Genomic DNA, 144179 nt, shown 5'->3' on the forward strand with positions numbered 1-144179 from the left:
GTTCTACTGAATCGAAAGCTTTATAAAAGTCCAAGAAAAGAATAAAACTGTCATCACTAATTAGATCATTGTAGTCCAGTAAGTCTAAAGCCAATCTGATATTATTATGAATGTTCCTGTCTTTCAAAAACCCTGATTGTGTCTCACTAATTATACTTGAAACCCCTTGTTTGAGCCTTGTCGCAATTGAGCTAGAGAAAATTTTATAATCTGTATTTAATAAAGTTATGGGCCTTAAGTTATCCAATTGTCGTTTATCTTTGTTTGGTTTAGGAATTAATGTAATTAATCCTTGTTTCATGCTAGACATCAATTCTCCCTTTTCAATACTGGCCAGTATAGCTTTGAATAAAATTTCCCTTAAGTCTTCCCAAAGAAATTGGAAGAAATTAACTGTAAGCCCATCTGGACCAGGGGATTTATTAAGCGCCATTTTCTTAACAGATGCATCTAACTCTTCAATTCTAAAGTCAGATTCACAAAATTCCTTAAATGATTCATCAATTTTAGGGATCAGATTATCTATTTGATCAAAAAAGACATCACAATCTGCTTGGGAGAACTGTGAGGAGTATAAATTGGAATAGAATGTATAAGTTTCATTCTCCAAAATTTTAGGGTCGTCACATTCAATGCCATCAATTAACAGGGAAGATATAAAATTTCTTTTCTGTCTGCTCTTTTCTAAATTAAAAAAATATGAGGAATTTCTTTCCCCCTCCTCAATCCACTTGGCGCGTGAACGCACAAAAGCTCCTTCTGCTTTATTTAGGTAGAGCTGATCTAATTTAGTTTGCAACTCCATAAGTTTACTCCTTTCTTGACTATTTAGATCATCTTTACTACAGCAATAAGTAATTTCTTGGAATAATTTACATTCATATTCTCTTTGCTTTCGACTTATGTTTTTACTGAATTGAATACTAAATTCTCTAATTTTGAATTTAATGAATTCCCATTTACTGATATATCCTACAATTAAATGGTCAGCCATAATATCTTTTATAATTTTTTTGACTATGTTGCAGTAATCTTCATTTTGTAAAAGTTTGGCATTGAACTTCCAATAAGTTCTTTTATTTGATTGTCTAATTTCCGATTCAAAGCATAGTTCATTAAAGCAATGATCAGAAAGAGGTGCATTTGACATCACAACTTTTACAGTGTGGTTAAGAATGTTGTCACTTCCTAGCCAATAGTCTATTCTAGATTTACAAGCTCCATTTGGTTTAAACCAGGAAAAGCTTTTAATTCCTGGATTTCTTACTCTCCAAATATCTGTCAAATTGTTGTTTATCAAAAAATCTATAATTAGGTTATTTTTTTGTGGTCTACCTGTCCTTGAGGGCCATCTATCAGTCCATTCATCAGGAGTCATATTCCAATCACCACCCATTAAAATATATTCCGTAGGGTATCGATCTTTAAGTTCAAAAATATTTAAAGTTATATCTTCTAACATATTTTTATTCTGACTTTCATTATTATATCCATAAACGTTGACTAAAATGAAAAACAAACTTTCAACTCTCATTACAGCAATCAACCAATGACCATTCAAGTCAGTCCGTTGTATTACAAGATCCCCAGGAAAGTTATTGAATAAAATTGCTACAGCCCCCGACCTCGTTGAGCCATGGCTAAACAGGATTTTGCTACCCCATTGGTTTGACCAAAAAGATACATCACTATCAGATGAATGAGTCTCTTGTAGAAAAATACAGTTTGATTTTTTACCTTTGCAGTACAAAAATAAGGCTTTTCTTTTAACAGATTCTCTTAAACCCCTAACATTTAAAGAACCAAAACAAATGTTAACATTCAACATGAACTATAGACAGAATATCACTCACCACGTGAAAAAAACGAAAAAGAAAAAAAAGTACTAAATGCTGAGCTCCTCAGACCGCGAACAAGTTTCCACTATTTCAGTTTTTGTCATTTTTAGTTCTCCTGTGTTTCTTCAACTTTGCGTCCATCAATGAAGGCATGTGGACCACGAAAGTAGGCTCGTTTACCCGCACGTCTTGCCTCCTCCACCAGAGGCCATAGGCGCTGTCGATCTTGTATGTCCTCCTGCGGCAACATCTCTGCAAAGCTGATGCCTTCTTGTTTGCAGATTGAAGAATCTTTGGTGCGCCTCCACAATTCTTCTTTGATTCGCCTTTGTGTGAATAAAATAATGATGTTTCTGTTTCTGCCATCAACTCGTTTCCCTAAGCAATGAACAATATCAACGGCCTCTTCTAAGTTCAAGTCAGGGGCAATCTTCTGAAGCGTTTGCAAAACCTTCACTCTAATGTTTTCGTCTTTGTCTTCCTTCACCCCTTTCAGCTTTAAGCACCACCTCATTCGGTAGCGCTCTTGTTCTCTCACTCTTCTTTTCAAGTCTTCGTTTTCTTTAAGCAGCTGTTCATTCGCATTTGCCAGTTTAACAACTTTCAGTTTGCAATCAACTATCTCTGCAGCATTAAACTCCACAGCCTTAGCCAAGCTGGCAACCATAGCTGCACTTTGTCTGTTTTGTTCCTTGATATCTTCCAGTTGTACTTCAAATTTCTTCTCAAGTCCCAGAATGGCTTCAAAAATAGTTTTATTGGAGATATCATCTTCCTTCTCTGAAGATTTTGTTCTTTTCTCCTCCGGCGGTTGTTTTGATGGAGTTGGCGGCGCAGAGTCTGCTCCCCGTTCTCGCTTGTTTAGGCTCACGTTGGCAGCTTCAGTGCTAGCATAGCCATGGTCACTGACTTTAGCATGCGAAGACGTCTTAACATTGGGGTTTGACGGCACAAATTGCAGCTTTGCATTCTTAATAACCTTTTGGGCATCCATAGTTGTAATTCGAGTGGAAAGAGAATAAAGTTCCTTAGCAAATTTTGCGGTCTTTCGGAGCTCCTGAAAAAACACGACCGTTCAAGCTGCCATCTTGGTGCCACCGCTGCTGCAAACTGAATGTGCCCGTACCAGAGGTTATACTTAAAATGGCAGCTGTCAGGAAGTCTCTTTGGAAATTTGTGTTCGCCCTTTATGAAATAGATATGTTGTATTACAAGGTACTAATGCACCCTTGCATTGGTAAAATGAATTCTGTTAGAATAGCTGATACGCCCTCACAGAAGATTTATTTTGACCTTTCTAAAGCCTTCTTTAAAATTTAGAAAATAAAATGAAAACAGGCATATCAAAACAAGCCTACTAGAAATACTACTCTGTATTACATCCTAACACTTGGCTAAATCCTAATATGTAATTCTGGTTTAATAGTTTATTACACTAAATGCACACAGATGTTTTACTTTGGCAGGAGCTTAAACAACTGAGTTGAATTAACACAAGTTATTCATATTCAATAAACCTGTGCAATTTGTGTTGATAAAATATGATTGAAACATGTTTTGGTGAAGTAATTTGAGCTCTTGGAATATTTTAATCCTTCATAATTTTCACACTTTATTCCAACACTATTCAGTGGCAAACAAACAAAACCGTACATTTTCTGAAATATTTGTGGGTTTTTCTCGTTTGTTTTTATACTACTTAAACACTAAAGTGACCCTCCAATGTGATGACAGTGCCAGCAGTGGCCCACAGCTCATTTAATGCTTTCTCCTAATTGGCTCATAATAGTCTTGCATATGTATGAACTATGTAGGCTATCTCTATTTTAAAATAATGACTGGGCAATGAGAGCATCTCCTCACGGTGTACTTTACTGACAACAGGACAACAGGGAATACAGAGAACTGACTGAGGACTTTGTCAACTGGTGCCAGCAGAACCACTTCCAGATCAACACTCCGAAAACCAGCGAGCAGGTAGTGGACTCCACCTACACCAGTGAACATCCAGAGAATGGGCATTAAGATAGCTGACTCATATAAGTGATCTAACCAATAAACTGATCTGGAGTAACAACAGAGAGTCCATCTACACAAAAGGATAGAGACGGTTGTATTTGCAACAGAGAAGTCTTTTGGAAGGGAGCAGGGAGAGCTCCTGAAGACCTTCTAGGACTCTGTGGTGGTATTGTCCATGTTTTATGGTGTGGTCTGCTGGGGATAGGAAGAAACTGAACAGGTTGATCAAGAAAACTAGCTCTGTTCTTGGATGCCCTCTTGACCCAGTGGAGGTAGTTATCTCTGTCAGATAACAGCTCCCACCCCATACAGGCCACCCTGACAACACTAACCTGTTTTCCCTCCAGTGATAGGCTGCTGGCCCCAACTGACCGAGTGCTCAGTGAATACCTCAGGCAGCAGAAACCCAAGAAAGAGGAGGGAGACGAGGAGCCATCATGGAAGGACAGGCCCCTGCACGGTATGTACCACCGGCAGATAGAGGAGGTGGCTGATATCCAGAAATCCTACCAGTGGCTGGACAAAGCTGGACTGAAAGACAGCACAGAGGCACTAATCATGGCAGCACAAGAACAAGCTCTGAGTACAAGATCCATAGAGGCTGGGGTCTATCACACCAGGCAAGACCCCAGGTGCAGGCTGTGTAAAGATGCCCCAGAGACAATCCAGCACATAACAGCAGGGTGCAAGATGCTAGCAGGCAAGGCATACATGGAACGCCATAACCAAGTGGCCGGCATAGTGTACAGGAACATCTGTGCCGAGTATAACCTGGAAGTCCCGAGGTCAAAATGGGAGATGCCCCCAAGGGTAATGGAGAATGCCCGAGCTAAGATCCTGTGGGACTTCCAGATACAGACGGACAAAATGATGGTGGCTAACCAACCGGACATAGTGGTGGTAGACAAACAGAAGAAGACGGCTGTAGTGATCGATGTAGCGGTTCCGAATGACAGCAATATCAGGAAGAAGGAACACGAGAAGCTGGAGAAATACCAAGGGCTCAGAGAAGAGCTCGAGAGGATGTGGAGGGTGAAGGTAATGGTGGTCCCCGTGGTAATCGGAGCACTAGGTGCGGTGACTCCCAAGCTAGGCGAGTGGCTCCAGCAGATCCCGGGAACAACATCGGAGATCTCTGTCCAGAAGATCGCAGTCCTAGGAACAGCGAAGATACTGCGCAGGACCCTCAAGCTCCCAGGCCTCTGGTAGAGGACCCGAGCTTGAAGGATAAACCGCCCGCAGGGGCGTGCTGGGTGTTTTTTATATACACACATATACATATATACATACGCCCTGCCCGTGATCAGGTACCCTGCTGGGGTAATAGGCTGGCCAAAGGAGGAGATAGAAGCCACTGACATAAAGACAAGAAAGCCCCTTACCATGCATGGAGGGTTTCACCCCAAGTCCAGCATCCTGAGGCTGTACGCTAAGTGGAAGGAAGGAGGCCGGGGACTGGTGAGTGTCAGCACCACAGTCCAGGATGAGACAAGGAACATCCACAAATACATCACGAAGATGGCCCCAACTGACAGCATGCTCAGTTCAATTCAATTCAATTCAATTCAATTTTATTTATATAGCGCCAAATCACAACAAAAGTCGCGTCAAGGCGCTTTATATTGTACAGTAGATTGCACAATAATAATATGAATACCTCAGGCAGCAGAAACCCAAGAAAGAGGAGGAAGGCGAGGAACCATCATGGAAGGACAGGCCCCTGCACGGTATGTACCACCGGCAGATAGCGGAGGTGGCTGATATCCAGAAATCCTACCAGTGGCTGGACAAAGCTGGTCTGAAAGACAGCACGGAGGCACTAATCATGGCAGCACAGGAACAAGCACTGAGCACAAGATCCATAGAGGCTGGGGTCTATCACACCAGGCAAGACCCCAGGCTGTGTAAAGATGCCCCTGAGACAATCCAGCACATAACAGCAGGGTGCAAGATGCTAGCAGGCAAGGCATACATGGAACGCCATAACCAAGTGGCCGGCATAGTGTACAGGAACATCTGTGCCGAGTATAACCTGGTAGTCCCGAGGTCAAAATCGGAGATGCCCCCAAGGGTGATGGAGAATGACCGAGCTAAGATCCTGTGGGACTTCCAGATACAGACAGACAAAATGGTAGCGGTCAGGAAGCAACATCAGGAAGAAGGAACACGAAAAGCTGGAGAAATACCAAGGGCTCAGAGAAGAGCTCGAGAAGATGTGGAGGGTGAAGGTGACGGTGGTCCCCGTGGTAATCGGAGCACTAGGTGCGGTGACTCCCAAGCTAGGCGAGTGGCTCCAGCAGATCCCGGGAACAACATCGGAGATCTCTGTCCAGAAGAGCGCAGTCCTAGGAACAGCTAAGATACTGCGCAGGACCCTCAAGCTCCCAGGCCTCTGGTAGAGGACCCGAGCTTGAAGGATTAACCGCCCACAGGGGCGAGTGGGGAATTATTTATATATATATATATATATATATATATATATACACTCAGAAAAATAAAGGTGCCAACTGAAACCAAAAGTGGTTCTTTAGACTGATGCCATAGAAGAACCTTTTTTGGTGCCACAAAGAACCTTTCAAACAATGGTTCTTTGAAGAACCATTTCTTTCAGTCGTTCATTGAAGAACCTTTAATGGTTTTTCAAAGAACCTTTTTTAAAATGGTTCTTTAGAGAACCATTTTTAAAAGCTCCTTCAAATGGTTCTTTAAAAAAAACATTTTAAAGAACCATTTTAAATCTTTCAAAATAAAATGTATCATAAATTGAATTTAGGTAGGATAAAATAAATACGAGCACAGCATAGACATATATTAATGGTTTATTGTCATTTCATAATATACCAAAAGACAAAAAGGCATTTTAACCCTCAGCACCACATCACTACTAATACATGTTACATATTAGTCATTTAAACAGTAATAATTAAACATTTTTACTATACTTTAAATAAATATATATATGAATACTATATCTATAGATAACACAACAATTAATACATGTATTATTTAATTAATAAAACATCAGAAAGTGATAAAGACACATTAGAAATAGCAATTGCTTCATAACAGACGAATAAATCAACACATTTTCATCAGCAGATGTTTGCATAATCTGTAAAAATATTTCAACAAGTTTTTGATTAAAATTATCAATGAACTTCAGCCTTACGTTATGTAAGGTAAGTTTCATGTTGGACTCATGGTTCTTTGTTAGTCCAGTTTAGGACAATGTCTCTGACATATGTATCATATCAAATATATGTCATATCAAAACAAGCCCACACCTGCAGTTGTTTCAGTTTTTCACATGTGTTTCCTGTCAGCTGGTCAACCGCACTCAGGTGGACATCCATATCAGCCAACCAAACGACAAGCTCCTCCCTTTGTGCTTCAAATCCCTCCCACTCTTAGACAAGGAGCTGAGAGAGAGAAAACAAGGGTCAATTATAAAGAAGAGAGAAAAGTGAAACCATCCTCAGAAGGTCTGACTCGCATACCTGCAGTCGACCTATGATGGACTCCAGTTTGGCGTCATCACAGCGGCGGCCGCACTCCCTCACCACTGCCAGCAGCCGAGTCTGCAGGGTGCCCTGGAAGAGCAGAGTTAATGTTCGACTCTTCCTGGTCAGTCTCTCCAGCTGGGTGAGCCGAGGTTTCCCCTCTCACCGCCGCCTCTGAACACACGAACACAAATTGCATGTGAAGCAGGAGGTGCAGATTTTTTTGCTATTCTTTTCTAAATCCAGGCTTGATAACGTGAAGGTATTTGGAAAACCTTTTTGGCCAGCGGACGACTGTTGCCTCGCAGAAAGTCAAATCAAATGTATGCGATACACAATCAATTCACAAGAACACATTATAAAAAACAAGTCCAGTTCTTGCCTGATTTCAAGTGAATTCTGCATCAAAACAGGGTAACAGAATTAAAATGAGTGTTTGCAGCAAATGTGAGCACAAAGCCTCACTTTGTACAAGCCTGCTATTAAAGTTCTCCTCTATGCAGACAACGTTCCTGTTTTCAAGGCACAACTTGGATCTGCTGTACAAATCTTATGGATACACGCTAAATGAAACAGAAGTTTGCACAACTCCAGATTCTGATCCCTCCACCTAATATGGTCCCAAAAGGCTAACAAATACCCACATAGCAATAGCAATAAAGCAAATGTTGAGGCTTCAAAATACAAAGTCCATAAACCAATGGCTGACATGGGTTTTATCATAAGGGTGATAAATATACAACATATGTTTTTAAGACTAAAAGTATAATACAGATTTTAGTCTGAGAGATTTGATGTTCATTTACCTGCAGATGCACTATACGTGCCTGCTCCATATCATTATTTGATTGGTCGACATGGTACATTTTTCGACCAATAGGAAAGGGGTTTTTTGGTTTTGGTTTTGCTCACAGGCGGAGAGTGCTTTCGAGTGTTTTCCTTATAAAACGCCGTTTCTACCGTTTCTTCCCGCAGTAAATATAAACAACGCTAGTATTCAGGAAGAAAACCAAACATTGCAGATATTTTTATCATAACTCTGGTTTTCGTGGCCTATCAACACAATTTAAAAACTGGTATAAAGTCCACACTTTTTCCATCAATTGTTCCGTCTGTCCTGCTCACATCTCCAGTGGTTGTACACGTTGTCATTAACGTGGCTTCACTTCACATCAGCCACGCCACTTTGCTAGCTAAAACACCGGTGCACATAAGGACGCTGTCATAGCCTGTCGACGACGTTGATTAGCAGCGTATATACGAATGTGAATCGCATTATTGGCTGGACTATGGGATAAGGCGGCATCGTTCTAATCCCATACGGGAGCAGCCAGTCACTTACTGACTAACACTGCAAAACAGAATTGTTAAAGTTTTGATTTTAATTTCAATTCAGGTTAGATTTTGTTTTTGTGCGCAGAGACCGTGCCAGCAGTGCGCGATTCCGAGAGAATGAGTCTGCATCAATGTTCACCTTCCCCGGCCTGTATTTGACATCAAACCTGAAATCTGCCAGCTCACCTACCCAGCGGTGGCCTACTGCATTCAGCTTTGCAGTACTCATCACATATGTGAGGGGATTATTGTCTGTATAGACCAGGGGTCGCATGTGGCTCTTTCATCCTTATACTGCGGCTCCGCGTGGCTTGGGACAATACACTTCCATTTAATACTTATCATTAAATTGATAAGTATTTAATGATAAGTATTAAGTTATATAATAAATATAATAAAATTATATTTTATTATTTTTGTTGCTCAAAATAAGCATCGCATAACTTGGAAGCCGGTGTACCCGCCAAAACGCCATGCATTTATCGAGACTTTCAACCTCGGGTAGGCCAAGTATGGAGAAATGTAAGAAAAGAAAAATATCAGAAGAAAATAGAACATTTCATGATGCCTGGGCAGATTCATTTGCATTTACTTCTGACGAGAGTGGCCTACCAGTATGCCTAATTTGTGGAGAGATACTGGCTAACAATAAAAGGTCAAATGTTGAAATAAAAACACAGCCTTTGCTGAAAAATATCCAGAGGGAGAAGAGAGGAAAAAAGCCTTTTTGGAAGTGATTTGGAAGGCTGATCTGTGGAAACATCAATTCAAGAAGTGGATGAAGTCTGCATATGCAAGTTTTGTGGCCGCTCAGGAAATAGTCAGGCGTGGGAAGCCGTTGACGGACAGAGAATATATGAAGGAATCATTCATTAAGATTTCAGAACACCTATTCGCTGACTTTAAAAACCAGAGTGCACAATCTCCGTGCAGAAAATCAGAGCGATGCCTCTCTCTGCGAAGACTATCAAAGACAGAACCATCAAAATGGCAGAAAATATCACAAGACAGCAAATTAAAGACGTCAGTTCAGCTGCAGCGTACTCAATTGCCTGTGATGAGTCCAAAGACAAAAGTGACAGTGAACAAATAGCGCTGTTTTAGCAATATGTGAACTCTGCTGACCACAGCAAGAAATGATTGAGCTGATAGCACTAAAATGCCAGACACGGGGGAGGACATCTGTGAGGCTGTGATGATTGTTTAAGAGTCAAAGAAATAAAAACAAGCCACCTAGTGTCAGTAGCTACTGATGGGGCACCAAGTATGACTGGAGGGCACAGGGGCTTTGTGGCCTGGCTGCAGAAGTCACTGGATAGAAAGCTGCTGACGTTTCACTGCATCCTGCACCAAGAGGCATTGTGTGCGCAAACCTTTCCTCCAGAATGCACAGAGGTCATAAATGTTGTCATTCAGATCATCAATAAAATAATGGCAAAAGGTTTAAATCCAGTCAGTTCTGTTCAATACTGGATGAGGTGGAGAGCATTTACCCTGATCTCCTGCTGTATAACAGAGTGTCCAGAGGAGAGGTGCTGAAACGCTTTGCTGCATGTCTGGGAGAGGTGAAAACTTTCATGAGCAGCAAAGGGCTCACCTTTTCTGAGCTGGAACAGCCAGAGTGGCTGAAAAAGCTGCACTTCGTGGACATTACAGCGAACCTGAAGAAGCTGAATACAACTCTGCAGGGGAGAGGAGGCACAGCGTTACACATGCTGGAGGAGGTGTTAGCGTTTGAGTGCAAACTGACAGTTTTAGCCAGAGATTCACAGAGAGGCACACTGTTTCACTTCCCCTCTTTAAGGGAGTTCAAACAAGCTCACAAGGTGATAAATTCAGAGCATTTGCAGTCTGCAAACACCATAATTATTTGGGAAATAATTCCACGAGTTCAGAGAGGAAAAACCCACATTATCCTTCCCCGTCACTGCCCTGACCATCGATGCATCCCTGTTAAATGTGACTGGATTTTCAGGTATAAGTCAACCTGATCTGGAGCTGGAGCTGGCTGACATAGCTGACAAAGATATGAGGGTGTCCAAATTCAAATGCTTGACAGAGTATCTTGAAGATGTTGCCCATCAGAAGGCCACTCTTGTTCAGAATCACAAATGGAGTGATACTGAGAACCTTGTTTGAAACATTGAATGCCATCCCCGACACATAAACATGAAGAAATATGCATTTGGAGTCCTGTCGATCTTCAGATCCACATACGTATGTGAGCAGCTATTCTCCACCATGAACTGTGTTACAAACAAACACAACTCACGCCTCACAGACGACAGCTTACAGTCCTGCGTAGATGAAAGTGACTTCATGACGCCCTGATTTGCAGACGCTGTGCGCAGAGGTTCAGGAGCAGAAGTCCCATATTAAACTTACCACGGCAGACCCGACGATGTTTGCATGAACATGCTCTTCAGCATCTCTTTATTGACCACTTTAGTTCACTGAAACTTCAATGCCAGTTTAGTTTAAGACATTAAACTGGTCGCGCTTTGAATCCAATTGATAATAACAGAGCTATGCTGGACATAAGCAACTGTGTTAGTGTGACGCCCTGCATATTTGAAGGATTACGATAAACTTCAGTTCTTACTGAATCTATAACATTGCCTTGATCTGCCTACATCATTTTAAAATGCATTTTTTAAAAATAGTTTGTGTTGTTAAATGAGTTTTGTGTTACTGTGCACAGTGAAAAACTCACCTGATGTAGTGGTAAGGCCATGTTCACCACTAGATGGTGACAACCTGGCACAGGTATTTTCTATACGCACTAAATTTCACACTAAAAAGCCTTGGTGGGAATTTTTGTTTGCATAGAAAGTAAAGGAAAAAATGTCTTGAGGTCTTTTTCCAGTGTTTTCAAAATTGTGTTTTTCAGATACACATCAAAGCTTCACACAGACAAACATACACACAAAACAACAAAATATGTCAAATTACATAAGATAAGATAAGATAACCTTTATTAGTCCCACGCGCGGGAAATTTGTTTTGTTACAGCGGTGGAAAATGCAAAGTTACATGGAGAATTAGAAAAAAGAAAAACATCTCCATCCATCCATTTGCTTCCGCTTTTCCTTTTCAGGGTCGTGGGGGGCTGGAGCCTATCACAGCTGTCATAGGGCGAGAGGCGGGGTCCACCCTGGACAGGTCGCCAGCCCGTGGCAGGGCTAACACACAGACAACCATTCACACCGATCCCCACTAACTGCATGTCTTTAGACTGTGGGAGGAAGCAGGAGAGAACATGCAAACTCCACGCAAAAACCCCGGCCTGATGAGGTTAGGGTCCTGAGTTCGATACCCTAACCCAGAACTGAACTCAGGACAGAGGAAGGGATGGGTGATGTTCATGTGTGCCCAGGTGTATGATGTGGCTCTTTGCGGTGACACAGTAAAAAATGTGGCTCTTTGTCTCTGACTGGTTGGCAACCCCAGCCCTTGCCCTTCATGTATTTCAGTAATGTCTTTTTCTCCCGTCTCCTCCTCTCGTTTACATGTTTTGTAAAGATGTTTTGTGACCCATTCCTTCTGTCAGGTGTGTTTTCCCCCCCAGCCATCATGTTCTGTTTATGCTTAGTTATGTCCATGTCTCATCTCCAGTCCCCTTTTCCCTCTGTATGTATTTACAGTGTGCGTGTTCCTCGTCGCTTCGTCATGTTAAGTCTGCGTGTCTTATTCCGTCATGTGTCATGTATCACTCCAAATCTCACTACCTTTAACTGATAACAACTGTTTGCTGAGTGTTATGTCTAAAAGGTATTGCACAATCGCCTCTAGTAGAGGATCATGTTTGTTTTCCACTGATAATGGATTTTAACATGACTGACCAATGATTGTGGAGCACGTCCATGTAGGAGCAAACTTAAATGTTTAAAAATGTTCAAAACTTAAGATATTACATTTCTGAAGTATGACGCAAGGAAAAAGTTACATTATTTCATATTTTTAAAAAAAATCCAATTTCATATGATCAAATTTATGTCAAAAAGTTCATATTTCTTCCCTCCTATGTCATGTGTGAGTACTGTACTGTAAATGTCATATAGAGATTTACATTAATGGATAATGTAAATCTGATTATTTGAACGTATTTTTCATTTGTCTGTCAGGTCATAATGAGACAGCTGGTACATGCAGCCGCTGAAATGCAATCCAAGGGTGTCTTCCATCGAGACATTAAGCCAGACAATATTGTGTTTGACACATCGCCTGATCATCCAGCATTTCTATGTGTCAAATTCATTGATTTTGGCATTGGAGTCCCTTTTAGAGCAGAAGCAGTCACACGAAGAAATGGTAGGTCGTCAGCCTCACTGTTTAAATGTCCTTGCCTGCCCACACGCTTAGTGTCCACATGAATTCCTTACCATGAATAATTACTCTCTGGATTTTAGGGACCAAATCAGCCGCTGTAAACTGGCAGGACTTTAATGCCACCACAGCAGATTGCGTCACAGTTTTGCAGCTGGGTGCGGTGATGGATTGGCTGTGTAATATTTAAAGAAATTAGGTCACTGCTGAACTGTATATAACCATCATCCTTAACATTACATTAATTATCATTTCATCAAAGTGTTTATTGAAGCTGCTGGCATTATGTTATAAGTTATATTATAGGGGTTATCATAATCAAATATTAACATGTTTATTACAGGTGCAGTTATAACTACTTTAAAATGATTGAGTTAATATATATATATCATAACTCAGAGCCTGAGTATATGGTTACAGTAAAATAGTAGCTGAGCAAAGGCCTGAATGTATTCAGCTTCTTGTGGTATTTGAGTTTGCTTAGTTACAGGTGACGAAAGGATGTCCAGTCCATGGGGACCTCAAAGGCCTGAGATCTTCACCATATTTGGATGGATGGGGAACTTCTGTGTCTGCAGTTATCTCTTAAAATACATGGATGTTTTGTACATGCAAATTATGTGCTTGTAAACGCAAGAAGGGGCGTTACAATACCCTGATGTTATAAAAGCAATCTAGAGTGTATTTTGGGTAGAGATGTACAACTGATGTTTTGCAGTTTGCACCTCTCCACGCTGCGTGCATTCATTAAAATCAATTGTTTGACCGACCTCTTCTGGACTATCATTGTTTTACTCTCGTCCTCAATTTCGAACCCGTAACATTTGGTGCATTGGCCGAGGGTTGAGAGAGGGAGAAAGTTGGAGATTGAGACCGAGAGGGTCCAAGGTGCTCAAACAGGCAGACACGAGTCAGTGGTCGAAGTGAGTGGATATAAGCCGGCTTATCTAAAGGTAAGGCACTACCTGTTGAATTATTTCCAAACTGTGCCAGATTGACGATTACAAAATTGAAAGTCTACTCACTGAAAATTACTGGTAAAGGTCTGTTTTGATTTTGGTGAAAATCTCATGAGAATTGAAGTTGAAGTAATGATAATGTAAGGTTAAGTGACAGTACTGATTAAAGGAAAAGCAGTTGGACTGCTACAAGGATTTAAGTAGTTGGACTACTAAATAGGAATAGGTAAAAGTAACGGAAATAGGTAAAGGACAAGTTAAAGTAGTTGGACTACTGAATTTAGGAAATAGGTCATTTGAAATCTGTATATGGTCATACAGTTATAATTGAATATAAAGCTGGGCTTGGACATCAATGCAGTCGGTTTTGTGGTTTCATAGGATGTCTTTAAAAACATAATTAAATTTCTGTAGGACGGAACTGTGGGATGTTCTAAGAAGTGCATTTGTTCGGAGGTGACGCTCCCAATTTCCTGGGGACGCTCAGGATTTTCCTTTGGAAGGGATAGTCCGATTGGCAATCGTGGACAACTGAGGACGGTCCAAAATAGCTACTGATTGGATCAGTTGACCGTTTGGAACGGTGTTTGCACTTTTTTGGGTAGCAAAGGTTGGACCTTGGGCGTTGGACGCTTTTAAATTGATTTGGGAACTTTAGCAATTAGACCAGACACAGGTTGGACCTGATACTGGGTTATTGACAATAAAAAACTTGGAGTTTGTCCCTTGGAGGGTTAACTTAAAATTTTGTCTAAATTCTGTAGGTTATGCACTTTAAGGCCTTGTAAATATTATTTCTTTTATCAGACGTCTCTGTGTTATAATTTCTAGATATAATTTCTATGTTTGTATATAGGCTCTGTCTGCCACGGGCACTGCAGCAAGCTGGTTATTTTGAGAGTGTGTGTGTGTCTATGTAAATGAGGTGCCTGTGACTTTTTACAGTGACATTTCCTGTTTACTAATGAGCATATGATGACTGACTGCAGAGCTTGGGTTAAGGACGACTTATTGGTGTTTTAAGGGAAGAATTGCTTTTATTTCTACTTTGTTGGCATTACGGTTGTTAAATACGATGACTACTTTATGATACATGTAGAATTGGAGTATGGGTTTTGCTTTACACGTCCTTGAACGACGTAATACTTGTTGAAAGTAATAGGACATGTGTTTTATTGACTCTTTGTACTGACACCGTGTTTTTTGACTAACATTTTATAACAGTTTGTGTAAATACACATGTTGGATTCAGGGTATTGTGTAGTTGAATATACATGGACAGGGGATGTTTATGACGTAACCTGTCGATGTCACGCTGTGGTTTCAGATACTCATTACGGCTTTTTAGTAACTTCAGTAATAAGGCGATCAGAAGAAGCATTATTAGATTTTGCATGTAGTAGTATTGTTATATTTCGGGCCCTGGAATTATACTGTAGGCAGGATAGAAATCTAAATCCCACTGACGCTGATTGAAAACACATAAGTATATGCACTTAGTACACCCACTCAAGAAATGATTGTGTGACTGATGCTACAAAACTGACCTAAAGAATGGTGATGTGTGTGGAGAAGTGTTAGTTGTCCTGATGTGTGAAAGAGCGCTATTAAAATGTGTGTGAGTGAAATGAAGGCATATTGATTTTAAATAAAGATTTAGTAGAATTACTGATTATTTGTAGACTGTGAACTTAAAAAGAAGTCTCTGCAGAAGCTGTAGAAACAGGAAACCGTGTGTGTGTCTGGGACAGGAAATGCATGCCCATAAAAGGGAAGCTCACGGTGACAAGTGTGCACCCAGAGTCGAGAGAGAGAGTTAACTGTGGGCAGATGAAGCAAAAGGGAGGTTTTAAGATAAACAATGAATATGATACTAATTATATGCTTTAGTGTGTTAATACAGGTGAACGTCTCTAAACCTGGAACCCTTGAGCACAGCAGCAAAAGCATAGATTAACACAATTGGGAAAAACAGGCCACTCTTTGGCTTAAAATTATAGCTTCACCTGGCACTTTGTCCTTGACTCTGAGAAGAAGCTCAAAGGCCAGCTAATCTCCTGATGAAGACCGACAGAACATCGTGGATCAACAGCAGACAAAAGGAACCGAACTATTAACACTGACGACGCCAGCAGCAGCATGTATGCAACATGTACTGTGAATTACAGGCTGGGCAGTTGAACAGTGGGATAAAGAACTGTGGAAAAGCATTGGGCACTGAGTTTCATGTTTGCCATGCTTGAAAGAGAAGACTGAAAGATGGCTGGAGAAGAACAAGACAGTAAATGAAAATAAGATTGACTGACGACTCCAGAAGCAGAATGGAGGAAACCCCATGATGAAATATGCAGGGGGAACTGGAGGCTGGTCAAGAACAGTGTCAAATGACTGGGGGGCACTGAGGCGAAGGAACTGAATGTGGTATTTTGCCAGACTGGAACTTAACGTAAAAGAAGAAGACGGAAAGATCAAGACAGAGAAGAAACAGACTGTGTTTGCTTTGAAGGCCGAACAGGACAGTGGGAAGAGAGGGACCAAGGTCAGGTGAACCAGGATAAGTTTGACTGCGAGCATATAGGATATGATTGGGTTGAAGTTGAACGCTGGACTCTTGAGGTTTTAGGGATGTCCACCACATCACAACAAAAGAGGTAAACAATACAAAAGGTAAAGATAATCAAAATAACTGACAATTATATTAATGAATAGAAAACACACATATACAAACTGTTACATCTGAGATTATTTTCGAAACGAATCAGAAGTGAGATAGTTTGAATGTAGAGCTCAGTGAAAAGATGAATAAATTAAATATGGATACATGAAAATGCAATGAATACATAAGGATGCAATGAAGAAGCAGCTTACACTCATGCAATGAAGAAACTGCTTACACTTAATTAAGATGATCACCTGGCATGCAATGAAGAAAACAGCTTACACTGGATTTACATGACCATATAACGCAAGGAAGAACACGCTTACATACATGACATAATTGGTATTTTTGACTAGAAAAAGAGAAATGGGTGGTTTAGGCACCCGTGATAATAATGCAAATGTCTTAGTTTGTTATTTTTAGGAGCAAAGCAGACCCGGACCAACTCTCCAGATCCAGCAGTTGGAAGAAAATTGTAGGTTAACGCCAATGGATATGTTAAGGCAAGTCTCTGGTTGAATTGTTCACAGAATCATGTGTCCATGAACCTGGAAAACAGGCCCTAGCTCCGGGCTGAAGATTAGGAGTGCTTATTTAAGGTGGGAAATTAAAATAGAGGGTTAGTAATTCGGGGAAAGAAAAAACTGACTGCTTAACTGGAGAATTGGGAAGGAGTTTGAAAGACTGCAAAGCCATAGATGCATAAATAACACACACAAACAGAAAATGCATTAACTCTACACAGACAAGCTCATGAAGTTTAATGCATAGAGACATTGAATAAACCTGGCTAAGAACATAAGCATATGCAATGAAGATCTGCTTGCTGCTTGTATGAGTGAGAGAATGGTGTGAATGGTTAATAAAATTGATGGAAAGATTTAAAAAGATGGAAAAAACACAAGAAAAGTATTAACGCAGTTTTAAAAGAGTGCCTTAGGAGTGCTCTCGTACTGATTTCTAAAAGTAGGCGATTAGTATAGGAAGAAAATGAAAATAATTGAATAATGTGATAAGGTTTAAACATGCATTTATCTTGTGACTGAGTATGAAAATTAGTTGGAGAGCTAATGTGAGTGATGACAGAGGAGCTTGCTGTGTGTGTGATTGAGACCTTAGAGGAGAAGTAGACTGTTACGAGGTGAAAATTTGATTAAGAGATTTATAAATTAGTGTTGACATATTGTGAGGACGTGCTTATATGTTTGGTTGAATATGAGTTTGGTAAGGTGCTTAAAGGGGGATATTGTGTACGAAACGGTGTAGCTTTTTACGTTTTGGGTGTGTTCTATGGCTGAAATTTAAGATTGTTGAAGATTTTTGAGGTTGTTGTTTTATTTTTAAAGAGGGAGTTTTAATAAACATGGACATGTTTAAGGGGTTTTGTAACAGTGCACTTATAAAGAAAAAACCTGTCAGGTGATTTTGTTTTGTACTTTGATGAGCTAATACTTAGCTCTCTTTTTTCTCATTTTTGTTCTAAGCAGGCCTGCAAAAGACAACAATGAATAACGGCGCCGACAATAGTCTCAGGAAAACAAAAAGTAAGGTGACCTTTTCCGAATTACAATGGGTCAGATTGTGGGTCCCTGTCTAAGAGGATTGCAGCGAGCCAATCCAGTCCAAAAGTATAAAGAACTATCTTCTTAAGAAACGAGTAAAAAGAAAATAAATGATTATATAAATAAACTGAGTTTGCTGAAGGTGGTAAATCTGATTATTTGTGTGGAGGTCTACCAACACCCGATGTTAATGCGTGTGAGTGAATGTGTGGGAATGGACAGGATACATAAGAACATCCCTACCTCCTCCTTTTTCTGAAACAAGACCCCATTTACAATCTCATTTGTTTCAGAAACATCAAGATAAAATGGTTCGTCATAGTTGGGTGTGGCCAGATCTGTGGCTCTTGACAGATCTTGTTTCAGTGAAATGAATGCTGTCTCTGTGGGTGGTGTCCATGGTAGTTCAGCCTTAAGGTTTCGAACGCCCACCTTTTTTATCAGGTCCCATAGGTTGGACCGACTGGACACTGACAAAAGACTGGACTAAGGTTGGACACATGACTGATAATTGTTCTGTTTTAACTTTTCTTTTATAACACAGGTTGGATCATAAGTGGAGAAAGTGAGTATAAAAGGTGATGTTCTGGTTAACACACAGGCTTTTGTTTATAGGACGTTTCAAGGATGCAGGCTGTGGATGGAGCCAAGAAGGGATTTTGACATGATGATTAATTTGATTTCATTCCTTAAACACAGGTTTGAAGGCTCGGAGGATGTATACATAATATGATATGATTAACTTTTCTTTTAATTCCCTAACCTGAGTGAAGGATTTTGAGTTTGTAACACATGAGATGTGTCACAAAAAGGGGGGTCTTAATATATGCGATTAGCTACATGAAATGTGCTCTTTTAGGGTTACTAAGCAAATGTCTACGTGACCTTTACCTAACAACCTTTGTGATGATAAACTTGTTTACCGACTTGCTCTTTTGTAGAACATACAGACTTAGAAAAGGGGAACTTCAGCTCTGAGTTTTGAGAATAACTCTGTTAAGTTGACAGGAAACATGTCGGAACAGCCATATAGGGCAAATGTATTAGAGCTTGTAATTAAATGTGGGACTTGAAAAGAGGAAGCAAATTTGGTACAGGACGTACTTGAGATGATCAGATGAGAGAAGGAGAAGGTCAGGAATAGTTTAAAGTAAGATTGAGAAATTAAATGGGGTAAAAGGGGGTGTAGCTTCAGGGCAGTTCACAGCCCGGCGTAAACGCAAGGTGCTGTCACACAGCTTAAGTTATTTGGTTGATTTATTTTATGACAAAATAATAAGGAAATATTAAAAATATACAACACGTTGAGGAGATCTCTTTTGTTATATTTTAGTGTTTAACATGGAAGATGCTTCTCTGGAGCTTCTCTCCTGATGCTACTCCACCAAAAGAAGCTTATCCATAGAGACTATGTCAGCTCCCAAACAGACAACAACAAACCAAGACTAGCAATAAACAATCTAAACATAAATAATAACAAATAAAGAACAATACAGAATAAAAATTTGAACCGAAGAATAAAATAGTGAAATGTGGATTATTAAATATTATAATTTTAATAGTATTGAATATGTTTGTGATAACAGTGATGTCTCTATTTACAGGTTGAGTTCATTTCAGACACAATGCATAACTGTGCTTGTTTAGAGTTGATGTTCCGTCCAAAGGGTTTTAAGCTTCACGGGTGAGAGTGTCCAGGTGATACATGTTGAGGGAAGATGAGAACATAGCAGGTTAATTGCATGCACGCTTACAAACACACATGATTTAAATATAGGCCAGGCCGAAGGCCTGGACTTTATGTAGCTTTTAAATTTACAGCTCCTAACTTGCAGGAATGGCGTGGAGTGTAATGAATGAATGCAAAACATGCTTACAGACACAAACATGACATGGATTTATTTTGTAGGGTAAAGGTGGACCACATGTTGCTTTGTTTCTGCTTAGCAACTACTGAGTCGGGTGAAACAAAATGTTGTAGATAATGGAAACTTGTCTAAACTGATATGAACAGTAACTTTTGCATGTTATGTATATGCTTGAAGCAAAAAGAGGAGTAAATGATGATAGAAAATTTTGAAGTGTGTTTTCTAGCGGACATTTAGGCTGACATAGGGATGGTGTATATTTTACCCGGGGTGTTTTTAATAGAACTAAAAGCGTTGCTCACACACATAAAGAGTATTGAGATTAGGTAAAGTTAATATAATGGATAGAGCCCAGAACATGATGTTGTGAACCAACTTTGAATAATTAAAGGAACATTAGATGAACAAAGTAGGTTAGTGAGGTGTAGCAGAGAAAGGCTGTTTGTTTTTTATCCCTTACAGGAGAAGATTTCCACTAGAGAGGGACCCAGAAAAGGAGCAGAGACCACTTAAGCATGAAGTGTTTTCAAGTGGGAGCTGGTGTTTTATTACTGGACCACCTAGAGGACATGAGGTGGTTTTCTGATTTGCTGAGTCAGAGGATGCCTAGAGAGGGTCAGAGCGAAGGAAGTGGACCTGGGAATGGTGGTTTCGGGGCCCATGATGCCATTAATGGATGTAGAGGTGACAGAGTGGGTCGAGGAGTGACACAAGGAAATGGTGTGGTGATGTCTCTGGAGAGACATCAAGAGAGGGAATTGTAATATTTAAAGAAATTAGGTCACTGCTGAACTGTATATAACCATCATCCTTAACATTACATTAATTATCATTTCATCAAAGTGTTTATTGAAGCTGCTGGCATTATGTTATAAGTTATATTATAGGGGTTATCATAATCAAATATTAACATGTTTATTACAGGTGCAGTTATAACTACTTTAAAATGATTGAGTTAATATATATATATCATAACTCAGAGCCTGAGTATATGGTTACAGTAAAATAGTAGCTGAGCAAAGGCCTGAATGTATTCAGCTTCTTGTGGTATTTGAGTTTGCTTAGTTACAGGTGACGAAAGGATGTCCAGTCCATGGGGACCTCAAAGGCCTGAGATCTTCATCATATTTGGATGGATGGGGAACTTCTGTGTCTGCAGTTATCTCTTAAAATACATGGATGTTTTGTACATGCAAATTATGTGCTTGTAAACGCAAGAAGGGGCGTTACAATACCCTGATGTTATAAAAGCAATCTAGAGTGTATTTTGGGTAGAGATGTACAACTGATGTTTTGCAGTTTACACCTCTCCACGCTGCGTGCATTCATTAAAATCAATTGTTTGACCGACCTCTTCTGGACCATCATTGTTTTACTCTCGTCCTCAATTTCGAACCCGTAACAGCTGGTACGTCACATCATCCCTGATGACAACAACACATCTGAGATGCACACTGACATTTCAGAGGGGAAGCTGAATGTTAATTCTTTAACCTGTCACATTACAAAAACTTGAAAAAATGCCCCAAAGAAACCAAATTCCAAGAAATCCAATCATGGAAATGTTTGCACACACTTGTGATTATGCACAGAGGTCCACCCTACCAGCCAACCTCAGATCTCCACGCATGCACAAATGAATGCACATACATCGACACACATTCTGGTATTGATATTTGACACCACAGTAGAGACGCAAATCTGGCATAGCTCTGAGGTCTTTCAGTCCCATCTCTGGCTAACAGGCCAAAAATTGAGTCTACTAGGAGACGGGGGTGTCGACCATACAAGAGGTAGTGGGGTGAAAAGCCTGTTGCCTCATGCCTGGTGCAGTTGTATGCATGTACTATCTGAGGCAGATGCTCTTTCCAGCTGCTCTTTGCCTTCTCCTCCAGTGTCCTTAGCATTTGAAGAAATATCCAATTAAATGGCTCAGCTGGAAATGGGTTGCCATTTGGATGGTATGGTGTTGTCCTTGAGTGAGCATCTCCAGCCAGGTGTCCCCACTTTGCAGTTATTTATTTGGATTGGATTTCTTGGAATTTGGTTTCTTTGGGGGATTTTTTTCAAGTTTTTGTAATGCGACAGGTTAAAGAATTAACATTCAGCTTCCCCTCTGAAATGTCAGTGTGCATCTCAGATGTGTTCTTGTCATTAGGGATGATGTGACGTACCAGCCAATCCATCACCGCACCCAGCTGCAAAACTGTGACGCAATCTGCTGTGGTGGCATTAAAGTCCTGCCAGTTTACAGCGGCTGATTTGGTCCCTAAAATCCAGAGAGTAATTATTCATGGTAAGGAATTCATGTGGACACTAAGCGTGTGGGCAGGCAAGGACATTTAAACGGTGAGGCTGACGACCTACCATTTCTTCGTGTGACTGCTTCTGCTCTAAAAGGGACTCCAATGCCAAAATCGATGAATTTGACACATAGAAATGCTGGATGATCAGGCGATGTGTCAAACACAATATTGTCTGGCTTAATGTCTCGATGGAAGACACCCTTGGATTGCATTTCAGCGGCTGCATGTACCAGCTGTCTCATTATGACCTGACAGACAAATGAAAAATACGTTCAAATAATCAGATTTACATTATCCATTAAAGATTGCCACTAGAAGAATTGTAAAGTGCACACATAAGAAGCCATACTGGGAAATTGTCTTCTCTGCGTTTTCCAAAGAAGACAGTCCCAAAGCCTCCTTCACCCAGCTTATCCTGCTCTTCGTATTTTTCTTCAAAGTCCTCTTCTCAAGTGTACACCACTTTGTATTGGTCTTTCACGTGGAATTCCAATAAAACTGATTCATGTTTGTGGCTGTAATGTGACAAAATGTGGAAAAGTTCAAGGGGGCCGAATACTTTTGCAAGCCACTGTATATCAGATGATACTGATAACCTAATGCTAATTGCAATAACTATGCAGAGGTCTCTAGGCCTCGACCTTTATGGAGCATGTGAAGTTTGGGGCAGAGTGGACAAAGAAAAGTTTCTCAGCAGGTTCAACAGGTTGCTACAACACAGGCCGATGAAGTATTGCACTCACTCATCCAAACTGGCAAACATGTAACATACACCCTAAGACTGATCCTGCTTTTTACTCCTTTGCTATGATTTCATTTGATATTATGTAGCCTTGGAGACAGTTTGCATAGATTAGAATGTTAGATTGCTGTGATGTCATCAATGCCCGATGTTTTGTTTTAATGTCTTGTGATAGTTCTAAGTGCAGACAAAGTCAGAGTTCAAGTGAGTTTAGTACAATTTTGAACCAGTTTCTGACATGTGGTCAAAATCTTGGCCGACCTTTACCACACCACGTGCTGTGGGTGTGCGTAAATATCTAGGTGAGTAAAGTCTCCTTTACCTGTTAAATTCATCTTAATTTGGGGCTTTTACTTCAGGTGTTTTGATTCAGTAGTAACCAAGTGATCTTTGTACAAACTGCAGACCGCCACACTGATCCCTGGTTCCTCAGGATAGAGGACAGGACGTCAGATGGGCGAATCAAGAGCTCCAAACGCAAAGATTGTGCCACAGAAAGACTGGAAAAAGCTTCCAAAAGAAGCAAGGACAGCAAAGGTCCAACCCCAGGCCTCAGCCATCTTGTCTTGGAGAAGTGTAAGTGAGACATTCAGAGATTTTTTGTTTTACAGTTTGTCAAGAGATTTATTCTAAAGACACTTCTTCAGCTGAGAGTCTAAGAGGAGAAACACACACAGACGCTGCAGCATTTGCTTGTATACAAGGGCGATCACAGAACGCTCACACCAGAGTGGGGGCCCTGCGATGCGCGCTCTGCTCTTGCACTTGTCTTTATTTATACACAAGAAAAATGAATACATTTGACGTGAGCATATGCGTATGTGATTGTGTGTGTGTGTGTGTGTTGTGTGTGTGTGTGTGTGTTCGAGGTCAGAACTGCTTGTTATTCTTCTTACTATCGCTGTGAGAAGACTCAGATACAAATATCAGAACACGTGTTATGAAGAAGAATCAATCCTGAACAATGAAAAGAACAATCAGTTCTAAGCAAGGAAATGATCATCATGCAGCATTCTATCACAAGCAAACTTATATCATTAAAAGCTTATACTGACTAAAAAATACAATTTTCTATTGACATTCCCTCCTGTTGTCAGTATAACCTTTAAGTGAGATATCAGTATGTAACATCTTGTTGCACATTTTCTGTCACATCATCATTAATCACGCAAAGTCTTCACATTCCAACAGGTCGGAGTCATCATCATCATCATTTGTCACGGCTATGTATGCAGCTACAGTGGAAATGATTATGCGGTTAATCATGAGTTTTAGACATGGCAGGATACATGTTACAAAAACACAAAATAAAAGTAAAAATACTCCAACTCCGATGAGTAGTCTCTTTAGCACCTGTAGCCAGGAGCCAGTGTCCAAAACGGTAGTCCAAAGTTTCAATTCTTAACATGTTCTTTCCGGTGCCCACCCATGGAAACAGTGAGTGGAGAACCTTTTGTCCGGTGGTCCAAAGCTTAAATTCCTCTGGCACATCACTGCCATAGATGGGGTCATGTGGTTGTAGTGTGGAGACGTCTCGTCGTCGTCTTGTAGTCTGAGAGTCATTTACAGCTGACATCCTGAAGGTGTGGTCTGAGATGAAGATTGGGGCACAGGTGCCCGTCCATCCGGGTGGCAGTATGAAGTAGGCATGTTGTCCACACAGCCAGGCCATTCCCTGCACCCAGTAGGTGCCGTTGCTGGGCGCGGACGTGTTTACAGGTGCACCCTCTCCATTGGCTGCGGTTTGGTTACAGTTGGTGGTGTTGCCTAGGGGTCTGTTACCGTTGTCTTGTCGGTAGCACATGGAGTGGTTCTTCCCTGGGGTTTGGTCCAAAAACACTGGGAAGTGAATGGACGTGTTCCGATTCGTCACGTTGAAGTTGATCCAGAAGAGCCGGTCACACGTTCCGTTGTCAAGTCCAGCGTTTTCGACGATGATTACCTCGTGTCGGGGTTTCCTGGGACCTCAACCTTTTTGCAGTGGCTCTGATGTATCCAGGAGGGTCTCTCTGCTATTTTGCAGGCAGTTGGAGTGGTGATGAGCACTTGGTAGGGACCTTCCCAGCGGGGCGAGCTCCAATTTTTCCTTTGGAGTACTCGGACAAGGATCCAATCACCTGGCTTCAACCTGCAGGAAATAGGTGAAAAAGAATCTTGCGGCGGTTTATTGTTCAAAACGACTTCTCTGTTTGTCAACAATTGAGTCATCCAATCTGCCAGAGTGGTTTCACGGATTGACTTATCTAGTGGCTCGCTAATAACTGGCAATGGAAAAGGTCGCCCATGTATGATTTCAAATGGGGACAGTTTGTTATTTCCTTGTGTTATTCTCATCCACATTTTGACTAGGCCTACACATTCTGGCCATGGTCTGCCAGTTTCTTCCATTGTTTTCTGAGCCTTTGTTTTATAGTGCCATTTGTTTTCTCCACTAATCCTGCACTTTTTGGATGTTTCAAAGTTTCAAAATTAATAGTGTAAAATTGTCGGTTTCTAATAAGGACCATTCCTTGGATCACCCCTCCTGATGAGCCATGGCTCAAAACTATGACTCACTAGAGCGGCTGTTTTGTGTAATGATTTGGGAAGAATGGGCTTTCCTGCTATTTTCAATATGTCATCAGTGTCTAGTACTGCTCTGTGTTTTAGCCATTGTTTTCTGTTCTTTAGGTGGTGCTGCTTTTTGTTCGTCCTGCAGTACAGACAGTCGAATGGTCTGATTTTCACGAGTTGTTAATAAAACTGTGTTTTTTTTTGCTGCTGCTGTTTTTTCAGCTTTGTCAGCAAAATTGTTTCCCTTTCTAATTTCAGAGTCATCCTTCTGATGTGCTGAACATCAGAAGCATATTGCTAAACGTCATATCACATGACGAGTTTTCTCCCATGTAAACAGATGTGTGCCATGATAAAATCTTCCTCCACACACTAGAAATAAGAAACTAATTTCAACCGTTGTTATATTTTATTCATTTATTTATAATCCAGTCATTCCTTCGAATCTAGTATCAATCAACTAATTTGCATATCAGCTCATAATGGAGTAAGTTGACAGGTCAACAGAAATGCACGTTCAAAATATTATCACAAAAGAGAATTTCTTTCATACAGTAAATTACTTGTTTTGCATCAATCAAACAGAAAGCATTTCACAATTTATTGTATTACCAACTAAATTTATTGTCTGATTACTGCTTGGTCATACCAGGCTCTCTCTGTCTTTATTTATGCTTCTCTGTTTTCACAAACGTTTCACCTATTGTCAAGCTGAAGAGTTAAATGTCAGCGGTGGATAAGTTCAGCATTTGATAAAAAAACTCTGTTAAGTTTTTCCTGCTTTAACACCAATGAGAGATATAGAGGCGCATGTATATAGTGTGTGCTATAGTGTAAGCTGTTCTTCATTGTTCTTCATGTGTGTTAGTATGCTTGCATGCAGGGCCTCTGGGCCTGTCTCACCCAGAAGGGCATTTTCTTAACAGTTGCCTTTCTCTCATGTGTGTTACAAAAAGGCAAATGTGCTATTAGCAGCTGTGAGATTATTATGCTGTTATACATTACATTATACCTGTAATCAAAATGAGTGAATCATGACACCGCTGTAGGCCACATCAGACTTCTTGTGTAATCAGTATGTAGTAAAAAAGTGTAACCTGCTCATCAGCTTAGCAGTGACCACATATTTAATTCAGCTTCTCAATTTTGTAGCGTTAGCCATTGTATACAGGTTTTAAATTATTAGTTGTTAGTATAGGTGTGCTCTATATTTCAGCAATGTCTCATCTAGGATGACAGGTTTTCAAGTAGGTCAAGTGCCTCTATGCACTTAATTGGTTTAGATAATGTCTTTATTTTCATCCTCTCATATGTCATTGTACTGAATTTGAGCAACCTTAAGTTTGATGCAGACTACTTCCAACAATTATCCACCTCACATCATAACTGACTAAGGTGCCTCTTCATATTAATATTATTTCATTATTAATGTTATTATCTCTTTATATAACAGCAATAGTGTATCACAATATTTATTTATTTTTTATTTGTATCCACCAAGGGCTGAGGGTGATCTGCAGTTTCACCCCCTCCCAAGCTGGAGACATTTTCCTTTTCACACACTTTCCTTGGCTGAACAATATTTATTTAATATGTGGTTGTGTGAATCTTGCTTGATTCACACAACCTGTTCATCCTGGGCATGGTCTTCATCCCAACTATGTGCCATTGTTAATACCAGTTTACAGGTTGTTATCCTTGCTATCATCAACTTGAATACATTACAGTTAAGTTCTAATTCAATTTAGCCTTTTGTTTATTTAACTTTATTCCTCTTGTATTTACATGTATTGAGTCGGGTCTGTTTCCAGCCCTTTTAAACTTCTACTTTGGTCTTGAATTTTTCACTTGGTGAGGGATTATTATGTCCTTCCTGATCTGAACTATTCTCTTCACCTGAGCTGCTATCCTGTTCTGAGTCACTGTCTTCTTTGTTTGTTAATGCTTTTACTCTTTGTTGCCTGTCTTCCTCTCCATTCCTCTCTCCTTCTTTTGGATTATTCCTGCTCCGGCTTGTTGTTTGTCTAACCATCCCTCATCAGGTGTTAATTTTGCTTGTTTATTCCCCATTTTTAAAGATTTTGCTGGGCCATCACTGGCACGCTCGACTTCAGAGTGGTTACTGATACGGCCTTCGACTTGACCCTAAAGGTCAAGCGGTATCAGTGTTACGAGACGAAGCCCAACCGTTCTCCAATGTCACCAGTACGTGAGCCTCAGCAAAGAAAACAAAATAAAATAGAAGTAGTTCAGCAGCGTATTGTGCTGTAAAATCAACTTACTTCTAGACACATACACACATAGACATTTGCGCGCTTTTACAATTTGTTATGAAGTAATTACGGCTACTTCTAAAACCTAAGTCTAATTCGGTTCGTTACGGCGAATCCTAACCTATTTTAATTTGTTATGAAGTAATTGCGGCTACTTCTAAAACCTAAATCTAATTCGGTTCATTTTGGCGAATCCTAACCTATTTTATTTTTCTATTTTGTTTGTTATTCGGTTCATTACGGCGATTCCTAACCAAAATAGCGTTTCTCTCACCCTCAGACGTCTCACTGGTGGTTCGGATCGTCAGACTGAATCCCACCGCCGTGTACCAGACTAAAAACACCGGCCTGGACCCGAATTTTAGCGTCCCAGGTCTTTCGGCCTCGTCTAAGAGGGCTGTGCACAGACTTCGGTGCTGGCTTCCCACGGCGTCGGGAGGCAGTGCTGGATCCTGGAACAGAGTCACAGATAACAGTTCTGATGTTTCTGCCCCGGCTTCGAAGGACCAAAATAAATGTCAAGAGATTTATTCTAAAGACACTTCTTCAGCTGAGAGTCTAAGAGGAGAAACACACACACACGCTGCAGCATTTGCTTGTATACAAGGGCGATCACAGAACGCTCACACCAGAGTGGGGGCCCTGCGATGCGCGCTCTGCTCTTGCACTTGTCTTTATTTATACACAAGAAAAATGAATACATTTGACGTGAGCATATGCGTATGTGATTGTGAGTGTGTGTGTGTGTGTTGTGTGTGTGTGTGTGTGTTCGAGGTCAGAACTGCTTGTTATTCTTCTTACTATCGCTGTGAGAAGACTCAGATACAAATATCAGAACACGTGTTATGAAGAAGAATCAATCCTGAACAATGAAAAGAACAATCAGTTCTAAGCAAGGAAATGATCATCATGCAGCATTCTATCACAAGCAAACTTATATCATTAAAAGCTTATACTGACTAAAAAATACAATTTTTTATTGACACAGTTATTGATCATCTGTAGGCCTGTGTGGAGTTCAGAGGTCTAATTGGTTTTGGTTTTTGCAGCTGCTTTCAGAAAGAAGAGCAGCAAAGGAAAGTCAAGCAGCGATGGAACAAAACAACCACGCAGTAAAAAGAGCAAGACATCAAGCTCACAGGAGGAGGCCAGCTGCTCCGTCTACGAGTCAGATACACACAGCACATACAAAAGTCACACTAAAGGTAAGAAGTACATAGGTAAGTTCACACCACACCTGCAGTGATAGAGCCTCTTTCCCAAGCTCTCAGAGTTTAGCTGGTATCCATCTGCTAATCACTAGGAAGCTTCTAACAAAGACTGTATGAATGTGTACATTGAGGCAAAGTCAGCTTTCCTACATACAACTAATCACAACCCCTGTGTTAGTTTTGTCTCTCTGTAGAGGACTTTGAAGAAAAATACGAAGAGCAGGATAAGCTGGGTGAAGGAGGCTTTGGGACTGTCTTCTTTGGAAAACGCAGAGAAGACAATTTCCCAGTATGGCTTCTTATGTGTGCACTTTACAATTCTTCTAGTGGCAATCTTTAATGGATAATGTAAATCTGATTATTTGAACGTATTTTTCATTTGTCTGTCAGGTCATAATGAGACAGCTGGTACATGCAGCCGCTGAAATGCAATCCAAGGGTGTCTTCCATCGAGACATTAAGCCAGACAATATTGTGTTTGACACATCGCCTGATCATCCAGCATTTCTATGTGTCAAATTCATCGATTTTGGCATTGGAGTCCCTTTTAGAGCAGAAGCAGTCACACGAAGAAATGGTAGGTCGTCAGCCTCACTGTTTAAATGTCCTTGCCTGCCCACACGCTTAGTGTCCACATGAATTCCTTACCATGAATAATTACTCTCTGGATTTTAGGGACCAAATCAGCCGCTGTAAACTGGCAGGACTTTAATGCCACCACAGCAGATTGCGTCACAGTTTTGCAGCTGGGTGCGGTGATGGATTGGCTGGTACGTCACATCATCCCTGATGACAACAACACATCTGAGATGCACACTGACATTTCAGAGGGTAAGCTGAATGTTAATTCTTTAACCTGTCACATTACAAAAACTTGAAAAAATCCCCCAAAGAAACCAAATTCCAAGAAATCCAATCATGGAAATGTTTGCACACACTTGTGATTATGCACAGAGGTCCACCCTACCAGCCAACCTCAGATCTCCACGCATGCACAAATGAATGCACATACATCGACACACATTCTGGTATTGATATTTGACATCACAGTAGAGACGCAAATCTGGCATAGCTCTGAGGTCTTTCAGTCCCATCTCTGGCTAACAGGCCAAAAATTAAGTCTACTAGGAGACGGGGGTGTCGACCATACAAGAGGTAGTGGGGTGAAAAGCCTGTTGCCTCATGCCTGGTGCAGTTGTATGCATGTACTATCTGAGGCAGATGCTCTTTCCAGCTGCTCTTTGCCTTCTCCTCCAGTGTCCTTAGCATTTGAAGAAATATCCAATTAAATGGCTCAGCTGGAAATGGGTTGCCATTTGGATGGTATGGTGTTGTCCTTGAGTGAGCATCTCCAGCCAGGTGTCCCCACTTTGCAGTTATTTATTTGTAAAAAATGTTTGGTATCATGTATGATTTTCGTTCCACTTCTCAAGTGTACACCACTTTGTATTGGTCTTTCACGTGGAATTCCAATAAAATTGATTCATGTTTGTGGCTGTAATGTGACAAAATGTGGAAAAGTTCAAGGGGGCCGAATACTTTTGCAAGCCACTGTATATCAGATGATACTGATAACCTAATGCTAATTGCAATAACTATGCAGAGGTCTCTAGGCCTCGACCTTTATGGAGCATGTGAAGTTTGGGGCAGAGTGGACAAAGAAAAGTTTCTCAGCAGGTTCAACAGCTTGCTACAACACAGGCCGATGAAGTATTGCACTCACTCATCCAAACTGGCAAACATGTAACATACACCCTAAGACTGATCCTGCTTTTTACTCCTTTGCTATGATTTCATTTGATATTATGTAGCCTTGGAGACAGTTTGCATAGATTAGAATGTTAGATTGCTGTGATGTCATCAATGCCCGATGTTTTGTTTTAATGTCTTGTGATAGTTCTAAGTGCATACAAAGTCAGAGTTCAAGTGAGTTTAGTACAATTTTGAACCAGTTTCTGACATGTGGTCAAAATCTTGGCCGACCTTTACCACACCACGTGCTGTGGGTGTGCGTAAATATCTAGGTGAGTAAAGTCTCCTTTACCTGTTAAATTCATCTTAATTTGGGGCTTTTACTTCAGGTGTTTTGATTCAGTAGTAACCAAGTGATCTTTGTACAAACTGCAGACCGCCACACTGATCCCTGGTTCCTCAGGATAGAGGACAGGACGTCAGATGGGCGAATCAAGAGCTCCAAACGCAAAGATTGTGCCACAGAAAGACTGGAAAAAGCTTCCAAAAGAAGCAAGGACAGCAAAAGTCCAACCCCAGGCCTCAGCCATCTTGTCTTGGAGAAGTGTAAGTGAGACATTCAGAGATTTTTTGTTTTACAGTTATTGATCATCTGTAGGCCTGTGTGGAGTTCAGAGGTCTAATTGGTTTTGGTTTTTGCAGCTGCTTTCAGAAAGAAGAGCAGCAAAGGAAAGTCAAGCAGCGATGGAACAAAACAACCACGCAGTAAAAAGAGCAAGACATCAAGCTCACAGGAGGAGGCCAGCTGCTCCGTCTACGAGTCAGATACACACAGCACATACAAAAGTCACACTAAAGGTAAGAAGTACATAGGTAAGTTCACACCACACCTGCAGTGATAGAGCCTCTTTCCCAAGCTCTCAGAGTTTAGCTGGTATCCATCTGCTAATCACTAGGAAGCTTCTAACAAAGACTGTATGAATGTGTACATTGAGGCAAAGTCAGCTTTCCTACATACAACTAATCACAACCCCTGTGTTTGTTTTGTCTCTCTGTAGAGGACTTTGAAGAAAAGTACGAAGAGCAGGATAAGCTGGGTGAAGGAGGCTTTGGGACTGTCTTCTTTGGAAAACGCAGAGAAGACAATTTCCCAGTATGGCTTCTTATGTGTGCACTTTACAATTCTTCTAGTGGCAATCTTTAATGGATAATGTAAATCTGATTATTTGAACGTATTTTTCATTTGTCTGTCAGGTCATAATGAGACAGCTGGTACATGCAGCCGCTGAAATGCAATCCAAGGGTGTCTTCCATCGAGACATTAAGCCAGACAATATTGTGTTTGACACATCGCCTGATCATCCAGCATTTCTATGTGTCAAATTCATCGACTTTGGCATTGGAGTCCCTTTTAGAGCAGAAGCAGTCACACGAAGAAATGGTAGGTCGTCAGCCTCACTGTTTAAATGTCCTTGCCTGCCCACACGCTTAGTGTCCACATGAATTCCTTACCATGAATAATTACTCTCTGGATTTTAGGGACCAAATCAGCCGCTGTTAACTGGCAGGACTTTAATGCCACCACAGCAGATTGCGTCACAGTTTTGCAGCTGGGTGCGGTGATGGATTGGCTGGTACGTCACATCATCCCTGATGACAACAACACATCTGAGATGCACACTGATTTTTCAGAGGGGAAGCTGAATGTTAATTCTTTAACCTGTCACATTACAAAAACTTGAAAAAAATCCCCCAAAGAAACCAAATTCCAAGAAATCCAATCATGGAAATGTTTGCACACACTTGTGATTATGCACAGAGGTCCACCCTACCAGCCAACCTCAGATCTCCACGCATGCACAAATGAATGCACATACATCGACACACATTCTGGTATTGATATTTGACATCACAGTAGAGACGCAAATCTGGCATAGCTCTGAGGTCTTTCAGTCCCATCTCTGGCTAACAGGCCAAAAATTAAGTCTACTAGGAGACGGGGGTGTCGACCATACAAGAGGTAGTGGGGTGAAAAGCCTGTTGCCTCATGCCTGGTGCAGTTGTATGCATGTACTATCTGAGGCAGATGCTCTTTCCAGCTGCTCTTTGCCTTCTCCTCCAGTGTCCTTAGCATTTGAAGAAATATCCAATTAAATGGCTCAGCTGGAAATGGGTTGCCATTTGGATGGTATGGTGTTGTCCTTGAGTGAGCATCTCCAGCCAGGTGTCCCCACTTTGCAGTTATTTATTTGTAAAAAATGTTTGGTATCATGTATGATTTTCGTTCCACTTCTCAAGTGTACACCACTTTGTATTGGTCTTTCACGTGGAATTCTAATAAAATTGATTCATGTTTGTGGCTGTAATGTGACAAAATGTGGAAAAGTTCAAGGGGGCCGGATACTTTTAGAAGCCACTGTATATCAGATGATACTGATAACCTAATGCTAATTGCAATAACTATGCAGAGGTCTCTAGGCCTCCACTTTTATGGAGCATGTGAAGTTTGGGGCAGAGTGGACAAAGAAAAGTTTCTCAGCAGGTTCAACAGGTTGCTACAACACAGGCCGATGAAGTATTGCACTCACTCATCCAAACCGGCAAACATGTAACATACACCCTAAGACTGATCCTGCTTTTTACTCCTTTGCTATGATTTCATTTGATATTATGTAGCCTTGGAGACAGTTTGCATAGATTAGAATGTTAGATTGCTGTGATGTCATCAATGCCCGATGTTTTGTTTTAATGTCTTGTGATAGTTCTAAGTGCATAAAAAGTCAGAGTTCAAGTGAGTTTAGTACAATTTTGAACCAGTTTCTGACATGTGGTCAAAATCTTGGCCGACCTTTACCACACCACGTGCTGTGGGTGTGCGTAAATATCTAGGTGAGTAAAGTCTCCTTTACCTGTTAAATTCATCTTAATTTGGGGCTTTTACTTCAGGTGTTTTGATTCAGTAGTAACCAAGTGATCTTTGTACAAACTGCAGACCGCCACACTGATCCCTGGTTCCTCAGGATAGAGGACAGGACGTCAGATGGGCGAATCAAGAGCTCCAAACGCAAAGATTGTGCCACAGAAAGACTGGAAAAAGCTTCCAAAAGAAGCAAGGACAGCAAAAGTCCAACCCCAGGCCTCAGCCATCTTGTCTTGGAGAAGTGTAAGTGAGACATTCAGAGATTTTTTGTTTTACAGTTATTGATCATCTGTAGGCCAGTGTGGAGTTCAGAGGTCTAATTGGTTTTGGTTTTTGCAGCTGCTTTCAGAAAGAAGAGCAGCAAAGGAAAGTCAAGCAGCGATGGAACAAAACAACCACGCAGTAAAAAAAGCAAGACATCAAGCTCACAGGAGGAGGCCAGCTGCTCCGTCTACGAGTCAGATACACACAGCACATACAAAAGTCACACTAAAGGTAAGAAGTACATAGGTAAGTTCACACCACACCTGCAGTGATAGAGCCTCTTTCCCAAGCTCTCAGAGTTTAGCTGGTATCCATCTGCTAATCACTAGGAAGCTTCTAACAAAGACTGTATGAATGTGTACATTGAGGCAAAGTCAGCTTTCCTACATACAACTAATCACAACCCCTGTGTTTGTTTTGTCTCTCTGTAGAGGACTTTGAAGAAAAATACGAAGAGCAGGATAAGCTGGGTGAAGGAGGCTTTGGGACTGTCTTCTTTGGAAAAAGCAGAGAAGACAATTTCCCAGTATGGCTTCTTATGTGTGCACTTTACAATTCTTCTAGTGGCAATCTTTAATGGATAATGTAAATCTGATTATTTGAACGTATTTTTCATTTGTCTGTCGGGTCATAATGAGACAGCTGGTACATGCAGCCGCTGAAATGCAATCCAAGGGTGTCTTCCATCGAGACATTAAGCCAGACAATATTGTGTTTGACACATCGCCTGATCATCCAGCATTTCTATGTGTCAAATTCATCGATTTTGGCATTGGAGTCCCTTTTAGAGCAGAAGCAGTCACACGAAGAAATGGTAGGTCGTCAGCCTCACTGTTTAAATGTCCTTGCCTGCCCACACGCTTAGTGTCCACATGAATTCCTTACCATGAATAATTACTCTCTGGATTTTAGGGACCAAATCAGCCGCTGTAAACTGGCAGGACTTTAATGCCACCACAGCAGATTGCGTCACAGTTTTGCAGCTGGGTGCGGTGATGGATTGGCTGGTACGTCACATCATCCCTGATGACAACAACACATCTGAGATGCACTCTGACATTTCAGAGGGTAAGCTGAATGTTAATTCTTTAACCTGTCACATTACAAAAACTTGAAAAAATCCCCCAAAGAAACCAAATTCCAAGAAATCCAATCATGGAAATGTTTGCACACACTTGTGATTATGCACAGAGGTCCACCATACCAGCCAACCTCAGATCTCCACGCATGCACAAATGAATGCACATACATCGACACACATTCTGGTATTGATATTTGACATCACAGTAGAGACGCAAATCTGGCATAGCTCTGAGGTCTTTCAGTCCCATCTCTGGCTAACAGGCCAAAAATTAAGTCTACTAGGAGACGGGGGTGTCGACCATACAAGAGGTAGTGGGGTGAAAAGCCTGTTGCCTCATGCCTGGTGCAGTTGTATGCATGTACTATCTGAGGCAGATGCTCTTTCCAGCTGCTCTTTGCCTTCTCCTCCAGTGTCCTTAGCATTTGAAGAAATATCCAATTAAATGGCTCAGCTGGAAATGGGTTGCCATTTGGATGGTATGGTGTTGTCCTTGAGTGAGCATCTCCAGCCAGGTGTCCCCACTTTGCAGTTATTTATTTGTAAAAAATGTTTGGTATCATGTATGATTTTCGTTCCACTTCTCAAGTGTACACCACTTTGTATTGGTCTTTCACGTGGAATTCCAATAAAACTGATTCATGTTTGTGGCTGTAATGTGACAAAATGTGGAAAAGTTCAAGGGGGCTGAATACTTTTGCAAGCCACTGTATATCAGATGACACTGATAACCTAATGCTAATTGCAATAACTATGCAGAGGTCTCTAGGCCTCGACCTTTATGGAGCATGTGAAGTTTGGGGCAGAGTGGACAAAGAAAAGTTTCTCAGCAGGTTCAACAGGTTGCTACAACACAGGCCGATGAAGTATTGCACTCACTCATCCAAACTGGCAAACATGTAACATACACCCTAAGACTGATCCTGCTTTTTACTCCTTTGCTATGATTTAATTTGATATTATGTAGCCTTGGAGACAGTTTGCATAGATTAGAATGTTAGATTGCTGTGATGTCATCAATGCCCGATGTTTTGTTTTAATGTCTTGTGATAGTTCTAAGTGCAGACAAAGTCAGAGTTCAAGTGAGTTTAGTACAAGTTTGAACCAGTTTCTGACATGTGGTCAAAATCTTGGCCGACCTTTACCACACCACGTGCTGTGGGTGTGCGTAAATATCTAGGTGAGTAAAGTCTCCTTTACCTGTTAAATTCATCTTAATTTGGGGCTTTTACTTCAGGTGTTTTGATTCAGTAGTAACCAAGTGATCTTTGTACAAACTGCAGACCGCCACACTGATCCCTGGTTCCTCAGGATAGAGGACAGGACGTCAGATGGGCGAATCAAGAGCTCCAAACGCAAAGATTGTGCCACAGAAAGACTGGAAAAAGCTTCCAAAAGAAGCAAGGACAGCAAAAGTCCAACCCCAGGCCTCAGCCATCTTGTCTTGGAGAAGTGTAAGTGAGACATTCAGAGATTTTTTGTTTTACAGTTATTGATCATCTGTAGGCCTGTGTGGAGTTCAGAGGTCTAATTGGTTTTGGTTTTTGCAGCTGCTTTCAGAAAGAAGAGCAGCAAAGGAAAGTCAAGCAGCGATGGAACAAAACAACCACGCAGTAAAAAGAGCAAGACATCAAGCTCACAGGAAGAGGCCAGCTGCTCCGTCTACGAGTCAGATACACACAGCACATACAAAAGTCACACTAAAGGTAAGAAGTACATAGGTAAGTTCACACCACACCTGCAGTGATAGAGCCTCTTTCCCAAGCTCTCAGAGTTTAGCTGGTATCCATCTGCTAATCACTAGGAAGCTTCTAACAAAGACTGTATGAATGTGTACATTGAGGCAAAGTCAGCTTTCCTACATACAACTAATCACAACCCCTGTGTTTGTTTTGTCTCTCTGTAGAGGACTTTGAAGAAAAATACGAAGAGCAGGATAAGCTGGGTGAAGGAGGCTTTGGGACGGTCTTCTTTGGAAAACGCAGAGAAGACAATTTCCCAGTATGGCTTCTTATGTGTGCACTTTACAATTCTTCTAGTGGCAATCTTTAATGGATAATGTAAATCTGATTATTTGAACGTATTTTTCATTTGTCTGTCAGGTCATAATGAGACAGCTGGTACATGCAGCCGCTGAAATGCAATCCAAGGGTGTCTTCCATCGAGACATTAAGCCAGACAATATTGTGTTTGACACATCGCCTGATCATCCAGCATTTCTATGTGTCAAATTCATCGATTTTGGCATTGGAGTCCCTTTTAGAGCAGAAGCAGTCACACGAAGAAATGGTAGGTCGTCAGCCTCACTGTTTAAATGTCCTTGCCTGCCCACACGCTTAGTGTCCACATGAATTCCTTACCATGAATAATTACTCTCTGGATTTTAGGGACCAAATCAGCCGCTGTAAACTGGCAGGACTTTAATGCCACCACAGCAGATTGCGTCACAGTTTTGCAGCTGGGTGCGGTGATGGATTGGCTGGTACGTCACATCATCCCTGATGACAACAACACATCTGAGATGCACACTGACATTTCAGAGGGGAAGCTGAATGTTAATTCTTTAACCTGTCGCATTACAAGGCTTGAAAATTCTGTTTTCGGTGTTATCTGTCTTTATCTGTATCACTAATGCACACGCAGACTTATATAAACACCAACGTGATAAACTCAAACCCCTCTGTTGTATTTCTGAACAGACTGCAAGTGTTTTCTGTTGGGTTGTTACTGTCAGAACCATGAAGACCGCCTCACCCTAGAGGAACTTCAGAATCATCCCTGGCTCAAATGACTTATTGATGCCAAGCAAAACAGGGTCACAGAGCAGAAGCTCTAACAGAGCCTGAGTCAGCCTGAGTTATGAATACAGTTGTGGTCTAATGTTTTGTCAGTGGTACAAAGTTTGCTTTTGTGCACTTTGCCACTTCAGTTTGTATTTAGAGCCACGACTGTATACACAACAGACCGAACATGCTCAGCTTTGCCAAAGCTTGCAGGAATTGGAGTTTAATTTGATCAATGAATTATTTCTTAATCAACAAAAAAATGGGCAAATGTAAAGAAATGTATCAATCAGGGAATTAGTAGCAACATTAATTGGACAATCTAAATTTGTTGGTTAATTATTAAATGAATCTGGATAACTCATCCTGCATCTCCTGTGATTTTAAGTCACTGATATTGATTTATTAACGATTATTTGTTTGTACTAATGTGTCACAATTTCCTTGAACGTTAAAGGGTCTGGATTTCTTCTCTTAAGCGCCTCAGGGTGATCATCCTGTCCTGTCAGACTAAGAAATGCAGTTGTGAGTTTTTCATTGCTTCGCCTGCACAAAATACCTAGACACCAAAAATGGTCCAGCTCTCTCCTGCTGTCCTGTTGTATAAGGCGCACACAATTCACCGTGATGAGAGGATAACTTTTGTCACTGCTCCTGTCCTTGATCCTCTGAGCCACTTAAACACCAAACTACTTGTGCGCTGTAGGGGCTTTTCTAATGGTCGTGCTAAGGAGTCCTTTCCCTCCCATCAGTTGCAGAATGCACTCAGAGTTGTACAACACTGGTGTAAATATCAAGATGATGCAACTTTGAACATATTTAGGTCAACAGACTTTTGACTAAAGTAAGAAGAAAAGTGAATCTAACAAATAATATGAATTGGTGTTAAATAGTTACTAGTTACTAGACAGTAACTAGGCCAGGGGATGCTAATCACCTGCCAAGGGATATTAGTGACTGAATTATTGATGCTAGTTAATAGCTTAGGTATTCTATGTGGTAACCTGGCAAGTAATCACTTGCCTTAAAAGTCTCGCCAGTCCCCTAGGGACACTTGTTGGTGGTATTTATTTGTTCATGTTACAGGCCTTGCTGTAGTGGGCGTGACCACAGATTACAATCCTGTAAAACAGGAGAGATAATGAACAGAGGAAATTTGTTCTTGTTCAGTTTCCCTTTCAGGTGAGGTAACTCTGGGTTGCTCTGACATATAAAATGTGTATTTATTTTCTGGACTCTCTCTGGATTCCTCTGCAGCTGATATGTTGCTCTCAGATTCACTGTTTGATGCTGAGCTTGTGGTGAAATATGACATCATACTGTATGCCTATATGACATCATACTGTATGCCTATATGACATCAATCTGTATGCATATACGATATCAAGCTGTCTCGTTCCAGGACTTCAAGCTGAGTGCATACTTCATACATGAGACAAGGCTGTATGACATAAACAGTAGCGGTTTTAGATACGGGCGACACGGGCGGTTGCCCGGGGCGGCATCGTGGTGGGGGGCGGCATCACGGGCATCGGCAAAAAAAACCCAAAACATGCTTGTACTCATGCTGCCCCGACATCATGCCAGCGCATATTGGGAATGGCATAGGCACCGATCGGTTTTCTATCGCCCATTAGCTGGGAGTAACGGCGCCCTCAGTTTGCGAGGTGCGCCTGCTGCTTGCGGCACAGGGAGGAGAGGGCGGGGCGGCGGGGGATTCTCTGGCTGGCTGGAGCAGCATCTAATAACCAACTCGCAAAATAAAACTAAATAAAAACAAACCAACAACACGAAAACACCAGACATTATGATACAGACTTATAATTTGCACCGATGTTTTTTCAAAATTCTATACGCGAAAAGTGAGCGTGAGAGCCCTCGGTGCGTCTGCTCGCTGCTGAAGTCAAAGTAAACTTTATTGTCATCTCCGCTACATACAGTCCAGTATATAGAGAGACGAGACGACGAGGCTCCAGTTACAGCAGTGCAAGTAAACGAACAATAAATATTTAAGAGTTTCACAAATAAATATACACTTTAGGACTTGGGGTAAAGGGATCAATAACAATTTAAAATGTATATTTTATATTTTGTTGATTTAAAGTCTCATACACAACCCGTTTTTAAAGTTTAAAAAAAAAGAGAAAAGAAGAGGAGTGTAGCGACTTCCACAGTCGTTGAGCCTGCCTGACGCGCTGTCAACTTTACGCAATAATGCCAGAGGTGGAATTGCTTGCTTGTTTATTAAAGTGCTTGAAAAGTACTTTAATAAACGTGATCGGCTCGCGATTCAAACTCTTAAAACATCACAGGCTCTAATGCAACAAGGGGAAACTCGTTGTGCTGCGGTCAACAAAAACTACCAGCCCTCCTCTCTGTCAAAATCAAACCAGTGAAAGACAGACTGACAACGCCCTCTTAATGTCGCCGCTACCACCCACGTGACTCCCGTTACACATCACCATAGCAACCAAACAAATGAAAACCCAGTGATCATTAAAATTCAATACATTTAATTATGGCTCCTACAAGGAGAAACGAGCAAAAGATACAGGTAAGCAGATGTGTCATTGGATAATGGCAGGTCATGTATCCTAAAACATTAAGAATCAGAATACTTTCTTAATCCCTAAGGAAATTATGTGGGTTACAGTTCCTCCAAGAAGAAATGGTAAAATAGTAACAGTAGCAGACTAAACTCCAAACAATATATACAATAATATAATGTTAATTAGTCAGTGTCAATTGCTGATTTGTCCTGTTCTCATTGTATGACGAATTATGATGTCTGTTTAGTAGCCGTTTACATACTATGCATACTCTCTCTCTCTTCATATGTGTGTGTGTGTGTGTGTGTGTGTGTGTGTGTGTGTGTGTGTTTGATGCTGAGCTTGTGGTGATACTCTAAGCCAGTACTGTACTCTGGCTGTTTCAGAGTTTTCACAGTCACTGGTTTCGTAGGGTTACTGATGTGTTTGACTGGTTTCTTTTGCTTAATGCAGGGGTGTTTTCTGGTCACATACGCCTCAATGTCCTTCTTCATAAAAGGCCAGTAGAAACGGTCCCGTGCCAAGTGAATGACCCTCTCTGCCCTGCGTGACCCAAGTCATCATGGAGATGTTTAAGCACTAGGAGATGATATTGTGCTGACAGCACAAGCTGCCTTCGTTGAGCCGCTGTACGATGTTGCAGCTGATTTTCCATATGAAGCTTTCCCCACTCGTGCATAAGCTCTCTCACAGGGCCACTGGCTCTCCTTCTGCCATCATTAGTTATTACTGATTTTGTTTCTTTCAGTTTGATAAGTTAACTGATAGAGGGATCCTTCCTTTGGGATTTTACCAGGTCACTGTGACAGGCTGCAATGGTGACATGTTCACAGGTGTCTCTGGCTGGGCATGTTAGGCACAGGGCAGCGACATATGCAGCATCTTGTCTCTTTGCAGACTCACAACCCTCCCATGTAGCCTGAATGGCCTCTCTCGTCAGCTCTTCAGTACACTTTGTGAGGTAGGTGTCAATGTCAAGTGGAAACCGAGAGAATGAGTCTGCATCGATGTTCACCTTCCCCGGCCTGTATTTGACATCAAACCTGAAATCTGCCAGCTCACCTACCCAGCGGTGGCCTACTGCATTCAGCTTTGCAGTACTCATCACATATGTGAGGGGATTATTGTCTGTATAGACCAGGGGTGACCCAGCATTTTTCCAAATACAGCAGCGCTAACCAACATCATTTTTTCAAGTAATATAGAAACTATTTTATATATTACCTTTTTAAACATCCCATTTTTCTTTCTAATGTCATTAAAACAAGTTTGCACATTTGTATAACAACAGTCAGACCTCCAGATCTTTTAAGCGTTCAGTTTTTTTCTCAGTGTCACACATAGATTAGTTTTCGTCTCTTTCAATAAGAAAGTCAAATCTTCAAACCCTAAAGCAATCTTTGTTTCTTTCAATCATTCCAATATTTTTCATCTCCTGTAATATAATTGCAGTTAACCAGGGCTTAGCTACTCTGATCCACAGTGATTTTGGGGGTGTGGATACTTGTTTTTTTTGACAGGTGCAGAGCCTTTTTCTACAAAATTACGAATAAACTGCATTTTTTAAAAGTACCATTAACATTAATGTAGACTGACAAGTAACTCAACATTTAACACAGTGATCAGTAGAGAAGAAAGAAAATAACCCATTTTACAATTTCTAGTTCAGATCAAAATTATTGTTCTGATTAAGGAAACAGTAAATTTGGCCACATTATTGTCCCGATCCTCCAATTTTCCCTTTCCAATGTGACGAAATAAAATTCAACCTTTTTAAATAAAAGCAGATGCACACCCAGATATTTCTTACAGTAAGAATCCTCCAACAACCTTTCAAAAGAAACATTTTTTGTCTTTCCTTAATTTTTAGACCAACTGAATCCACAAACCTGAAGCTGCAGACCCCAAACTAACCAAATTTAATGTTTCCTTAATCAGCACAGTAATTTTTAACTCTTTGTGTGTTATGTTTACTCACAGTTTTGATGCTTGCTTCTTCGACTTGATCCATGATTGGCTCTGCACCATCGCTCTGCTGTTTTCTCTCTCCTCATGCTTCTCCTTTATGCATCCTGTCCTCAGATATAATCCAACCAGCTGCCTCCTTGTTTCCTTCTTGACTTGTATTCGCAAAATTTCCAGTTAAATTAAGAGAAATCCAGAAAAGTTTTCCTGCTTCAAAAGCTCTTCCAATTGCCTGTCTTCTTGTCCTCCTTTAAATGTGCATTTTTGTATATTTGTATTTATTTGACTTCATATTGCCATGACAACATAACACAGAGCATCTTGGTAGATTAAAGCAGGGAGTTCTGTCCTCTGCAGAAATGCTGGTGTTCCATAGTGATGTAAAAGTATGTTAATAATCTTTAAACAGACACTCACTGATCCTGTAAGAGCAGGAATTTAACTACAAACCCTCTTAGTCCCCATCAGTATCATTCATTCTGCTCTGCCGCAATGGTCACAGTGGCTGGTTTAAGTACGTTTGCCCCATAGAAAGCCACTGATGTTCAGTGAGCCCCTTTGATACATATTTAGACCTTCATAATTTTCAGGGTGCATGAGTGTTATATCTCCATCTCATCCTAAATATTTTGCCAACATGTAAAAGGCATACGTCCACAAGATTTTGATTTCTTTAATTTTAATTTAAACTTGTTTTATTCTGTGTTGCATGTTTTGAATAATCTTCTTCAGAGTAGACTTTTGGTGTAAGCTGATAGTGAATGAAAAAACTATAAAAAGCTGCTGTGGTTTTAATTTTCCAAGAGAGGTAATGCACATAATGCAGAGACGAGCGCACGGGGGATATCCAAATTCTAGGAAGGCAGCCTGCTGCTGTACACAGGCACATCCTTCTCAGTCATAGTTCTTAACAACTTGACTGTTTTCTCAAACCACACAAAGAGTGCTGTTTCCATTCTGGGAAGTCTACTCATTGGTGTAGGCAGCTCTTCAAATTATAAGTAGCTATATATGAGCAGCTATATTAGCTTTGACTTAACATATGTTAAATAGTATACTTTCCTCTTTTAAAATTTATGATGGCTCAAAATTCAAACCTTACAAATTAAAACCCTGAATCATCACCACTTGTGTGAACTACAAGGGTGCCATCATTTTTCTTTTCAATCCATTAAGTACCACATTTTACACACTGAGCAAGAAAGGAAGTAAGCTCTTCATGGTGACCCCAGGAATTTTAATGTATCACTTTCTAGCATACGGCTGACACTGCTCGACATCTTACAGTGCAGTATAAGAGTCCCGCCACAAGGAGACACTGAAGGCTTTCAAACCAACAGTTTCTGCTTCCAAAGCGGCGCCAACCGTCACCACCGATCATCGTACTTATGTAACACAGACCATGGATGCATGTTTGAGTTGATACATCACTTAAAGCCACCACTGTTCAGGCATCACATCTGTCCATTAGGTTTCCCTTTCATACACAACATTTTTATCCCTGGGTACTAACTTTTTTGTTGTTGTTGACTGTTTATTTATTTGTTTGTTTGTTTGTCCGATGCTCCTTTTGCACTGCTAAATAGGCTGTAGCCAACATGATTTATAAAGGGATTATAAAACTAAGAAATTACTGCATTATTTTACCTACTCCTATTAAACTCACTTTCCTAAAAACTGATTGCAGCTTCTGCTTTGTGATGTCAATGTTATGTCTCTAAATGATTTCATATCATTCATGGGAGATATGCTTGACAAATGAGAAGTTAACAAGTCACTGCTACAAGCTGAATCAATTCATTGGGGCGACCTGCGTGTTGTGTTGCATTGTCTGATTTGGTCATAGTGTGTAAACACCTCTAGAGGCCACTGTTGTATAGCTGCTGCAAACTTTTTTTTAAATTTTTTTTTATTTTTTTATTATTAGTAAAGATAACATACAAACAAAATGCACCATATATTATACATTCAGAGAATAAACATTCCTTACATATTAACAACTTTCATACATAGGAAAAAAAAATATATATAAAGATGGGGTCACATAATTTAACAGATTATTAACTCACTAAATCAAAATCTTCCACAAAGGAGACAAAAAAAGCAGCCTTTTTCTTTTTAACTAAAGTCAAAGATTTAACCAACAGGTTTAAGTCGTTTTTCCAGTAAGCTAGTGTTGGTTTGGTCTTAAAAAAACGACATTTATGTATAAATTGCTTGCACAAGATTAATAACACATTAACACCATAATTAGCTTTCTTTTCTTTCAAAAACACTCCAAACATGATCATATTTAAGGTAAGTGGGGTAATTTGAATCCCACTGGAAAAAAGCCAGGTATGAAAATCCAACCAAAATATTTGTATAAAATTGCACAAAAAGAATAGATGGTCCAAATCCTCCTCTTCTGTTTCACAAAATACACAATTACCAGTTTCTATTTTGAATCTATCACCAAGGAGTCTATTTGTCGGGTAAATTTTATTCAAAATTTTAAATTGGACTTCTTTCCCTTTAGGAGGGATAGGGAAGGTGATATAATCAGTTCTTATTTTTTCAATTTCTTCCCTTTGGAAATCTTTTAATATGTAATTACGTCTAAGTAAATTTGGAGAATAAAGACTCCTTAATGAAGATCTTAGAAACTTATTATTGCATTTAACATCACAAAATCGAATATCATCTATATATAAATGCCTTAACTTGGGGGATATGTCAGAATATATTATATCATTTACAACTATGTTTTTAAGTGACAATGGAATGGATTTTATAACCCGATTAAATTTACTTTTAGAACATTGGATATTAAACTTTTGGCAAAAATCTTGATGTTCTAGAACATGTCCTTCCTCATCTACAAAATGGGCAATTGCCCAAACACCTTTTGATAACCAATCTTGAATAAAAATAGATTTTCTGTTCATTGGTATATATCTATTGTTCCAAATTGGGCTATTATGTGGAGTGAAATTATGTTTAAATAACATTTTCCAATAAAGAAGGACCTGTTTATGGAATTCAGAGAGTTTAACAGGTAGCTTAGTAATTTCAAAGTCACACTTTAGGAGAAAATCGATACCCCCCAATGTGTTAAAGACCTTACTTGGTATAAAAAACCAAATGGAGTGTGGATTATTTAGGAAGGATTTTAACCATTTAAGTTTCAAAACACCATTCATTATATCGAAGTCAATTGCGTTTCCACCACCTTCAATGTATGGTTTAACCAAATCATCTTTAGATATATAATGGCACTTATTCCTCCAAATAAAATTAAAATTCAAGCTATTAATTGTTTTAATAACTTTATTTGATATTGATAAAGAGTAAGCTGGTGTCATGGTAGGCTGTGTGGCAGGCAGGCAGGAGAGGTGGATCCAAAATGCAGGACTCAGACACGGGGAGTTCAACTTAAAGCGCAGCTTTATTGCTGGGACAAAACCTTGAATTAACTAAACTCACCAAAAAGACAACAAAAGACAGAACAGAGGAACTAAGGTCTGAAACACTGGAAAACAAAACTAAACCTGAGCAGATGACTACACGCAAGGAACACTGGAAACAGAACACACACAGCTAGTTGAGGGTACGACGCGACACTGAGCAGGGGCAAACACAGGGCTAATATACACAGGGAAGTAATCAGGGAATGGACAACAGAAGGGAGACACAGCTGGGAGAAATCAGGACTGACGAGACAGGGGGAACAAAGCTGCACACACTAACATGAGGCACACTCCTTCCTAAAACACGAATAAACAGAAACATGAAACTCTAGATCATCAGCAGCAGCACTACAAAAGAATAGGAAAACAATCCATAATACAAAATAAAACCAAAATATACGAAACTCAAAATGCTGGGTCAACACTGACCCAGAACCGTGACAGTACCCCCCCCTGAAGGGCTGGCTCCAGACAGCCCAACAGGAAAAACAAAAACGCCCCAAAACACAAAACCACCCGACCAGGGCGGGCGGCGGGGGCCCAGGACGGAGGGCTCAGAACAAAACCAAAACGTCCATCACATGAACGCAGAACAGAGTCCAACACAAAACGTCCACGAAAAGCACAGGGGCCCTGGAAATTAGTCAAAACAAAACAGGCGGGCCAAAAACAACCATGGGTTGCAGGGAACGGAGTCCAGAAACATAGTTCAGGGGGCCAACCCTGGTCCCGACAGTACAGGAGCCAAGGGGAAAGCAGTTCAGGTGGCCGACCGTGTGCACGGCAATGGCGGCGACGGGCAAACAGTTCAGGGGGCCGCCCTCGACGGCCATGATGCCGACTCCGAGGCCTGGAAAGCGGCCAACAAAGGCGAGGAGGCGCAGGTCGAGCTGGCTCTGACAGCAGAGTTGCCACTGCAGGACCAGGCGAGGCTGGAACAGATGCTGAGGCCGCAGGCGGCGAGGACGAAGGCTCGGAGGCCGCAGGCGGAGCGGGTGAGGCTGAAGCTGTTACTGGACCAGGCGAAGCTGAGGCCGGACCAGGCAAGGCAGGACCGGGCGGCAGCGTGGCAGCTGCGGAAGCCAAAGAAGCTGATGCTGACGCTGCAGGCGCGGATGAAGCTGATGATGATGATGATGCTGGACCAGACGAGGAAGAGGACACGGAGGCTGGACCAGACGAGGATGAGGACACGGAGGCTGGACCAGACGAGGATGAGGACACGGAGGCTGGACCAGACGAGGATGAGGACACGGAGGCTGGACCAGACGAGGATGAAGACACGGAGGCTGGACCAGACGAGGATGAGGACACGGAGGCTGGACCAGACGAGGATGAGGACACGGAGGCTGGACCAGACGAGGATGAGGACACGGAGGCTGGACCAGACGAGGATGAGGACACGGAGGCTGGACCAGACGAGGATGAGGACACGGAGGCTGGACCAGACGAGGATGAAGACACGGAGGCTGGACCAGACGAGGATGAAGACTCGGAGGCTGGACCAGACGAGGATGAAGACTCGGAGGCTGGACCAGACGACGCTGATGAGGCCGCAGGTGACTGCGTGGAAGCCGGACCAGACGACGCTGATGAGGCCGCAGGTGACTGCGTGGAAGCCGGACCAGACGACGCTGATGAGGCCGCAGGTGACTGCGTGGAAGCCGGACCAGACGACGCTGATGAGGCCGCAGGTGACTGCGTGGAAGCCGGACCAGACGACGCTGATGAGGCCGCAGGTGACTGCGTGGAAGCCGGACCAGACGACGCTGATGAGGCCGCAGGTGACTGCGTGGAAGCCGGACCAGACGACGCTGATGAGGCCGCAGGTGACTGCGTGGAAGCCGGACCAGACGACGCTGATGAGGCCGCAGGTGACTGCGTGGAAGCCGGACCAGACGACGCTGATGAGGCCGCAGGTGACTGCGTGGAAGCCGGACCAGACGACGCTGATGAGGCCGCAGGTGACTGCGTGGAAGCCGGACCAGACGACGCTGATGAGGCCGCAGGTGACTGCGTGGAAGCCGGACCCGGAGACGAAGAGGCCGCAGGTGACTGCGTGGAAGCCGGACCAGACGACGCTGATGAGGCCGCAGGTGACTGCGTGGAAGCCGGACCCGGAGACGAAGAGGCCGCAGGTGACGGCGTGGAAGCCGGAGACGAAGAGGCCGCAGGTGACGGCGTGGAAGCCGGAGACGAAGAGGCCGCAGGTGACGGCGTGGAAGCCGGAGACGAAGAGGCCGCAGGTGACGGCGTGGAAGCCGGAGACGAAGAGGCCGCAGGTGACGGCGTGGAAGCCGGAGACGAAGAGGCCGCAGGTGACGGCGTGGAAGCCGGAGACGAAGAGGCCGCAGGTGACGGCGTGGATGGTGAAGCTGCAGCTGGCGGCGGCGTGGAAGCCGGAGGCGCTGCAGCTGGCGTGAATGAAGAGGCGGCAGCTGGCGTGGAAGCCAGAGACGGAAGCGCTGCAGGCGGCGGCGTGGAAGCCGGAGGCGGCGGCGCTGCAGGCGGCGGCGGCGCTGCAGGCGGCGGCGTGGAAGCCGGAGGCGGCGGCGCTGCAGCTGGCGTGAATGATGAGGCTGCAGCTGGCATGAATGAAGAGGCCGCAGCTGGCGTGAAACCCGGAGACGGAGGCGCTGCAGGCGGCGGCGTGGAAGCCGGAGACGGAGGCGCTGCAGCTGGCGTGAATGAAGAGGCTGCAGGCGGCGGCGTGGAAGCCGGAGACGGAGGCGCTGCAGCTGGCGGCGGCGTGGACGCCGGAGACGGAAGCGCTGCAGCTGGCGGCGGCGTGGAAGCCGGAGACGGAGGCGCTGCAGGCTGGACGGATCCCTTGGACCCTCCAGCGATGACAGGAAGCAAAGGCCGGAGCGGTCCCTCGGACCCTCCAGCGGAGACACGAGGCAAAGGCCGGAGCGGTCCCTCGGACCCTCCAGCGGAGACACGAGGCAAAGGCCGGAGCGGTCCCTCGGACCCTCCAGCGGAGACACGAGGCAAAGGCCGGAGCGGTCCCTCGGACCCTCCAGCGGAGACACGAGGCAAAGGCCGGAGCGGTCCCTCGGACCCTCCAGCGGAGACACGAGGCAAAGGCCGGAGCGGTCCCTCGGACCCTCCAGCGGAGACACGAGGCAAAGGCCGGAGCGGTCCCTCGGACCCTCCAGCGGAGACACGAGGCGAAGGCCGGAGCGGTCCCTCGGACCCTCCAGCGGAGACACGAGACGAAGGCCGGAGCGGTCCCTCGGACCCTTCAGCGGAGACACGAAACGAAGGCCGGAGCGGTCCCTCGGACCCTCCAGCGGAGACTAGAGACGAAGGCCGGAGCGGTCCCTCGGACCCTCCAGCGGAGACTAGAGACGAAGGCCGGAGCGGTCCCTCGGACCCTCCAGCGGAGACTAGAGACGAAGGCCGGAGCTGTCCCTCGGACCCTCCAGCAGAAGCCATGACCAAGCCAGCAGTCATGGAGGCCACTAGCTGACACAGTGGCGACTGACAATGCACTGAGCACTGGCTCCGCCCAGGCAACGCTGACATGAGGTGGTACTCAGGGGGCTGCTTAAACTGCAGGGGTCCAGAATTAGCTGGGGCCTGACACCTAGCCTCTGGGGAAGCCCTGGAGTGGCAAACTGTACCAACGGCGGCTAAACCCTGAAAAGTACACTGAGAAGACGTGAGACTTCCTCCCTGCGTGGAGTGAACGGGTGAACCTGGTGGTCCTGGGGCCTGAACTACAAGTAACGGTGACACTGGAGGCGCAGGGGCCTGGACTACAGGCGGCACTGGAGGCACTGGGGCCTGGACTACAGGCGGCACTGGAGGCACTGGGGCCTGGACTACAGGCGGCACTGGAGGCACTGGGGCCTGGACTACAGGCGGCACTGGAGGCACTGGGGCCTGGACTACAGGCGGCACTGGAGGCACTGGGGCCTGGACTACAGGCGGCACTGGAGGCACTGGGGCCTGGACTACAGGCGGCACTGGAGGCACTGGGGCCTGGACTACAGGCGGCACTGGAGGCACTGGGGCCTGGACTACAGGCGGCACTGGAGGCACTGGGGCCTGGACTACAGGCGGCACTGGAGGCACTGGGGCCTGGACTACAGGCGGCACTGGAGGCACTGGGGCCTGGACTACAGGCGGCACTGGAGGCACTGGGGCCTGGACTACAGGCGGCACTGGAGGCACTGGGGCCTGGACTACAGGCGGCACTGGAGGCACTGGGGCCTGGACTACAGGCGGCACTGGAGGCACTGGGGCCTGGACTACAGGCGGCACTGGAGGCACTGGGGCCTGGACTACAGGCGGCACTGGAGGCACTGGGGCCTGGACTACAGGCGGCACTGGAGGCACTGGGGCCTGGACTACAGGCGGCACTGGAGGCACTGGGGCCTGGACTACAGGCGACACTGGAGGCACTGGAGACTGAACTACAGGCGACACTGGAGGCACTGGAGACTGAACTACAGGCGACGCTGGGAGCACTGGAGACTGCACTGAGGGTGCAGCTGGGAGCACTGGAGACTGCACTGAGGGTGCAGCTGGGAGCACTGGAGACTGCACTGAGGGTGCAGCTGGGAGCACTGGAGACTGCACTGAGGGTGCAGCTGGGAGCTCTGGAGACTGCACTGAGGGTGCAGCTGGGAGCTCTGGAGACTGCACTGAGGGTGCAGCTGGGAGCTCTGGAGACTGCACTGAGGGTGCAGCTGGGAGCTCTGGAGACTGCACTGAGGGTGCAGCTGGGAGCTCTGGAGACTGCACTGAGGGTGCAGCTGGGAGCTCTGGAGACTGCACTGAGGGTGCAGCTGGGAGCTCTGGAGACTGCACTGAGGGTGCAGCTGGGAGCTCTGGAGACTGCACTGAGGGTGAAGCTGGGAGCTCTGGAGACTGAGCAGAGTGTGAGTGAGCGACTGACACTGGAGACTGAGTGGAGAGTGGCTGCGTAGGACAGTGAGGATGCAGTCTCTTACTGACGGGAGGATCGAAGGATTTGGTTAGTCTTGATTGGAAAAGATGCTGACGCTGAGAACACCAGGCTGCGAGGGCGTCCAGAAGGGCCGCGGAATCTTCCTTGCCTGGACCACCCATGCCAAACAGCTCAAAGCAACACCTGGCTCGCAGAGCTGCTATTATTTGAGTTAGTCTTTTAATGTCCAAAAAGCTGGCTGTACAAAGGGTGGAAGACAGAAAGTTGTCAAAAAAAACAACCTGAATGAGTCTCTTGGGGGTGTTCTCAGCGTGGATAACATCCCGGCAATAATTCCACAGCTGCGCGAGGAACAGTGAGTCTGCTGGATCCATTTGGTGGTCGCGTCGTTCTGTCATGGTAGGCTGTGTGGCAGGCAGGCAGGAGAGGTGGATCCAAAATGCAGGACTCAGACACGGGGAGTTCAACTTAAAGCGCAGCTTTATTGCTGGGACAAAACCTTGAATTAACTAAACTCACCAAAAAGACAACAAAAGACAGAACAGAGGAACTAAGGTCTGAAACACTGGAAAACAAAACTAAACCTGAGCAGATGACTACACGCAAGGAACACTGGAAACAGAACACACACAGCTAGTTGAGGGTACGACGCGACACTGAGCAGGGGCAAACACAGGGCTAATATACACAGGGAAGTAATCAGGGAATGGACAACAGAAGGGAGACACAGCTGGGAGAAATCAGGACTGACGAGACAGGGGAAACAAAGCTGCACACACTAACATGAGGCACACTCCTTCCTAAAACACGAATAAACAGAAACATGAAACTCTAGATCATCAGCAGCAGCACTACAAAAGAATAGGAAAACAATCCATAATACAAAATAAAACCAAAATATACGAAACTCAAAATGCTGGGTCAACACTGACCCAGAACCGTGACAGCTGGCTATATAAATCTAGATAAACTATCCATTTTGGTTAATAATATTCTTCCAAAAATTGTGATGTCTCTTTGTAACCACTTATTTAAGATTGTCTTACATTTGTCAACATTATCTGAAATATTTACTTTTTCTAAGACTTTGTGATCTTTTGAAATTGTGATGCCCAAATATTTTACCTCCTTCTTCACCTTTATATCGTACAGTAATTGTGAATGACACTCCTTTAACGCCAATAGTTCACATTTATTTAAATTTAACTTTAAGCCTGAAGCTTTTGAGAATGTAGTGATTATTTGTTTTACCAGGGGAATCTGATGTTCATTTTTTAAGAAAAGAGTAGTGTCATCCGCAAGTTGACTAATTATTAAAAAATTATCCATAATCTCAATTCCGGCAATGCTGCTGTTTTTAATTAAAATTGCGAGCATCTCCACAACCATTATGAATAACAGCGGAGAGTTTCCACACCCTTGCCTAATTCCTCTTTTGACGCTAAATCTTTTACCAGTGCCATAGCCTAACGACACAGAGCTATTTATATCATTATACAGTATATCTATTATCTTCCTAAATTTATCCCCAAATCCAAATCGAGTTAGTGTTTCTAAAATAAAAGGATGTTCTACTGAATCGAAAGCTTTATAAAAGTCCAAGAAAAGAATAAAACTGTCATCACTAATTAGATCATTGTAGTCCAGTAAGTCTAAAGCCAATCTGATATTATTATGAATGTTCCTGTCTTTCAAAAACCCTGATTGTGTCTCACTAATTATACTTGAAACCCCTTGTTTGAGCCTTGTCGCAATTGAGCTAGAGAAAATTTTATAATCTGTATTTAATAAAGTTATGGGCCTTAAGTTATCCAATTGTCGTTTATCTTTGTTTGGTTTAGGAATTAATGTAATTAATCCTTGTTTCATGCTAGACATCAATTCTCCCTTTTCAATACTGGCCAGTATAGCTTTGAATAAAATTTCCCTTAAGTCTTCCCAAAGAAATTGGAAGAAATTAACTGTAAGCCCATCTGGACCAGGGGATTTATTAAGCGCCATTTTCTTAACAGATGCATCTAACTCTTCAATTCTAAAGTCAGATTCACAAAATTCCTTAAATGATTCATCAATTTTAGGGATCAGATTATCTATTTGATCAAAAAAGACATCACAATCTGCTTGGGAGAACTGTGAGGAGTATAAATTGGAATAGAATGTATAAGTTTCATTCTCCAAAATTTTAGGGTCGTCACATTCAATGCCATCAATTAACAGGGAAGATATAAAATTTCTTTTCTGTCTGCTCTTTTCTAAATTAAAAAAATATGAGGAATTTCTTTCCCCCTCCTCAATCCACTTGGCGCGTGAACGCACAAAAGCTCCTTCTGCTTTATTTAGGTAGAGCTGATCTAATTTAGTTTGCAACTCCATAAGTTTACTCCTTTCTTGACTATTTAGATCATCTTTACTACAGCAATAAGTAATTTCTTGGAATAATTTACATTCATATTCTCTTTGCTTTCGACTTATGTTTTTACTGAATTGAATACTAAATTCTCTAATTTTGAATTTAATGAATTCCCACTTACTGATATATCCTACAATTAAATGGTCAGCCATAATATCTTTTATAATTTTTTTGACTATGTTGCAGTAATCTTCATTTTGTAAAAGTTTGGCATTGAACTTCCAATAAGTTCTTTTATTTGATTGTCTAATTTCCGATTCTAAGCATAGTTCAATAAAGCAATGATCAGAAAGAGGTGCATTTGACATCACAACTTTTACAGTGTGGTTAAGAATGTTGTCACTTCCTAGCCAATAGTCTATTCTAGATTTACAAGCTCCATTTGGTTTAAACCAGGAAAAGCTTTTAATTCCTGGATTTCTTACTCTCCAAATATCTGTCAAATTGTTGTTTATCAAAAAATCTATAATTAGGTTATTTTTTTGTGGTCTACCTGTCCTTGAGGGCCATCTATCAGTCCATTCATCAGGAGTCATATTCCAATCACCACCCATTAAAATATATTCCGTAGGGTATCGATCTTTAAGTTCAAAAATATTTAAAGTTATATCTTCTAACATATTTTTATTCTGACTTTCATTATTATATCCATAAACGTTGACTAAAATGAAAAACAAACTTTCAACTCTCATTACAGCAATCAACCAATGACCATTCAAGTCAGTCCGTTGTATTACAAGATCCCCAGGAAAGTTATTGAATAAAATTGCTACAGCCCCCGACCTCGTTGAGCCATGGCTAAACAGGATTTTGCTACCCCATTGGTTTGACCAAAAAGATACATCACTATCAGATGAATGAGTCTCTTGTAGAAAAATACAGTTTGATTTTTTACCTTTGCAGTACAAAAATAAGGCTTTTCTTTTAACAGATTCTCTTAAACCCCTAACATTTAAAGAACCAAAACAAATGTTAACATTCAACATGAACTATAGACAGAATATCACTCACCACGTGAAAAAAACGAAAAAGAAAAAAAAGTACTAAATGCTGAGCTCCTCAGACCGCGAACAAGTTTCCACTATTTCAGTTTTTGTCATTTTTAGTTCTCCTGTGTTTCTTCAACTTTGCGTCCCTCAATGAAGGCATGTGGACCACAAAAGTAGGCTCGTTTACCCGCACGTCTTGCCTCCTCCACCAGAGGCCATAGGCGCTGTCGATCTTGTATGTCCTCCTGCGGCAACATCTCTGCAAAGCTGATGCCTTCTTGTTTGCAGATTGAAGAATCTTTGGTGCGCCTCCACAATTCTTCTTTGATTCGCCTTTGTGTGAATAAAATAATGATGTTTCTGTTTCTGCCATCAACTCGTTTCCCTAAGCGATGAACAATATCAACGGCCTCTTCTAAGTTCAAGTCAGGGGCAATCTTCTGAAGCGTTTGCAAAACCTTCACTCTAATGTTTTCGTCTTTGTCTTCCTTCACCCCTTTCAGCTTTAAGCACCACCTCATTCGGTAGCGCTCTTGTTCTCTCACTCTTCTTTTCAAGTCTTCGTTTTCTTTAAGCAGCTGTTCATTCGCATTTGCCAGTTTAACAACTTTCAGTTTGCAATCAACTATCTCTGCAGCATTAAACTCCACAGCCTTAGCCAAGCTGGCAACCATAGCTGCACTTTGTCTGTTTTGTTCCTTGATATCTTCCAGTTGTACTTCAAATTTCTTCTCAAGTCCCAGAATGGCTTCAAAAATAGTTTTATTGGAGATATCATCTTCCTTCTCTGAAGATTTTGTTCTTTTCTCCTCCGGCGGTTGTTTTGATGGAGTTGGCGGCGCAGAGTCTGCTCCCCATTCTCGCTTGTTTAGGCTCACGTTGGCAGCTTCAGTGCTAGCATAGCCATGGTCACTGACTTTAGCATGCGAAGACGTCTTAACATTGGGGTTTGACGGCACAAATTGCAGCTTTGCATTCTTAATAACCTTTTGGGCATCCATAGTTGTAATTCGAGTGGAAAGAGAATAAAGTTCCTTAGCAAATTTTGCGGTCTTTCGGAGCTCCTGAAAAAACACGACCGTTCAAGCTGCCATCTTGGTGCCACCGCTGCTGCAAACTGAATGTGCCCGTACCAGAGGTTATACTTAAAATGGCAGCTGTCAGGAAGTCTCTTTGGAAATTTGTGTTCGCCCTTTATGAAATAGATATGTTGTATTACAAGGTACTAATGCACCCTTGCATTGGTAAAATGAATTCTGTTAGAATAGCTGATACGCCCTCACAGAAGATTTATTTTGACCTTTCTAAAGCCTTCTTTAAAATTTAGAAAATAAAATGAAAACAGGCATATCAAAACAAGCCTACTAGAAATACTACTCTGTATTACATCCTAACACTTGGCTAAATCCTAATATGTAATTCTGGTTTAATAGTTTATTACACTAAATGCACACAGATGTTTTACTTTGGCAGGAGCTTAAACAACTGAGTTGAATTAACACAAGTTATTCATATTCAATAAACCTGTGCAATTTGTGTTGATAAAATATGATTGAAACATGTTTTGGTGAAGTAATTTGAGCTCTTGGAATATTTTAATCCTTCATAATTTTCACACTTTATTCCAACACTATTCAGTGGCAAACAAACAAAACCGTACATTTTCTGAAATATTTGTGGGTTTTTCTCGTTTGTTTTTATACTACTTAAACACTAAAGTGACCCTCCAATGTGATGACAGTGCCAGCAGTGGCCCACAGCTCATTTAATGCTTTCTCCTAATTGGCTCATAATAGTCTTGCATATGTATGAACTATGTAGGCTATCTCTATTTTAAAATAATGAGTGGGCAATGAGAGCATCTCCTCACGGTGTACTTTACTGACAACAGGACAACAGGGAATACAGAGAACTGACTGAGGACTTTGTCAACTGGTGCCAGCAGAACCACTTCCAGATCAACACTCCGAAAACCAGCGAGCAGGTAGTGGACTCCACCTACACCAGTGAACATCCAGAGAATGGGCATTAAGATAGCTGACTCATATAAGTGATCTAACCAATAAACTGATCTGGAGTAACAACAGAGAGTCCATCTACACAAAAGGATAGAGACGGTTGTATTTGCAACAGAGAAGTCTTTTGGAAGGGAGCAGGGAGAGCTCCTGAAGACCTTCTAGGACTCTGTGGTGGTATTGTCCATGTTTTATGGTGTGGTCTGCTGGGGATAGGAAGAAACTGAACAGGTTGATCAAGAAAACTAGCTCTGTTCTTGGATGCCCTCTTGACCCAGTGGAGGTAGTTATCTCTGTCAGATAACAGCTCCCACCCCATACAGGCCACCCTGACAACACTAACCTGTTTTCCCTCCAGTGATAGGCTGCTGGCCCCAACTGACCGAGTGCTCAGTGAATACCTCAGGCAGCAGAAACCCAAGAAAGAGGAGGGAGACGAGGAACCATCATGGAAGGACAGGCCCCTGCACGGTATGTACCACCGGCAGATAGAGGAGGTGGCTGATATCCAGAAATCCTACCAGTGGCTGGACAAAGCTGGACTGAAAGACAGCACAGAGGCACTAATCATGGCAGCACAAGAACAAGCTCTGAGTACAAGATCCATAGAGGCTGGGGTCTATCACACCAGGCAAGACCCCAGGTGCAGGCTGTGTAAAGATGCCCCAGAGACAATCCAGCACATAACAGCAGGGTGCAAGATGCTAGCAGGCAAGGCATACATGGAACGCCATAACCAAGTGGCCGGCATAGTGTACAGGAACATCTGTGCCGAGTATAACCTGGAAGTCCCGAGGTCAAAATGGGAGATGCCCCCAAGGGTGATGGAGAATGACCGAGCTAAGATCCTGTGGGACTTCCAGATACAGACGGACAAAATGGTGGTGGCTAACCAACCGGACATAGTGGTGGTAGACAAACAGAAGAAGACGGCTGTAGTGATCGATGTAGCGGTTCCGAATGACAGCAATATCAGGAAGAAGGAACACGAGAAGCTGGAGAAAGACCAAGGGCTCAGAGAAGAGCTCGAGAGGATGTGGAGGGTGAAGGTAACAGTGGTCCCCGTGGTAATCGGAGCACTAGGTGCGGTGACTCCCAAGCTAGGCGAGTGGCTCCAGCAGATCCCGGGAACAACATCGGAGATCTCTGTCTAGAAGAGCGCAGTCCTGGGAACAGCTAAGATACTGCGCAGGACCCTCAAGCTCCCAGGCCTCTGGTAGAGGACCCGAGCTTGAAGGATAAACCGCCCGCAGGGGCGTGCTGGGTGTTTTTTATATACACACACACGCCCTGCCTGTGATCAGGTACCCTGCTGGGGTAATAGGCTGACCAAAGGAGGAGATAGAAGCCACTGACATAAAGACAAGAAAGCTCCTTACCATGCATGGAGGGTTTCACCCCAAGTCCAGCATCCTGAGGCTGTACGCTAAGTGGAAGGAAGGAGGCCGGGGACTGGTGAGTGTCAGCACCACAGTCCAGGATGAGACAAGGAACATCCACAAATACATCACGAAGATGGCCCCAACTGACAGCGTGCTCAGTGAATACCTCAGGCAGCAGAAACCCAAGAAAGAGGAGGAAGGCAAGGAACCATCATGGAAGGACAGGCCCCTGCACGGTATGTACCACCGGCAGATAGCGGAGGTGGCTGATATCCAGAAATCCAACCAGTGGCTGGACAAAGCTGGTCTGAAAGACAGCACGGAGGCACTAATCATGGCAGCACAGGAACAAGCACTGAGCACAAGATCCATAGAGGCTGGGGTCTATCACACCAGGCAAGACCCCAGGCTGTGTAAAGATGCCCCAGAGACAATCCAGCACATAACAGCAGGGTGCAAGATGCTAGCAGGCAAGGCATACATGGAACGCCATAACCAAGTGGCCGGCATAGTGTACAGGAACATCTGTGCCGAGTATAACCTGGTAGTCCCGAGGTCAAAATGGGAGATGCCCCCAAGGGTGATGGAGAATGACCGAGCTAAGATCCTGTGGGACTTCCAGATACAGACGGACAAAATGGTAGCGGTCAGGAAGCAACATCAGGAAGAAGGAACACGAAAAGCTGGAGAAATACGAAGGGCTCAGAGAAGAGCTCGAGAAGATGTGGAGGGTGAAGGTGACGGTGGTCCCCGTGGTAATAGGAGCACTAGGTGCGGTGACTCCCAAGCTAGGCGAGTGGCTCCAGCAGATCCCGGGAACAACATCGGAGATCTCTGTCCAGAAGAGCGCAGTCCTGGGAACAGCTAAGATACTGCGCAGGACCCTCAAGCTCCCAGGCCTCTGGTAGAGGACCCGAGCTTGAAGGATTAACCGCCCACAGGGGCGAGTGGGGAATTATTTTTATATATGTAATACTCTGATAAATATCAGTGGTATTTATTTTGTATTTTTTTTTCATGGGAATAAGTTAAAGATAAAATTACAGTTCATGGTGAAGCTAAAATTTGCATAAATATTTGATATAAATAAATGTATTAAAATGCATAAATAGTTGTGTTTGAAATCAGTTACTTTAAAACATAATTTCATGGAATGTGAATGTCTTTAAAAAGAGAAGAGGTTTAAAAATTATTTTCTTACGCTACGTTATGTGAGTTCATGACCTTGAGTTTTTTTTCACTTCCGGGGGGAAAGACTCGAGAACAAGAGAGGAAAAAGGGAGTAATGTGAAAATGGTGTAGACAGAGCAAAGACTCCGGGACTGCGTATGTCACCAATGTTGAGGTTGTTCAGCAACAACAAACCAACAGACTGTGGACTTCCCGGTATTTACTCGGAGCGTTTGAGCTGGGCTTTCCGTATCCATTTGTGCTTGGTGAACACGAGGCAAGTTTGGTTACGTTAGCTAGCCGGAGCTAGGCTAACGCCACGGTCCTTGCTGAAGGAGATACCGCCTGAACGGACAGCAGGAGTTTTGAGAGTCGTCTCGGGAGAGAGTCGTTGACGGAGGACGATTCGCTACTACCGAGGGAACCGGAGATTCGTTGCTAGCTGCTGCGAGCGGAGACGGTTGCTACCGCAACGAGCGAGTGATTCATCGGGTGCGGCCAAGACTTCATGGATACACGGAGGTATCGTTATTAAAAAGAGCTCCAACTAAAGCGCGCCAACAAAAACAGACTAAGAGTGCACTCAAAATAAAATTAGACAGTTTGAGAAAAGAGAGATTAAAACCTATCCCCCGGGGTTCTATTTTATTTTCTATATTCGTTCTTCTTCATAAAAAAAAAGGGTTTGAATGTGAGTTTCCTGCAAATGTTTAATACATTTTCTAAAACTGAGATCTCGTGTTGGTTTTATTGCATGGTGTTTTAACATTTAAGTATTCAGATACATAAGCGTTTACAGGCCAAGTGTATTTCCCATAGCCTCCAATTGATTATTTAGACGTGAGAATCATACGATACCCTAGACTGATATTTACTTTTCGAGATGTATCTTTTATCACAGAATGTTTAACCAGGGTTAAGACTTCACCCGAAGGCATAAGGTGGGTTTTATTACACGAGCCGGTGGTAAAAGTGTTACATTTTTGGGGGCTCGTCCGGGATAGATGTATTTTTGTTATGACTGACCTGGTTTTCCTTTATTCAACAAAGAGAGGGAATTATTTTTTTTTTTTGAGATTGCTAAGGTAATTATTTTCATTGCTAATAACAGGGAATTGTCAAGTGTGGTTACATTTATTGTGAGATCTTTTACTGTTTGAGCTAAAAAGAAAAATGGAAGCCGTTGAAATTGAAGCCTGGTGCAAAAAGAAGCAGTTAGCTTATGAACATGCAGTTGTCTTGAGTGATGTGGACCCAGATGTCACAGATGCAGTTCTGCTATCAGCTTTGAGTCAGGTCAAAGTATTTGGGAAATCCGAGATAGTTGACCGTTGTCTTGACGTAGCTTCTAAGACACAGTTTGTACTGATCAAGACTTCAACTGACTTGACCAATCAAACCTTACCTGGTGTTGTTGGACTTCCTGGGGAGGCTGGTCCATGGCCGGCTCATGTGCTCACTGCTCCTGCAGATAATGACGGGTTTCAATCTAAGCTAATGTTATTCCTGAAGACTGAAGTTAAAACTCTTACTGATGTTAGTGGCTTACTTCAGCCTTCACCCCTTGACGTGAACACTGCTCTGATACATGCCATCAGTTCCTTAGTGGATAAATGTAACACCACATCTGTTGATTCTCAGAGCTATCGTAAGCTGCGCATGTTCTCTGGTGTGAAACCTACGCCCAATGGGGAGGAAGAGTATGATGCCTGGGCAGAGCAGACAACACATCTGCTAGAAGAGTGGCAGTGCAGTGACAATATAAAGAAACAGAGGATAGTGGAAAGTCTGAAAGGTCCAGCTGCTGACATTGTAAGATTCCTAAGAGTGCAGAAGCCCACTGCAACTTCATATGACTACATGCAAGTTTTGGAGACAGCTTTTGGAACAACTGAGAGTGCATCCGATCTTCTGGTGAAATTTAGACATACATACCAAAATGTTGGCGAAAAACTGTCTACTTACCTGTTGAGGCTGGATAAACTGCTGCACTGTATTTTCAGAAAAGGAGGCGTGGCACTGTCTGACATGAATCGATTACGGATGGAGCAGGTTGTGAGAGGAGCACTGCAACAAGACATGATTGCACTTCGTCTTCGTATGACTCACAAGCTGCGAGAACCTCCTTCTTTCAGTGAGTTGCTAAAAGAAGTAAGGGAGGAAGAGGATATGCTCCAAAGCAGAAACGATCTTAAGAACCCAGTAATGTCACAGTCTGTAATTCCTGTTTCCAAGTCGGCACCTGAACAAGAAGTCGATCCTGAAGTAGCAAAGCTGAAAAAAGAGATAAGTGTCATGAAAGCTGAGATGCTTAGTCTTAAAGCTGCTACAGTCGCATCACATCCAGACACCCAGATTCCACAACTAGAAATCCCTGCCAAGACACCTTACAAAAAAAATGCTACCCCACAAAGGTCTGGCTATCAAGAGGATAAACCTGGAATATTTTGCTATAGATGTGGGGAGGATGGACATTTTAAGAGAGAATGTGAGGGTGAAGAAAACCTACTCAAAGTCAATAAGCGCCTCATTAAACTGACAAAGAAATCGGGAAACTACCGCGGGATCCAGTAGAGGAACGGCCTGGCATCCCGGTGGTTGTAAAACGTTCCACCAAGTGCAGCAACTTAGATGGAAAAGTGAACGACAATGTACCTGCAGGCTTAGTGGGCCCTAGCTCTGTAGTGTCAGTACAGATTGAAGGCATTTACTCTAAAGCCATACTCGATTCTGGTTCTCAAGTAACCCTGCTGTACAGATCCTTCTACGACAGATATTTGACACACCTGCCATTGACGTCTATCGACACTTTGGCGATATGGGGTCTTAGTTCCGCCGAGTACCCTTATGATGGCTATTTGTCACTTAGGCTGGAGTTTTTGGAAGCAGACGTAGGCGTGAGTGAGACCATTGATGCACTTGTGTTGGTATGTCCCGACCCAGTTGTGAGAGGTGAAGCTTCCCTGCTTGTTGGCACAAACACACCCACTGTGAGGCGATTGCTTAGCCACTGCAGTGAAAAGGGAGGAGAAAGCTTTGTGAGATCCATGCACATTCACCCGGTCTTCAGAAAAGTTTTCAGTGAGATCTCAGTTCTGCCACCTGATACTGATAATAACCAGAGAGGAACTGTGTGGTTCACGCAAACCAAACCTGTCACCATACGGCCTGGGGGAGTCGCCAAAGTGACTGGGGCACCAAAGTTTCAGGGAGTGCTGAGCACTCAGACAATCCTTGTAGACTCGCCTGATGACCCTGCGAACGAGTCACGGTTTCCCGATGGACTCCTGGTGAGACCAGAGTTGCAGACCTCCACTGGTGTGACGGCCAAAAGAATTACTGTTCTAGTTAGAAACATGTCAGCACGGGAAATTACCTTGACCAGAGGGACGCCAATAGCTCATCTGTTTCCAGTCGACGTTGTGTCATCTCCACCTGGGAAGGAAGAGTCTGAAGTTGAGTCACCTGGAAAGTTGAGCTCCTCTTCTTTCAACTTTGGAGACTCACCAGTTCCTAAGGAGTGGAAAGAAAGATTGGTGACAAAAATGATGGAACGGAGTGAGGTTTTCTCTCTGCATGAGTTTGATGTAGGATGCAGTAAGAGCACCCAGCACACTATCAAAACCACAGAGGACAAACCATTTCGTGAGAGGTCTCGTCGGCTGCCGCCTGCAGACGTGGAGGCATTGAGACAGCATCTATCGCAGCTAAAAAACGCTGGTGTTGTTACAGAGTCACGCAGTCCTTATGCCTCACCCATTGTGGTCGTGAGGAAGAAGAATGGGAAAATAAGGATGTGTGTGGATTTCCGGACTCTAAACCGCCGCACTGTCCCAGACCAATACACGGTGCCAAGAATTGAAGATGCTTTGGCCTGTCTCAGTGGAAGCAAGTGGTTTAGTGTGCTTGATCTTCGGAGTGGATATTATCAAGTGCCTATGGCAGACTCCGACAAAGACAAGACAGCATTCATTTGCCCGGCTGGATTCTTCCAATTTGAAAGAATGCCACAGGGAGTGACAGGGGCTCCTGCTACGTTTCAGCGGGTAATGGAACAGACTGTTGGAGACATGAACTTGCTTGAGGTATTGGTTTATCTCGATGATCTCATTGTGTTTGGAGCAACGCTTGAGGAGCATGAGACCAGGTTGCTAAAGGTGCTTGACCGTTTAAGGGACGAAGGACTGAAGTTGTCACTGGATAAATGCCAGTTTTGTCAGCCATCAGTAACTTATGTTGGACACATTATATCTCAAGATGGGGTATCTACCGATCCAAAGAAGACTGAAGCTGTAACCACATGGCCGAGACCCAACACTGTGACTGCATTACGGTCATTTCTTGGATTCTGTGGGTACTACAGGCGCTTCGTGAAGGATTATTCCAAGGTAGCTCACCCATTGAACCAACTGTTGTCCGGTTACCCCCCAGCTGCAAAGAAGAAAGCAAAGGAAAAGCAGGATAGCACTTACCTTAACCCCTCAGAGCCTTTTGGTGGTCGATGGAGTGAAGAATGTGAAGCAGCCTTCGAGGAGCTGAAGCGACGACTTACCCAAGCTCCTGTGTTGGCTTTTGCGAATCCTCAGCTACCTTATGTGCTACATGTAGACGCTAGCCGGGAAGGGCTAGGAGGAGTGTTGTACCAGGATCAAGGTGAAGGATTGAGACCTGTGGCTTTCGTCAGTCGGAGTTTGACTCCTTCAGAGAAGAATTACCCAGCCCATAAATTGGAATTTTTGGCGCTGAAGTGGGCGGTAGTGGACAAACTGCATGACTATCTGTATGGGACCAAGTTTGAGGTGAGGACAGACAACAACCCTCTGACATATGTGCTAACGTCTGCCAAGCTAGACGCGACGGGTCACCGTTGGCTTGCTGCTCTATCTACATATGACTTCAGTCTCAAGTACAGATCAGGAGTCCAAAACATTGATGCCGACGCTCTCTCTCGCCGCCCACATCCGAGTTCAATACACAAGTCAGAGTGGAACGACATTCCTGCAGCAGGCGTGAGGGCCATGTGTCAAACGTCTGTGGTGATAAAGCACAGAAATCCACACTCTGGAAGAGCCATTGACCCTTTTGGCACTTCTCCACAAGCTATCCCACAAGCTTATTGCAATCTGGCTTCTTTGAGTGTTAAAAATATGCCCTTTGTGAGTCTTACTGAGTTGTCAACCGCTCAGCGGGAAGATCCTGGCATAGGACAAGTGTGGTCAGCTCTGAGTAATGGCAATAGCAACCAAGTTGACAAGACCAAGCATCCAACTTGCTCTTTGCTGTTGAGAGAGTGGGACAGGTTAAAGATGCAGAAAGGAGTGGTGTATCGCATTGTAACTCCTCCAGGTAAATCACGCTGTTCTCAGTTGGTACTACCAGAAAAGTACAGAACCACCGTACTGAAATCACTGCACGATGACTCAGGTCATTTGGGCCTCGACAAGACATACGGCCTGATTAAAGATCGGTTTTACTGGCCTCGGATGAAGTCAGAGATTGAAGAGTATTGCAAGTCTTGTGAGAGGTGCATAAAAAGAAAGACTCTACCCAAGAGAGTTGCACCTTTGTCGCATTTGCAAAGTGATGGACCATTTGACCTCGTTTGTATGGACTTTCTGTCCATTGAGCCTGATTCGAGCAACACAGAAAATGTTCTGGTCATTACTGATCACTACACTCGCTATGCTCAAGCTTTTCCAACAAAAGACCAGAAAGCCTCTACAGTTGCAAAAGTGTTGCTGGAGAAGTATTTTGTTCATTATGGATTGCCACAGAGGATGCACAGTGATCAGGGCAGAGATTTTGAAAGTCGTCTTGTCCATGAAGTTTTGAGTTCACTTGGAGTTGAAAAATCAAGAACGACGCCCTATCATCCTCAAGGAGACCCCCAACCCGAGAGGTTTAATAGGACATTGTTGGACATGTTAGGGACTCTGGAACCGAACAAAAAGAAAAAATCGAGTCAGCACATTGTTCATTTGGTTCATGCTTATAATTGCACTCCTAATGAAGCTACAGGATTCTCTCCCTATTTTCTTATGTTTGGGCGTGAAGCCAGATTACCTGTGGATCTATGTTTTGAGACTTCCAGTGATGGCACACAACAGAAAACTTACCTCAAGTACGTTTCTGACATGAGGAAGGAGTTAAAGGCTGCCTATGAACTAGCAGAGTCCGTCGCTGCCAAGCAAAATGATAACAATAAGCAGAGGTATGACAAAAGAATCAGATTCACACAGTTGTTACCTGGAGACAGAGTCTTGCTACGAAACCTCGGCTTACAAGGGAAGCATAAACTGGCCGATCGCTGGGCGTCAAAACCATATGTTGTGGAAAGCAAGATGCCGAACCTACCAGTGTTCCGGCTGAAACCTGAAGATGGTGATGGACCAATCAAGATCCTCCATCGAAATCACCTACTGCCTCTTGGGAAGAGGATATGTCTAGATCCTGAATCCCATACGGATCTTACACCTACGAGGAGAGTTCTTCGACGGAGAAAACAGAAAGAACGCACAGACAAGCCTGAAGAGGAAAAGACAGTATCACAGAAAACGCCAGATAAAGACTCTGAAAGAGAAGGAGTTACACCCAGTGATCAAGTTGAAAAAGAGTACACTGACTCAGAGGATGAGGACTATGGACTTTGGTATGATTCAACCGTTGAACCTCTCAGAAACAACATGGATGATGATACTCTGGAACCATTCAGTCTGGATTTGGATATTTCCTTAAGCGACTTGACTGAACAACCAAAAACAGTTGAGCTGGGAGTAACGCAGGAATGTGTGGAGGAACCTGAAATGGACAGTGTAAATGAATTTGAGTCTACTGAGACAACCGAAACTGAACTACCAGAGACTTGCGAGAATCACGAAGAGACTGACAAAGACAAAACACTGACTGAAGACATTCTCTTGCCAGAAGAAGACACTGAACTTAACTCTGAGACTAATCCTGACTTTGACATTAAGACCCGACCTCAGAGGTTAAGGAGGGCTCCTTTAAGGTTAACTTATGATGAACCAGGTCATCCCAGTGTTGTAGCAGCCCCTACAGTGAAATATGTCTCTTGTATTTACAAGTGGATAGGTACACCCATCTTTGCTTAGTTGTGTGTTTTACTCACCAGTTGTGCCATAATGGTTTATGTTTTCAAGGTACAAAGTCATGAGGGCATGCTTTTATTTGGTGGGGGGAGAGTGTAATACTCTGATAAATATCAGTGGTATTTATTTTGTATTTTTTTTTCATGGGAATAAGTTAAAGATAAAATTACAGTTCATGGTGAAGCTAAAATTTGCATAAATATTTGATATAAATAAATGTATTAAAATGCATAAATAGTTGTGTTTGAAATCAGTTACTTTAAAACATAATTTCATGGAATGTGAATGTCTTTAAAAAGAGAAGAGGTTTAAAAATTATTTTCTTACGCTACGTTATGTGAGTTCATGACCTTGAGTTTTTTTTCACTTCCGGGGGGAAAGACTCGAGAACAAGAGAGGAAAAAGGGAGTAATGTGAAAATGGTGTAGACAGAGCAAAGACTCCGGGACTGCGTATGTCACCAATGTTGAGGTTGTTCAGCAACAACAAACCAACAGACTGTGGACTTCCCGGTATTTACTCGGAGCGTTTGAGCTGGGCTTTCCGTATCCATTTGTGCTTGGTGAACACGAGGCAAGTTTGGTTACGTTAGCTAGCCGGAGCTAGGCTAACGCCACGGTCCTTGCTGAAGGAGATACCGCCTGAACGGACAGCAGGAGTTTTGAGAGTCGTCTCGGGAGAGAGTCGTTGACGGAGGACGATTCGCTACTACCGAGGGAACCGGAGATTCGTTGCTAGCTGCTGCGAGCGGAGACGGTTGCTACCGCAACGAGCGAGTGATTCATCGGGTGCGGCCAAGACTTCATGGATACACGGAGGTATCGTTATTAAAAAGAGCTCCAACTAAAGCGCGCCAACAAAAACAGACTAAGAGTGCACTCAAAATAAAATTAGACAGTTTGAGAAAAGAGAGATTAAAACCTATCCCCCGGGGTTCTATTTTATTTTCTATATTCGTTCTTCTTCATAAAAAAAAAGGGTTTGAATGTGAGTTTCCCGCAAATGTTTAATACATTTTCTAAAACTGAGATCTCGTGTTGGTTTTATTGCATGGTGTTTTAACATTTAAGTATTCAGATACATAAGCGTTTACAGGCCAAGTGTATTTCCCATAGCCTCCAATTGATTATTTAGACGTGAGAATCATACGATACCCTAGACTGATATTTACTTTTCGAGATGTATCTTTTATCACAGAATGTTTAACCAGGGTTAAGACTTCACCCGAAGGCATAAGGTGGGTTTTATTACACGAGCCGGTGGTAAAAGTGTTACATATATATATATATATATATATATATATATATACATATATGTACACTCAGAAAAATAAAGGTGCCAACTGAAACCAAAAGTGGTTCTTTAGACTGATGCCATAGAAGAACCTTTTTTGGTGCCACAAAGAACCTTTCAAACAATGGTTCTTTGAAGAACCATTTCTTTCAGTCGTTCATTGAAGAACCTTTAATGGTTTTTCAAAGAACCTTTTTTAAAATGGTTCTTTAGAGAACCATTTTTAAAAGCTCCTTCAAATGGTTCTTTAAAAAAAACATTTTAAAGAACCATTTTAAATCTTTCAAAATAAAATGTATCATAAATTGAATTTAGGTAGGATAAAATAAATACGAGCACAGCATAGACATATATTAATGGTTTATTGTCATTTCATAATATACCAAAAGACAAAAAGGCATTTTAACCCTCAGCACCACATCACTACTAATACATGTTACATATTAGTCATTTAAACAGTAATAATTAAACATTTTTACTATACTTTAAATAAATATATATATGAATACTATATCTATAGATAACACAACAATTAATACATGTATTATTTAATTAATAAAACATCAGAAAGTGATAAAGACACATTAGAAATAGCAATTGCTTCATAACAGACGAATAAATCAACACATTTTCATCAGCAGATGTTTGCATAATCTGTAAAAATATTTCAACAAGTTTTTGATTAAAATTATCAATGAACTTCAGCCTTACGTTATGTAAGGTAAGTTTCATGTTGAACTCATGGTTCTTTGTTAGTCCAGTTTAGGACAATGTCTCTGACATATGTATCATATCAAATATATGTCATATCAAAACAAGCCCACACCTGCAGTTGTTTCAGTTTTTCACATGTGTTTCCTGTCAGCTGGTCAACCGCACTCAGGTGGACATCCATATCAGCCAACCAAACGACAAGCTCCTCCCTTTGTGCTTCAAATCCCTCCCACTCTGAGACAAGGAGCTGAGAGAGAGAAAACAAGGGTCAATTATAAAGAAGAGAGAAAAGTGAAACCATCCTCAGAAGGTCTGACTCGCATACCTGCAGTCAACCTATGATGGACTCCAGTTTGGCGTCATCACAGCGGCGGCCGCACTCCCTCACCAATGCCAGCAGCCGAGTCTGCAGGGTGCCCTGGAAGAGCAGAGTTAATGTTCGACTCTTCCTGGTCAGTCTCTCCAGCTGGGTGAGCCGAGGTTTCCCCTCTCACCGCCGCCTCTGAACACACGAAAACAAATTGCATGTGAAGCAGGAGGTGCAGATTTTTTTGCTGTTCTTTTCTAAATCCAGGCTTGATAACGTGAAGGTATTTGGAAAACTTTTTTGGCCAGCGGACGACTGTTGCCTCGCAGAAAGTCAAATCAAATGTATGCGATACACAATCAATTCACAAGAACACATTATAAAAAACAAGTCCAGTTCTTGCCTGATTTCAAGTGAATTCTGCATCAAAACAGGGTAACAGAATTAAAATGAGTGTTTGCAGCAAATGTGAGCACAAAGCCTCACTTTGTACAAGCCTGCTATTAAAGTTCTCCTCTATGCAGACAACGTTCCTGTTTTCAAGGCACAACTTGGATCTGCTGTACAAATCTTATGGATACACGCTAAATGAAACAGAAGTTTGCACAACTCCAGATTCTGATCCCTCCACCTAATATGGTCCCAAAAGGCTAACAAATACCCACATAGCAATAGCAATAAAGCAAATGTTGAGGCTTCAAAATACAAAGTCCATAAACCAATGGCTGACATGGGTTTTATCATAAGGGTGATAAATATACAACATATGTTTTTAAGACTAAAAGTATAATACAGATTTTAGTCTGAGAGATTTGATGTTCATTTACCTGCAGATGCACTATACGTGCCTGCTCCGTGGTTTTCCACAACGTTTTGCACATCACTATTTAATACAGGAAGTAGGTGAACTAAAACAAGTCATCTTTCTTTGTGAGAGGACAATATTAATGAAACAAACCTCAATGACATCATAGAGATCCCTAAAGATGCTCCTGCTGCTTTTCTTCCTCCTCATCCTAAGCTTCCTTCTCCTTGTCCTCGACTTCCATCCAATTGTAATTCAATCTAATTGTTTTTCTCCCTCTCGTCTTCCTCATGTTGTTGGAGCTGTGAACAGAATTAATGTGAATCTGAATTGATTTTTGCAAACAAGAAAAATCTACAGCTTTTCGGTCAGAGGTGGTCTTGTGATTTAAGCCGGGTAGAGTAGACTTATGTGTTGATACTGCCTGCTTCAGCTCTACGACTGGCTGCTGAGTGATATTTACACCCTGGCTGGATTACAATCTTTAACCACGTGCTGAACTTTGGCCCAGCGTTGATTTGTCTTGTTAGTATAATGACCTCTCTTGGCTTAATGTATGATGGTGGATAAATGAAATGTACAAAGAAAATTTAACTACAGGGTGTGCCATTTATATGGATACACCGTACTAAAATGGGAATGGTTGGTGATATTAAAGTCCTGTTTGTGGCACATTAGTATGTGTGAGGGGGCAAACTCCTCAAGATGGGTGGTGACCATGATAACACTCAGTAGTCGCCTCATTGTTCTGACACACACAACAAAACTATTGACTACACTACACACTAACTACACAAGATTTGCACTAAACGTCGCAAATCTCTCGCATCTCAAAACACCGCCGTCACTCCTAAAACTTCCCCCTTCCTAAACAACTAAATGCCGCCATATCATTATTTGATTGGTCGACATGGTACATTTTTCGACCAATAGGAAAGGGTTTTTTTGGTTTTGGTTTTGGTTTTGCTCACAGGCGGAGAGTGCTTTCGAGTGTTTTCCTTTGTAAAACGCCATTTTTACCGTTTCTTCCCGCAGTAAATATAAACAACGCTAGTATTCAGGAAGAAAACCAAACATTGCAGATATTTTTATCATAACTCTGGTTTTACGTGGCCTATCAACACAATTTAAAAACTGGTATAAAGTCCACACTTTTTCCGTCAATTGTTCCGTCTGTCCTGCTCACATCTCCAATGGTTGTACACGTTGTCATTAACGTGGCTTCACTCCACATCAGCCACGCCGCTTTGCTAGCTAAAACACCGGTGCACATAAGGACGCTGTCATAGCCTGTCGACGACGTTGATTAGCAGCGTATATACGAATGTGAATCGCATTATTGGCTGGACTATGGGATAAGGCGGCATCGTTCTAATCCCATACGGGAGCAGCCAGTCACTTACTGACTAACACTGCAAAACAGAATTGTTAAAGTTTTGATTTTAATTTCAATTCAGGTTAGATTTTGTTTTTGTGCGCAGAGACCGTGCCAGCAGTGCGCGATTCCGAGAGAATGAGTCTGCATCAATGTTCACCTTCCCCGGCCTGTATTTGACATCAAACCTGAAATCTGCCAGCTCACCTACCCAGCGGTGGCCTACTGCATTCAGCTTTGCAGTACTCATCACATATGTGAGGGGATTATTGTCTGTATAGACCAGGGGTCGCATGTGGCTCTTTCATCCTTATACTGCGGCTCCGCGTGGCTTGGGACAATACACTTCCATTTAATACTTATCATTAAATTGATAAGTATTTAATGATAAGTATTAAGTTATATAATAAATATAATAAAATTATATTTTATTATTTTTGTTGCTCAAAATAAGCATCGCATAACGTGGAAGCCGGTGTACCCGCCAAAACGCCGTGCATTTATCGAGACTTTCAACCTCGGGTAGGCCAAGTATGGAGAAATGTAAGAAAAGAAAAATATCAGAAGAAAATAGAACATTTAATGATGCCTGGGCAGATTCATTTGCATTTACTTCTGACGAGAGTGGCCTACCAGTATGCCTAATTTGTGGAGAGAGACTGGCTAACAATAAAAGGTCAAATGTCGAAATAAAAACACAGCCTTTGCTGAAAAATATCCAGAGGGAGAAGAGAGGAAAAAAGCCTTTTTGGAAGTGATTTGGAAGGCTGATCTGTGGAAACATCAATTCAAGAAGTGGATGAAGTCTGCATATGCAAGTTTTGTGGCCGCTCAGGAAATAGTCAGGCGTGGGAAGCCGTTGACGGACAGAGAATATATGAAGGAATCATTCATTAAGATTTCAGAACACCTATTCGCTGACTTTAAAAACCAGAGTGCACAATCTCCGTGCAGAAAATCAGAGCGATGCCTCTCTCTGCGAAGACTATCAAAGACAGAACCATCAAAATGGCAGAAAATATCACAAGACAGCAAATTAAAGACGTCAGTTCAGCTGCAGCGTACTCAATTGCCTGTGATGAGTCCAAAGACAAAAGTGACAGTGAACAAATAGCGCTGTTTTAGCAATATGTGAACTCTGCTGACCACAGCAAGAAATGATTGAGCTGATAGCACTAAAATGCCAGACACGGGGGAGGACATCTGTGAGGCTGTGATGATTGTTTAAGAGTCAAAGAAATAAAAACAAGCCACCTAGTGTCAGTAGCTACTGATGGGGCACCAAGTATGACTGGAGGGCACAGGGGCTTTGTGGCCTGGCTGCAGAAGTCACTGGATAGAAAGCTGCTGACGTTTCACTGCATCCTGCACCAAGAGGCATTGTGTGCGCAAACCTTTCCTCCAGAATGCACAGAGGCCATAAATGTTGTTATTCAGATCATCAATAAAATAATGGCAAAAGGTTTAAATCCAGAACTGTTCATTACTGGATGAGGTGGAGAGCATTTACCCTGATCTCCTGCTGTATAACAGAGTGTCCAGAGGAGAGGTGCTGAAACGCTTTGCTGCATGTCTGGGAGAGGTGAAAACTTTCATGAGCAGCAAAGGGCTCACCTTTTCTGAGCTGGAACAGCCAGAGTGGCTGAAAAAGCTGCACTTCGTGGACATTACAGCGAACCTGAAGAAGCTGAATACAACTCTGCAGGGGAGAGGAGGCACAGCGTTACACATGCTGGAGGAGGTGTTAGCGTTTGAGTGCAAACTGACAGTTTTAGCCAGAGATTCACAGAGAGGCACACTGTTTCACTTCCCCTCTTTAAGGGAGTTCAAACAAGCTCACAAGGTGATAAATTCAGAGCATTTGCAGTCTGCAAACACCATAATTATTTGGGAAATAATTCCACGAGTTCAGAGAGGAAAAACCCACATTATCCTTCCCCGTCACAGCCCTGACCATCGATCCATCCCTGTTAAATGTGACTGGATTTTCAGGTATAAGTCAACCTGATCTGGAGCTGGAGCTGGCTGACATAGCTGACAAAGATATGAGGGTGTCCAAATTCAAACGCTTGACAGAGGATCTTGAAGATGTTGCCCATCAGAAGGCCACTCTTGTTCAGAATCACAAATGGAGTGATACTGAGAACCTTGTTTGAAACATTGAATGCCATCCCCGACACATAAACATGAAGAAATATGCATTTGGAGTCCTGTCGATCTTCAGATCCACATACGTATGTGAGCAGCTATTCTCCACCATGAACTGTGTTACAAACAAACACAACTCACGCCTCACAGACGACAGCTTACAGTCCTGCGTAGATGAAAGTGACTTCATGACGCCCTGATTTGCAGACGCTGTGCGCAGAGGTTCAGGAGCAGAAGTCCCATATTAAACTTACCACGGCAGACCCGACGATGTTTGCATGAACATGCTCTTCAGCATCTCTTTATTGACCACTTTAGTTCACTGAAACTTCAATGCCAGTTTAGTTTAAGACATTAAACTGGTCGCGCTTTGAATCCAATTGATAATAACAGAGCTATGCTGGACATAAGCAACTGTGTTAGTGTGACGCCCTGCATATTTGAAGGATTACGATAAACTTCAGTTCTTACTGAATCTATAACATTGCCTTGATCTGCCTACATCATTTTAAAATGCATTTTTTAAAAATAGTTTGTGTTGTTAAATGAGTTTTGTGTCACTGTGCACAGTGAAAAACTCACCTGATGTAGTGGTAAGGCCATGTTCACCACTAGATGGTGACAACCTGGCACAGGTATTTTCTATACGCACTAAATTTCACACTAAAAAGCCTTGGTGGGAATTTTTGTTTGCATAGAAAGTAAAGGAAAAAATGTCTTGAGGTCTTTTTCCAGTGTTTTCAAGATTGTGTTTTTCAGATACACATCAAAGCTTCACACAGACAAACACACACACAAAACAACAAAATATGTCAAATTACATAAGATAAGATAAGATAACCTTTATTAGTCCCACGCGTGGGAAATTTGTTTTGTTACAGCGGTGGACACTGCAAAGTTACATGGAGAATTAGAAAAAAGAAAAACACTGGAATGGAGTGTGATATCAATAGAAACTGTACACAATAGAATAGAATAAAATAAAATAAAATAAATATATATACAATCAAAAACAATAGAATACAAATGCTATATACAATTGAGTATAATACAACGATGCCGGAAAAGAGTATTGCACTTACTGTTATTGCTATTGCACATGTGTGGATGGGTGTGTTTGATCAGTTGAAGTCTTTGTTGTGGAGTCTGACAGCAGTAGGGAGGAAAGACCTGCGAAATCTCTCCATCCCTCATCGTGGGTGCCGCAGCCTGCCACTGAAGGAGCTGCTCAGTGTTGTCAGAGTCTCTTGCACGGGGTGGGAGATGTTGTCCAACAGGGATGACAGCTTAGCCACCATTCTCCTGTCACTCACCACCTCCACTGGGTCCAGAGGGCGTCCTAGAACACAGCTGGCCATTCTGATCAGCCTGTTCAGTCTCTTCCTGTCCCCAGCAGAGATGCTGCTGCCCCAGCAGACCACACCCTAAAAGATGGCTGAGGCCGCCACAGAGTCATAGAAGGTCATGCACGTCTCATTCATTTTTTGAGAATCTCCCCACTTTTAGTTTTCATGGAAAATAACTTGTGTTATTCATGGCATGACATCATTTCCAATAACTTTGTCAGGTCAGTAAATAGCTGCCACATAAGTACAAATCTAAATCATACATGTGTATTATAGAAAAAAAAAGCAAAAACCGTTGTGCTGTTTGTTCATAATAAATGGGTAGGGGTGCATAGTCAGTAAAAGTCACCAAGGCTCTGCAGAGCTCCAAACCTCCTCTGCCACAAACAGAAGCATCAAAAATGTGCGCTGGGAGCTTCATGGCATGGTTTTCTACAGCCAAGCAAATCTATATGTATGTGGCCAAGAACCTTAGTCCATGTAGGGTATCTTAGCACAGTTTACTTGTGTCAGTTAGGTCAGCTAGTGGGAGGGCAGAGAGGGCAGCCTTTACATTATTTTATTGTAGAGTGACAGGAACTGCCTATGAGCTTCTAATCAGGCAGAAGTATTGACAGAAAATATATCAAAGGAAATACATTGATGAAAATCAAAGAAGAGAAATATTTATGTGATGTTCCATTTTCCTGAGAACTGATTGGCTGTGATGACTCCTTCAAGTACTACATGCTACTTTGTCCTGCTAGTTAAGCCTGCTGTCTGTTCTCAGGCCTCCTCCTGTTTCACTGACATATATCCATCACCAGAGGGCTCCACCGACCTGCCTGCTGACATCAGAGCACACCCCTGTGTCATGTGACCTGGCTGGAGTTGCAAAGCTGGACTCAGACCTCAGGAAGAGAGATTTTTATCAGTCAGCTGGCAGATGACACAGTGCTCTTCCTTAAAGATGTTTCTCAGGTTTCAGTTGCAATCAGCACCCTTGAGTCTTTCTCCAGAGCATCGGGCCTCTTCCTAAACCGCAATAAGTGTGAACTGCTACCAGTGAACAAGTGTACCGTGTCCTATGTTTCCGGTATCCCAGTGAAAAGTTGTGTAATATATTTGGGAATCGTTATTACCAAGGATATGAATTCTAGGAACGCTCTAAACGTTAACGCTATCATCAACAAAACTCAAAATGTCCTCAACTTTTAAAAAACATGAATCCAAACCCGACAATTAAAATATCTGACATTTATTTTTACACTACATGTTGTTTAGATGAGTTTTTCATATGTGTTTGGTAATATTTGACCTTTCTTCATTATGAAACAATAATCAGAGAAAGGTCTACACAGATTAGTCTTAATATGAAACATTAGAAAGCACAGCAGTGTTATTGCAGCCCCGCCCTCACATTGTGAGCAATGCTGTGACGTTTCTCAGTTACAATAATGTGACATAACTTCTGCCAAGCAGCTTCTGTGTTTGGTAGCGTTGGTGTCACTGTGTCTGTAAACATGATAACTGGAAACAGGCATGTAGAGCGGCCCAGTGTTAACAATCCAGTCAAAGTTTGCCTGACATCCACTGAGGTCATCAAAGTCCGTCCACCGTCTTTCACTTATCAGGGTCGTGGGGGGCTGGAGCCTATCACAGCTGTCATAGGGCGAGAGGCGGGGTCCACCCTGGTTCCACAGGTCGCCAGCCCGTGGCAGGGCTAACACACAGACAACCATTCACACCGATCCCCACTAACTGCATGTCTTTAGACTGTGGGAGGAAGCAGGAGAGAACATGCAAACTGCACGCAAAGACCCCGGCCTGATGAGGTTACTAACCTGGAACTGAACTCAGGACAGAGGAAGGGATGGGTGATGTTCATGTGTGCCCAGGTGTATGATGTGGCTCTTTGCGGTGACACAGTAAAAAATGTGGCTCTTTGTCTCTGACTGGTTGGCTGCCCCAGCCCTGGCCCTTCATGTATTTCAGTAATGTCTTTTTCTCCCGTCTCCTCCTCTTGTTTACATGTTTTCCCCTTGTGACCCATTCCTTCTGTCACGTGTGTTTTCCCCCCAGCCATCATGTTCTGTTTGTGCTTAGTTATGTCCATGTAAATGAAACTTAAAGAATCTTTGGCTCACGTCTTCATCTGGATGGTACAGCATAACCAGGTTAAGTCATCTCTAAAAAAAAAAAGATATTTTTGAGGGTTTTTCAGTGTTTTTAATTATTTGTTTTAATTTTGTTTATTTTTCATTGTTCAATGTGGCCTGGTAAGCATTTTGTCAATATATATTTCATAAGGTCATCGTTAAATATTTACAAGAAATCAGGCATTATACAGTGTGTAAACTTCAGTGCAGTGTGATTTGGATGCTCAGCAGAAAATGTAGCCAGACATCAGCTGGGTTTAGATACATTTCAGATAAGATAACCCTTGTTAGTCCCAGAGTTGGGAAATTCAAATTGTTACTGCAGCAGAGGACACAAGGCAGGAACAAATGAACACATGCAGCATACCTAACAGCAATAATGCTATGCAAAAATAGAAGAAATATAGACCAAGAAATAGATATGTACTTATATATGTAAGTTTATATATCTATATCTATCTATCTATATATAGATCTATATACATACATATATATGATGCAATAATACAGATTACTAGTAGGAGAAGAATGAAACATTTCATAGTGCAGTGTTTGGGTGTTAATAGGTATTAACAGGTATTGCACACTGATATATGTAAAGACCCCAGTGTGTGCATATGTGGTGTACATTCACTGCTGTTGTGCAGTGTACAGGCTGACAGCAGCTGGAGGGAAAAGCCTCCAAAATCTCCCCTTTGCACACTGTGGGTGCAGCAGCCTATCACTGGAGGGAAAACAGGTTAGTGTTGTCAGGGTGGCCTGTATGGGGTGGGAGCTGTTATCTGACAGAGATAACTACCTCCACTGGGTCAAGAGGGCATCCAAGAACAGAGCTAGTTTTCTTGATCAACCTGTTCAGTTTCTTCCTATCCCCAGCAGACCACACCATAAAACATGGACAATACCACCACAGAGTCCTAGAAGGTCTTCAGGAGCTCTCCCTGCTCCCTTCCAAAAGACTTCTCTGTTGCAAATACAACCGTCTCTATCCTTTTGTGTAGATGGACTCTCTGTTGTTACTCCAGATCAGTTTATTGGTTAGATCACTTATATGAGTCAGCTATCTTAATGCCCATTATCTGGATGTTCACTGGTGTAGGTGGAGTCCACTACCTGCTCGCTGGTTTTCGGAGTGTTGATCTGGAAGTGGTTCTGCTGGCACCAGTTGACAAAGTCCTCAGTCAGTTCTCTGTATTCCCTGTTGTCCTGTTGTCAGTAAAGTACACCGTGAGGAGATGCTCTCATTGCCCACTCATTATTTTAAAATAGAGATAGCCTACATAGTTCATACATATGCGAGACTATTATGAGCCAATTAGGAGAAAGCATTAAATGAGCTGTGGGCCACTGCTGGCACTGTCATCACATTGGAGGGTCACTTTAGTGTTTAAGTAGTATAAAAACAAACGAGAAAAACCCACAAATATTTCAGAAAATGTACGGTTTTGTTTGTTTGCCACTGAATAGTGTTGGAATAAAGTGTGAAAATTATGAAGGATTAAAATATTCCAAGAGCTCAAATTACTTCACCAAAACATGTTTCAATCATATTTTATCAACACAAATTGCACAGGTTTATTGAATATGAAGAACTTGTGTTAATTCAACTCAGTTGTTTAAGCTCCTGCCAAAGTAAAACATCTGTGTGCATTTAGTGTAATAAACTATTAAACCAGAATTACATATTAGGATTTAGCCAAGTGTTAGGATGTAATACAGAGTAGTATTTCTAGTAGGCTTGTTTTGATATGCCTGTTTTCATTTTATTTTCTAAATTTTAAAGAAGGCTTTAGAAAGGTCAAAATAAATCTTCTGTGAGGGCGTATCAGCTATTCTAACAGAATTCATTTTACCAATGCAAGGGTGCATTAGTACCTTGTAATACAACATATCTATTTCATAAAGGGCGAACACAAATTTCCAAAGAGACTTCCTGACAGCTGCCATTTTAAGTATAACCTCTGGTACGGGCACATTCAGTTTGCAGCAGCTATACAACAGTGGCCTCTAGACGTGTTTACACACTATGACCAAATCAGACAATGCAACACAACACGCAGGTCGCCCCAATGAATTGATTCAGCTTGTAGCAGTGACTTGTTAACTTCTCATTTGTCAAGCATATCTCCCATGAATGATATGAAATCATTTAGAGACATAACATTGACATCACAAAGCAGAAGCTGCAATCAGTTTTTAGGAAAGTGAGTTTAATAGGAGTAGGTAAAATAATGCAGTAATTTCTTAGTTTTATAATCCCTTTATAAATCATGTTGGCTACAGCCTATTTAGCAGTGCAAAAGGAGCATCGGACAAACAAACAAACAAATAAATAAACAGTCAACAACAACAAAAAAGTTAGTACCCAGGGATAAAAATGTTGTGTATTAAAGGGAAACCTAATGGACAGATGTGATGCCTGAACAGTGGTGGCTTTAAGTGATGTATCAACTCAAACATGCATCCATGGTCTGTGTTACATAAGTACGATGATCGGTGGTGACGGTTGGCGCCGCTTTGGAAGCAGAAACTGTTGGTTTGAAAGCCTTCAGTGTCTCCTTGTGGCGGGACTCTTATACTGCACTGTAAGATGTCGAGCAGTGTCAGCCGTATGCTAGAAAGTGATACATTAAAATTCCTGGGGTCACCATGAAGAGCTTACTTCCTTTCTTGCTCAGTGTGTAAAATGTGGTACTTAATGGATTGAAAAGAAAAATGATGGCACCCTTGTAGTTCACACAAGTGGTGATGATTCAGGGTTTTAATTTGTAAGGTTTGAATTTTGAGCCATCATAAATTTTAAAAGAGGAAAGTATACTATTTAACATATGTTAAGTCAAAGCTAATATAGCTGCTCATATATAGCTACTTATAATTTGAAGAGCTGCCTACACCAATGAGTAGACTTCCCAGAATGGAAACAGCACTCTTTGTGTGGTTTGAGAAAACAGTCAAGTTGTTAAGAACTATGACTGAGAAGGATGTGCCTGTGTACAGCAGCAGGCTGCCTTCCTAGAATTTGGATATCCCCCGTGTGCTCGTCTCTGCATTATGTGCATTACCTCTCTTGGAAAATTAAAACCACAGCAGCTTTTTATAGTTTTTTTCATTCACTATCAGCTTACACCAAAAGTCTACTCTGAAGAAGATTATTCAAAACATGCAACACAGAATAAAACAAGTTTAAATTAAAATTAAAGAAATCAAAATCTTGTGGACGTATGCCTTTTACATGTTGGCAAAATATTTAGGATGAGATGGAGATATAACACTCATGCACCCTGAAAATTATGAAGGTCTAAATATGTATCAAAGGGGCTCACTGAACATCAGTGGCTTTCTATGGGGCAAACGTACTTAAACCAGCCACTGTGACCATTGCGGCAGAGCAGAATGAATGATACTGATGGGGACTAAGAGGGTTTGTAGTTAAATTCCTGCTCTTACAGGATCAGTGAGTGTCTGTTTAAAGATTATTAACATACTTTTACATCACTATGGAACACCAGCATTTCTGCAGAGGACAGAACTCCCTGCTTTAATCTACCAAGATGCTCTGTGTTATGTTGTCATGGCAATATGAAGTCAAATAAATACAAATATACAAAAATGCACATTTAAAGGAGGACAAGAAGACAGGCAATTGGAAGAGCTTTTGAAGCAGGAAAACTTTTCTGGATTTCTCTTAATTTAACTGGAAATTTTGCGAATACAAGTCAAGAAGGAAACAAGGAGGCAGCTGGTTGGATTATATCTGAGGACAGGATGCATAAAGGAGAAGCATGAGGAGAGAGAAAACAGCAGAGCGATGGTGCAGAGCCAATCATGGATCAAGTCGAAGAAGCAAGCATCAAAACTGTGAGTAAACATAACACACAAAGAGTTAAAAATTACTGTGCTGATTAAGGAAACATTAAATTTGGTTAGTTTGGGGTCTGCAGCTTCAGGTTTGTGGATTCAGTTGGTCTAAAAATTAAGGAAAGACAAAAAATGTTTCTTTTGAAAGGTTGTTGGAGGATTCTTACTGTAAGAAATATCTGGGTGTGCATCTGCTTTTATTTAAAAAGGTTGAATTTTATTTCGTCACATTGGAAAGGGAAAATTGGAGGATCGGGACAATAATGTGGCCAAATTTACTGTTTCCTTAATCAGAACAATAACTTTGATCTGAACTAGAAATTGTAAAATGGGTTATTTTCTTTCTTCTCTACTGATCACTGTGTTAAATGTTGAGTTACTTGTCAGTCTACATTAATGTTAATGGTACTTTTAAAAAGTGCAGTTTATTCGTAATTTTGTAGAAAAAGGCTCTGCACCTGTGAAAAAAAACAAGTATCCACACCCCCAAAATCACTGTGGATCAGAGTAGCTAAGCCCTGGTTAACAGCAATTATATTACAGGAGATGAAAAATATTGGAATGATTGAAAGAAACAAAGATTGCTTTAGGGTTTGAAGATTTGACTTTCTTATTGAAAGAGACGAAAACTAATCTATGTGTGACACTGAGAAAAAAACTGAACGCTTAAAAGATCTGGAGGTCTGACTGTTGTTATACAAATGTGCAAACTTGTTTTAATGACATTAGAAAGAAAAATGGGATGTTTAAAAAGGTAATATATAAAATAGTTTCTATATTACTTGAAAAAATGATGTTGGTTAGCGCTGCTGTATTTGGAAAAATGCTGGGTCACCCCTGGTCTATACAGACAATAATCCCCTCACATATGTGATGAGTACTGCAAAGCTGAATGCAGTAGGCCACCGCTGGGTAGGTGAGCTGGCAGATTTCAGGTTTGATGTCAAATACAGGCCGGGGAAGGTGAACATCGATGCAGACTCATTCTCTCGGTTTCCACTTGACATTGACACCTACCTCACAAAGTGTACTGAAGAGCTGACGAGAGAGGCCATTCAGGCTACATGGGAGGGTTGTGAGTCTGCAAAGAGACAAGATGCTGCATATGTCGCTGCCCTGTGCCTAACATGCCCAGCCAGAGACACCTGTGAACATGTCACCATTGCAGCCTGTCACAGTGACCTGGTAAAATCCCAAAGGAAGGATCCCTCTATCAGTTAACTTATCAAACTGAAAGAAACAAAATCAGTAATAACTAATGATGGCAGAAGGAGAGCCAGTGGCCCTGTGAGAGAGCTTATGCACGAGTGGGGAAAGCTTCATATGGAAAATCAGCTGCAACATCGTACAGCGGCTCAGCGAAGGCAGCTTGTGCTGCCAGCACAATATCATCTCCTAGTGCTTAAACATCTCCATGATGACTTGGGTCACGCAGGGCAGAGAGGGTCATTCACTTGGCACGGGACCGTTTCTACTGGCCTTTTATGAAGAAGGACATTGAGGCGTATGTGACCAGAAAACACCCCTGCATTAAGCAAAAGAAACCAGTCAAACACATCAGTAACCCTACGACACCTGGCTGGAGCTGCTCACTCAAGGACAACACCATGCCATCCAAATGGCAACCCAGCTGAGCGATCTAATTGGACATTTCTTCAAATGCTAAGGACACTGGAGGAGAAGGCAAAGAGCAGCTGGAAAGAGCATCTGCCTCAGATACTACATGCATACAACTGCACCAGGCATGAGGAAACAGACTTTTCACCCCACTACCTCATGTTTGGTCGACACCCCCGTCTCCTAGTAGACTTCATTTTTGGCCTGTTAGCCAGAGATGGGACTGAAACACCTCAGAGCTATGCTAAAAAGTGGGTTTTGTGGATGGAAGAGGCTTATCGTATTGCAGCTGAGAACAGCCAGCACTCTAGTGCAAGGGTTAAGAAGAACTATGATCATCACACACAGAACACAGTCACTCTCCAACCTGGTGAGACAGTGTCCTAGTCTGTAACATGAGTGAGAGGGGAGGACCTGGAAAATTGAGACCTTACTGGGAGCAAACTGTGTATGTCGTCAAACAACAAGTGAGTGACAGTCCCATTTACAAAATGTGTTCAGAGACGTAATGTGTTTACTTCATAGAAATCTCCTACACCTCGTGAAAGACCTACCTGTTGACCACTGGGGGACCACTACCACGTAGAGGGAACCAAAAGAAAAGAAGTCATCGTGTTGGGAGACGTGACTGGTTGGAGACACCTGAAAGCAGTGACTGTGAAAACTCTGAAACAGCCAGAGTACAGTACTGGCTTAGAGTATCACCACAAGCTCAGCATCAAACAGTGAATATGAGAGCAACAATCCGGTTTGGATCTTGCACTTGTGTCCATCCCATTTACCTCGTGCCGCTGGGCCGTGACAGATGTCATATATGGCATACAGCTTGGTGTCATTTATGTCATACAGCCTTGTCTCATGTATGCACTCAGCTTGAAGTCCTGGAACGAGACAGCTTGATATCGTATATGCATTCAGATTGATGTCATATAGGCATTCAGATTGATGTCATATAGGCATTCAGATTGATGTCATATAGGTATACAGTATGATGTCATATAGGCATACAGTATGATGTCATATAGGCATACAGATTGATGTCAGGACAGGCATACAGTATGATGTCATATATGCATACAGTATGATGTCGTATGATGTCATATATGCATACAGTATGATGTCATATATGCATACAGTATGATGTCATATAGGCATACAGATTGATGTCAGGTCTGGCATACAGTGTGATGTCATATAGGCATACAGTATGATGTCATATATGCATACGGTATGATGTCATATATGCATACAGTAAGATGTCATATAGGCATACAGATTGATGTCAGGTCAGGCATACAGTGTGATGTCATATGTGCATGCAGATTGATGTCATATGTCACCACAAGCTCAGCATCAAACAGTGAATCTGAGAGCAACATATCAGCTGCAGAGGAATCCAGAGAGAGTCAGAAAACAAATACACATGTGCGCTGCTTTTCGGTCTGGTTACTACCGTTTATGTCAGACACCGGTACCCATCCCTACTGATGACCATATTCTCTTAACCTTAAAAAGATATGTTGATATGTCCAAAAAAGGTAAAGATGTGTCCAGATTTAATTCCATTTCCTCACTTAAAGTGGAAAAAAGTGTCAGGGTGGGGGGACTGATTGAACTGTGATTGTGGAATTTGCCTCACACAGGTGCGTTCACTATTGCTTGTTTGAGAATACTGCTGTATATATACAAATGCTGACTGCATAAACAAACTGTTGTACATATATTTTTAGAATTATCTGAATATATTAAGAAAAAGACAATAAAAAACAATGACTTGCAGCATCAAGCGGAGGACTTTAATCTTCTCTGGGTCTTGTTTACAAGTTTGGGGACAGGTGAGCAGAGGACTGACACATGAAAAAAATGAGCTTTCTCTAAGGGTGTTGCCTCTCCCTTAAAGACAGGCTGAGGAGTTCAGTTACTCAAAAGGGGCTCAGAGTAGAACTGCTATTCCTTCACGTTGAAGAGAGGCTGATGAGAAAAGGAGAAAGAGGCCCCAGGGCAGACCCAGGACACTCTGGAGAGGCTATATCTCTCAGCTGGCCTGAGGATGTCTTGGTGTTATCCCAGAAGAAGTGGAGGAGGTGGCTGGGGAGAGGGAGATGTGGGCTTCTCTGCTTAGGCTGCTGCCCGGGTAAACCAGTCCTTGATAAGCAGAAGAAAATGGATGGATAACAATAATAAGCAGAAGAAGCTAAAAGACACAGACACAAATTTAAAATAAAACATTATTAGTTATGAATTGAAAGATATAATTATTCAGCTATATAATAACTCAGCTTATAAATATACATGTAGGCATTTTTTTAAAGTAAATTATCGGGCAAAGGAACTGAGTTTGTTGGCAAACAGCAACAGGAAGACAGCAGCTACATTTTCTTCTGAATTGACAGTTAGCAAGTACAGAACAAACAGAAATGCAATTACAATATTTATTTTATTAATTTAACTTATTACCCAGAACTGCAACAAAACAAACAAACAAAAAACGCTCAATTAACAGAAGAGAGAGAAATCTAGCGAGACACTCTGACTAGGACACGGCCTCAGAGGACCAAACTAGCAGTCAGCCACTTGTACGGCTGTGCAGATAAATAATTAGTTGCCGTTTTTGTTTTGGGGGCTTTTTTTATTCCTGGGACTTCTGATCCTCTCCAAATACACAGGGAAGTACCTGATGCAGCTAGTTTTGGGTACTACCATCACCAAGCATTTACAAAATCTATTAGAGGATAATAAAGTGTTTTCACCAACTTGGCCCAGAAGAAAAACATATTTTAGCATATAAAATAGCAGTCTCTTCCAAACAAGTCCTTTAGCATGCTGATGTTAAAAAATATCATGTAGAGTAAGACAGGCATAGAGAACAGCACTGACTGGGAGAGGCTTTGAACAGATGACATACTCAGTTCAATTCAACATATAAGACTTTAAGAATGCACAAGCATCTATCAAAAACCTATTTAATCTATCATCTGTGATATTATTATATACAATTAAATAAATATTTAAGAAAAATTGTGTATGTTTCTGTTCTGTGTCCTGTGTACTGTTTGTTTGTATATGTGTCTTTTTGCTGCTGTTACAACCAAATTTCCCCTTGTGGGACAATTAAAGGATTATTCTATTCTAATTATAATGTATTGTTTATCTCCCTTAAATAAACAGGCAGCCTTCAGGTATGAAATATTCATTTGTCTACTGTTTCAGTGGCTGATAGTGCCCCACAGGCCTCAATGTGAGTTTGAAGCCATTATAATGTTTAAGTTGTTTAACGATAAACAGATTTTGAATGAAAGCCACGAAACTTCGGTAGCACAAAAAAGTCTATATTCTTTGTGTCCATATGGATCAGTCATATTACCATTATTTCCCCCTAAGGTTGCCAAAAGCACCAAGTTAATACTTGAAAAAACTGCAGCAATACACAAAAATATAATCAATATTCTGTTTACTTGGTGACAACGCCGCTTTTAGCCTTCAATCAGAAAGCCTTAAGTTGGCTAGTTAAGCATCGGGCTAACGTTTAAAGCTTTCACTTTGGAGAAGTAACTCGCATTACTGCTACTGCTGTGTAATCTTGGTTAAATTCACAGCATATTCCATAAATTACCCTGCAATAACTAACTGTTATAATAGCGGCACCGTATTGCATCACACTGAGTGCATTTCAATCATTTATCCCGCGAGTTTGCTAGCTAGCAAAATAATAAAAACGATTTTAAAAATTAGCATGTGTAACGTACACACTCGAGAAAATGATTTACTAGGACTTATGCAAACTCCCCCATTGTGAAAACGTACAAATCCTTCTTGTATTTTTGGTTTTCCAGCAAACACTCATTAAAACGGCCTCCAGGCACGTTAGTGCACTCACCCCCGACTGTTCGGGGAGGGGGTGGGGGGTCACAAATTGAAACAGACTGACGTGCAGAGGTACAAGGCAGCCCAGGCAGAGAAATGTTGCTTTTAGACTTTTTATTTCTCTATTTGATAAGAAAACTATTCAATCAGATAGTTATTTGTGGTGAATGAAATACAGTTTCAAGACGTTTTAAGCACAAAATCCCAAATAGAAGCACTACAATATTAAAATCCAAGATTGTTCAAGGATTTCAAGCACCCGTACGAAACCTGCATATGAAGTTGATGATTGTTAAAATAAAATAGAACATTTTCATCAATTTCTTGTACGAAATGACTATATACAGAAAAGCTCGACATGTTATGCAAAAGAAAAAAAAACAATTCTCGTAATTGTCAGTTTCGTAATTTCAAAATTCTTCAAAACTAACATTTTCTTTGATTGACTCATATTAAATTTCCTACGGTCAAATTCAGTGTGAACAATATTACACAAACAAACATGTGTGTGTGCGCCTGCGCATACATTAGAATCACTTTGATCCCTTGTGATGCGGTAACTTTGCTTTGATCCTGTATGACTGGTAGCTTTGCTTTGATCCCAAAACCCATAAATACCAGCGCTCACCTATTATACTTTATGGCATAACGGACGTTGACCTGACACCAACCCAAACCCTTTCGAGACGTTTTGAGAACATTTTAGGACAGAAACCAAAACAAGTTCAGTTTTGTTTCTAACCAATTCACAGAGCAAACAGACAGATCGTGGCTATTAAAGTCAACAAGAGCGACCCTGAAATTCTGCAACAGGCAAAACTGACCAAAGAACAATTTCAATACGAGACAGATTATCAGTCCAAGGAAAGTCGATATATAAACCTAAGCGTTTCGATGACCTCGAACATCGACTGAAGGTTAGGCGAGGACCTGAAAATGGCCAACCATTATTTGTTAGTCTAATCAAACAGATGTTGGTCATGTTTCTGAGGTCGGTTTTCTCCTTTTTTATGTTGCTCTTTCAGTTTTTCTCCTGAGATGAGGTATGAAGTGTCTGTGGTGCAGCTGATCTGGTCTGTCTCGAGACAGTCCAGGCTGCACTCACCTGCAGCAGGTGGAGACTCACCAGAACATTCAGACCTCACAAATTTTGTCTTTCTCAACTCTTCTATAAAGGGTTTCTCTCCGGAGGAGGTCCACCTTTATAATGGGTGGCCAGGCGGCCCAGTCTGGGTTTTTTCTGCTTTCTTTCACACGCCTGAGGGGTGGTGCCACACCATCACGAGGGCTGGCTAGGCTTTCGCAGCCTGTGTGAGTGTATGTGTCTGCACGACTGTGTTTATTGTGTTATATATTTCAAAAAGATGCACATCTGCAGTTTCTTTGGTGGATCTGGTCTCGTCTGTCTTGAGACAGTCCAGGTTGCACCCACCTGTAACAGGTGGAGACTCACCAGTACATTCAGAACTCTGAATGTGTGTGCAGTGTGCGCAAAATTTCCATGTTCGGATTTCTTTTGGGGAGTTTATCTCTGGATGTGTGTAAATGTATGTGCATTCATGTGTGCCTGCGTGGAGTCCTGAGGTTTGCTGGTAGGGTGGACGTCTACGCATAATCACAAGTGTGTGCAAACATTTCCATGTTTTAATTTCTGGGAATTTGGTTTCTTTGGGGGAGTTTATCTCTAGATGTGTTCAGATGTATGTGCATTCATGTGTGCATGCGTGGAGATCTGATGTTGGCTGGTAGGATGGACCTATATTCATAATCAAATGTGTGTGCAAGCATTTCCATGTTTGGATTTCTTTGGGCCGGTCCACCAATGTAAAGAGCGGTGAGGCGGCCCGCTCCCGTTTTTTCCTGCTTTCTTTCCCGCACCTGGAGGGCGTCGCAACCTCCTCATGAGGGCTGGCTAGTTTTTGGGAGTGTGTGTGTGTGTGTGTATGTGTCTGTACAACTGTGCTTATTGTTTTGTTTATTTCAAACAGATGCGTGTCCTCACCTCTGCAGTGCTGCCGTCTCCTGTATCCCGGCATGTTTCTAAGGTACGTTTTCTCCTTTTTTATGCTGTTCTTGTGGTTTTTGCCCTCACATGAGGCTTGAAATTGGGACTATTTAACAGGATCATGACATCACATATATTTAGAATCTTACCACCAATTTGATCCTTTGATCCTTAAATCCATAAATAGGGGTGAGAAGCGATGACTTTTAGTCCATTAATCACAGCATTTATGTTCGCAGAATTGAAACGTTCGCCAGAGAAGTATTTTGAAACATCTGGATCCTTTTCGGAGTAACTGTTTACAGATTCCAACATGTCTCAGAGAAAACAACCCTACAGATTTTTAAGGTAAGTTTTCTTTCTTTTTTCTGTTTTTCTGTTGTTCACTAAAAGAAAAGAGACTCACACAGGCTCACCTCTACACGGCTGCCGTCTCCTCTAACCCTGCATGTTTCTAAGGCAAGTTTTCTCATTTTTTATGTTGTTCTTTTGGTTTTTGTCCTGAGATGAGGTTTGAAGTGTCTGTGGTGCACCTGGTCTGGTCTGTCTTGAGACAGTCCAGGCAGCACCCACCTGTGACAGGTGGAGACTCACCAGAACATTCAGATTTCACAAGTTTTTGTGTTTCTCAACTCTTCTGTTGAGGATTTCTCTGAGAAGGGGAGGGCAGTGTGGCCTGGCGGAGGTCCGCCAATTTAAAGGGTGGCCATGTGTGTGTATCTGTTAATGTCTGGATGTGTGCAGACATATGTGCATTAAGCCTGCGTGTCTTATTCCATCATGTGTCATGTATCACTCCAAATCTCACTACCTTTAACTGATAATAACTGTTTGCTGAGTGTTATGTCTAAAAGGTATTGCACAATCGCCTCTAGTAGAGGATCAGGTTTCCACTGATAATGGATTTTAACATGACTGACCAATGATTGTGGAGCACGTCCATGTAGGAGCAAACTTAAATGTTTAAAAATGTTCAAAACTTAAGATATTATATTTCTGAAGTATGACGGAAGGAAAAAGTTACATTATTTCATATTTTAAAAAAATCCAATTTCATATGATCAAATTTATGTCAAAAAGTTCATATTTCTTCCCTCCTATGTCATGTGTGAGTACTGTACTGTAAATGTCATATATATCAGATGATACTGATAACCTAATGCTAATTGCAATAACTATGCAGAGGTCTCTAGGCCTCGACCTTTATGGAGCATGTGAAGTTTGGGGCAGAGTGGACAAAGAAAAGTTTCTCAGCAGGTTCAACAGGTTGCTACAACACAGGCCGATGAAGTATTGCACTCACTCATCCAAACTGGCAAACATGTAACATACACCCTAAGACTGATCCTGCTTTTTACTCCTTTGCTATGATTTCATTTGATATTATGTAGCCTTGGAGACAGTTTGCATAGATTAGAATGTTAGATTGCTGTGATGTCATCAATGCCCGATGTTTTGTTTTAATGTCTTGTGATAGTTCTAAGTGCAGACAAAGTCAGAGTTCAAGTGAGTTTAGTACAATTTTGAACCAGTTTCTGACATGTGGTCAAAATCTTGGCCGACCTTTACCACACCACGTGCTGTGGGTGTGCGTAAATATCTAGGTGAGTAAAGTCTCCTTTACCTGTTAAATTCATCTTAATTTGGGGCTTTTACTTCAGGTGTTTTGATTCAGTAGTAACCAAGTGATCTTTGTACAAACTGCAGACCGCCACACTGATCCCTGGTTCCTCAGGATAGAGGACAGGACGTCAGATGGGCGAATCAAGAGCTCCAAACGCAAAGATTGTGCCACAGAAAGACTGGAAAAAGCTTCCAAAAGAAGCAAGGACAGCAAAAGTCCAACCCCAGGCCTCAGCCATCTTGTCTTGGAGAAGTGTAAGTGAGACATTCAGAGATTTTTTGTTTTACAGTTATTGATCATCTGTAGGCCTGTGTGGAGTTCAGAGGTCTAATTGGTTTTGGTTTTTGCAGCTGCTTTCAGAAAGAAGAGCAGCAAAGGAAAGTCAAGCAGCGATGGAACAAAACAACCACGCAGTAAAAAGAGCAAGACATCAAGCTCACAGGAAGAGGCCAGCTGCTCCGTCTACGAGTCAGATACACACAGCACATACAAAAGTCACACTAAAGGTAAGAAGTACATAGGTAAGTTCACACCACACCTGCAGTGATAGAGCCTCTTTCCCAAGCTCTCAGAGTTTAGCTGGTATCCATCTGCTAATCACTAGGAAGCTTCTAACAAAGACTGTATGAATGTGTACATTGAGGCAAAGTCAGCTTTCCTACATACAACTAATCACAACCCCTGTGTTTGTTTTGTCTCTCTGTAGAGGACTTTGAAGAAAAATACGAAGAGCAGGATAAGCTGGGTGAAGGAGGCTTTGGGACTGTCTTCTTTGGAAAAAGCAGAGAAGACAATTTCCCAGTATGGCTTCTTATGTGTGCACTTTACAATTCTTCTAGTGGCAATCTTTAATGGATAATGTAAATCTGATTATTTGAACGTATTTTTCATTTGTCTGTCAGGTCATAATGAGACAGCTGGTACATGCAGCCGCTGAAATGCAATCCAAGGGTGTCTTCCATCGAGACATTAAGCCAGACAATATTGTGTTTGACACATCGCCTGATCATCCAGCATTTCTATGTGTCAAATTCATCGATTTTGGCATTGGAGTCCCTTTTAGAGCAGAAGCAGTCACACGAAGAAATGGTAGGTCGTCAGCCTCGCTGTTTAAATGTCCTTGCCTGCCCACACGCTTAGTGTCCACATGAATTCCTTACCATGAATAATTACTCTCTGGATTTTAGGGACCAAATCAGCCGCTGTAAACTGGCAGGACTTTAATGCCACCACAGCAGATTGCGTCACAGTTTTGCAGCTGGGTGCGGTGATGGATTGGCTGGTACGTGTTGTCATCCCTGATGACAACAACACATCTGAGATGCACACTGACATTTCAGAGGGTAAGCTGAATGTTAATTCTTTAACCTGTCGCATTACAAGGCTTGAAAATTCTGTTTTCGGTGTTATCTGTCTTTATCTGTATCACTTATGCACACGCAGACTTATATAAACACCAACGTGATAAACTCAAACCCCTCTGTTGTATTTCTGAGCAGACTGCAAGTGTTTTCTGTTGGGTTGTTACTGTCAGAACCATGAAGACCGCCTCACCCTAGAGGAACTTCAGAATCATCCCTGGCTCAAATGACTTATTGATGTCAAGCAAAACAGGGTTACAGAGCAGAAGCTCTAACAGAGCCTGAGTCAGCCTGAGTTATGAATACAGTTGTGGTCTAATGTTTTGTCAGTGGTACAAAGTTTGCTTTTGTGCACTTTGCCACTTCAGTTTGTATTTAGAGCCACAACTGTATACACAACAGACCGAACATGCTCAGCTTTGCCAAAGCTTGCAGGAATTGGAGTTTAATTTGATCAATGAATTATTTCTGAATCAACAAAAAAATGGGCAAATGTAAAGAAATGTATCAATCAGGGAATTAGTAGCAACATTAATTGGACAATCTAAATTTGTTGGTTAATTATTAAATGAATCTGGATAACTCATCCTGCATCTCCTGTGATTTTAAGTCACTGATATTGATTTATTAACGATTATTTGTTTGTACTAATGTGTCACAATTTCCTTGAACGTTAAAGGGTCTGGATTTCTTCTCTTAAGCGCCTCAGGGTGATCATCCTGTCCTGTCAGACTAAGAAATGCAGTTGTGAGTTTTTCATTGCTTCGCCTGCACAAAATACCTAGGCACCAAAAATGGTCCAGCTCTCTCCTGCTGTCCTGTTGTATAAGGCGCACACAATTCACCGTGATGAGAGGATAACTTTTGTCACTGCTCCTGTCCTTGATCCTCTGAGCCACTTAAACACCAAACTACTTGTGCGCTGTAGGGGCTTTTCTAATGGTCGTGCTAAGGAGTCCTTTCCCTCCCATCAGTTGCAGAATGCACTCAGAGTTGTACAACACTGGTGTAAATATCAAGATGATGCAACTTTGAACATATTTAGGTCAACAGACTTTTGACTAAAGTAAGAAGAAAAGTGAATCTAACAAATAATATGAATTGGTGTTAAATAGTTACTAGTTAGTAGACAGTAACTAGGCCAGGGGATGCTAATCACCTGCCAAGGAATATTAGTGACTGACTTATTGATGCTAGTTAATAGCTTAGGTATTCTATGTGGTAACCTGGCAAGTAATCACTTGCCTTAAAAGTCTCGCCAGTCCCCTAGGGACACTTGTTGGTGGTATTTATTTGTTCATGTTACAGGCCTTGCTGTAGTGGGCGTGACCACAGATTACAATCCTGTAAAACAGGAGAGATAATGAACAGAGGAAATTTGTTCTTGTTCAGTTTCCCTTTCAGGTGAGGTAACTCTGGGTTGCTCTGACATATAAAATGTGTATTTATTTTCTGGACTCTCTCTGGATTCCTCTGCAGCTGATATGTTGCTCTCAGATTCACTGTTTGATGCTGAGCTTGTGGTGAAATATGACATCATACTGTATGCCTATATGACATCATACTGTATGCCTATATGACATCATACTGTATGCCTATATGACATCATACTGTATGCCTATATGACATCAATCTGAATGCATATACGATATCAAGCTGTCTCGTTCCAGGACTTCAAGCTGAGTGCATAAATGAGACAAGGCTGTATGACATAAATGACACCAAGCTGTATGCCATATATGACATCTGTCACGGCCCAGCGGCACGAGGTAAATGGGATGGACACAAGGGCAAGGGCAAGGGCAAGGGCAAGTTTATTTATATAGCACAATTCAACAACAAGGTGATTCAAAGTGCTTTACAGAGACATTAAAAACAAAAACAAATAAAAAGCACGATTTAAAATTGATTAAGACAAGCAAACAAACAAACAAACAAACAAACAAACAAAACAGTATTTAAAATCAAAAATCAAAACAGTAGATAAAATCAGAACAGTAGATAAAATCAGAACAGTAGATAAAGTCAGTAGTTAAAATGTAAGTTTTGAAATTTAAGCTTAAAAGTGTGGATTTGGTGCTTTATTCAAAAGCAGCTGAGAATAGGTGAGTCTTCAACCTGGATTTAAATAAACTGAGTGTTTCAGCTGATCTGAGGCTTTCTGGGAGTTTGTTCCAGATATATGGAGCATAAAAGCTGAATGCAGCTTCTCCGTGTCTGGTTCTGACTCTGGGAACTGATAAAAAACCGGATCCAGATGACCTGAGGGATCTGGAAGGTTCATACTGGGTCAGGAGGTCACTGATGTATTTTGGTCCTAAACCATTCAGAGCTTTATAAACCAGCATCAGAACTTTAAAGTCTATCCTCTGACGGACAGGCAGCCAGTGTAAAGACCTCAGAGCTGGACTGATGTGGTCCACTTTTTTGGTCTTAGTGAGGACTCTAGCAGCAGAGTTCTGAATGAGCTGTAGTTGTCTGACTGATTTTTTAGGTAGACCTGTAAAGATGCTGTTACAGTAATCAAGCCTGCTAAAGATGAATGCATGGACTAGTTTTTCCAGGTCGTGTTGAGACATCAGATCTTTTATCCTTGAAATATTCTTGAGGTGATAGTAAGCCGATTTTGTTATTGTCTTAATGTGTTTTTCTAAGTTTAGGTCTGCATCCATCACTACACCCAAATTTCTCGCCTGGTTGGTGGTTTTTAGGTGTATAGATTGAAGTTCTCTGGTGACCTGTAATCGTTTTTCTTTGGCACCAAAGACTATTACTTCAGTTTTGTTTTTGTTTAGCTGGAGAAAATTGTGGCACAACCAGTCATTAGTTTCCTCAATGCATTTACCAAGAGCCTGTACAGGGCCTTGGTCTCCTGGTGACATTGTGATATATATTTGTGTGTCATCTGCATAGCTATGATAGTTTATTTTGTTGTTCTTTATAATCTGTGCCAGTGGGAGCATGTAGATGTTAAACAGAAGGGGTCCCAAGATGGAACCTTGGGGAACTCCACATGTGATACTTGTCTGCTCAGATGTGAAGTTACCTATTGATACAAAGTATTTCCTGTTTTCTAAGTATGTTTTGAACCAGTTTAGTACAGTTCCTGAAAGACCTGCCCAGTTCTCCAGTCGTTTGAGTAATATGTTGTGGTCAACTGTATCAAATGCTGCACTGAGATCCAGTAAAACTAAGACTGACATTTTTCCACTGTCTGTATTCAGACATATGTCATTAAACACTTTGGTCAGAGCGGTTTCAGTGCTGTGGTTCTGTCTAAAACCTGACTGGAAGGCATCATAGCAGTTATTCTGTGTTAAGAAGTAATTGAGCTGTTGAGAAACTGCTTTTTCAATGATCTTACTTAAAAATGGGAGGTTTGAGATCGGCCTGTAGTTATTCATTTGTGTCTTGTCAAGATTGTCCTTTTTCAGTATAGGTTTAATTACAGCAGTTTTTAGTGATTCTGGAAACACACCTGACGTTAAAGAAAAGTTTACGATCTGTAACAGGTCTGACTCCAAAGTCTTTGAGACCTTTTTGAAAAAACTCGTTGGCAGGACATCTAAACAGCAAGAGGAGGAGTTCAGTTGACCTAAGATGTCCTCCAGGTCTTTGTTGTTAATAGGGTGAAACTGTTTGATGGTGTTTAAACAGTTTTTTGGTGGACACAGTACATGTCCTGGATCTGCTGTTGATGTACCAATTGCTTGTCTAATCTTTTGGATTTTTTCTGTGAAGAATTTGGCAAAGTCATTGCAGGCCATGGTCGAATAAAGTTCAGCTGCCACTGACACAGGAGGGTTTGTTAGCCTGTCAACTGTAGAAAATAGGACCCGAGCGTTATGACTGTTTTTGGTGATGATGTCAGAGAAGTAGGACCTCCTTGCACTCCTCAGTTGTAAATTATAATTGTGAAGTTTCTCTTTATAGATGTCATAATGAACCTGGAGGTTTGTTTTTCTCCATCTGCGCTCAGCTTTCCTACACTCTCTTTTTTCATATTTCACCAGTGTGGAGTTTCTCCATGGAGACTTCTTCCTTCCAGAGATAACCTTCACCTTAATGGGAGCAATAGTGTCCATTACATTTAACATTTTAGCATTGAAGCTAGTGACGAGCTCATTGACTGAACCTCTGGACAGGTCAGGTGTTAATGGGAAGACCTGGTTAAAGATCTCACTACTGTGTTCAGTTATACACCGTTTTGTGATCACTGCTGATCACAAAACGGTGCAAGATCCAAACCGGATTGTTGCTCTCATATTCACTGTTTGATGCTGAGCTTGTGGTGATACTCTAAGCCAGTACTGTACTCTGGCTGTTTCAGAGTTTTCACAGTCACTGGTTTCGTAGGGTTACTGATGTGTTTGACTGGTTTCTTTTGCTTAATGCAGGGGTGTTTTCTGGTCACATACGCCTCAATGTCCTTCTTCATAAAAGGCCAGTAGAAACGGTCCCGTGCCAAGTGAATGACCCTCTCTGCCCTGCGTGACCCAAGTCATCATGGAGATGTTTAAGCACTAGGAGATGATATTGTGCTGGCAGCACAAGCTGCCTTCGCTGAGCCGCTGTACGATGTTGCAGCTGATTTTCCATATGAAGCTTTCCCCACTCGTGCATAAGCTCTCTCACAGGGCCACTGGCTCTCCTTCTGCCATCATTAGTTATTACTGATTTTGTTTCTTTCAGTTTGATAAGTTAACTGATAGAGGGATCCTTCCTTTGGGATTTTACCAGGTCACTGTGACAGGCTGCAATGGTGACATGTTCACAGGTGTCTCTGGCTGGGCATGTTAGGCACAGGGCAGCGACATATGCAGCATCTTGTCTCTTTGCAGACTCACAACCCTCCCATGTAGCCTGAATGGCCTCTCTCGTCAGCTCTTCAGTACACTTTGTGAGGTAGGTGTCAATGTCAAGTGGAAACCGAGAGAATGAGTCTGCATCGATGTTCACCTTCCCCGGCCTGTATTTGACATCAAACCTGAAATCTGCCAGCTCACCTACCCAGCGGTGGCCTACTGCATTCAGCTTTGCAGTACTCATCACATATGTGAGGGGATTATTGTCTGTATAGACCAGGGGTGAGCCAGCATTTTTCCAAATACAGCAGCGCTAACCAACATCATTTTTTCAAGTAATATAGAAACTATTTTATATATTACCTTTTTAAACATCCCATTTTTCTTTCTAATGTCATTAAAACAAGTTTGCACATTTGTATAACAACAGTCAGACCTCCAGATCTTTTAAGCGTTCAGTTTTTTTCTCAGTGTCACACATAGATTAGTTTTCGTCTCTTTCAATAAGAAAGTCAAATCTTCAAACCTTAAAGCAATCTTTGTTTCTTTCAATCATTCCAATATTTTTCATCTCCTGTAATATAATTGCAGTTAACCAGGGCTTAGCTACTCTGATCCACAGTGATTTTGGGGGTGTGGATACTTGTTTTTTTTCACAGGTGCAGAGCCTTTTTCTACAAAATTACGAATAAACTGCATTTTTTAAAAGTACCATTAACATTAATGTAGACTGACAAGTAACTCAACATTTAACACAGTGATCAGTAGAGAAGAAGGAAAATAACCCATTTTACAATTTCTAGTTCAGATCAAAATTATTGTTCTGATTAAGGAAACAGTAAATTTGGCCACATTATTGTCCCGATCCTCCAATTTTCCCTTTCCAATGTGACGAAATAAAATTCAACCTTTTTAAATAAAAGCAGATGCACACCCAGATATTTCTTACAGTAAGAATCCTCCAACAACCTTTCAAAAGAAACATTTTTTGTCTTTCCTTAATTTTTAGACCAACTGAATCCACAAACCTGAAGCTGCAGACCCCAAACTAACCAAATTTAATGTTTCCTTAATCAGCACAGTAATTTTTAACTCTTTGTGTGTTATGTTTACTCACAGTTTTGATGCTTGCTTCTTCGACTTGATCCATGATTGGCTCTGCACCATCGCTCTGCTGTTTTCTCTCTCCTCATGCTTCTCCTTTATGCATCCTGTCCTCAGATATAATCCAACCAGCTGCCTCCTTGTTTCCTTCTTGACTTGTATTCGCAAAATTTCCAGTTAAATTAAGAGAAATCCAGAAAAGTTTTCCTGCTTCAAAAGCTCTTCCAATTGCCTGTCTTCTTGTCCTCCTTTAAATGTGCATTTTTGTATATTTGTATTTATTTGACTTCATATTGCCATGACAACATAACACAGAGCATCTTGGTAGATTAAAGCAGGGAGTTCTGTCCTCTGCAGAAATGCTGGTGTTCCATAGTGATGTAAAAGTATGTTAATAATCTTTAAACAAACACTCACTGATCCTGTAAGAGCAGGAATTTAACTACAAACCCTCTTAGTCCCCATCAGTATCATTCATTCTGCTCTGCCGCAATGGTCACAGTGGCTGGTTTAAGTACGTTTGCCCCATAGAAAGCCACTGATGTTCAGTGAGCCCCTTTGATACATATTTAGACCTTCATAATTTTCAGGGTGCATGAGTGTTATATCTCCATCTCATCCTAAATATTTTGCCAACATGTAAAAGGCATACGTCCACAAGATTTTGATTTCTTTAATTTTAATTTAAACTTGTTTTATTCTGTGTTGCATGTTTTGAATAATCTTCTTCAGAGTAGACTTTTGGTGTAAGCTGATAGTGATTGAAAAAACTATAAAAAGCTGCTGTGGTTTTAATTTTCCAAGAGAGGTAATGCACATAATGCAGAGACGAGCGCACGGGGGATATCCAAATTCTAGGAAGGCAGCCTGCTGCTGTACACAGGCACATCCTTCTCAGTCATAGTTCTTAACAACTTGACTGTTTTCTCAAACCACACAAAGAGTGCTGTTTCCATTCTGGGAAGTCTACTCATTGGTGTAGGCAGCTCTTCAAATTATAAGTAGCTATATATGAGCAGCTATATTAGCTTTGACTTAACATATGTTAAATAGTATACTTTCCTCTTTTAAAATTTATGATGGCTCAAAATTCAAACCTTACAAATTAAAACCCTGAATCATCACCACTTGTGTGAACTACAAGGGTGCCATCATTTTTCTTTTCAATCCATTAAATACCACATTTTACACACTGAGCAAGAAAGGAAGTAAGCTCTTCATGGTGACCCCAGGAATTTTAATGTATCACTTTCTAGCATACGGCTGACACTGCTCGACATCTTACAGTGCAGTATAAGAGTCCCGCCACAAGGAGACACTGAAGGCTTTCAAACCAACAGTTTCTGCTTCCAAAGCGGCGCCAACCGTCACCACCGATCATCGTACTTATGTAACACAGACCATGGATGCATGTTTGAGTTGATACATCACTTAAAGCCACCACTGTTCAGGCATCACATCTGTCCATTAGGTTTCCCTTTAATACACAACATTTTTATCCCTGGGTACTAACTTTTTTGTTGTTGTTGACTGTTTATTTATTTGTTTGTTTGTTTGTCCGATGCTCCTTTTGCACTGCTAAATAGGCTGTAGCCAACATGATTTATAAAGGGATTATAAAACTAAGAAATTACTGCATTATTTTACCTACTCCTATTAAACTCACTTTCCTAAAAACTGATTGCAGCTTCTGCTTTGTGATGTCAATGTTATGTCTCTAAATGATTTCATATCATTCATGGGAGATATGCTTGACAAATGAGAAGTTAACAAGTCACTGCTACAAGCTGAATCAATTCATTGGGGCGACCTGCGTGTTGTGTTGCATTGTCTGATTTGGTCATAGTGTGTTTTTTTTTTATTATTAGTAAAGATAACATACAAATAAAATGCACCATATATTATACATTCAGAGAATAAACATTCCTTACATATTAACAACTTTCATACATAGGAAAAAATATATATATAAAGATGGGGTCACATAATTTAACAGATTATTAACTCACTAAATCAAAATCTTCCACAAAGGAGACAAAAAAAGCAGCCTTTTTCTTTTTAACTAAAGTCAAAGATTTAACCAACAGGTTTAAGTCGTTTTTCCAGTAAGCTAGTGTTGGTTTGGTCTTAAAAAAACGACATTTATGTATAAATTGCTTGCACAAGATTAATAACACATTAACACCATAATTAGCTTTCTTTTCTTTCAAAAACACTCCAAACATGATCATATTTAAGGTAAGTGGGGTAATTTGAATCCCACTGGAAAAAAGCCAGGTATGAAAATCCAACCAAAATATTTGTATAAAATTGCACAAAAAGAATAGATGGTCCAAATCCTCCTCTTCTGTTTCACAAAATACACAATTACCAGTTTCTATTTTGAATCTATCACCAAGGAGTCTATTTGTCGGGTAAATTTTATTCAAAATTTTAAATTGGACTTCTTTCCCTTTAGGAGGGATAGGGAAGGTGATATAATCAGTTCTTATTTTTTCAATTTCTTCCCTTTGGAAATCTTTTAATATGTAATTACGTCTAAGTAAATTTGGAGAATAAAGGCTCCTTAATGAAGATCTTAGAAACTTATTATTGCATTTAACATCACAAAATCGAATATCATCTATATATAAATGCCTTAACTTGGGGGATATGTCAGAATATATTATATCATTTACAACTATGTTTTTAAGTGACAATGGAATGGATTTTATAACCCGATTAAATTTACTTTTAGAACATTGGATATTAAACTTTTGGCAAAAATCTTGATGTTCTAGAACATGTCCTTCCTCATCTACAAAATGGGCAATTGCCCAAACACCTTTTGATAACCAATCTTGAATAAAAATAGATTTTCTGTTCATTAGTATATATCTATTGTTCCAAATTGGGCTATTATGTGGAGTGAAATTATGTTTAAATAACATTTTCCAATAAAGAAGGACCTGTTTATGGAATTCAGAGAGTTTAACAGGTAGCTTAGTAATTTCAAAGTCACACTTTAGGAGAAAATCGATACCCCCCAATGTGTTAAAGACCTTACTTGGTATAAAAAACCAAATGGAGTGTGGATTATTTAGGAAGGATTTTAACCATTTAAGTTTCAAAACACCATTCATTATATCGAAGTCAATTGCGTTTCCACCACCTTCAATGTATGGTTTAACCAAATCATCTTTAGATATATAATGGCACTTATTCCTCCAAATAAAATTAAAATTCAAGCTATTAATTGTTTTAATAACTTTATTTGATATTGATAAAGAGTAAGCTGGCTATATAAATCTAGATAAACTATCCATTTTGGTTAATAATATTCTTCCAAAAATTGTGATGTCTCTTTGTAACCACTTATTTAAGATTGTCTTACATTTGTCAACATTATCTGAAATATTTACTTTTTCTAAGACTTTGTGATCTTTTGAAATTGTGATGCCCAAATATTTTACCTCCTTCTTCACCTTTATATCGTACAGTAATTGTGAATGACACTCCTTTAACGCCAATAGTTCACATTTATTTAAATTTAACTTTAAGCCTGAAGCTTTTGAGAATGTAGTGATTATTTGTTTTACCAGGGGAATCTGATGTTCATTTTTTAAGAAAAGAGTAGTGTCATCCGCAAGTTGACTAATTATTAAAAAATTATCCATAATCTCAATTCCGGCAACGCTGCTGTTTTTAATTAAAATTGCGAGCATCTCCACAACCATTATGAATAACAGCGGAGAGCTTCCACACCCTTGCCTAATTCCTCTTTTGACGCTAAATCTTTTACCAGTGCCATAGCCTAACGACACAGAGCTATTTATATCATTATACAGTATATCTATTATCTTCCTAAATTTATCCCCAAATCCAAATCGAGTTAGTGTTTCTAAAATAAAAGGATGTTCTACTGAATCGAAAGCTTTATAAAAGTCCAAGAAAAGAATAAAACTGTCATCACTAATTAGATCATTGTAGTCCAGTAAGTCTAAAGCCAATCTGATATTATTATGAATGTTCCTGTCTTTCAAAAACCCTGATTGTGTCTCACTAATTATACTTGAAACCCCTTGTTTGAGCCTTGTCGCAATTGAGCTAGAGAAAATTTTATAATCTGTATTTAATAAAGTTATGGGCCTTAAGTTATCCAATTGTCGTTTATCTTTGTTTGGTTTAGGAATTAATGTAATTAATCCTTGTTTCATGCTAGACATCAATTCTCCCTTTTCAATACTGGCCAGTATAGCTTTGAATAAAATTTCCCTTAAGTCTTCCCAAAGAAATTGGAAGAAATTAACTGTAAGCCCATCTGGACCAGGGGATTTATTAAGCGCCATTTTCTTAACAGATGCATCTAACTCTTCAATTCTAAAGTCAGATTCACAAAATTCCTTAAACGATTCATCAATTTTAGGGATCAGATTATCTATTTGATCAAAAAAGACATCACAATCTGCTTGGGAGAACTGTGAGGAGTATAAATTGGAATAGAATGTATAAGTTTCATTCTCCAAAATTTTAGGGTCGTCACATTCAATGCCATCAATTAACAGGGAAGATATAAAATTTCTTTTCTGTCTGCTCTTTTCTAAATTAAAAAAATATGAGGAATTTCTTTCCCCCTCCTCAATCCACTTGGCGCGTGAACGCACAAAAGCTCCTTCTGCTTTATTTAGGTAGAGCTGATCTAATTTAGTTTGCAACTCCATAAGTTTACTCCTTTCTTGACTATTTAGATCATCTTTACTACAGCAATAAGTAATTTCTTGGAATAATTTACATTCATATTCTCTTTGCTTTCGACTTATGTTTTTACTGAATTGAATACTAAATTCTCTAATTTTGAATTTAATGAATTCCCATTTACTGATATATCCTACAATTGAATGGTCAGCCATAATATCTTTTATAATTTTTTTGACTATGTTGCAGTAATCTTCATTTTGTAAAAGTTTGGCATTGAACTTCCAATAAGTTCTTTTATTTGATTGTCTAATTTCCGATTCAAAGCATAGTTCAATAAAGCAATGATCAGAAAGAGGTGCATTTGACATCACAACTTTTACAGTGTGGTTAAGAATGTTGTCACTTCCTAGCCAATAGTCTATTCTAGATTTACAAGCTCCATTTGGTTTAAACCAGGAAAAGCTTTTAATTCCTGGATTTCTTACTCTCCAAATATCTGTCAAATTGTTGTTTATCAAAAAATCTATAATTAGGTTATTTTTTTGTGGTCTACCTGTCCTTGAGGGCCATCTATCAGTCCATTCATCAGGAGTCATATTCCAATCACCACCCATTAAAATATATTCCGTAGGGTATCGATCTTTAAGTTCAAAAATATTTAAAGTTATATCTTCTAACATATTTTTATTCTGACTTTCATTATTATATCCATAAACGTTGACTAAAATGAAAAACAAACTTTCAACTCTCATTACAGCAATCAACCAATGACCATTCAAGTCAGTCCGTTGTATTACAAGATCCCCAGGAAAGTTATTGAATAAAATTGCTACAGCCCCCGACCTCGTTGAGCCATGGCTAAACAGGATTTTGCTACCCCATTGGTTTGACCAAAAAGATACATCACTATCAGATGAATGAGTCTCTTGTAGAAAAATACAGTTTGATTTTTTACCTTTGCAGTACAAAAATAAGGCTTTTCTTTTAACAGATTCTCTTAAACCCCTAACATTTAAAGAACCAAAACAAATGTTAACATTCAACATGAACTATAGACAGAATATCACTCACCACGTGAAAAAAACGAAAAAGAAAAAAAAGTACTAAATGCTGAGCTCCTCAGACCGCGAACAAGTTTCCACTATTTCAGTTTTTGTCATTTTTAGTTCTCCTGTGTTTCTTCAACTTTGCGTCCATCAATGAAGGCATGTGGACCACGAAAGTAGGCTCGTTTACCCGCACGTCTTGCCTCCTCCACCAGAGGCCATAGGCGCTGTCGATCTTGTATGTCCTCCTGCGGCAACATCTCTGCAAAGCTGATGCCTTCTTGTTTGCAGATTGAAGAATCTTTGGTGCGCCTCCACAATTCTTCTTTGATTCGCCTTTGTGTGAATAAAATAATGATGTTTCTGTTTCTGCCATCAACTCGTTTCCCTAAGCGATGAACAATATCAACGGCCTCTTCTAAGTTCAAGTCAGGGGCAATCTTCTGAAGCGTTTGCAAAACCTTCACTCTAATGTTTTCGTCTTTGTCTTCCTTCACCCCTTTCAGCTTTAAGCACCACCTCATTCGGTAGCGCTCTTGTTCTCTCACTCTTCTTTTCAAGTCTTCGTTTTCTTTAAGCAGCTGTTCATTCGCATTTGCCAGTTTAACAACTTTCAGTTTGCAATCAACTATCTCTGCAGCATTAAACTCCACAGCCTTAGCCAAGCTGGCAACCATAGCTGCACTTTGTCTGTTTTGTTCCTTGATATCTTCCAGTTGTACTTCAAATTTCTTCTCAAGTCCCAGAATGGCTTCAAAAATAGTTTTATTGGAGATATCATCTTCCTTCTCTGAAGATTTTGTTCTTTTCTCCTCCGGCGGTTGTTTTGATGGAGTTGGCGGCGCAGAGTCTGCTCCCCGTTCTCGCTTGTTTAGGCTCACTTTGGCAGCTTCAGTGCTAGCATAGCCATGGTCACTGACTTTAGCATGCGAAGACGTCTTAACATTGGGGTTTGACGGCACAAATTGCAGCTTTGCATTCTTAATAACCTTTTGGGCATCCATAGTTGTAATTCGAGTGGAAAGAGAATAAAGTTCCTTAGTAAATTTTGCGGTCTTTCGGAGCTCCTGAAAAAACACGACCGTTCAAGCTGCCATCTTGGTGCCACCGCTGCTGCAAACTGAATGTGCCCGTACCAGAGGTTATACTTAAAATGGCAGCTGTCAGGAAGTCTCTTTGGAAATTTGTGTTCGCCCTTTATGAAATAGATATGTTGTATTACAAGGTACTAATGCACCCTTGCATTGGTAAAATAAATTCTGTTAGAATAGCTGATACGCCCTCACAGAAGATTTATTTTGACCTTTCTAAAGCCTTCTTTAAAATTTAGAAAATAAAATGAAAACAGGCATATCAAAACAAGCCTACTAGAAATACTACTCTGTATTACATCCTAACACTTGGCTAAATCCTAATATGTAATTCTGGTTTAATAGTTTATTACACTAAATGCACACAGATGTTTTACTTTGGCAGGAGCTTAAACAACTGAGTTGAATTAACACAAGTTATTCATATTCAATAAACCTGTGCAATTTGTGTTGATAAAATATGATTGAAACATGTTTTGGTGAAGTAATTTGAGCTCTTGGAATATTTTAATCCTTCATAATTTTCACACTTTATTCCAACACTATTCAGTGGCAAACAAACAAAACCGTACATTTTCTGAAATATTTGTGGGTTTTTCTCGTTTGTTTTTATACTACTTAAACACTAAAGTGACCCTCCAATGTGATGACAGTGCCAGCAGTGGCCCACAGCTCATTTAATGCTTTCTCCTAATTGGCTCATAATAGTCTTGCATATGTATGAACTATGTAGGCTATCTCTATTTTAAAATAATGACTGGGCAATGAGAGCATCTCCTCACGGTCTACTTTACTGACAATAGGACAACAGGGAATACAGAGAACTGACTGAGGACTTTGTCAACTGGTGCCAGCAGAACCACTTCCAGATCAACACTCCGAAAACCAGCGAGCAGGTAGTGGACTCCACCTACACCAGTGAACATCCAGAGAATGGGCATTAAGATAGCTGACTCATATAAGTGATCTAACCAATAAACTGATCTGGAGTAACAACAGAGAGTCCATCTACACAAAAGGATAGAGACGGTTGTATTTGCAACAGAGAAGTCTTTTGGAAGGGAGCAGGGAGAGCTCCTGAAGACCTTCTAGGACTCTGTGGTGGTATTGTCCATGTTTTATGGTGTGGTCTGCTGGGGATAGGAAGAAACTGAACAGGTTGATCAAGAAAACTAGCTCTGTTCTTGGATGCCCTCTTGACCCAGTGGAGGTAGTTATCTCTGTCAGATAACAGCTCCCACCCCATACAGGCCACCCTGACAACACTAACCTGTTTTCCCTCCAGTGATAGGCTGCTGGCCCCAACTGACCGAGTGCTCAGTGAATACCTCAGGCAGCAGAAACCCAAGAAAGAGGAGGGAGACGAGGAACCATCATGGAAGGACAGGCCCCTGCACGGTATGTACCACCGGCAGATAGAGGAGGTGGCTGATATCCAGAAATCCTACCAGTGGCTGGACAAAGCTGGACTGAAAGACAGCACAGAGGCACTAATCATGGCAGCACAAGAACAAGCTCTGAGTACAAGATCCATAGAGGCTGGGGTCTATCACACCAGGCAAGACCCCAGGTGCAGGCTGTGTAAAGATGCCCCAGAGACAATCCAGCACATAACAGCAGGGTGCAAGATGCTAGCAGGCAAGGCATACATGGAACGCCATAACCAAGTGGCCGGCATAGTGTACAGGAACATCTGTGCCGAGTATAACCTGGAAGTCCCGAGGTCAAAATGGGAGATGCCCCCAAGGGTGATGGAGAATGACCGAGCTAAGATCCTGTGGGACTTCCAGATACAGACGGACAACATGGTGGTGGCTAACCAACCGGACATAGTGGTGGTAGACAAACAGAAGAAGACGGCTGTAGTGATCGATGTAGCGGTTCCGAATGACAGCAATATCAGGAAGAAGGAACACGAGAAGCTGGAGAAATACCAAGGGCTCAGAGAAGAGCTCGAGAGGATGTGGAGGGTGAAGGTAACGGTGGTCCCCGTGGTAATCGGAGCACTAGGTGCGGTGACTCCCAAGCTAGGCGAGTGGCTCCAGCAGATCCCGGGAACAACATCGGAGATCTCTGTCCAGAAGATCGCAGTCCTAGGAACAGCGAAGATACTGCGCAGGACCCTCAAGCTCCCAGGCCTCTGGTAGAGGACCCGAGCTTGAAGGATAAACCGCCCGCAGGGGCGTGCTGGGTGTTTTTTATATACACACATATACATATATACATACGCCCTGCCCGTGATCAGGTACCCTGCTGGGGTAATAGGCTGGCCAAAGGAGGAGATAGAAGCCACTGACATAAAGACAAGAAAGCCCCTTACCATGCATGGAGGGTTTCACCCCAAGTCCAGCATCCTGAGGCTGTACGCTAAGTGGAAGGAAGGAGGCCGGGGACTGGTGAGTGTCAGCACCACAGTCCAGGATGAGACAAGGAACATCCACAAATACATCACGAAGATGGCCCCAACTGACAGCGTGCTCAGTTCAATTCAATTCAATTCAATTCAATTTTATTTATATAGCGCCAAATCACAACAAAAGTCGCGTCAAGGCGCTTTATATTGTACAGTAGATTGCACAATAATAATATGAATACCTCAGGCAGCAGAAACCCAAGAAAGAGGAGGAAGGCGAGGAACCATCATGGAAGGACAGGCCCCTGCACGGTATGTACCACCGGCAGATAGCGGAGGTGGCTGATATCCAGAAATCCTACCAGTGGCTGGACAAAGCTGGTCTGAAAGACAGCACGGAGGCACTAATCATGGCAGCACAGGAACAAGCACTGAGCACAAGATCCATAGAGGCTGGGGTCTATCACACCAGGCAAGACCCCAGGCTGTGTAAAGATGCCCCTGAGACAATCCAGCACATAACAGCAGGGTGCAAGATGCTAGCAGGCAAGGCATACATGGAACGCCATAACCAAGTGGCCGGCATAGTGTACAGGAACATCTGTGCCGAGTATAACCTGGTAGTCCCGAGGTCAAAATCGGAGATGCCCCCAAGGGTGATGGAGAATGACCGAGCTAAGATCCTGTGGGACTTCCAGATACAGACAGACAAAATGGTAGCGGTCAGGAAGCAACATCAGGAAGAAGGAACACGAAAAGCTGGAGAAATACCAAGGGCTCAGAGAAGAGCTCGAGAAGATGTGGAGGGTGAAGGTGACGGTGGTCCCCGTGGTAATCGGAGCACTAAGTGCGGTGACTCCCAAGGTAGGCGAGTGGCTCCAGCAGATCCCGGGAACAACATCGGAGATCTCTGTCCAGAAGAGCGCAGTCCTAGGAACAGCGAAGATACTGCGCAGGACCCTCAAGCTCCCAGGCCTCTGGTAGAGGACCCGAGCTTGAAGGATTAACCGCCCACAGGGGCGAGTGGGGAATTATTATATATATATATATATATATATATATATATATATATATATATATATATATATATATATATATATATACACTCAGAAAAATAAAGGTGCCAACTGAAACCAAAAGTGGTTCTTTAGACTGATGCCATAGAAGAACCTTTTTTGGTGCCACAAAGAACCTTTCAAACAATGGTTCTTTGAAGAACCATTTCTTTCAGTCGTTCATTGAAGAACCTTTAATGGTTTTTCAAAGAACCTTTTTTAAAATGGTTCTTTAGAGAACCATTTTTAAAAGCTCCTTCAAATGGTTCTTTAAAAAAAACATTTTAAAGAACCATTTTAAATCTTTCAAAATAAAATGTATCATAAATTGAATTTAGGTAGGATAAAATAAATACGAGCACAGCATAGACATATATTAATGGTTTATTGTCATTTCATAATATACCAAAAGACAAAAAGGCATTTTAACCCTCAGCACCACATCACTACTAATACATGTTACATATTAGTCATTTAAACAGTAATAATTAAACATTTTTACTATACTTTAAATAAATATATATATGAATACTATATCTATAGATAACACAACAATTAATACATGTATTATTTAATTAATAAAACATCAGAAAGTGATAAAGACACATTAGAAATAGCAATTGCTTCATAACAGACGAATAAATCAACACATTTTCATCAGCAGATGTTTGCATAATCTGTAAAAATATTTCAACAAGTTTTTGATTAAAATTATCAATGAACTTCAGCCTTACGTTATGTAAGGTAAGTTTCATGTTGGACTCATGGTTCTTTGTTAGTCCAGTTTAGGACAATGTCTCTGACGTATGTATCATATCAAATATATGTCATATCAAAACAAGCCCACACCTGCAGTTGTTTCAGTTTTTCACATGTGTTTCCTGTCAGCTGGTCAACCGCACTCAGGTGGACATCCATATCAGCCAACCAAACGACAAGCTCCTCCCTTTGTGCTTCAAATCCCTCCCACTCTTAGACAAGGAGCTGAGAGAGAGAAAACAAGGGTCAATTATAAAGAAGAGAGAAAAGTGAAACCATCCTCAGAAGGTCTGACTCGCATACCTGCAGTCGACCTATGATGGACTCCAGTTTGGCGTCATCACAGCGGCGGCCGCACTCCCTCACCAATGCCAGCAGCCGAGTCTGCAGGGTGCCCTGGAAGAGCAGAGTTAATGTTCGACTCTTCCTGGTCAGTCTCTCCAGCTGGGTGAGCCGAGGTTTCCCCTCTCACCGCCGCCTCTGAACACACGAACACAAATTGCATGTGAAGCAGGAGGTGCAGATTTTTTTGCTATTCTTTTCTAAATCCAGGCTTGATAACGTGAAGGTATTTGGAAAACTTTTTTGGCCAGCGGACGACTGTTGCCTCGCAGAAAGTCAAATCAAATGTATGCGATACACAATCAATTCACAAGAACACATTATAAAAAACAAGTCCAGTTCTTGCCTGATTTCAAGTGAATTCTGCATCAAAACAGGGTAACAGAATTAAAATGAGTGTTTGCAGCAAATGTGAGCACAAAGCCTCACTTTGTACAAGCCTGCTATTAAAGTTCTCCTCTATGCAGACAACGTTCCTGTTTTCAAGGCACAACTTGGATCTGCTGTACAAATCTTATGGATACACGCTAAATGAAACAGAAGTTTGCACAACTCCAGATTCTGATCCCTCCACCTAATATGGTCCCAAAAGGCTAACAAATACCCACATAGCAATAGCAATAAAGCAAATGTTGAGGCTTCAAAATACAAAGTCCATAAACCAATGGCTGACATGGGTTTTATCATAAGGGTGATAAATATACAACATATGTTTTTAAGACTAAAAGTATAATACAGATTTTAGTCTGAGAGATTTGATGTTCATTTACCTGCAGATGCACTATACGTGCCTGCTCCATATCATTATTTGATTGGTCGACATGGTACATTTTTCGACCAATAGGAAAGGGGTTTTTTGGTTTTGGTTTTGCTCACAGGCGGAGAGTGCTTTCGAGTGTTTTCCTTATAAAACGCCGTTTCTACCGTTTCTTCCCGCAGTAAATATAAACAACGCTAGTATTCAGGAAGAAAACCAAACATTGCAGATATTTTTATCATAACTCTGGTTTTCGTGGCCTATCAACACAATTTAAAAACTGGTATAAAGTCCACACTTTTTCCATCAATTGTTCCGTCTGTCCTGCTCACATCTCCAGTGGTTGTACACGTTGTCATTAACGTGGCTTCACTTCACATCAGCCACACCACTTTGCTAGCTAAAACACCGGTGCACATAAGGACGCTGTCATAGCCTGTCGACGACGTTGATTAGCAGCGTATATACGAATGTGAATCGCATTATTGGCTGGACTATGGGATAAGGCGGCATCGTTCTAATCCCATACGGGAGCAGCCAGTCACTTACTGACTAACACTGCAAAACAGAATTGTTAAAGTTTTGATTTTAATTTCAATTCAGGTTAGATTTTGTTTTTGTGCGCAGAGACCGTGCCAGCAGTGCGCGATTCCGAGAGAATGAGTCTGCATCAATGTTCACCTTCCCCGGCCTGTATTTGACATCAAACCTGAAATCTGCCAGCTCACCTACCCAGCGGTGGCCTACTGCATTCAGCTTTGCAGTACTCATCACATATGTGAGGGGATTATTGTCTGTATAGACCAGGGGTCGCATGTGGCTCTTTCATCCTTATACTGCGGCTCCGCGTGGCTTGGGACAATACACTTCCATTTAATACTTATCAATAAATTGATAAGTATTTAATGATAAGTATTAAGTTATATAATAAATATAATAAAATTATATTTTATTATTTTTGTTGCTCAAAATAAGCATCGCATAACGTGGAAGCCGGTGTACCCGCCAAAACGCCATGCATTTATCGAGACTTTCAACCTCGGGTAGGCCAAGTATGGAGAAATGTAAGAAAAGAAAAATATCAGAAGAAAATAGAACATTTCATGATGCCTGGGCAGATTCATTTGCATTTACTTCTGACGAGAGTGGCCTACCAGTATGCCTAATTTGTGGAGAGATACTGGCTAACAATAAAAGGTCAAATGTCGAAATAAAAACACAGCCTTTGCTGAAAAATATCCAGAGGGAGAAGAGAGGAAAAAAGCCTTTTTGGAAGTGATTTGGAAGGCTGATCTGTGGAAACATCAATTCAAGAAGTGGATGAAGTCTGCATATGCAAGTTTTGTGGCCGCTCAGGAAATAGTCAGGCGTGGGAAGCCGTTGACGGACAGAGAATATATGAAGGAATCATTCATTAAGATTTCAGAACACCTATTCGCTGACTTTAAAAACCAGAGTGCACAATCTCCGTGCAGAAAATCAGAGCGATGCCTCTCTCTGCGAAGACTATCAAAGACAGAACCATCAAAATGGCAGAAAATATCACAAGACAGCAAATTAAAGACGTCAGTTCAGCTGCAGCGTACTCAATTGCCTGTGATGAGTCCAAAGACATGGACTCATCACTGGCGTTGGCCTGGAGTTGGCCGTCCGACTGGGGTCTGGTGTGTGGGGCCTCCCTGCTGCTGCGGAGTCGGGGCAGTCTGCTTCTCCCCACTGCAGGGAAAAGGGTAACACCACCTGGGTCTGGGTGCAGTTTCCCCCTCCAGGGGCAAGGGTACCTAGACCCGGTTCTTAGAGTACGCTTGGGGAGTGTGATTGTGTGTACAGCGTCTCTTTATGTCTGTCTCCACGTTGGTTGAGTGTGGAGTAATTGCCTATGAGAGCATGAGGGTGGGAATGGATGTTTGTATTTGAGTGTGCCTGTATGTCTGTGTCTATATGTCAGGTTGGGTATCAGACGCCACCTCTCTGGGGACATCTCAGGCCCTCCAAGGTTTGGAGGCCTATCTCCCCCCACCACTTCCCCTGCCGGTGGCAGACGCCCTCAGACATCGATGCGTTGGTGGTTCTTTGTGTCCGGGGGTGGGCGTCCGGGTACACACCGGCTCACTCCTTGGTGGCTGCTTATCGGGGCCTGGAACCTGGGGCTCGCTCGGGCCACTTCGGGGGTGGGGTGCCCTCGGCCTCTCGGCCTGGGGCTCGGTCACTCAGGCACAGCTGGCTGCCGGCGGAGCTCACGGGCACGTCACTGCAACCCCCCCTGGCTTCTGCTCCGCGGCTGCTGAGTGATCCCTCATCTGGGACTCTCCTCAGCTCTTTCTGGGATAGTGGCGCGGCTGCCCCTCTGTTGGTCTTCCTTGGTCTCTTGTGTTCTGGGGGCCTCTGGATGTCTGGAGTTTTGATCTCCTCCATACCTGCTTCATGCCCTGGAGGATGGGACTGTGGCCCCCCACACCCCCTAGCAGATCATTACATTAAGGAACCTTTTAAATACAAGCGCGCTCATGCTCACAGGTGTACACACAGGTGATCGCACACACAAACTACACCCTTTTTGGCTCCTACCTCAAAGCACACTGTGCGCTGTCGATCTTACGTGCTGCACAATAATGTTTAATATTAAGTATGTAGTGTTATATTCCCATATATCATTGTGATGTTGTTTATTCTATTACTCTCGTTTTCTTCTGCTTGTTTTCTTTTTTCTTTCTCAACAGGTGATCCAGGTGATCGATATATGTATTTTTTGTCTGCTTATTTTGTTGGTTTTTGTTTTTTGCCCTTTATCCCCGTCCCTCTTCTCCGCTGTTTTTTTTTTTTTGTTTTGTTTTTTCCCCCCTCTTTCTTTCTCCCTTTTCTTTTCCCCTGTCCCGTATCTAGCAAGTAAAAAAAAAAAAAATAAATAAAATAAACAATAAAAGGTAAATCAAATGGACCATTACGGCAAGGCTGGGATGGTCCATTTGGTAAAGTAAATCCGTTGGGCATCTTTCTTCGCCTTTAGACAATAATTCTGATGGCAAAAGAACCAAACGGGACAGGTTTAAAAAAAAAGAAAAAAAAAAAAAAAAAAAAAGAAAAGAAAAATATCAGAAGAAAATAGAACATTTAATGATGCCTGGGCAGATTCATTTGCATTTACTTCTGACGAGAGTGGCCTACCAGTATGCCTAATTTGTGGAGAGATACTGGCTAACAATAAAAGGTCAAATGTTGAAATAAAAACACAGCCTTTGCTGAAAAATATCCAGAGGGAGAAGAGAGGAAAAAAGCCTTTTTGGAAGTGATTTGGAAGGCTGATCTGTGGAAACATCAATTCAAGAAGTGGATGAAGTCTGCATATGCAAGTTTTGTGGCCGCTCAGGAAATAGTCAGGCGTGGGAAGCCGTTGACGGACAGAGAATATATGAAGGAATCATTCATTAAGATTTCAGAACACCTATTCGCTGACTTTAAAAACCAGAGTGCACAATCTCCGTGCAGAAAATCAGAGCGATGCCTCTCTCTGCGAAGACTATCAAAGACAGAACCATCAAAATGGCAGAAAATATCACAAGACAGCAAATTAAAGACGTCAGTTCAGCTGCAGCGTACTCAATTGCCTGTGATGAGTCCAAAGACAAAAGTGACAGTGAACAAATAGCGCTGTTTTAGCAATATGTGAACTCTGCTGACCACAGCAAGAAATGATTGAGCTGATAGCACTAAAATGCCAGACACGGGGGAGGACATCTGTGAGGCTGTGATGATTGTTTAAGAGTCAAAGAAATAAAAACAAGCCACCTAGTGTCAGTAGCTACTGATGGGGCACCAAGTATGACTGGAGGGCACAGGGGCTTTGTGGCCTGGCTGCAGAAGTCACTGGATAGAAAGCTGCTGACGTTTCACTGCATCCTGCACCAAGAGGCATTGTGTGCGCAAACCTTTCCTCCAGAATGCACAGAGGTCATAAATGTTGTCATTCAGATCATCAATAAAATAATGGCAAAAGGTTTAAATCCCAGTCAGTTCTGTTCAATACTGGATGAGGTGGAGAGCATTTACCCTGATCTCCTGCTGTATAACAGAGTGTCCAGAGGAGAGGTGCTGAAACGCTTTGCTGCATGTCTGGGAGAGGTGAAAACTTTCATGAGCAGCAAAGGGCTCACCTTTTCTGAGCTGGAACAGCCAGAGTGGCTGAAAAAGCTGCACTTCGTGGACATTACAGCGAACCTGAAGAAGCTGAATACAACTCTGCAGGGGAGAGGAGGCACAGCGTTACACATGCTGGAGGAGGTGTTAGCGTTTGAGTGCAAACTGACAGTTTTAGCCAGAGATTCACAGAGAGGCACACTGTTTCACTTCCCCTCTTTAAGGGAGTTCAAACAAGCTCACAAGGTGATAAATTCAGAGCATTTGCAGTCTGCAAACACCATAATTATTTGGGAAATAATTCCACGAGTTCAGAGAGGAAAAACCCACATTATCCTTCCCCGTCACTGCCCTGACCATCGATCCATCCCTGTTAAATGTGACTGGATTTTCAGGTATAAGTCAACCTGATCTGGAGCTGGAGCTGGCTGACATAGCTGACAAAGATATGAGGGTGTCCAAATTCAAATGCTTGACAGAGTATCTTGAAGATGTTGCCCATCAGAAGGCCACTCTTGTTCAGAATCACAAATGGAGTGATACTGAGAACCTTGTTTGAAACATTGAATGCCATCCCCGACACATAAACATGAAGAAATATGCATTTGGAGTCCTGTCGATCTTCAGATCCACATACGTATGTGAGCAGCTATTCTCCACCATGAACTGTGTTACAAACAAACACAACTCACGCCTCACAGACGACAGCTTACAGTCCTGCGTAGATGAAAGTGACTTCATGACGCCCTGATTTGCAGACGCTGTGCGCAGAGGTTCAGGAGCAGAAGTCCCATATTAAACTTACCACGGCAGACCCGACGATGTTTGCATGAACATGCTCTTCAGCATCTCTTTATTGACCACTTTAGTTCACTGAAACTTCAATGCCAGTTTAGTTTAAGACATTAAACTGGTCGCGCTTTGAATCCAATTGATAATAACAGAGCTATGCTGGACATAAGCAACTGTGTTAGTGTGACGCCCTGCATATTTGAAGGATTACGATAAACTTCAGTTCTTACTGAATCTATAACATTGCCTTGATCTGCCTACATCATTTTAAAATGCATTTTTTAAAAATAGTTTGTGTTGTTAAATGAGTTTTGTGTTACTGTGCACAGTGAAAAACTCACCTGATGTAGTGGTAAGGCCATGTTCACCACTATAGTGGTGACAACCTGCCACAGGTATTTTCTATACGCACTAAATTTCACACTAAAAAGCCTTGGTGGGAATTTTTGTTTGCAAAGAAAGTAAAGGAAAAAATGTCTTGAGGTCTTTTTCCAGTGTTTTCAAAATTGTGTTTTTCAGATACACATCAAAGCTTCACACAGACAAACATACACACAAAACAACAAAATATGTCAAATTACATAAGATAAGATAAGATAACCTTTATTAGTCCCACGCGCGGGAAATTTGTTTTGTTACAGCGGTGGAAACTGCAAAGTTACATGGAGAATTAGAAAAAAGAAAAACATCTCCATCCATCCATTTGCTTCCGCTTTTCCTTTTCAGGGTCGTGGGGGGCTGGAGCCTATCACAGCTGTCATAGGGCGAGAGGCGCGGTCCACCCTGGACAGGTCGCCAGCCCGTGGCAGGGCTAACACACAGACAACCATTCACACCGATCCCCACTAACTGCATGTCTTTAGACTGTGGGAGGAAGCAGGAGAGAACATGCAAACTCCACGCAAAAACCCCGGCCTGATGAGGTTAGGGTCCTGAGTTCGATACCCTAACCCAGAACTAAACTCAGGACAGAGGAAGGGATGGGTGATGTTCATGTGTGCCCAGGTGTATGATGTGGCTCTTTGCGGTGACACAGTAAAAAAATGTGGCTCTTTGTCTCTGACTGGTTGGCAACCCCAGCCCTTGCCCTTCATGTATTTCAGTAATGTCTTTTTCTCCCGTCTCCTCCTCTCGTTTACATGTTTTGTAAAGATGTTTTGTGACCCATTCCTTCTGTCAGGTGTGTCTTCCCCCCCAGCCATCATGTTCTGTTTATGCTTAGTTATGTCCATGTCTCATCTCCAGTCCCCTTTTCCCTCTGTATGTATTTACAGTGTGCGTGTTCCTCGTCGCTTCGTCATGTTAAGTCTGCGTGTCTTATTCCGTCATGTGTCATGTATCACTCCAAATCTCACTACCTTTAACTGATAACAACTGTTTGCTGAGTGTTATGTCTAAAAGGTATTGCACAATCGCCTCTAGTAGAGGATCAGGTTTGTTTTCCACTGATAATGGATTTTAACATGACTGACCAATGATTGTGGAGCACGTCCATGTAGGAGCAAACTTAAATGTTTAAAAATGTTCAAAACTTAAGATATTACATTTCTGAAGTATGACGCAAGGAAAAAGTTACATTATTTCATATTTTTAAAAAAAAATCCAATTTCATATGATCAAATTTATGTCAAAAAGTTCATATTTCTTCCCTCCTATGTCATGTGTGAGTACTGTACTGTAAATGTCATATAGAGATTTACATTAATGGATAATGTAAATCTGATTATTTGAATGTATTTTTCATTTGTCTGTCAGGTCATAATGAGACAGCTGGTACATGCAGCCGCTGAAATGCAATCCAAGGGTGTCTTCCATCGAGACATTAAGCCAGACAATATTGTGTTTGACACATCGCCTGATCATCCAGCATTTCTATGTGTCAAATTCATCGATTTTGGCATTGGAGTCCCTTTTAGAGCAGAAGCAGTCACACGAAGAAATGGTAGGTCGTCAGCCTCACTGTTTAAATGTCCTTGCCTGCCCACACGCTTAGTGTCCACATGAATTCCTTACCATGAATAATTACTCTCTGGATTTTAGGGACCAAATCAGCCGCTGTAAACTGGCGGGACTTTAATGCCACCACAGCAGATTGCGTCACAGTTTTGCAGCTGGGTGCGGTGATGGATTGGCTGGTACGTCACATCATCCCTGATGACAACAACACATCTGAGATGCACACTGACATTTCAGAGGGTAAGCTGAATGTTAATTCTTTAACCTGTCACATTACAAAAACTTGAAAAAATCCCCCAAAGAAACCAAATTCCAAGAAATCCAATCATGGAAATGTTTGCACACACTTGTGATTATGCACAGAGGTCCACCCTACCAGCCAACCTCAGATCTCCACGCATGCACAAATGAATGCACATACATCGACACACATTCTGGTATTGATATTTGACATCACAGTAGAGACGCAAATCTGGCATAGCTCTGAGGTCTTTCAGTCCCATCTCTGGCTAACAGGCCAAAAATTAAGTCTACTAGGAGACGGGGGTGTCGACCATACAAGAGGTAGTGGGGTGAAAAGCCTGTTGCCTCATGCCTGGTGCAGTTGTATGCATGTACTATCTGAGGCAGATGCTCTTTCCAGCTGCTCTTTGCCTTCTCCTCCAGTGTCCTTAGCATTTGAAGAAATATCCAATTAAATGGCTCAGCTGGAAATGGGTTGCCATTTGGATGGTATGGTGTTGTCCTTGAGTGAGCATCTCCAGCCAGGTGTCCCCACTTTGCAGTTATTTATTTGTAAAAAATGTTTGGTATCATGTATGATTTTCGTTCCACTTCTCAAGTGTACACCACTTTGTATTGGTCTTTCACGTGGAATTCCAATAAAACTGATTCATGTTTGTGGCTGTAATGTGACAAAATGTGGAAAAGTTCAAGGGGGCCGAATACTTTTGCAAGCCACTGTATATCAGATGACACTGATAACCTAATGCTAATTGCAATAACTATGCAGAGGTCTCTAGGCCTCGACCTTTATGGAGCATGTGAAGTTTGGGGCAGAGTGGACAAAGAAAAGTTTCTCAGCAGGTTCAACAGCTTGCTACAACACAGGCCGATGAAGTATTGCACTCACTCATCCAAACTGGCAAACATGTAACATACACCCTAAGACTGATCCTGCTTTTTACTCCTTTGCTATGATTTCATTTGATATTATGTAGCCTTGGAGACAGTTTGCATAGATTAGAATGTTAGATTGCTGTGATGTCATCAATGCCCGATGTTTTGTTTTAATGTCTTGTGATAGTTCTAAGTGCAGACAAAGTCAGAGTTCAAGTGAGTTTAGTACAATTTTGAACCAGTTTCTGACATGTGGTCAAAATCTTGGCCGACCTTTACCACACCACGTGCTGTGGGTGTGCGTAAATATCTAGGTGAGTAAAGTCTCCTTTACCTGTTAAATTCATCATAATTTGGGGCTTTTACTTCAGGTGTTTTGATTCAGTAGTAACCAAGTGATCTTTGTACAAACTGCAGACCGCCACACTGATCCCTGGTTCCTCAGGATAGAGGACAGGACGTCAGATGGGCGAATCAAGAGCTCCAAACGCAAAGATTGTGCCACAGAAAGACTGGAAAAAGCTTCCAAAAGAAGCAAGGACAGCAAAAGTCCAACCCCAGGCCTCAGCCATCTTGTCTTGGAGAAGTGTAAGTGAGACATTCAGAGATTTTTTGTTTTACAGTTATTGATCATCTGTAGGCCTGTGTGGAGTTCAGAGGTCTAATTGGTTTTGGTTTTTGCAGCTGCTTTCAGAAAGAAGAGCAGCAAAGGAAAGTCAAGCAGCGATGGAACAAAACAACCACGCAGTAAAAAGAGCAAGACATCAAGCTCACAGGAGGAGGCCAGCTGCTCCGTCTACGAGTCAGATACACACAGCACATACAAAAGTCACACTAAAGGTAAGAAGTACATAGGTAAGTTCACACCACACCTGCAGTGATAGAGCCTCTTTCCCAAGCTCTCAGAGTTTAGCTGGTATCCATCTGCTAATCACTAGGAAGCTTCTAACAAAGACTGTATGAATGTGTACATTGAGGCAAAGTCAGCTTTCCTACATACAACTAATCACAACCCCTGTGTTTGTTTTGTCTCTCTGTAGAGGACTTTGAAGAAAAGTACGAAGAGCAGGATAAGCTGGGTGAAGGAGGCTTTGGGACTGTCTTCTTTGGAAAACGCAGAGAAGACAATTTCCCAGTATGGCTTCTTATGTGTGCACTTTACAATTCTTCTAGTGGCAATCTTTAATGGATAATGTAAATCTGATTATTTGAACGTATTTTTCATTTGTCTGTCAGGTCATAATGAGACAGCTGGTACATGCAGCCACTGAAATGCAATCCAAGGGTGTCTTCCATCGAGACATTAAGCCAGACAATATTGTGTTTGACACATCGCCTGATCATCCAGCATTTCTATGTGTCAAATTCATCGATTTTGGCATTGGAGTCCCTTTTAGAGCAGAAGCAGTCACACGAAGAAATGGTAGGTCGTCAGCCTCACTGTTTAAATGTCCTTGCCTGCCCACACGCTTAGTGTCCACATGAATTCCTTACCATGAATAATTACTCTCTGGATTTTAGGGACCAAATCAGCCGCTGTAAACTGGCAGGACTTTAATGCCACCACAGCAGATTGCGTCACAGTTTTGCAGCTGGGTGCGGTGATGGATTGGCTGGTACGTCACATCATCCCTGATGACAACAACACATCTGAGATGCACACTGACATTTCAGAGGGTAAGCTGAATGTTAATTCTTTAACCTGTCACATTACAAAAACTTGAAAAAATCCCCCAAAGAAACCAAATTCCAAGAAATCCAATCATGGAAATGTTTGCACACACTTGTGATTATGCACAGAGGTCCACCCTACCAGCCAACCTCAGATCTCCACGCATGCACAAATGAATGCACATACATCGACACACATTCTGGTATTGATATTTGACACCACAGTAGAGACGCAAATCTGGCATAGCTCTGAGGTCTTTCAGTCCCATCTCTGGCTAACAGGCCAAAAATTAAGTCTACTAGGAGACGGGGGTGTCGACCATACAAGAGGTAGTGGGGTGAAAAGCCTGTTGCCTCATGCCTGGTGCAGTTGTATGCATGTACTATCTGAGGCAGATGCTCTTTCCAGCTGCTCTTTGCCTTCTCCTCCAGTGTCCTTAGCATTTGAAGAAATATCCAATTAAATGGCTCAGCTGGAAATGGGTTGCCATTTGGATGGTATGGTGTTGTCCTTGAGTGAGCATCTCCAGCCAGGTGTCCCCACTTTGCAGTTATTTATTTGTAAAAAATGTTTGGTATCATGTATGATTTTCGTTCCACTTCTCAAGTGTACACCACTTTGTATTGGTCTTTCACGTGGAATTCCAATAAAACTGATTCATGTTTGTGGCTGTAATGTGACAAAATGTGGAAAAGTTCAAGGGGGCCGAATACTTTTGCAAGCCACTGTATATCAGATGACACTGATAACCTAATGCTAATTGCAATAACTATGCAGAGGTCTCTAGGCCCCGACCTTTATGGAGCATGTGAAGTTTGGGGCAGAGTGGACAAAGAAAAGTTTCTCAGCAGGTTCAACAGCTTGCTACAACACAGGCCGATGAAGTATTGCACTCACTCATCCAAACTGGCAAACATGTAACATACACCCTAAGACTGATCCTGCTTTTTACTCCTTTGCTATGATTTAATTTGATATTATGTAGCCTTGGAGACAGTTTGCATAGATTAGAATGTTAGATTGCTGTGATGTCATCAATGCCCGATGTTTTGTTTTAATGTCTTGTGATAGTTCTAAGTGCAGACAAAGTCAGAGTTCAAGTGAGTTTAGTACAATTTTGAACCAGTTTCTGACATGTGGTCAAAATCTTGGCCGACCTTTACCACACCACGTGCTGTGGGTGTGCGTAAATATCTAGGTGAGTAAAGTCTCCTTTACCTGTTAAATTCATCTTAATTTGGGGCTTTTACTTCAGGTGTTTTGATTCAGTAGTAACCAAGTGATCTTTGTACAAACTGCAGACCGCCACACTGATCCCTGGTTCCTCAGGATAGAGGACAGGACGTCAGATGGGCGAATCAAGAGCTCCAAACGCAAAGATTGTGCCACAGAAAGACTGGAAAAAGCTTCCAAAAGAAGCAAGGACAGCAAAAGTCCAACCCCAGGCCTCAGCCATCTTGTCTTGGAGAAGTGTAAGTGAGACATTCAGAGATTTTTTGTTTTACAGTTTGTCAAGAGATTTATTCTAAAGAAACTTCTTCAGCTGAGAGTCTAAGAGGAGAAACACACACACACGCTGCAGCATTTGCTTGTATACAAGGGCGATCACAGAACGCTCACACCAGAGTGGGGGCCCTGCGATGCGCGCTCTGCTCTTGCACTTGTCTTTATTTATACACAAGAAAAATGAATACATTTGACGTGAGCATATGCGTATGTGATTGTGTGTGTGTGAGTGTGTGTGTGTGTGTTGTGTGTGTGTGTGTGTGTGTTCGAGGTCAGAACTGCTTGTTATTCTTCTTACTATCGCTGTGAGAAGACTCAGATACAAATATCAGAACACGTGTTATGAAGAAGAATCAGTCCTGAACAATGAAAAGAACAATCAGTTCTAAGCAAGGAAATGATCATCATGCAGCATTCTATCACAAGCAAACTTATATCATTAAAAGCTTATACTGACTAAAAAATACAATTTTCTATTGACATTCCCTCCTGTTGTCAGTATAACCTTTAAGTGAGATATCAGTATGTAACATCTTGTTGCACATTTTCTGTCACATCATCATTAATCACGCAAAGTCTTCACATTCCAACAGGTCGGAGTCATCATCATCATCATTTGTCACGGCTATGTATGCAGCTACAGTGGAAATGATTATGCGGTTAATCATGAGTTTTAGACATGGCAGGATACATGTTACAAAAACACAAAATAAAAGTAAAAATACTCCAACTCCGATGAGTAGTCTCTTTAGCACCTGTAGCCAGGAGCCAGTGTCCAAAACGGTAGTCCAAAGTTTCAATTCTTAACATGTTCTTTCCGGTGCCCACCCATGGAAACAGTGAGTGGAGAACCTTTTGTCCGGTGGTCCAAAGCTTAAATTCCTCTGGCACATCACTGCCATAGATGGGGTCATGTGGTTGTAGTGTGGAGACGTCTCGTCGTCGTCTTGTAGTCTGAGAGTCATTTACAGCTGACATCCTGAAGGTGTGGTCTGAGATGAAGATTGGGGCACAGGTGCCCGTCCATCCGGGTGGCAGTATGAAGTAGGCATGTTGTCCACACAGCCAGGCCATTCCCTGCACCCAGTAGGTGCCGTTGCTGGGCGCGGACGTGTTTACAGGTGCACCCTCTCCATTGGCTGCGGTTTGGTTACAGTTGGTGGTGTTGCCTAGGGGTCTGTTACCGTTGTCTTGTCGGTAGCACATGGAGTGGTTCTTCCCTGGGGTTTGGTCCAAAAACACTGGGAAGTGAATGGACGTGTTCCGATTCGTCACGTTGAAGTTGATCCAGAAGAGCCGGTCACACGTTCCGTTGTCAAGTCCAGCGTTTTCGACGATGATTACCTCGTGTCGGGGTTTCCTGGGACCTCAACCTTTTTGCAGTGGCTCTGATGTATCCAGGAGGGTCTCTCTGCTATTTTGCAGGCAGTTGGAGTGGTGATGAGCACTTGGTAGGGACCTTCCCAGCGGGGCGAGCTCCAATTTTTCCTTTGGAGTACTCGGACAAGGATCCAATCACCTGGCTTCAACCTGCAGGAAATAGGTGAAAAAGAGTCTTGCGGCGGTTTATTGTTCAAAACGACTTCTCTGTTTGTCAACAATTGAGTCATCCAATCTGCCAGAGTGGTTTCACGGATTGACTTATCTAGTGGCTCGCTAATAACTGGCAATGGAAAAGGTCGCCCATGTATGATTTCAAATGGGGACAGTTTGTTATTTCCTTGTGTTATTCTCATCCACATTTTGACTAGGCCTACACATTCTGGCCATGGTCTGCCAGTTTCTTCCATTGTTTTCTGAGCCTTTGTTTTATAGTGCCATTTGTTTTCTCCACTAATCCTGCACTTTTTGGATGTTTCAAAGTTTCAAAATTAATAGTGTAAAATTGTCGGTTTCTAATAAGGACCATTCCTTGGATCACCCCTCCTGATGAGCCATGGCTCAAAACTATGACTCACTAGAGCGGCTGTTTTGTGTAATGATTTGGGAAGAATGGGCTTTCCTGCTATTTTCAATATGTCATCAGTGTCTAGTACTGCTCTGTGTTTTAGCCATTGTTTTCTGTTCTTTAGGTGGTGCTGCTTTTTGTTCGTCCTGCAGTACAGACAGTCGAATGGTCTGATTTTCACGAGTTGTTAATAAAACTGTGGTTTTTTTTGCTGCTGCTGTTTTTTCAGCTTTGTCAGCAAAATTGTTTCCCTTTCTAATTTCAGAGTCATCCTTCTGATGTGCTGAACATCAGAAGCATATTGCTAAACGTCATATCACATGACGAGTTTTCTCCCATGTAAACAGATGTGTGCCATGATAAAATCTTCCTCCACACACTAGAAATAAGAAACTAATTTCAACCGTTGTTATATTTTATTCATTTATTTATAATCCAGTCATTCCTTCGAATCTAGTATCAATCAACTAATTTGCATATCAGCTCATAATGCACTAAGTTGACAGGTCAACAGAAATACACGTTCAAAATATTATCACAAAAGAGAATTTCCTTCATACAGTAAATTACTTGTTTTGCATCAATCAAACAGAAAGCATTTCACAATTTATTGTATTACCAACTAAATTTATTGTCTGATTACTGCTTGGTCATACCAGGCTCTCTCTGTCTTTATTTATGCTTCTCTGTTTTCACAAACGTTTCACCTATTGTCAAGCTGAAGAGTTAAATGTCAGCGGTGGATAAGTTCAGCATTTGATAAAAAAACTCTGTTAAGTTTTTCCTGCTTTAACACCAATGAGAGATATAGAGGCGCATGTATATAGTGTGTGCTATAGTGTAAGCTGTTCTTCATTGTTCTTCATGTGTGTTAGTATGCTTGCATGCAGGGCCTCTGGGCCTGTCTCACCCAGAAGGGCATTTTCTTAACAGTTGCCTTTCTCTCATGTGTGTTACAAAAAGGCAAATGTGCTATTAGCAGCTGTGAGATTATTATGCTGTTATACATTACATTATACCTGTAATCAAAATGAGTGAATCATGACACCGCTGTAGGCCACATCAGACTTCTTGTGTAATCAGTATGTAGTAAAAAAGTGTAACCTGCTCATCAGCTTAGCAGTGACCACATATTTAATTCAGCTTCTCAATTTTGTAGCGTTAGCCATTGTATACAGGTTTTAAATTATTAGTTGTTAGTATAGGTGTGCTCTATATTTCAGCAATGTCTCATCTAGGATGACAGGTTTTCAAGTAGGTCAAGTGCCTCTATGCACTTAATTGGTTTAGATAATGTCTTTATTTTCATCCTCTCATATGTCATTGTACTGAATTTGAGCAACCTTAAGTTTGATGCAGACTACTTCCAACAATTATCCACCTCACATCATAACTGACTAAGGTGCCTCTTCATATTAATATTATTTCATTATTAATGTTATTATCTCTTTATATAACAGCAATAGTGTATCACAATATTTATTTATTTTTTATTTGTATCCACCAAGGGCTGAGGGTGATCTGCAGTTTCACCCCCTCCCAAGCTGGAGACATTTTCCTTTTCACACACTTTCCTTTTTTTTTTTTTTTTTTTCTTTCAAAAGTCTTTTTATTAAACAAAGGTTTCAATATAATGTATACAAAAAAAAATGCTTCAGAATTTTCCAAAATTTCAATCCTGTTCCCACCCTAACCCTTAAAATAACAGATAGTTGGCAGCCGGCGGCCCAACAAAGAAAAGCAAAAGACCAAACAAAAATTAAAAACACCAAATAAACTCATATAAGGAAAAAAAAAAAAAAAAAAAAAAAAAAAAGGGGGGGGGGGAGCGGGGGGGGGGGGGGGGTATTTCCTTGGACTACTCAGTAACAATAGTTGAGGGCCTTTCAAAAAAGTCCAGAAAGGGAGACCAGAGTTTATAAAATTTATTTTTAGACCCTCGAACTGTATATCTAATTTTTTCTACATCCATACAGGACATTACATCTTTTAGCCATTGTGTGTGTGAAGGGGGAGAAGAGTCTTTCCATTTCAGCAAAATAGCTCGCCTGGCCAGCAGTAATGAAAAGTTTAATATTCTGAGTCTGGAGTTGGACAGATTCAAATTCTGGACCGCACCAAACATAGCACAGAGTGGCTCTGGTTCAATTTGATGCTGCACGACTTCAGACATCGAATGGAAAACAGATTTCCAAAAGGTGGACAACGAAGGACAGGACCAGTACATATGAAACAATGTACCAGGAGCACCCCCACACCTTATACAGGCTGGGTCCACCCCTGGATATATGTGTGCCAGCCTCTCCCTGGACCAATGCCCCCGATGAACTATCTTAAATTGGATAAGTGTATGTCGAGCACACATTGATATATTGTGAACCTGACCAAGGATAGAGTCCCAGAGTTCATCCGTAATATGAAAGGTAAGGTCCTGTTCCCATTTAGATTTGATAGCAGCTATTGAAGAGCATTGTAAATTGGAAATTAAGCTGTAGAGAGTTGATATTATACCCCTTGAGGTTGGGTTAACCGTTAAAAAATCATCTACTGGGTTGTGCGGAGGCATTTGGGGGAATTCTGTTGTCACACTCTGCACGTAATGTCTGACCTGTAAAAAGCGAAAAAACTGAGCTGCAGCTATGCCAAATTTGGTGGATATTTGAGAGAAACTTACAAATTGACTGTCTTCATATAAGTCTGCAAAGGATTTTAGGCCCTTTCTATGCCAGATATGAAAAGCATTATCTGCCATTGAGGGAACAAATAAGTGGTTTGCTGCAACTGGGCTTTGAAGTGAGAAAGCCCGAAGACCCAGACTCTGCCTGAACTGAGACCAAATCCTAAGAGACTGCTGGACAACTCTATTGTTACTGGGTAGAGGCGATGCCAAAGGGAGTGATGAACCTAAAGTTGCAGGTAGAGAAATTTTCCCACTTGAAAATGACTCCATGGCAACCCAAACTGGTGGTGACGGTTCGAGATGATAGTATCTCCAATATAACAAACACCTAATATTGGCGGCCCAATAATAGTACTGGAAATTGGGTAGGCCTAAACCTCCAACCGACTTGGGCCTTTGAAGAATAGATTTCTTCAATTTGGGAGCTTTGCCATTCCAAATATATGAAGTGATTAGTGAATCTAAAGATTTAAAAAAGGATTTTGGAATCAGGATAGGGAGGCATTGAAAGACATATAAGAATTTTGGAAGTAGCATCATTTTCACTGAATTAATCCTACCTATTAAAGATAAGGATAATGGGGACCATCTAGACAACATATACTTGCACTGTTCCAGCAGGGGGAGGAGATTCTTCTTAAACAAACAATTAAATTGCTCTGTGACACTTATTCCAAGGTAATCAAAGTGATCTGTGACTATTTTAAAGGGAACATTTACCAAATCCAAATTTCGAGCCCTCTCATTAATCAAAAACAGTTCACTCTTATTCATATTGATTTTGTATCCAGAGAGCTGACTAAAACCGTTCAATATATTAAGTACAGCAGGTAAAGAGGTAAGCGGGTTGGAAAGAAATAAGAGAAGGTCATCAGCATACAGTGAAACTCTATGCTCAATCCCCCCCCTCCATATGCCTTTTATATCCCCACTGCCACGGACTGCAATTGCTAATGGCTCAATTGCAAGAGCAAAAAGCAATGGGCTTAAAGGGCAGCCCTGTCTCGTTCCGCGGTGGAGCTTAAAATAGTCAGAGTAGCGACAGTTAGTTACCACTGAAGCCGTGGGGCTTGCGTAAAGAAGTTTAATCCATGAGCAAAATAAGGGGCCCATTCCAAACCTTTCTAAAGTAAAAAACAAATATTCCCACTCCACCCTGTCAAATGCTTTTTCTGCGTCCATAGCAATAAGGCATTCAGGCACGACGTGGCCAGGGGCATAGATAATATTAAAAAGTCGCCGTATGTTAAAAAAGGCATGCCGATTTTTAATAAAGCCAGTTTGGTCGGGAGAGATTATAGCAGGTAGAATTTTTTCCAGTCTGTGCGCCAGTAGCTTAGACAGAATTTTAACATCCGTGTTTAACAGAGATATAGGCCTATAAGAAGCACAGTCAGTCGGGTCCTTGCCCTTCTTAAGTAACACTGTGATACAGGCCTGGTAGCATGATGAAGGAAGTGCCCCAGAGTCTAGCGACTCTGTAAAAACTTCGCAAAGGAAAGGAGCCAAATCATCCGAGAATTTTTTATAAAAGTCTGCAGAAAATCCATCAGGACCAGGAGATTTCCCAGATTGCATAGATGTTATTGCCGCCTGAATTTCCGCCGTTGAGATGGGGGCTTCCAGAGTCTGTCTAAGCTCTGGGGAGAGCAAAGGCATATCAATGGAGTCAAAGAAACCATGTAAATCTTTTACATTAACAGTAGACTCTGATGTATATAACTTAGAGTAAAATGAAGAAAAAATGTCATTAATCGCCTTCTGATCCCTAGTCACCACTCCATTGTCCGCCTTTACGCCAGTTATAATTTGTTTAGCCCTAATACCACGCAGTTGAGTGGCCAAAAGCTTACCGGTCTTTCCACCATGCTCGTAAAAATCGCTCTTATTCCTAATCAGACATCCTTCCACTTGTCGAGTGGAAAGCAGATTGAATTTGGTTTGTAAACTTAAGCGTTTTTTATATAGTGCCAGTGATGGTGACTGAGCGTACTGCCTGTCGATGTTTAAAATCTGGGCTGAAATAAGCCTCTGTTCCCGCTGTGCACACTGTCTTTTAAATGCTGCCACTGAGATGATTTCTCCTCTCAGAAATGCCTTCAGAGCCTCCCACACCGTCCTGTTTGGCATACCAGGTGTTCTATTCTCGTTAAGAAAAATTTTAACTTTAGAAGAGATGTTAGAAACAAATTGTTCATCCGTGAGCAGCAATGGATCCAATCTCCAGAGCTTTCTCACAGAGTCGCAACCTTGAAAAGCTATTTTGAGCACAAGGGGGGCATGATCCGAGACAGTAATACTTTCATAGCTGCAGGATCTTATACTATTAATTAGCAAATTGTCAATGAAAAAATAATCTATTCTAGTGTAGGTGTGATGTACATGTGAGAAGAAAGAATAGTCTCTACCAGTAGGAAACAGAAACCGCCAGGGATCCGTAAGACTATAATCTTCAAGAAAAGACTTGACATAAGTTGCAGATTTATTAAGAGTAGCCGGTTTGGGGGATGAACGATCTAAAACCGCATGCAAATAAAGATTAAAATCGCCCCCCAAAATCAAAGAGTGACTATTTAAGTCCGGGAGGTGTGAAAACAGGCATTGAAAAAATTGCACATCATCAAAATTGGGTGCATAAAGATTGGCCAAAGTCACAAACCTATCACAAAGTTTGCCAGACACTATTATAAATCGTCCATTTTTGTCTGACACAACAGTAGATGAAACAAATGGGATGTTCTGATCAATAAGAATAGCTGTACCCCTAGCCTTTGCATTAAAATTAGAGTGAAACATCTGTCCTGACCAACATTTCGCCAGGCGTGAGTGATCTGAATCCTGCAAATGAGTCTCTTGCAAAAAAACTACCCCGGGCTTGAATTGCTTCAACCGTAATAAGACTCTCTTTCGCTTTATTGGGTGGTTCAACCCTCTCACATTCCAGCTAACAAAGGTAAGATTACCACTCATCAAGGAAGTCCCACATTATTATATGCAAAATATAATATATTATATATATATGCAAAATTGCCCAAGGAGGAAAGAGAGGGAACGAAAACAACAGCAGCAACAACAGCAACAGAAAACATGTCAACCAACCCCACCCCAGAAAGAAAATGCAATACAATAACATATCCCTGTGTAAAAAAAAACAAACTAAAACAATACCACCCACCAATATCACCCCAGCAGGTTGCATTAAAAAGCAACCGCGTAAGCCCCTGCTTACTTCCCATATTAGTCAAGAGCTCCCCGTACCACTAGCATCATACCTACACCCTTGAATATTGGCCCCTAAACTCGAACCAGGGTCTCAGTTTTCAGGCCACGAAAAAAAGAAATTAAAGAAAACAAGAACAAATCAGCCAAACAACGAACCAATTTTAACTTAGAACAAACAGCAAAGAATATACTGCTATACCAACATCGCGGCTGTATAATCTCAGTCACAACGAGGACGCCACATAGGGTAGTCCGACCTGTTATAGTTATAAATTAGAGTGAGTGCTCTGACCGGCTACAGTGTCCAATTCAGGATGGAGAGCTTTGGTTTTCTTCCATAGTTTGAATGAAACGAGAGGCCTCCTCAACTGACTCCAATCGCCGAATTTTCCCATCTGGAAGAGTAATACGAAGCCTGGCGGGGAAAAGAAGGGAAGGACGGAGGCCTCTCCGGTATAACTCGGCCATAACATCCTTATACTGGGCTCGCTGCTTCTGGACGTCGGCGTTATAATCCTCATAAAACTGGAGTTTATGTCCACAATACTCCAACGTCCCTCGGCGTCTCCGTGCTTCCCTCATCAGCAGCTCTTTGATCTGGAAGCGGTGGAAGCGAATAATAACTGAGCGTGGCCTCCCATCAGGGCCCGGTTTGGGCATAAGGCTACGGTGGGCTCTGTCAAGCTCCGGAGGAGATGGCAAAGTTTGTGCACCGAAGACCTCCACCAGCAGCCGGGAAAAGAACTCAGTTGGCCGTGGACCCGGCTCCACCGATTCCGGCAGGCCCGCCAGACGTATGTTCTGCCGTCTGCTTCTACTCTCCAGGTCGGAAAGTTTAGTTTTGAAAAGTTTGTTTTCCTCCTGTAGTGAATCATACTTAGCTTCAAGCACTGCTAAACGCTGAACCACATCCGCTGCGTTTGATTCAAGCTCACCAATACGTAGTTCTTGATTTGCAACTTCCGCTTGAATCTTGTCCAACTTATCATTAATTACATCCGATGTAGCCTTAAAATCTGCGGCTATGGCTATTCTGTGCTGTTCAAGCAGGGCGACAAGTGCCGGGTTCAAGGCTGCGCCAGCGTCCTCTGCTGCGCCAGCGTTAGCACAACTCTCGGTAGTAAGGTTTTTCTCGATCTGTCTCCTTCCCTTAGACATCCTTCCAATGTAACATTCATAAATGACCCGAAAAGTTCGTGTCTAACAGCAAAATGGGGCTCGAAAAGTACAATTTTTGAAAAAGTTAGGCAGGTGCTAGTGGCCGACACACCTTACTCCATTGCCGGAAAACGGAAGTCTTCACACACACTTTCCTTGGCTGAACAATATTTATTTAATATGTGGTTGTGTGAATCTTGCTTGATTCACACAACCTGTTCATCCTGGGCATGGTCTTCATCCCAACTATGTGCCATTGTTAATACCAGTTTACAGGTTGTTATCCTTGCTATCATCAACTTGAATACATTACAGTTAAGTTCTAATTCAATTTAGCCTTTTGTTTATTTAACTTTATTCCTCTTGTATTTACATGTATTGAGTCGGGTCTGTTTCCAGCCCTTTTAAACTTCTACTTTGGTCTTGAATTTTTCACTTGGTGAGGGATTATTATGTCCTTCCTGATCTGAACTATTCTCTTCACCTGAGCTGCTATCCTGTTCTGAGTCACTGTCTTCTTTGTTTGTTAATGCTTTTACTCTTTGTTGCCTGTCTTCCTCTCCATTCCTCTCTCCTTCTTTTGGATTATTCCTGCTCCGGCTTGTTGTTTGTCTAACCATCCCTCATCAGGTGTTAATTTTGCTTGTTTATTCCCCATTTTTAAAGATTTTGCTGGGCCATCACTGGCACGCTCGACTTCAGAGTGGTTACTGATACGGCCTTCGACTTGACCCTAAAGGTCAAGCGGTATCAGTGTTACGAGACGAAGCCCAACCGTTCTCCAATGTCACCAGTACGTGAGCCTCAGCAAAGAAAACAAAATAAAATAGAAGTAGTTCAGCAGCGTATTGTGCTGCAAAATCAACTTACTTCTAGACACATACACACATAGACATTTGCGCGCTTTTACAATTTGTTATGAAGTAATTACGGCTACTTCTAAAACCTAAGTCTAATTCGGTTCGTTACGGCGAATCCTAACCTATTTTAATTTGTTATGAAGTAATTGCGGCTACTTCTAAAACCTAAATCTAATTTGGTTCATTTTGGCGAATCCTAACCTATTTTATTTTTCTATTTTGTTTGTTATTCGGTTCATTACGGCGATTCCTAACCAAAATAGCGTTTCTCTCACCCTCAGACGTCTCACTGGTGGTTCGGATCGTCAGACTGAATCCCACCGCCGTGTACCAGACTAAAAACACCGGCCTGGACCCGAATTTTAGCGTCCCAGGTCTTTCGGCCTCGTCTAAGAGGGCTGTGCACAGACTTCGGTGCTGGCTTCCCACGGCGTCGGGAGGCAGTGCTGGATCCTGGAACAGAGTCACAGATAACAGTTCTGATGTTTCTGCCCCGGCTTCGAAGGACCAAAATAAATGTCAAGAGATTTATTCTAAAGACACTTCTTCAGCTGAGAGTCTAAGAGGAGAAACACACACACACGCTGCAGCATTTGCTTGTATACAAGGGCGATCACAGAACGCTCACACCAGAGTGGGGGCCCTGCGATGCGCGCTCTGCTCTTGCACTTGTCTTTATTTATACACAAGAAAAATGAATACATTTGACGTGAGCATATGCGTATGTGATTGTGAGTGTGTGTGTGTGTGTTGTGTGTGTGTGTGTGTGTTCGAGGTCAGAACTGCTTGTTATTCTTCTTACTATCGCTGTGAGAAGACTCAGATACAAATATCAGAACACGTGTTATGAAGAAGAATCAATCCTGAACAATGAAAAGAACAATCAGTTCTAAGCAAGGAAATGATCATCATGCAGCATTCTATCACAAGCAAACTTATATCATTAAAAGCTTATACTGACTAAAAAATACAATTTTCTATTGACACAGTTATTGATCATCTGTAGGCCTGTGTGGAGTTCAGAGGTCTAATTGGTTTTGGTTTTTGCAGCTGCTTTCAGAAAGAAGAGCAGCAAAGGAAAGTCAAGCAGCGATGGAACAAAACAACCACGCAGTAAAAAGAGCAAGACATCAAGCTCACAGGAGGAGGCCAGCTGCTCCGTCTACGAGTCAGATACACACAGCACATACAAAAGTCACACTAAAGGTAAGAAGTACATAGGTAAGTTCACACCACACCTGCAGTGATAGAGCCTCTTTCCCAAGCTCTCAGAGTTTAGCTGGTATCCATCTGCTAATCACTAGGAAGCTTCTAACAAAGACTGTATGAATGTGTACATTGAGGCAAAGTCAGCTTTCCTACATACAACTAATCACAACCCCTGTGTTAGTTTTGTCTCTCTGTAGAGGACTTTGAAGAAAAATACGAAGAGCAGGATAAGCTGGGTGAAGGAGGCTTTGGGACTGTCTTCTTTGGAAAACGCAGAGAAGACAATTTCCCAGTATGGCTTCTTATGTGTGCACTTTACAATTCTTCTAGTGGCAATCTTTAATGGATAATGTAAATCTGATTATTTGAACGTATTTTTCATTTGTCTGTCAGGTCATAATGAGACAGCTGGTACATGCAGCCGCTGAAATGCAATCCAAGGGTGTCTTCCATCGAGACATTAAGCCAGACAATATTGTGTTTGACACATCGCCTGATCATCCAGCATTTCTATGTGTCAAATTCATCGATTTTGGCATTGGAGTCCCTTTTAGAGCAGAAGCAGTCACACGAAGAAATGGTAGGTCGTCAGCCTCACTGTTTAAATGTCCTTGCCTGCCCACACGCTTAGTGTCCACATGAATTCCTTACCATGAATAATTACTCTCTGGATTTTAGGGACCAAATCAGCCGCTGTAAACTGGCAGGACTTTAATGCCACCACAGCAGATTGCGTCACAGTTTTGCAGCTGGGTGCGGTGATGGATTGGCTGGTACGTCACATCATCCCTGATGACAACAACACATCTGAGATGCACTCTGACATTTCAGAGGGTAAGCTGAATGTTAATTCTTTAACCTGTCACATTACAAAAACTTGAAAAAATCCCCCAAAGAAACCAAATTCCAAGAAATCCAATCATGGAAATGTTTGCACACACTTGTGATTATGCACAGGGGTCCACCCTACCAGCCATCCTCAGATCTCCACGCATGCACAAATGAATGCACATACATCGACACACATTCTGGTATTGATATTTGACATCACAGTAGAGACGCAAATCTGGCATAGCTCTGAGGTCTTTCAGTCCCATCTCTGGCTAACAGGCCAAAAATTAAGTCTACTAGGAGACGGGGGTGTCGACCATACAAGAGGTAGTGGGGTGAAAAGCCTGTTGCCTCATGCCTGGTGCAGTTGTATGCATGTACTATCTGAGGCAGATGCTCTTTCCAGCTGCTCTTTGCCTTCTCCTCCAGTGTCCTTAGCATTTGAAGAAATATCCAATTAAAACGCTCAGCTGGAAATGGGTTGCCATTTGGATGGTATGGTGTTGTCCTTGAGTGAGCATCTCCAGCCAGGTGTCCCCACTTTGCAGTTATTTATTTGTAAAAAATGTTTGGTATCATGTATGAATTTCGTTCCACTTCTCAAGTGTACACCACTTTGTATTGGTCTTTCACGTGGAATTCCAATAAAACTGATTCATGTTTGTGGCTGTAATGTGACAATATGTGGAAAAGTTCAAGGGGGCCGAATACTTTTGCAAGCCACTGTATATCAGATGATACTGATAACCTAATGCTAATTGCAATAACTATGCAGAGGTCTCTAGGCCTCCACTTTTATGGAGCATGTGAAGTTTGGGGCAGAGTGGACAAAGAAAAGTTTCTCAGCAGGTTCAACAGGTTGCTACAACACAGGCCGATGAAGTATTGCACTCACTCATCCAAACTGGCAAACATGTAACATACACCCTAAGACTGATCCTGCTTTTTACTCCTTTGCTATGATTTCATTTGATATTATGTAGCCTTGGAGACAGTTTGCATAGATTAGAATGTTAGATTGCTGTGATGTCATCAATGCCCGATGTTTTGTTTTAATGTCTTGTGATAGTTCTAAGTGCAGACAAAGTCAGAGTTCAAGTGAGTTTAGTACAATTTTGAACCAGTTTCTGACATGTGGTCAAAATCTTGGCCGACCTTTACCACACCACGTGCTGTGGGTGTGCGTAAATATCTAGGTGAGTAAAGTCTCCTTTACCTGTTAAATTCATCTTAACCCTTAGATGCACACGTGGGGTCAAAGATGACCCCACGGGTTGTTTTTCTTCAAAATCTTTAAAATGCAAAGTTGTAATATATTCATATTCCAGGTATTCCTCATAAAATATGTTTGTAACATGAGGCCATTTGCATTTTTATTTATTTTTTCATTAATTTAAACAAAATGCAGTTTTTGTATCACTACCCCACTCTTCCACAAGTGGGGTCAAAAATGACCCCAAGCAGTTCCTATGGAATCTTCTATGAAACTTTCATTCTTAGCAACTCTGACTGACCCACTTACACTTCTGATGGATCAAGAATTAATTTTTACACAATAACATACATGATTTATAGTCAGGGCTGCACATAAGTGGTCTGCAGGTGTGCATTCACTGTCAAAATAAAAGTATTCCCGGAAATTCAGAGAATACGCGCTTCTTTTGTGGTGGAGGAACACCAAAGTAATTTCTTACGGAGCTTGCTTCTTCGACATCTTAAGAGTTCTGAACAAATGTCTGTCCTCCTCCAGAACATCTTATGTACGCAAACACGCGTTCCAACTTCTTATCTGGTGCGCGTCTTTTATTTTGACAGCGAATGCGCACCTGCGCACCATTTATGTGCAGCCCTGTTTATAATTTCCTCTGCATTTCAAACATTGTCCTTTCTGATGTTTTTTTTAATATCTAAAGTAACATGGCTGCTATGAGGCCAGCTAGGATCCCTGTAGACCTTGCCCTACAAATGATCCAAGACGGATGGGATAAAGGGCCCATCGGAGGCACTGACTCAGAATCTGACATCTAAGATATAGAGGACCCAGACTATTGTCCCCCCCACTGAACAAGGCCAGTCAGATACAGAGGAGTCCTCTGATGAGTCCTCTGAAGAGGAAATGGATATTGAGTCTAACAGAATGATCCTCCCTTTTACTGCTCTAGCCACAATATTCTGAATTAGTCGGCCAGGGCTTGCACCTGGGTTTAGTCTCCCCAATAGATGCATGGAAGATGTTCATGTCTGATAATATAATAGAAGAGGTTCTGACATGCACAAACAAGGAGGCATGAAGAGTAGCCATTGACAGGGGAAAAGAGTAGAAAAAAGTAATCAAACATAAGCTCCTAGCCTTCATTTGATTGATCATTCTTGCAGGAAGTGAGAAGAACTGGGATGTACCAGTCAGTGTGTTTTTTGGGAGTCCTCTGCATAACCCATTGTACAAGGCCACTATGTCAATTCAAAGATTTAAAGATATTCGCCGTTTCTTGCACTTTGATGACAAGTGGACCAGAGCCTACTGACTGAAAACAAATCACATGCCAGCTTTCCGCTACATATGGGGCCTGTTCCTGGTCAACTGCAGGCAGAAATTCATCCTCAGTGATTGTGTTACAGTGGATGAACAATTTGTGCCTTTCAGAGGGAAGACCCAGCTTCTGCAGTATATGCAGAGCAAGCATACAAAAGTGATACAAGTGATACAAAAACTGCAATTTCTTAAAATTAATAAAAAAATAAATAAAAATGCAAATGGCCTCATGTCACAAACATGTTTTATGAGGGATACCTCAAATATGAAAATATTACAACTCTTCGTTTTAAAGATTTTGAAGAATAACAACCGAGTTTATAGCAAAATGCATTGTTTCTATTTGGGGTCATTTTTGACCCCACTTCTGGAAGAGTGTAGGTATTGGTAGGTTGTGCATCCAAGGGTTAATTTGGGGCTTTTACTTCAGGTGTTTTGATTCAGTAGTAACCAAGTGATCTTTGTACAAACTGCAGACCGCCACACTGATCCCTGGTTCCTCAGGATAGAGGACAGGACGTCAGATGGGCGAATCAAGAGCTCCAAACGCAAAGACTGTGCCACAGAAAGACTGGAAAAAGCTTCCAAAAGAAGCAAGGACAGCAAAAGTCCAACCCCAGGCCTCAGCCATCTTGTCTTGGAGAAGTGTAAGTGAGACATTCAGAGATTTTTTGTTTTACAGTTATTGATCATCTGTAGGCCTGTGTGGAGTTCAGAGGTCTAATTGGTTTTGGTTTTTGCAGCTGCTTTCAGAAAGAAGAGCAGCAAAGGAAAGTCAAGCAGCGATGGAACAAAACAACCACGCAGTAAAAAGAGCAAGACATCAAGCTCACAGGAGGAGGCCAGCTGCTCCGTCTACGAGTCAGATACACACAGCACATACAAAAGTCACACTAAAGGTAAGAAGTACATAGGTAAGTTCACACCACACCTGCAGTGATAGAGCCTCTTTCCCAAGCTCTCAGAGTTTAGCTGGTATCCATCTGCTAATCACTAGGAAGCTTCTAACAAAGACTGTATGAATGTGTACATTGAGGCAAAGTCAGCTTTCCTACATACAACTAATCACAACCCCTGTGTTAGTTTTGTCTCTCTGTAGAGGACTTTGAAGAAAAATACGAAGAGCAGGATAAGCTGGGTGAAGGAGGCTTTGGGACTGTCTTCTTTGGAAAACGCAGAGAAGACAATTTCCCAGTATGGCTTCTTATGTGTGCACTTTACAATTCTTCTAGTGGCAATCTTTAATGGATAATGTAAATCTGATTATTTGAACGTATTTTTCATTTGTCTGTCAGGTCATAATGAGACAGCTGGTACATGCAGCCGCTGAAATGCAATCCAAGGGTGTCTTCCATCGAGACATTAAGCCAGACAATATTGTGTTTGACACATCGCCTGATCATCCAGCATTTCTATGTGTCAAATTCATCGATTTTGGCATTGGAGTCCCTTTTAGAGCAGAAGCAGTCACACGAAGAAATGGTAGGTCGTCAGCCTCACTGTTTAAATGTCCTTGCCTGCCCACACGCTTAGTGTCCACATGAATTCCTTACCATGAATAATTACTCTCTGGATTTTAGGGACCAAATCAGCCGCTGTAAACTGGCAGGACTTTAATGCCACCACAGCAGATTGCGTCACAGTTTTGCAGCTGGGTGCGGTGATGGATTGGCTGGTACGTCACATCATCCCTGATGACAACAACACATCTGAGATGCACTCTGACATTTCAGAGGGTAAGCTGAATGTTAATTCTTTAACCTGTCGCATTAGGAGGTAAGTGGAAGTGAGAGGTAAGTGACGGAAGTGACGGACAAGGTAAGCGACTCATGTTGTAACTGACGTCAGACGCCGGAGATTTTGGCGGAAAATTAAGCAAATGGTAGTTTAGATTTGTACAAATTCCTTTAAGCTTCAGTATTACCAAATACACTTATCAATTGTCTTATAACTAACAATATTTGTCTTAATAATCTCCAACACCCTGGAGAACAACGGGGAGAGTTTAGAGGCTCTCCAAGATTACATTGATCAGTGCTTTCAGGATCTCGTGATGAAGAAGGCCCAGAGTGCATCTTCCCCGGCCAAATCTGAGACGCCATCGTCGAAAAGACTTCGCCCGGCAGATTCCCCCGGCACAACATCGCCAGCCGGCAAAGATATTGCCGACATACTGGAGTCAATCGACAAGCGATTGTCCAGCTTCGACGCAAGGCTGTCCTTGGTGGAGATTCTTCACCGGGAATTTAAATGCTTGCGAGAATCCCTGGAGTTCAGCCAGCAGCAGGTGGAAACGCTCGCTGCTGAAAATGCCACGCTAAGGGAGTCGGTGAAATGTCTCACAGAAAATGTTACCCAGCTCAACAGAGAAAATAAAAAAATAAAAGAAACAGTTATTGATCTACAAGCTCGTAGCATGCGTGATAATCTGGTATTTTCTGGTATTCCAGAAGCCGCTGGAGAGGACGCGGAGGCCACGGTAAAAAGCTTCATCAAAAACCACCTGAAGCTGCCGGAGGACACGGTGAAGAACATCGTCTTCGATAGGGTGCATCGCCTCGGCCCCATTCGGGCTACAGCCGGGAGACCACGTCCTATCGTGGCCAAATTCGGCCACTTCAAACAAAAGGAACATGTGAAAAGCCGCGGCAGGGAATTAAAAGGAACGGACTTCAGCGTGAACGACCAGTTCCCCAAAGAGATCCTGGAACGACGCAGGGTCCTCTTCCCAATCCGACGCGGCTTCATCCAGAAGGGCTCCCGCGCTGTCATCGCTGTGGACCGGCTGTACGTGGACGGACAGCTCCACCGCGACCCCGACATCACTCCGTGGCTGTATTAACTTCACACCAGATAAGAATCCGCTACACCCTTTCCCCATCCACTCACACTAACTTGCATTAACATCTGTTTAACTTACCAGTATCAAATCGCATCTTAGGTGTGATATCATAGCAGTATTAACACCATCACTCTCCGTCAATGGTTTGATTAGAATGTTTCCGGTTTTTCTTTTTTTTTTTTTTCTTTTTTTTTTTCTCTCTTCTTGTTTTTTCTTCTCTCCTTTTCCCCTCTTGTTTTTATGCTGCTCACCCTTGTCCTTGGTTTCTTTCTTTTTTCTTTCTTTCACTGCTTCGATCACCTGCTTCCACACTCATCCACAAACAACATCCTTTATTTCGACACATACGCACAGCACGATCACGCACAGTCATGCGCTCAACGGCAGCACATTTACATCACTCAGACAGCGCACACAGTTGTATAGGATACACACATTTAAGCCAAGCGTACTCATCTTAGTAAATATGCAAACACATAGTCAGACTCAGGGAGCATCTCGCCACACACTTTTTCTCTCTCTCCCTCTCTTTATTTATGAACAAGTGATGTATTCTCTCCACCTGTCTAAGCGACACACACAGCATACACCCCTAGTTATACACAGACATCTATGGGTGCACTGAGATTCGTTACATGGAATGTAAATGGAGCTGGCTCCAGAGAAAAGAGGTTAAAAATATTTAACCAACTCAAAAAACTACAGGCAGATGTTGTCCTTTTACAAGAGACCCACAGACCTCTTAGAGGTTCGAATGAACTTAAAACACCTGAGTTTCCTAATGTGTTCTCAGCTTGTTATAATTCTAGACAAAGGGGAGTAGCAATTTTAATACATAAAAATATTAATTTCACAGTACTCGATACAGTTATAGATCCAGAGGGCAGATTCTTAATCATTAAACTATCTATACTTGATAAAAAGCTATGTATTGTAAGTGTATATGGTCCAAATGTTGATGATCCCTCATTCTTTCACAGTTTTTTCAGTGCACTCTCTGAACACTTAGATGGCACACTTGTTCTTGGAGGCGACCTCAACCTTGGACTAAATGAAGAAATGGATAGGCTCAATACAGCAGGAACTCAGCGTAATTGGCAGTCCACAAATATAATCAAACAGTATATGAGCGACTTTGGTCTTTGCGATGCATGGCGCTCCCTTCACCCCACCAGTAAGGAATATACTTTTTTCTCACATGTTCATCACTCCTACTCTCGTCTGGATTATTTTTTGGTCAGCAGCTCACTGCTGAGTGACATTTCAGACACTGAGATTCACCCTATAGCTGTCAGCGATCATGCTCCTGTATCTTTAACACTAATGCACAAGAATAATACTACGCCAAGTAAAAACTGGAGATTTAATACATCACTGCTTAAAGATGAAGACTTTATTAAATATTTTAAAAAAGAGTGGACTTCATATTTAGACTTTAATGACACTCCCGGAACATCAGCTTCTGTTTTATGGGAAGCAGGGAAAGCCGTGATGAGAGGTAAAATAATTTCTTTCTCATCACATAAAAAGAAAAAAGAAAACAAAAATATTCAGGAATTAGAAAAAACCATCAAATCACTAGAAGAAGCCTACGCGTCCCACCAAGATCAGGAAACATTGAACAAAATACGCAAAACAAAACTAGAATTAAATGAGATAATTGATAAAAAAACAAAATTCTTAGTACAAAGACTACGCTTACAAAATTATGAACATAGTAATAAATCCGGTCAATTTCTAGCAAACCAGCTAAAAATAAATAAAGAAAAAACAACTATATGTGCTGTTCAAGACTCATCTGGGAATACAGTATATGACCCGAAACAAATAAACAACATTTTCAGGGATTTCTATAAAACGTTGTATTCACCACAAATAAACCCATCTAAAAAGGAAATTGATCAGTTTTTAGACAACATAACTCTCCCAAAATTATTAGACACTCAAGCAATGGCACTGGATTCGCCACTGACGCCAGGTGAACTCCAGGAAGCCCTGATAAATATGCCCAATAATAAGGCTCCAGGTCCAGACGGCTTTCCTGCAGAATTCTACAAAGAATTCTGGACGATTCTAGCACCAGTTTTTTACAGAACGTTGTTGGAAATCAAAGAAAATGGCAGACTTCCACCAAATATGAATTCTGCAAACATTAATCTCCTGCTAAAACCAGGCAAAGACCCTGTATATCCCTCAAGCTATCGTCCAATATCCCTTATAAATGTAGACCTTAAAATAATTTGCAAAGCTCTCTCAAAGAGACTAGAGAAAATAACCCCCCTCTTAATTCATCCTGACCAAACTGGTTTCATAAAAGGTAGGCACTCATCAACAAATACACGTAGATTAATTAATTTGATAGACTACTCATACAGTAAAAACCTTGAAACTACAATATTTTCTCTAGATGCAGAAAAAGCGTTTGACAGAGTTAACTGGAAATTTCTATTTGCAACTTTACACAAATTTGGTTTTGGATCTTCTTTCATCAACTGGTTAAAAATATTATATAATTCCCCAACAGCTTGTGTCAGAACAAATGACCAGACATCCTCCAGCTTCTGTCTCCTGAGGGGCACCAGGCAGGGATGCCCACTCTCCCCTTCACTGTTTGCAATTTTTATCGAACCACTAGCAGCAGCAATTAGACAGAATTCAGTAATTAAGGGCATAAAATGCAAGAACGTGGAACATAAAATCAGCCTTTATGCGGATGATGTGTTACTCTTTCTCCAAAATTCACAAACCAATATCTCTGGGGTGATTGAACTGATAAACTCTTTTGCAAGAATATCAGATTACTCAATTAACTGGTCAAAATCTACAGTCCTTCCGATTAATTGCTCCTTCCATAATTCCTCTTCTACTCCACTGCAATCGGGAAATATAAAATATTTAGGTATTAATGTTTCTCCCAAGCTTGCAGATCTAACTAAATTAAACCATATCCCACTTTTAAAGAAAGTAGAAGGTGATCTGGCTAGGTGGAAATGTCTACCCATATCACTCATGGGAAGGGTTGCCGCTATAAAAATGATGGTATTACCAAAAATAAATTATTTATTCTCAATGATCCCAACTAAACCGCTGCAAGATTGGTTCAGATCTCTAGATTCATATATGTCCAAATTCCTTTGGAAAAATAAGCCCCCACGTATAAGCTTAAAAACACTACAAAAGACCAAGGATAAAGGAGGATTAGAACTACCTAACTTTCAGCACTACTTCTTGGCCAACAGGCTTCAGTTTATCTCAGGATGGCAAAAACATACCCTCTTAGATGAACCTTGGCTAGATGTAGAACAAGCACTTTGCAATAATCTAGAGATTTCAGATCTACCGTTTATCAGCTCAAACATCCAACGACATGAATGCTTCAAAAGCGTCAACATCAGCTCCTCTCTGACAGCGTGGTGGGAGTTTCTGAAGTTGACAGAGTCTCCATTAATCCCATGCAAACGTACACCTATCTGGAACAACCCTGACATATTACAAAACAATAATATGATAAACTTTTCAGATTGGAGTAGTAAAGGAATCAAATATTTAGAACATATACTAGAAGGAACAGAATTTATTTCATTTGACAGACTAGTTACACAATATGGGATCAACAAGAAAAGATTTTTAGAATATCAACAAATTAAATCCATAGTAAAAAAGAGATTTAAACCGGGTCAAGTTGAACTACAAACACCACCAAGTGTGGTTCAATTTCTTACTCTTAAAACCCCCAAATTACTATCCAAAATATACAGAATGCTTTCTAAAACAGATGAATCAATATCACTTCCTATTGCAAAATGGGAAGCGGATTTATCAGTTAACTTAGACCAAAACTTCTGGTCTCAGATTTGCTTAAAAACCTTTCATTTAATTAGAAATCCCAGTCTTCAATTAATTCAATACAAAATACTACATAGAGTGCACTATACAGGTCATCGGATGTTCAAGATGGGCTTTACGTCTACCAACAACTGCTCACACTGCCAAACCAATTCACCGGACAATTATATCCACGCTCTTTGGTTCTGTCCACCAGTTCAGAAGTTTTGGCGTGAGATATGTGAAGACTTATCAAAGTGTCTGAAATGTAACATTCCAACTTCTCCTTTAGTATGTTTGTTGGGCAGCTTAGATAATGTCACTTCAGAAAAGAATATAGCCCATATGGTTTTCACTGCCCTATGCATAGCCAAGAAAACAGTCCTCATGAACTGGAAAAATAAAAATAATCTTAATTCTAACCAATATAGAAATTATCTATTAGATTACATTAGTCTTGATACAGCCTCTGCCACCACATCAGATCAATTGCTCTGGGCTCCTTTGATCAGCTCCATCACCTAGTGGGGGTGGGGGGCCATAGTTTGGTCCCACCTTCACTGTTGTGATTGGTGTGGGGGTAGGGACAGGCTTAGGGCGTCGGGGGGTTCCCCAGGAGCATCTTCCTTGGGGGGCTCAACCCGGGGTAGCGGTCATGGCCAATTAGGGGCTCTGTTGGCTCTTAGGTGACGGTTTCCTCGTGGCTGCGTGCAGCGGGGCTAGGGGAGGGTCTGTGCTGACGGACGTGGGTTACTGACCTGGTAGCCTGGCTGCCCCTGGGTGGGTCCGGGATGGGCGTGAGGTTCTGGGGGCGCTCCGTCTCTGGGCTGGGGCCCTGGCCGGGCCTCAGGGGCTTGGGTCCTGGTTGGTGTGTTGCCGAGGTTGTGGGCGGGTGGGTGTATGGGGGCCCGGCCCTGGCGCGGGGTGCCGCCGGTGCATCGAGCCACCTGGGGGGCTCTTCAACTGGTGGGGGAGGTTGTCACATCTTGCAGGAGCTTTCCTCTCTTCAGGAACTCTCTCTGCAGGAGGGGGAGATACAGGAGTGGTGGAGGAAGATCTCAGCCTGGGCGTCTATTGTCTTGTGTAGTCTGGAAGATGAGTGGATGATGGGGTGGGTGCAGTTTTCTCTGTGGTGGGGTCAGGTGAATTGTCCCGGGCTCTGTGGGGCCGGGGGGCGCTGCTGCACTGGGCCCCGGTCCGGATGGGCCTGGGCCCCCTTTCCCTGGCGGGTTGCACAGCATGGGGGTGCCTACTGGGGTCAGCGGGGGAGCTGGCCCCAGGGAGGGGTCACTTGCCCCTCCCTTCCTTCCCTCCCCATCTCCAGCGGCCTCCCTCTTCCCGCTCCACCACAATCACCCACACATGCAGGGCCTTGGGGTAGGGGTGTGTCACCAGGGTGCAGAGGAGACATCCCCCCCCCTCTGTCCCCTTCTGGCTGCCTCTGCCTCAATTTTATCCCACAACTTAGACATTCACATTACTCACACTCTCATTACACATACATATAGGATCTTGGAGGTGGGCACGCTACACGGATTCCAAACTACCATCAGGGTGTACACCTCACCCCTGGCGTCGTTGCCCACCTCTCAATTTTAAATACATGTAGACATTGAGGGCTAGCAGGAGGGGCTATATGCTTACCTGCTGCTCTGGCAGGTGGCTCCATGCCCTCCTGGGTTTTAAATGCACCTTAGAACACACATACATCAACAGTACATATGAGCGGGTGGAGGGAGGTTTGGAGTCTTCCTACACCCCCGTTCTCTGCGGCCTGCTGGAGCAGGGGGGCTAGGAGGAGGAGTTGGCCGTCCGACTGGGGTCTGGTGTATGGGGCCTCCCTGCTGCTGCGGAGTCGGGGCGGTCTGCTTCTCCCCACCGCAGGGAAAAGGGTTACACCACCTGAGTCTGGGTGCAGTTTCCCCCTCCAGGGGCAAGGGTACCTAGACTCGGGGCTTAGAGTACGCTTGGGGAGTGTGATTGTGTGTACAGCGTCTCTCTATGTCTGTCTCCACGTTGGGTGAGTGTTGAGCAATTGTATATGAGAGCATGAGGGTGGGAATAGATGTTTGTATCTGTGTGTGCCTGTTTGTCTGTGTCTATATGTCAGGTTGGGTATCAGACGCCACCTCTCTGAGGACATCTCAGGCCCTCCAAGGTTTGGAGGCCCATCTCCCCCCACCACTTCCCCTGCCGGTGGCGGACGCCCTCAGACATCGGTGCGTTGGTGGTTCTCTGTCTCCGGGGGTGGGCGCCCAGGTACCCACCGGCTCACTCCTTGGCGGCTGCTTATTGGGGCCTGGAGCCTGGGGCTCGCTCGGGCCACCTTGGGGATGGGGTGCCCTCGGCCTCACGGTCCGGGGCTCGGCCACTCAGGCACAGCTGGCTGCCGGCGGAGCTCACGGGCACGTCACTGCAACCCCCCCTGGCTTCTGCTCCGCGGCTGCTGAGTGACCCCTCATCTGGGACTCTCCTCAGCTCTTTCTGGGATAGTGGCGCGGCTGCCCCTCTGTTGGTCTTCCTTGGTCTCTTGTGTTCTGGGGGCCTCTGGATGTCTGGAGTCTTGATCTCCTCCATACCTGCTTCATGCCCTGGAGGTCGGGGCAGTGGCCCCCCACACCCTCTAGCAGATCATTACATTAAGGAACCTTTTAAAAACAAGCGCGTTCATGCTCACAGGTGTACACACGGGTGATCACACACACAAATTACACCCTTTTTGGCTCCTACCTCAAAGCACACTGTGCGCTGTCGATCTCACGTGCTGCACAATAATGTTTAATATTTAGTATTTACTGTCATATTCTCATATATCATTGTGATCTTGTTTATTACTCTCGTTTTCTTCTGCTTGCTTTCTTTTTTCTTTCTCAACAGGTGATCCAGGTGATCGATATATGTATTTGTTGTCTGCTTATTCTGTTGGTTTTTGTTTTTTGCCCTTTTTCCCCGTCCCTCTTCTCAGGTTTTTTTCTTTCCCTCTTTCTTTCTCCACATTCTCTCCTCCAGTCAAGTCTGTCCCGTATTCAGCAAGTGAAAATAAAATAAACAATAAAAAGTTGAATCAAATGGACCATTACGGCAAGGCTGGGATGGTCCATTTGGTAAAGTAAATCCGTTGGGCATCTTTCTTCGCCTTTAGACAATAATTCTGATGGCAAAAGAACCAAACGGGACAGGTTAAAAAAAAAAAAAAAAAAAAAAAAAAAAAACCTGTCGCATTACAAGGCTTGAAAATTCTGTTTTCGGTGTTATCTGTCTTTATCTGTATCACTAATGCACACGCAGACTTATATAAACACCAACGTGATAAACTCAAACCCCTCTGTTGTATTTCTGAACAGACTGCAAGTGTTTTCTGTTGGGTTGTTACTGTCAGAACCATGAAGACCGCCTCACCCTAGAGGAACTTCAGAATCATCCCTGGCTCAAATGACTTATTGATGCCAAGCAAAACAGGGTCACAGAGCAGAAGCTCTAACAGAGCCTGAGTCAGCCTGAGTTATGAATACAGTTGTGGTCTAATGTTTTGTCAGTGGTACAAAGTTTGCTTTTGTGCACTTTGCCACTTCAGTTTGTATTTAGAGCCACAACTGTATAC

This window comes from Pelmatolapia mariae, linkage group LG13 (genome assembly GCF_036321145.2).
Source record: "Pelmatolapia mariae isolate MD_Pm_ZW linkage group LG13, Pm_UMD_F_2, whole genome shotgun sequence".
Lineage (NCBI taxonomy): Eukaryota > Metazoa > Chordata > Actinopteri > Cichliformes > Cichlidae > Pelmatolapia > Pelmatolapia mariae.